Source organism: Strix uralensis, chromosome Z (genome assembly GCF_047716275.1).
Source record: "Strix uralensis isolate ZFMK-TIS-50842 chromosome Z, bStrUra1, whole genome shotgun sequence".
In the NCBI taxonomy this organism is placed as follows: domain Eukaryota; kingdom Metazoa; phylum Chordata; class Aves; order Strigiformes; family Strigidae; genus Strix; species Strix uralensis.
The window spans coordinates 63,376,358-63,520,536 of NC_134012.1; the positions used below are offsets into that span (position 1 = coordinate 63,376,358).

The window sequence follows — 144,179 nt, forward strand, 5'->3', positions numbered from 1 at the left end:
AAAACCTATAAACCACAATTAATGTCATGTTTAGTACTCCTCCACTTAAAAGGATATATAATGAACTATTTATTAAAGATGATCTCTCTGAAATTTGAACCATTTTCTCCCTGTTTTAACAGATCAACTTTATACAGCAATATTGGATATGTTAGTAAAAATACTCATACATGACATTTAGAAGAACACGAGCAAATAACTTAAGCACAGCAAGATATTTCATTATTCGGGATACATCATAAGAATGCATCAGAAAAGATCCCCTATTCCCTTTCAGACATGGAACTACACTCCATGCGAAATTCTGTGACCTGTCATAACAGCCTAATTGTCATTGATTGCCGTTATTAAAACTTCAGGAAGAACATACCTCAAAATTTAGAATTTGGCCTAAGTAGCTCTTTTTGCTTAAAGCCTGCAATGCAACAATTGTTTCAGTTATTAAATTGACAGTTAGACACTGCTGGTCACTTCTAGATTTTCAATCAATTCATAAGTGTCTTCTTTAAAAAAAAATTTCCTTTGATCATGTGTTTAAAGAAAGTTGTCACTAAGCTGTCACTTAAACAGAATTGAAGTAAAATATTACAAACCTATTGAAAAACATTACACTTGTGTTATTTCTAACAGCTGTATAAAATAACAAGCCATTTTGATAAACCCATATTTTGAACCTCATTCATAGGTCAGCGTGTATTCCCAGGTACATAAAACTACAAACTTCGGCATAAGCCTTCAAGTAAAAAATAAGTGTTGAATTTCTTATACAGTTCTTAGAATTGTATCTAGAATTACATCTTAAAAAGTTTGAGACTTTTCAAGCATGATATGAAGTAACGAGGAATAAGGAAACAAAAGGTCCTCTACCACATTAGCAACTCTGTACTTTAATTCAGCAGTAAACTTTGCCCATAAATAATTTTAATAAAGGTAAAGCACTTGTTCATATTTATTACCTTGCATCTGGGAAGACCTCTGTTCCCTGCACCTGTAGTAAGTATTCACAAGTCAGAACCACGCATTCTGCCAAAGAAATTTATATATAGGAAATTACTCAAAGATCATGCAAGACAGGACATAAGAGGTCATTCATAGCTCATGAGCCTGTTTGATGCAGTTCACATAAGCCTACTGAAGACAGTTAAATTTCTACCTTGGCGTAAATAGTATATGCAATGATTCTAAAACATTCACCAGGGCTTATGGCTGCCCACTGTAAATATTGGGTTACTTGATTAACAAATGCCTTAAAAAAGCTACATAGGGATGTTGCTGATGACTTACAGGAAAGACGGTTTAAGACAATTAAGCTGGTTTTGCTTAATAGAAGGCTGCATTATCTCAATACTAAATCTGTTCTGAAGGTCACATTATTCCCATTATTTTCAAGCTTTTATATTTTTATAGCATTATTTTGATTTGCAATTAAAATTACACCAGATTCTGCACCAGCTGATATTTAATACAAGATTTCTAATATGGTGAAAACCACTTGCTCTCATTCAAATCTCTTAGGAAGAAAGCTTTACTACTCAAATTTGCTTTCATGCCTCTTAACTTGGGGAGGGATTGGGAGAGGTTAGAGAGAGTTTACCAAAGGCATATCAACTCAAGTGGCAGGAACTAAAGAATGACATGTTCAGGAAGTGAAAATTTATTATCATACTGGGAGGTGACAGGGTGTACTTATTTTTTAGATCAAAAGAATATGCAGCATCCTCACATTTTCTTGGAAGAAATAAATTAATTATTCAGAAAAGCATTTTATCCGTCTTTTATTCTATTTTTAAAAGAATTGTTAAGTAATAAATTCAGTATGGATAAGCCAGCAACAATTTCATAGGTTTTAGTATCTGGTAAATGTGAAAATTCTTGTTGAGTCTGACTTTGATTTCCAACATTTCTTGGAACTACACATTATTAATCTAGGATTTTAAATGTTACAAAAACATTTTGTTTCCTCAGGTAGACACTGAGAAGTTCCAATTTTCATGGTTTCAACAATTTTTGATAGCTCTGTTGAATTTACACATACAAAGTTGCTTAGTCCCCCAAAACCACATTTACTACTTCACCTGTACTCACAGTTTATTATTACAAAAGTGTACTTTATAAAAGCCCTTATACTTCAGTTACAGCAGCAAAAGAAAAATTTTAAGCTGAACTTTTGACTGAAATTGTGTTTAATTTAGAGATTTTAGGGAATATCCTTGCTCTAAGATTTTCTCACCGGAGCTACTGTTACTGATTTGTTATTAATTTGAGTTGATGATTTTTGGTGATTTTGATAAGGAATGATTAGGACTAATCAATTAAATGGAATCTCACAGAAATATCAGGTTTTATAAAAGATAGTGGTGTAATGTTTTAAGTAGTCATAGAGATGTTGTTTAAAGTAACCATAAAAACAGTTACACTGCTAGACGAGGTACCATTGTTAGCCTGTTTACTGAGGATGATTTATTGCCCTGTAGACCAGGTGTTTTAAAAGCTGTATTGTGAAAGGGCCTTGAAGCATGTTAAAATTGCAATGTCAGTCAAAGTCCTTGAGCCAAGGGCACTGGAGGTTTTTCTTTTAGGTCAGTAGTCCGTGGTGGTCACAAAAGCAGCCCTCCAACTCATTTCAGGACTCAAGTGCAGATGACTAGAAAGAGGTGGGAATAAGAAAATGAGTTATAGGAGTTAACATGTTTATGTATGAGCACTTGATTAATATGTATTACTGTATCCAATATAATCAGCATGTTACACGACTTAGGTGTGTGTTGTTGGTGAGACGACTACCCTGCACACCCAGCTGTTAATAAAGGAGTGTCTGCTTATCTAGATCACATTGGTGTTGGTAAGTTCTTTTATCCCATTTTGGTGACACTACCAGTTTTGGATCCTATGTTTCACCATAAGTAACGCCTTTCACTATCACAATTTTTAAATGAAAAAACCAGTGAGATATCTTACATTCAAGTAGGATGATTGATGACTGCTCCTAAAAAAACCTCTGTTTTGGCATGGGTTTATGTCAAATGATGTTTCAAAGCATTACAGTGAAATTCCTCCCTCTATTGCAGAACTTCTAAAGAACATAAAACATAATGAAATTCTTCATATATCACCAAGGATTAATTGTCTTGATGCATTTTCTAAAATCGAAATTTTTTCCAATTAGTGATCAATCTGCCCATTTCTCTGTCCCTTTCTAGTATCTCCTTTATTGTACTAAGTACCAAAAAGATCAACAATGAAAGATGTAGGGTGATGGTCTTGATTTTTAGTTTCATTATTATGCTTTAATTTCCTAATTATCTGCAGAGTTCATTGTTTTAGAAGGGAATAAGATCTTGCAGTTTTTGATTTAATGTAATAGTACCCAAATCACTCAAGTTAAAAAAAACAAACAAACAAACAAATCAAAAAACTAAAAGGCAAGTCATCAGCAGTGGTTTAGAATCAGTGGACCCACATATTAGTTTAATATAATAAGTACCTTCTATAGAACAGCATCTGTGGGCTATTACAAGTCATTTATGACTACTTCAGCACTATAAAGATTAAAAGACTATAAAGATATGTAAAACTAACTTACACTTTAAAAGAATACTGAAGATTCAATTAAATAATTCAAATGGGTCTGGCTGGGTTTCTCACTGGTGCTCTACGTACTGCACAGTAACAAATGGGACAAAATCAAGTTTCAGAATACAAACATAAGAACATGTTAGAACATGATTTTCCCCAATTACTACATTTAGTTTGAAAAAAAGTTCAAGTACCAGTAGTATCTTACATTGTAATTTACCAATTTTGAAAACACCATATGTAAAAACTATTACAAAAAATACTCCCATTATATGAAAGTAATGGTTTGATGACAATGAGTCACTTTTCAACAACTCTGTTCAGAAAGATGTTAGTTGGTCACTGAGCATTAACTGTTGCAACAATATTACAAATTTAGTTTTACTTTAATATGTGTGGTAATTTGGTGTGTCAGATATTGTTAAACACCTCACACATGTTTAACTGGTCAAAACCATAATCTTAGCATGAAATTTTTAAGTTGTTCCAACACAGTAAGAACAGTGCATAGCTCAGAGGAAAGAATGCAGCTGAAACGTGAGAGTCAAAGTAAAAAAGAGGATTATACACACCAAAGACGACCACCACCACAGTACTATAGTTATAAACTATTAGCTATTATCAAATAAAATAGTGCAGACACTTTGCTAGTGTAAACTATTTCAAGTTTACAGAACTGTATACATTCCATAGTTAATAAAAGTTACACTGTCACTGGAGAACATCCATGTTATAGTTTTGATAAATGCTGATTGTTCCACCTATGGTTTTCTAGAGTTTGTTTCATAACAGTTGTAAACTATGTGCTTTTGTCCCTGAATTTTACTAATTTTGCATAACACATACTATTTCATACAAAATTAAACCCTCATTACTTTGTAAACTGAAAATCAGTAGTTACATGTTTGAAAAATAGTTTTAAAACACAGAGAAGCTACATGAAATTAGTTTCCAAGTAGAATTTCCACTGAAGAACAGGTTACTTCATGAAGAAATAAGGAAGGCTACTAATCAAATAAAATTTATTGTATTAAAGAATTTTGAGTTTTCATTTCAAATATTGCTAATTACTAATTTTTACTAATGCAATGAATCCACACTTTGACATTTTATAGATGAACAACTGCATCTCAGATTGCACACATAAATACTAGAATGTACTGAACACAGACTTTTGCAAAACAGCTACAATCAAGATTCCCTAAGGGAAGAAGTATTATTCTTCATTTACTGATAGCTTCCCATGGTGGGACTGCTGCACAATGGATTTATTTTTTTTGATGTTGGGTAATGTTAGCCACTATAATGTTCCTGTTTTCTTCTTAAGAACAACCAGCAGGATAGTACAAACCATAGAACTTAGTATAGTCTATAGTGCAAAGAAAGATGCCATGAAAAGACCTAGGAAAAGAATAACTAAGACATATTTATTTATTTATACATAAACATTTATATAAGTTAGTTCAATTCCTTGGTTTGCTTGTTATAAAACAGAATCTTCATTTTCCAACAGGAGAATTCATATTTTGGAATCATCAGTTGTAAGAAGCTTTTTTCAGGTTTGACTTATCTCACATGGCTGTAATATACCAAGTAAAAATTTTTTTTAAATAGACGTTATTTTAAAAGTCATTATGAGAAATCCTCAGTTACATAATTTTGAGGGTAAATCTCTGCTGTCCACCACAGGATATATCTCATTAAGCATAATCCATCTCTATTCTTGTATCTAAGAAAATTTTACTTAATTGCCAGATCTGTCTCACACAGCTGTGTGATTTCAAGCAATTCACAATCACTATTTATCTTCCCACTTTCATAAATGCAACCCTGGAATTTTTTCATAGTAACAGAGAGTACCAAAGCAAGGCAAATGCACATACTTCTCTTTATATCTTGAGGCATTCTGTCTTCCTCACTAGTCTTAACATTTATGTCATTTTTGGAGCTCAGGAATAATATACAGAATAAGTAAATAGTTTTCTCCCTTTGAATACGCATGCATGTACTTCCTTAATGTCAGCATATATTTTAAATGATTTATCAAACTGCTTGGTATACCATATGAAATTAAAATAAACTGATGGTTCTTATTCTACACAATCATGATATTTAATATTCAAAAATATTTTCCTGTCTAGTATTTATAGACAAAGTCAAGGTCAAAAGTCAAGAGCACTATTGGTCTTACATTTCCTGGACTTTTAAACCAGAAATTGCTGTTTTATCCTGATCTAAGACTTTCTTTTTCTTTTCTTCCATTAAAACTCAGTACTTTGTCTATTCCAAAGTCAATAATCCAATATTTTTTTTTAAACAAACTTTTGACATCTAAAAGTTGGAGAGAGGGGAAAGCAGAGTCTATGTATTACAAGTCTGTGTGTATAGAAAGATGTGGTAGAATTTCTTGTGTAGGAAAGTATCTTCAATCACAAAAAAATTTTAAAGCAGCATTTTGCGGGAACAGCTGAATTGAGGTTTGTCATTTAACATGAACATATTTTTTATATCTAATAATAGTGAGAATCATCATGATACCATATACTATAGCTAAAGATCAGGAGAATTAACAAATTGAACAATAATTGTTTATTTTAAATGTTTCACTAATTTGGTCATATTATTGTATTCCCCATGTCTTCAATCTAAAAAAAATAAATAAAAATAAAATAATTTACTTCAATAACAAAGTTTTGAGGTTTGGGTTTTTTTCTTTTTAAAATAGATATTCCAAAAATTGCAGATGTATTTTTGCAGTAGGATTTCTAATTCATGTATTTGTATATGTATTTCCCAACTAAAAGACTGGATTAACACTGTCCATATATACTTGATCTGAGACTTTCTAAATTTTAAGTTGACAGTTTCATTAAATTCAAGACAGTCACACATTGAAATGACACAAAACTGCAGCTTTACCCAATATGCAGAGGAATTTTTCATATCCATATCACTGAATATTCTCCATTTGAAAACACAGAATGGCTGAATGCACTCATCATGAATATGAAGGTATTAATTTCCTCTGAGGCTTTTCTTTAACAAACAGTACTATTGCATCTTCTTATTTCATAATAATTTATTAAGCTTAACGAAATCTCTCTGAGGTGCAGCAATGCTTTTACTTCTGTTCTGCATCTGGAGAGCCATACTGCAGAAACTTAGACAAGATGTCCAGTAATTTTGCATGCCATATTTGAAAAATCCAGGATCTGATTTGCCACCATCCCAACACATAAGTTTACTCACATTGTTGTCTTGAATATCATGCTAAAAGCAAGCACATGTCCAACTTTACCAACATATGTAAAAAAATACATTGTTCCTGGTTCCTTACTGCTACCCCTTTTGGGAGACTGTTTTAAACTTCAAACACTGAGTCTTATCAGGTTTGAAACAGGTTGAAACCTTTTGCCAGTTCCCTCCAGATCTTGTATGCCTTAAAGAAGGATGGGAGGTTTTGTTAGTTGTGGAGGGGTCAGTTCTTCCCAGCCTCCTCTCATGGAAAGATAAGCAGGGCATAGCTTGTGCTCACAGCCAGCTCTGTACATCCTACTTTCTGCTGCTACACAGCTTTTTACATTTTACACATATAAATGCAAGGATATAAGAGCACAACTTCCTGCAATATAATACATTGTTCTTATTTCCAGTTAACAGATCCCTCAAAGTCTTGCCACACAGCTAGCAATTTACTAGGACTTCCTCAGGAAATGGAGGAGCATCTCGGCAAATGACATTGTTAGAGCCATCAGAAGGAAGAGTTAATTGCTAAATCTCTGTTGCATAACCCACATCTTGGTGCATGTATAATTCATGGCCCTCCATGGGACAAAAATCAGTCCACAGGTGCATCTCCTGAGCTGTGCTTGGATGGACTATCTGGTCCTAGAACAAATACTACACACTCATGAGTGCCGCTATTACCCTGATGCATGTCCAGCTACCATCAGCCACCAGAAAAAACTTCTTACTCAGAATTTTGGAGTACCAGCTCTCAAACAGTCTGAGTAGCTCAAGTAGGAGTACAATATGAAACCTTTCGGAGATACTGGAGTTCCAGTTACGGTGAGAGTGACTCAATATCCTAGTGTATTGGGTCTAACAGGTGACATTTTGGTAGCTGGGTGGACTGCAAGAGTGGCCTCTGTGAGGAGAGGCTGGGGCCACAGCTGGTTCCAGCTGGCTTCAATGGACCCATGGCAAGGCACAGCTGAGGCCCTCATGCAAGATGATGCTGCCTCTAGGAAAATTTATTTAAGAAATGGTAAAAAATCCTGCATAACAGTTGAAAGAGGAGTGAAAAATATGTGAAACAGCCCTGCTCACGAGTACCAGTGAAGGAGGGGAGGAGGTGCTCCAGGCACTGGAGCAGAGATTCCCCTACACCCTGTGGGAGAGACCTCAGTGGAAGTGTTAGTCCCCTGCAGCCCATGGATAGCCCATGCTGGAGCAGGCTTCTCCTGAGGAACTGTGAACCATGGATAACTCATGTTAGAGCAGTTTGTGACAGACTCTTTTCCCTGGGGAGGACCCACCCTGGAGCAGGTGAAGACTGTGAGAAGGGAGGAGTGGCAGAGAGGAACTGTTATGGACTGATCCCAGCTCTTATTCTCCATACCCCTGTGCAGCTCAGGTGGAAGAAGTAGAGGAGTCGGGAATGAAGGAGTGAAGTTGAGTCTGTGAAAAAGCAGGAGGGTGGGGGAAAGGTGGTGTCCTCATTTGAGTGAGTGGTGGGGGGTTTTGGTAGCAGGGGAGGAAGCTACAGCAGTGATTCCCTGTAAGAAGCTTCTTGAAGTTCCCCCTGGCTCCAAGTTGGACCCACCTTTGCACCGAGGCTGAGCCAATTAGCTGGGCCTCTGTGATAACATATTTAAGATATGGAACCTGGGAGGAGGAGGGGGAGTTGTGAAGAGAACATCTGTGCTTAACGCCAAGGTCAGTGGAAGTACTGAAGGTTAAACTTTTAGAACGAGTAGCAATATTATGCTTAGGTCAAGAAAGACATTCTTTGTGTATGTAAAAGCCAAAGGCATCCCTAATCAGAACAAGTAGATAGCCGCCTTTGAGCAAGGACATCCCAGAGCAATTAGACCTTGAAGAGGATACATTGCCTACTTGGCAAGCAAAGTCAAGGTCCATGTATTCTTAGCTGAACTACTCTCATTATAATACTAAAAATCATGCCTATAGGTCAAGAAGACCCTTGCCCAGGTGAAGACCCTGAGCATGCATATAGTAGAAGTATTGAGTCAGCAGTATTACAATTGTATGTAAATTACTAAACAATCATCATAGAGAGAATGGACTTGGAAAATTACTAAGTCTATAAGTTTTATGTATAAATATAGCACAAAAAGTCTCGTTGGTGTGCTTGATTTGTAGGAAACCACCAAGCACCTAGGATTGCACAACCCTAAACTAAATAAGCAATTGAAGTGCTAAGGCTTGGACAACAGGCCCAAGCCAGAGTTGACCTGTAGATGAATCCTGTATATTTTATAACTGATAACCATTGTGCTAGTAGGTATTGTACTAAGTTATAACAACCCACTTATGCTGATGTAAAAACTGCTAAAGTGTTGAAGTACTGAAGCCTGAACAACAGGCCCAGAGCTGAAGCTTCTAACTCAGTATGTAATCATTAACAAAGTATGTAAGCTCACTAGTGAAAGATGCAGCTTAGACAGAATATAATCACTAGTGAGGATGAAATGCTGAGAGAATGTATCCAGCTTCCATTGTTTAGCCTTGTTCAAGGCTGAGAACCCGCATATTTGGCCTTGTTAGAAACTCCCTTGGTCTCCCCGCCCTGAGCCCTGGCCAGGCTTTTGGTGGGATCCAACAGGAGAATGAAACCAGAAATTTTCCGCTCAAAACAAAGGTGCCAGCTATTCTGGCTTGCCGATCTCTAATACATAAGGCTGAACCCACTTGCAGCAACTTTGGATGCCTCACCTACGGATGGACGCATCGCGTAGGACTTCCCACTTGCCAGGACAGGCTCTCCAAATCCTCGCTGTAACCAGGGCTCCCCAGTGTCTGCAGATCTGGATGATGGTAACATATGCAAGTGGTGATGTATCTTTCTTAATCACTATTCTCCCTCTCATGTAGTAATGATTTGATGCATTACCACAGGGTAATTTTCCTATTTGTTGCTTTAGGTGCATGTTCTTTTCTTACTGCATGTTTTCTGTATTACTCTGTTACATTATTTAGTTATCACTAGTAAAATATACCTACTCTTTTCACTCTGGTGTCTGAGTTTAATTGGTATCCTTAATCAGCAAAACAGCAATGTCTCTCCTGAGCATGTGGTTATTGACCTGTTGCACACTGGGCAACAAATCTGCTTTTCGAACAACAGAAGGAAAGCGGAGGAAGGGGGGAAGATGCGCTGGAACAGAGACTCCCCTGTGTCCCTTAGTGAAACAGCAGAGTCGCCCCACCCTGCCATCCATGAAGGTCTATGTTGGAGCAGATCCTGATTTACAGCCTGTGGGCATCTATGCTGACCCAGCTGACTGCACCCAAAGAAGGCCGGGACCCCATGAGAAGGGCCTGCTGTTGTTGTTTGGCGCTAGGAGGATTGCAGCACACAGGGGTGACGAAGAATGATACCTCTTTCAGACATAGCTCCTGTTTATCCTTCCTTTAGTAAATGGAAGAAACAGTTCACATATGATTCCTTCAATTTCTTTGGTCTGTTTTTTCTGTCAGCAGTAGGGTTAGTAACAAACCTTAGTTTTGAGCTGAACTTCTGCATGCCCAAATTATAATCAGCTGTCCACTCTTCTCAGAGCTAGTCTCTGAAGGCTCAAACACTGAAAACACTCAGTTACTTATTATAAACTTACTTTTTATAAACTTATTTACACCTAAAGGTACTGAAGTACTAAAAGGCTACTCATCAGTATAACTGCTAGCATGACCTATCCATTATACTGCTGCAACTGAGAGGGAGAAACCCACTGTTTTATACAACTTGGACCAAGTCTAAGGCAATACATAATTTCAGCTGCTCTAGTGAGAAAATTACATAACTCCAGCATGCGAGAGGCACAGTGTTCAAGGTTTTGGCCAAGTATAATAGTTATACTAGTGTAACATATATTGGTTTTTTTTAAATTGATGGGTAAGAGTAGTCTTCTTCAGCTGAGGGGAAGCTCAGCATTTGTAAATGTTTGTAGTGTAAACTATGTCAGGTTGGGCTATGAGTAGAGGAGGCTTGTGACTGAAATAGCCATGCCAACAAAAGCTCCAGGTGTAAATACAGTGTTATATATAGCGGCATATAGTTATGTCACTTTATGCCTCTTAACTTCCAGTGAATTATAAAATCTAAGGCTACCATGACATTACAGCGAATGGGCATTTTATGCATAAGGTCATGTAACAATAATGCTTATCAAATGAAAAGCAGGTTCCCAGTAATACATGGTGATGGAGGAGGGCCTACAGCACAGAAAATGCCTTAGGGTGAGAGTTTATTAAACAAAGGTACATATTCCCTGGCAGTTGCCCAGTACCAGGCCTTTTGCTGTGGCACTCCATCTGCCAGGTGTATCTGGCCGATGCTCTACCAATGGGGACGGCTGGCCAGCCAGCTGAATTTGAGAGGTCTGATCAACGAGACCACTAGAAGTTCATGATAGACCAGCACACTAACAGGAAAAGCAAGAAAGCAGACAGATGAACAAGACCTGTAAGGTTTTACTGTTGAAAACCCTGAAAAAGGCAATCCACCCTAGAAATATTATAACAGCTCTCTAAAACAGACTTATGATGACTTAAGTCTACATGTAGAAGCTGACATTTTTTACTGTTCAAGAGATGTTTTAAGTGACTTTAAACTTAGATTTTTAGGAGTGTTTTGCAAGCGGACAGTAGAGAGAGTCTTTGAAAGACTGGCTAGTTTCTTTTCCACACATTACTGGCACTCTTCTTCTAGTAGGGCTTCCTAATGAAAAAACCACATGGTTGCATCAACTTTATTTACTTTTTCATTCCCTACCTTCTTCTGTGATAACTTTTGAAATCACCTAGCAAGTTCAACCGAGTCTATCAGAAGTGATGGGGCTCTGAAAATATGCAGTCTGTGGTTATAAACACAGCTCTAAATGCATGCCCCTAGTATTTGGTAGCAGCTGGTATCTGACAAAGCCAAATCAGCCTCCTCCTGCTTTCCCCCTCCCTCACCCCACAGCACAGCACAGTTAGCGGACATGTAAAGGAACTTCAGGTGTTGAAGAGTGTGAAAGGTCAGGGAACATAAAAGAGATTGAAATGGTGATATATAGGATACAAGTTTGAAGAATTAAAGATCTTAATTAGCTGTTCCCAGAACACTTACTTGTTTTTCTTCTTTCAGGTACTTGGAGACTGCCAGGTACAGCTTGAACCTGCAACAAAGGTCAGTAGTCTCATTCTGTAAACAAGAAAAAGGTATCTACTAGCTGGTGTGCTTATGTCCAGTTGTGCTCATGTCATCACGTTTTCTTTTCTAAAAATAGCCAGCTCTGTTTTTTACAGCATGATTTTAAAACAAAAGTGCTCTTATAAAATAAGATACTGATTTTCAAAGTGATAGGCAAGAATCAAAATAAGCTGTATCCTGTCTTGGACGCTGCTACTGAACACATATGCTTTTCCAGGTAATTGAAGCACTCAATAAACATTGCAAGAAAGCACATCCTGTCCTAAAGGAAAAATGGTGGCAAGTGGAAACATAGTTTGAAGATGCTGCTGTTGTTCAGCAATGGCTTGCCACCTACATTGGAACTGCTCTGGTGTACAGGACCAAGAAACACAACAGCATTACCCATTTGTACAGATATAGATGAGGTATTAGCAGACTACTTACAGTGATGATTATCACATGCAAACCAAGTAGCCTCAGTAAGGCTTGGAGACTACAATATTCTGAAATTAATTTTATTTAGCTGACTGTTGCTCCCCACCTTTCTTCAGCTTCTCTTGATTCCTTTGATCTTGGCCAAAACTTAGATATGGCAATGATTTATTTGTTAATTTTTAATTTATGAGATAACTTTCAACTAAAATTAGAACCAGAAAGCAAATTTGGAACACTTAATAAAATCAATTAATTGTTAATATAATCACTTCAAAAGTGAGACTATTTGAAAACAAATAATATCAGATCCTCAAACTTACAGTCAATATACTAGAAAGACACTGGTCCATTTATAAAAGCTTCACTGATGTTACCTGCCTATCTAAAAATCAGGCTTTATTGTATTTATCTCCAGCTTCAAGTAGTGCACCAAAAAACCTGCTAGTTGAAATGCAGGATACTTCAAACATACATCTTTACAGGGACTTGTTCATTTCACCCGGGCAATTACAGTATTTGTTTTGGCTTTTAAAAGTTTTCTTTAAGTTACCTTGTAGACTAATTGAATACATATGTATGATAGACAGCTATAAATCAGAATTTAGTAGAGGTCATTGTTACCACTTCCTACCATCAGCAACAAAGAAGGCTTTACTAGATTCCCAAATTAAAACAGCAAGAACTCTGCCTTTGATATGTCTAGCCTCTCTGCTTTTGTACATCCTAAGCAAGGAAAACAACCCTCCCCCCTCCCCCCCCCAAAAAAAACAACAAAAAACAAAACCAAACAACCCACAGACCTACAGCTAACAGGTTCCTAATACAGACATGGGCTAAGGCTGCACCTTTTAATAATTACAGTAACAGCTGTAATTGCACCTTCATGAGCTGAACAATCTGAGACAGTTGAAAACAGAGTGGAAAGACTTGAAAATATAGGCTAAAGATAAATCAGTTCATAACAAAGCAAGACCATCCATATTACATTCATATGAGAAAATGTCCTTCCCCTTAAAGACATCTCAAAACTACAGGAAACTAAAGACTGGCAATATTACCGCTGAACAAAGATATCAAAGTCATTTAAAAGAAAATAGTCTACTTCTTTCCTTATTGAATTACAAAGCACAAGTAAACAAAGGAAAAATCTAGAATTGACTGCATGACAAGCTCCTCTTCTCAGTAGAAGAGTTCCTTATTTATTTTAAAAATCCTCTGAAAGAGTTATTATGTATATGATCATTCTGACTTGAAAGAAAATGCTATAAAAATGGTATGATAACAAGAAAATAGCCGTATTTGTAACTATCATCTGACTATTCTTTATACAAAGACTACTTGTGGCTTGAAGGATCATTACTGTAAGTTTATTCTTTAACTCTGGATGCTAGATTTATTATTTTTATCCACAAACACATAAGTCCTTACAGTGATTAAGCAAGTCTCCAGGAATTAATTTCTCTTTCCTACTCCAGAAGATAGTTTAAAGCAGTCCATTGTTGTCTCTGCAGGAAATAGTCACAGGTTTGACTTTATCTTGAAAATACCAAGGGTTATTGACTAAGAAGGAGTAAAAAGGAAAAGTTTACACTTTCTCTAGCTAAATATTGAGAAGATAACACTAACAGATGCTATGCTTATAAGGCAGCCAAGGTCTATACGTTCCTACTGCTTTTGGACAGAATTAATGCCTCCAAGAAATCGGCGGTAATTTAGACAGACCAAAACAGTAGTCTAAAGAAAAGTGTGAACTTTCCTCAGCTGTCGTGATGGAGTTAACTTTAAAGCCTCGTTATAACCATTTAAATGCCACTGTTTTAATTACTTCTTTGATCTTTTCAGCAAAACATTCAGTCAATACACTTTCTGTTCAGATGTTCCAATCACATACAGATATTGTGTCCAGACAAGGCAGAAAATTGTAAAAAGTTTATTTAATTGTACTATACATGAGCTGCAGGTAAAGCCTTGAATCATACTTGCTCAATTATCAGTTTGTTGTTCAATTTGATTAAATTCACACACTTAAGAAAATTTATGTATAAACTTGTACCAGTTGAAGTTGTTATATTTTGTTTTAACTTGAAAAACATTTACTGATGTACTCACATATTTTCTAAGGGATTGCATAATTTAAGAATTTTATAAATAAATTATTAAAAAACCTATGCTTAGTTGGTCAAATTTAGCCATTTTATTTAACTAGCTACTAGGATTTTTTTTTCTTCCATAATTCTAGTTTCCATGCACTGCAGTTAACAAATTTGCCTGCATTTTAAGTATCTACAGATTAATGACATTTAAAGCTAATAAACCTTTGTATCTTACTATGATACCTACACACAAAATTATTGTGACCTACTTCTGATCAGCTCTATGTGAAGACAAGACCTCAGCAAGTAGCTGATTCAAACTAAGCTGATTTCTAACAAGTGTTCTGAAAGTGGCCCACAGGTTAAATAGATAAAATATTTAGACTAGATTTTTCCTCAGAAAACTTAATCTTTTTCTTTTATTTTTCTTTTAGCAATTTCTATAAAATAAGTGTCACTTTCATTTTCTTCTAAATCTTAATCGCCCTAATTTTTATCATTGTGTACCCAGCTGGTTGATGAAGCCCAAGTGAGGAGGGGAGGTAAATGAGAAGGGGGTTTTGGGTGTGGTAAATAAAAGAGTTAGGAGAAGTGAAGAAGATGTAGTATTTAAATGAAAGAAATATGTAATATCTGTTTAAGAAAGATATAGTATTTAAGTGACAGGTTTAGCTATATAAATTGATATTGATGTGCCTGCTGCATATAATATCTACTGAGGAGAAAGAAAATCTTTGTTGCTGTATTATATCTAGTATTGCGGTTTTTGAGCTCTTTGGGACATGTTTTAGAATTAATTGAAGAGCAGAAGGAGAAAAATCAAAGTACTAAGTGTGATGGGGAAGTTGTTTAGAAAGAAGAAAAGAGAAAGGGAAGAAACCAATACATAACATAGTTAAAAGTTACAGATATTTCTTGTCTATCTTGCCTCACTAAAGACTGCTAGATCCAGTATTTAAGGCTTCACCACTTTAAAAAGGAAAAAGCTCCTTGGTCAGAAGAGCTTCTAAATGTTAAGAATGGAACAGTGATAAATCTTTTCTTTAACATAAGATACTGTGATAAACATTAAACACTATGACTATTAAAAAGATATATTAAGGTAAATAACCTGAAAACATAGACATTGAAATGGATTATGCTAATTGCATAACAGTGCACCTAACTTGGATCATGTATTATATATATTTTGTCTACAAGCACAAATCCAACTCAAGAACAGCTAGAGGGGTAGGGGTGGGGTAAATCAGTGACACCTTAGACATAATAAATATTCTCACCCACATCATGGAAGCATGCTGAGATGCCAGAAACCTGTAATACAGTTTCAGAAAAAAAAGCCTATTACCATGGGTGACAGCTTTTCTGTAATAACAAAAAGCTTTGTCCAGCTGTCCTTAAAATGTTGTGAGTCACATGTATTTGTCTCTTGATACAAACTGAAAGATATGTGTAACAGAAGTCAGTATTACTTGTGCTGTGAAATGCTGCTAAGATAGAAATGTCGTGCATACTTTACTATGCCATCTGGAAAAGAAGGAACGGGTGAAAGATGCAATACAAACAAGTTCTGATGTGAAAAGAAAATCCTTATCTCACAGGGATATGGGGAAAGATCTACAGATACTGTTGTGGCAATTTCTAACCACTCTGAGTAACAATTGCTGCTGCTATCTTTCTGCACAAGGATCACTGTATGTGCAGCTGTGTGGTGACCTAGTTCAGAAAGTAGAAGCGGTCAGAAAGCAATCGTTTTTGAGTGGGGCTAGTTTTTGGCTGGTATGGCAGACAAGAGGATTGGATCACAGCAGCTCTAACTCCAGTTAACTTAAACCATCATGAAACCATACCTTCAAAGGGGATTTCCAGGGCAGCTGAGAAAGTCAGCCAAAAGAATCTAGGTGAAGGAAACTGAAGAAGCCAGGAAGGCTTATTAAGTAAAATATAACTAAAAATGTAGACTGCTTGCAAGTTTTGTAATTAGGAGTTCAATTCATATCCTGCCGAAACAGAAATGTATTCTTCTTGAATCTTAAGCCTTCCTTCTATTGCAGTGACTCCAAGTGAGGTTACCAAATGTGAGGCACCTTCATTTATGAAAGACAAATGAAAGGGCATCCTGAGGAACAGCACTTTGGGACATACTTAGAAGACTTAGAGAATGGAGGTTATCTCCTGGGTTGAAAGGGTAGGCTAGTATTTTTAACTGCTGTGTTCAGGAAACAATTCATATTAGTGATCACACAGGCTAGCAACTGCTACAGGCAGGAAGCAGAAAGACATCTCATACCTCTAACTAAATCATGCAACTGTGAAAAAAGCTAGGGATTGATCCTCATTGGAAAGGAGGTAGGTTAAACCTTATTAATTTGGATATGAAAACTACTGGTGTTGAAGTCGTAGGAGGAAAAAAACCCAAAAGGACTGTTTATAGCTGACTACCCAGTAGTAACTGCTTATGGTAAAGCGTACACTAAGTGTCTTTCTGGCAAAAGGGCATTCATAGCAAGTGCAAGTATATGTGTATTGCTTAATTAATCTAAAACAACACTGCCCATGACAGAACCTTCTAGCAACCACAAGGCAGCTCTCCAAGGACAAATGATATGCTGGGCTGCATGTAACGCTGAAGAGGACAGAGGAGCTGTGAATCTGCAAATGGAGCCATATGTGAGACCAATTTTATAATCTTGATAGTACTGTTGGTAAAATTCTCTAGCACTGACTCTGATTATTGATTTATGCTAATGTTCATTCTGTCATGTGTTCACAGTTATTTTTGATAGCTAAAATAAGCTATTACAAATATACTTAATATAAGTATAGTCATATCTTCCTAACCGTGCAGACAATCTGGCAGAATATGACCATCTTATTAATGAAACAGAGGCCCTAAACACTTGGAGAAATGCCAGGGAACTGTGGTTACATTTAAAATGTTTGAAGATTTGGGGCCTTAACGTGCAAAGGAAACCATGTATGTGCAGTGTGATCAATATTTAAATATAGAAACTGTCACATCAGTAACTCTAACCATGCAAAAGACAAAGTAGTAGTTGCCATGTGAAATGGAAAAACTGGCCTTTCTCCCTCAATTCTTTTCCTGAAAGAATAGGAAGTTTCATTAATTCCTGTATTAATGGCTAAACCAATATATTTGCCTTATAGAAATACTACTTTACTTTCATTTGTTAATAGAAGTTGATTACTGTTGTTGATGTTACTATGTGTTAAAAATCAGTATGTATCAAAATTATACACATTACTCAAAGCAGCAGCCTGGAAAGATAATTTTTAGCAGAATAAAACTGTTTTCTATAATGATTTCTTACAGAAGGTTAGGACAGAGGAGCAACAAAGAAAAGAGAAGGATGGAAGTCACTGTATCTCTGTGAATAATTAGGAGCTTGAAGAGAGGAAGTTGGATAGCAAAAATAGAGGAAGTTGGATAGCAGAAATAGAGGAATTTAACTAACATCTGCCCTCTTTATTGACATTTAGTTTTTGGATGGTTAATAAGAATTGAGTGCATTCTGTAGATAAGCAACTGGAATTGATGGAATTTATTTTGTTTTCTCTTTTTTGTTCCCCTACGTCATTTCTTCCCTGAGCATTTTTTATGTATCTCCAACTAGACAAAGTGTAGCAGTTTGTAAGAGAGATTCTGTAAACAGAAAGGGATGCTAAATTCATTTATTTCCTTTTATTTGTATTTAGGTATGGTTGTATTATTAAAGGTTTTACTGATCTGTGGATCATATTGATATTGAAGGTGTAAATTATGTGTTTACATATCTATATTGACCTATGGGAGTTTTACAACCAGCTCTAAAGCCCAATGAAATTTGTTTTGTTATCTATGCAACTCAGATTCTTCATCTATGTAAATCACATCATTTGTACACCTAACACCTAGCATGTATCAGAATTCTCATCATCTTGGTCTTATCTCCTACTTGCTGCAGGTAACTGCTTTAGTCCACAATTTCTGCATAAACCCTTCTGGTTGAACAAGCCAGTGGCTTTTCACTGTTTCTTTCCTTAAAACTAACAAATCCCAAACAGTAATACAAATACTTCCATTAGGGTCTGAATTGTCCTTGCTAAAGTGCTTTGTTATTAATTACCTTAATTTAAAAGTTACTTTCATTTTTACACTCGAATTTAATCTTCAGTCCACTGATCTTGCAGTGTCCTAGTCTATCACAACAAAATATTCTCCCTTAAACTAACTTAGCCAAACTTCTATGCTTCAATAAGGAACGTAATGTAATACAGCCTTCTAGTGAACTTTGAAGCTGTTTTCTTGTCTGAGCAATGCCTGGTGCATTTTTTTTAACTCTAGGGGGGAAAATTATTCTCTGCCATCCACCACTGAGATTTGGGGGTACTTTCCTATATGGTGCTTGAGAGCTGGGCTAGTGTATATGCCTTGTCTAGCCTCTGATGCTCCTCAGACAGTGAGTCACTGTGTGGCAGTAATCTCACAACTCCCTTGGTGGGCTGACGGCACAGCTCCAGGAAACCCCAGCAACCCAGCTGAAGGGTGGCAGGTACATTGGCTGCCCACCTCCACTGAGCACTGAGGCAACCAGCTTTGCTCACCCTGGAAGAGCAACCATGAGGTAAGCTATACACCAGTATATACTTGGCCAATACAACTCTTCAAGCTTGAACTGCTCTGACAGCTGCTGTAACAGCCGCTGTAACCACCACTGTAACCACCTTCCTCTAGTATACCCACACAGTGACCCGATTCCTTCAAGCTTCCCTTCGTTCATGAGCAAACTGTGTTTTCATGCTGATCTTGACCTCTTTCCCTCTTGCAGGGGAAATAAATATCCAAAGGTCAGATGTCAAGTCAGTAATGACCTCGCACTTCTTTAGAGTGAGAGTCTAACTGCACGCATGTGCCTCCAAAGGGGAGAAAGCAGGTAAGTTGCTCTCTCTTTCCAACAGTGTTTGGCTGTGGTCTTGTATTGCTTACAGAACACGCTTTCACTCAACTGCTACTACTTTCCTTTGCTACCCTGAGAACATTTGGACACACAACTTATGTGACTTTTTCTTGAGTTTTATTTTGGTTTGGTTTGGGTGGTGGTTTTTGTTTTGTTCCCCCCCCCCCCCCCCCCCGATAACGAACGCGAGGCACCTTAAACAAACGGCTCAAGCGGGCGTTAGGTTCTGGAATGGAAGGAAGACGACCAACCCCCAGCCAGGGGGACAGTCCTCACGGATACAATCGTCCTCCCAGCAGCAGCGTGCCAAGCCTTCCTAAATACACCCCGGTACCACCTGTCACTGCGTAGTTAGACTAAGAAACGCTGTCATCTTTGTCGCCGGCCTGTGATTTTACACCGAAAACCCAAGAGCAAATACAAAAATCACACGGGGCAAAACGGTAACGGGCGGCCCGCACCAGGCTGGCGGCCGCGCCGCTCGGGTCATGGCGCCTCTCTGGGCCGGGCCGGGCCGCACCCTGCGCCCTCACACGGGGTTGAAGGTGCAGCCGCGCCAGCCTCCGCGCCCCTTCCATGCGGCAGGCAGTGAGGCAGGGCAACCGCTGCCTCCAGCCCCGCCGGCCTGCGGCGCGGCAAGCTACGCATCCTCCCTTCACCGTCCCGCTCTGAACGGCCCAGCAGCGCTGCTCGTCGCCTCAGGCCGTGGCTCCTCCTCCTCCTGCTGGTCGGTCCCAGGGCGCAGGGCTGACATCACGCCCGGGGTTTCCATCCGAGCAAGGGAGGGGGAGGCTGAGCGGAACGGCAGCGTGATGGCGGCGGTCGGGAGGACTTAAGCGGTGGTGGAGCAAAACGGCGCAGCATCCACCCTGGTTCGCCCTGCGCCCCTCCCTGTCCGTTTCGGGGCCCCATTGTTTGAGCCGGCGAGCGAGCCCCCAGGGCGGGGCTGTGAGGAGCCAGCGGACAGCAGGAGGAGCGGCGGCCCAGGCCCCGCCGCGGCCGCGGGAGCAGCCCCCGACCCTAGGCTGCGGCACGAACCTCTCCGTGGGGCATAGCGCAGTCTTGGGCCGGGGCGGCCCTGGGAAGGACTGGCCGGGCTGGGCTGGGTGCACGCAGGTAGGCAAAGGCCCGCCATGACTTTTCTCTCGCTGTCCGGGAGTTGTGCGGTTGCCTAAAATGGAAGGGGGAGGCGGGCGGTGCTGAGGAGATGGGGCGCGGGGTCCGCTGTCGGCCAGTTGGGGGCTGGATGCCCGGTGCGGGGCTGGGTGCTTGGGCCCACTCGCTGTTTTCAGCGGAGGCAGGGAGCTGCGAGGGCCGACGCTGGTAGCTGGGGTTGAGCCGCGCTCGTTGGCTCCTGCGGGGGGAGCCAGTGTCGAGCCACCCGGGAGGCAGGAGAGCGGCCGTGGTTCTCCTCTGGCCATGGGGGGCGCCGCGGGAAGCGAGCTTGGAGAACAGTGTTGGCCTTGGAGACGCTGCCAGAGAGCCTTGGCCGGGAGTGGCGCCTGTGCAGGCCGCTCCGCTAGCGGAGGGCCGTCTTCGAGGGCAGGAGGCAGCCCTGGCCCGGTCTGCCGCGGGAGCGCCCTGGGGCCGGGCGGAAGGAGAGCGGCCGCGGGAGCGCGGTCTGGGCGGCCAGGTCTCGGGGGAGGATCGCTCCGAAGCAGGAAACGGGTGTTAGGGAGAAAATTTGGCCGCGTCTCAAGGTGTTTTGCGGGGTCCAGAGGGTACCGGGCGCGGAGGCGAGGGGGTGTTTGTCCGCGCGGGGGGACAGACAGCGGGGAGCCTGCTGCCGGGCGGCGCAGAGCGCGGCCTCGCGGCCGGGCCGCGGGGAGCCTCCTGACTCGCCTCCTCCGCCGTGGAGTCCCCAGCCTCGCTCGCGGACCCTCCGTGGTTGCAGGGCTCCTTCCTATTACTTCCCCCTTCTTCATCGTCTTTGTTTGCTGGCCGGAGTGGCTCGGGTATCAGCTGGTGCCTGAGCGCGGGGCATTTCCCTTCCCGGAGCTAGGCTTCCCCCCGCCCCCAACCCGATGAGTTTTGGATTGCATATTGGAGGAGAGCACCTCGGGGCAGGCAGCCAGCAGGCGAGCCCCTAATCGCTTTCACACCACTAAATCTGAGAGGCGCTGCTCTTTATCTGATTATAACTGAGTTTATACTTGCAGTCCCTTTACCGTGACCCTGAACTTTCTTCAGCTGCATCGGATACTGCAGTGATCTGATTTAAGATGCTCTTGTATGTGAAATAATGGTCATTCCATCTGTGGGATCTTTCTGGTTTTATTTAGTGGAGACACTTGTTTTAAACGGGACAGTCTTTATCTTCCTACCTCTACCCACAACTGGATGTAAGGATTATGTGTGTATGTGGAAATGCTTCCACTATGTTTTGTGCATGAAACACATTTTACTAAGCAGATCTTAGCAGAACATTAATATCTATGGTATTTACCTATGTGTTCAGGTAGGCAGTTTTTCTTTAAAACTTAGATGTACTTTGTCCTGAAGTCAGTACTGTGACAGAAGTTAAGCCACAAGGTGTAGTGCAGACATATAGTAAACTGTTCTTAGCCTGCAGTGCTAAAGAGAACGTAATTTCCATAACATTTCCTATTCTGCAGCTAGTGGTTCAGCAGAAATTGCCATCTTTATAGCACCATCAATGAAAAGTTGCATAAAGAAGCATAATGGCCCGTATGCTGGGACCCAACTGCAGTTGAACAAAAACCTGGACAGGTCTTTCCTTTCATGAGTTTTGTGTATTTCATTTAGTTTTTTCATCTTTTTTTTTTGAGTGTAACTAATGAAAGACTTGTTCTCTTGAGATTTTTTTTTTCTGGTTTTCTCAGAGATCAGGAGAGATAATTTTTTTTTTTTCCAGACAAGAAAATGGTAATAAAATGATCATCCATGAGCAGGTAACACACAAAAAGCTATTTTTCAATTAAAAACATGACATCAAACATGATGCCCCCTTTCAGTGTGAGTGAAAGACCAAGTTATTTTTGGTATCTTTTTAGTTGCAAACATATTTTCAAATTGTGTCAATGTTTTCCTTTACTATTTTAGGTATTTTAGGAGAAATCTTGAATACCTGCAGAGAACACTAGAACAAACACATAACCTGGAAAACGTACAGAGTATCAAGAAGTGGATCCTTGATATCCACCTTGTAACCTGAGTGGATTTTTATTTAACTTTTAAACTTAATATTTACAATGAATGGGCACAGTGATGAAGAAAGCGTAAGAAACAGTAGCGGAGAGTCAAGGTAAGCACTTGCTCATTTCACGTATTCTTGGCTATGTATTCTATATTTTCTTTACTAATACTGGTTTATATTTAAACTTGGTGCCAAAGCTTCCTGGTTAGCAAGCAGACCATAGTTAGGAGGACTGAACGTGCTTTTCTACAGGTGCTTAATGTGCTTGTTACATTCACGTAGCTTCAGCTAAGAATTGTAATGATCTTGTATATGCCTTACATAATAAAGCTTACATAGTATTAAAATCACGTCAGCATCCAACAGAATAGTATTACTCTTCTGAGGAAAAAAAAATATATTGAAGTGTCAAAAGCTGAAACATTGGATCAGAATATTAAAATAAAGCTATTGTCTCTAAAGTGCAAGGCAAACATGCATAATACGTGTTGTATAAAACCCTAACTAGATTATTTCTAAAGGTGGAGCAGTGGGCTCATCATTTTAGTTTTTGATATCGAGTACTTAATGATTCTTCCTTCTGTAGAGCTGTCAGAGCAGTGTAACTGAAAGTTAATTTTGTATTTGTTTTCTGAAGTGAAAGTACAGCTTTTCAGCCGCTTTTTTAATTACAAAAAACCCCACCAGTCCTCTAATGTTGAGTGCTAGTCTTCTAGCATGTGCAGAGTGTTCATATTTGGAAAAGTCTGGTTAGAACATCTCTGCATCCATCAGGATGACAGCCAATTTGTTGGGGTGGATTTATGTTCCCTTTCTAGAACAGTGCTAAGTTCAAAAAGTTCCTCCTGGGCTAGAGAGTTTAGATTTCTAAAACTGGAAATATGATGAATGGTGAAGGTTTAAGAAGTCAAAGTAAACTTGCAAATAATAAGTGGCTTTAGACTTCTCTTCTAAGAGGCAGTTAAGACCATGCTGTTAGTTTACCCATCTTTCTGCCCCTCTTTCTGATCATAGCCTGTTGAATCAGCTGATTCTGTCAGTCAGAGGGTCATAACTCTATGTTCTACAGACTTTATAAGTATCAGGAGGATGCATAGTTCTCAAAACTTGATTCTTGCCTGTGAAGTGAGACTTTGTTCTTCATCTTAAATGTCCTGCTGAGCATGGTTTAAAGCGTTAAAAAGTTTTAAAATGCTAAAAACTTTTTTCCTAAATTTGTATCAATCATTAACCCTATAGCCTAACCCACAGGCAGGTCTTGGAAAGCTTATGTTGGTGTTTGCCATGTATTATCAGGAAACTGTTTTTGTAAGTGAAAGGTGAAAGCTTTCCATTTTAAATGATGAAACCCTCTTCTGTGTAGCCTAGTTCCATTATGAAAATACTTATTGCAAAAGGAGTGTGACACTTACGGAATATCTTTATATGTCTTTCCCCTATTATTTAGTCTTTTTTTCTTCTTCGTAAGTTTCCAGAATTCTAGATGGTTTTTACTCAGAGGGGAGTTGCCTTAGGAAGCTGCAACTGCAGATAGATAGCTAACTGTAACTTGGCAGGTGTTCCTGTGTTTAGCCTTCTGATCTGGAAATGTGAATTCTACAGAATGGAAGTAGAGATCAGTAACAAAATATGTTTGCTAAGTTTCTAGTGGTCCTGTTCCACTTAGAATGCTAGAGAGAGAAGTGGAACAAGTGAAGAAAGCAATTGAGAATTGCTGCTGGGAATAAATTGCAAAGAAGATCAAACTCTCAAGAATTGGTAGGAAAGAAGAAGAGATGAAGGGGAATACAATGATAATCCAAACAGCATCACTGGTGAAAATTACAAGAAATCTTTGAATTTTCTGGTGTGGCATCTATTCATCTGTCCAGTAGATGAGTAGAAAACATTCCTTTGCTGCAGGTGTTTAGCCTGACATTCTGTTTTGCTACAGGTGTAAGAGTGCATCTCTTGTATTTTCACAGTTGAAAACTGGCCGCACTATTTGGACTTTCCTTGTCTATTTCAACAACCTCTGAAGCTATAAATCAGAACTAGAACCAAGCATGATGGAAATTGTAGACTAGCATAAACACTAATACCTAGTCTTGTTGCTTGATGTTCTGATTTCTGTGTAATAATTACAGTGGAGTCTACTCTCTGGCTTCTTGTTTACTTGAAATCACTACTCTGGACTATTAAGTAGCTCAAGGTAAAATATTGCAGGTATCGTTCACCTGGTCAGCAAATGAGCGTAGACACAAAAATTTTATAGCAATACTATGAGAAGCTGACTCTTAAGCAAAGCATCTTTGTGTCATGTTCTTGAAAGCATTCTGTTGCAGACTTGAATATGGGTAAATACATTCTAGTTAGATAATAATAAGAAGCTTAATCAGCAAGGAAGGGCAGTTATACCTGAACTGCAAGACAAGCCTCAGGTAGAACAGGGACTGTAGAAGGGAAACACTGGTGCTAATTGAATAACAATCAGATTTCCCGTATCTTTGCTCTTCCTCTGTTTCCTGTGGAACAAGGTATAGAGGACTTGAGCAAACCTTTCTCTGTAGGTAAAAAAGGATGTGCTCAGTGCAGCTTAACTGGAAGGTAGCTGGCTGGAATGTATTGTACTCCCATTTTTGCAGTAAGCAGAAAGCAGCTGCTTACACCAAATAATTTTCCCATTCTTTAAATACTTGAAAGCTGATGTTTATAGAAGATAGTAGTTTCAGAGAGTTTAATTCACTTTGTGGATTGAATAGTCTGTGGACTACAAAAGAAAGTTAAGTAAAGACTAAAGACTTTGTCAGCAGGTTTCAATTTACTATATAAATTCATACCTTCCGCAGGAGGTAAAAAAGATTAATTGAAAGCCACAATGAGGTTCTCGCTTTCAAAAAAATCTAAGTGGGAGTTAAAACAGAGATTCCCCAAGCATATTTGCAGAATTACTCCCGTGTGCTGGCTTCTTTCTGGCAGAGGTTTAATAAATAATATTGCTAAAAATGTGTGTATATAGCAAGAGAGAGCATATACATAAAACTATACATATGTAGATACATACTTACATGTTAGTGCACAGGAATTCTCAGATCGACAAAATTACCTGAATGGTAAAGGGAACTGTTGTTAGAACTTACTGTGAACAGCTACTGGATAAAGCAAGCTCTTAACCTCTGTTAGCAGTAGTCTTCTCTTTGGTTAGTAAGTTGCTATTTTATCAGAAATGATCTCTTGCAGAATTAAACATGCTAAAGCATGATAAGGTGTCCTGAACCAAGTTTAAAGCATCTTTTCACTTCCTTTTGGAAGAGCTGAGATAGAATATGCATCAAAATCCAAGCGTTTTTTGTTTGGAAACCTTTCCAGCTAAAAAAAAATGTTACAAATTCATGATACAGCTTTCACTGTGCATATGGTCTCTAGTTTGGCTTTGGGACTTCTGCTGAGTTTATCCAGGTCACAGTCTTTGTCTAACCTAACTGTCTGGCAAGTACCTTTTCCACATATTTTAGATTCAATTCCACCATTCTCAAGAGTTTCAGAAATTTAGGTAATGAGAGCTTTTCACATTCCTCAAGACAGAGTGAAGTTTTGTGATACAGGCAGTATATACACCAGAGCTATTCAGTTGTGGCCCCTAAAGTGTTTGGGGTTTTTTTGTTGCTTGAATTCCATTTAATACTTTTTTTGCCAGTGATCTACAAGGAGCTTCTGATAAAGACATCGTTGTGTTGCCCCTGGAACCAGCTGCATGTTGGAGAATGATCACATTGCACAACAGAGTAGTGGACCCCTGGGGAACCACTGATACCTCCTGCCTGTGAAGGATGCCTGGGACTTCTTTGCTCTCAAGATGTGTGACTTGTGGCTCTCATAGACTTGCAATGTGGTTCATAGGGTTATGAAAGTTGGTAGATGATCAGTGTGGTTTTGATACCTTTCCTTTGCAGAAAGTTTCTAGTGGCAGCAGATAATAGTCGGCAGGGCTGGAAATATAATGCATCTGAGTTGTTGATATGTATCAGGAAAATTCAGTTGTGTTCATGCTTTGCAATAGCTGAGGACAAGAAATAACACTTGGTAGCCTGACTTCTTGTACTCTTTGTTTCCTCTGCTTTTCTTCGGTTGTGATAAAAAAAAATTAAAAATTCCCTATGCATCTAAATCAAATTAAATAGTTAAAATGTCTTTAAAAATAAAGCATTTGCCTAAAGAAACTCGCTTTCGAACTTGCAATTTTAAGAGTTTGGCATTTTAGTGCCTGACTTCCGGACATTTTGAATGGGCTCTTCGTATTCAAATGCTTGCCTTCCCTCAAATTCTGTTTTATTTTAAAAACAAACAAAAAAATAAGTGAAAAACAAAACAGTCCACTGTCATCTCAGATGCTTTTCACAGACCCTGCAGTAAGTAATCTTTTTTTTTTCCAATGTCTTGAATTTTATTTTGCTCAAGTTGGTACTCCTTCCTGCTGTTCTTAAACAGGAAGATTCATAAGGTAGCTTAACCTAATGAATACACTTGAAATCAGCAATGATAAATTATCCACTCTTGGATCCATTATTAACCTAGATCTTATGCAGGAGTCTTAAATGCTCAATCAGTTCTTTTACAGTGTGACTTGTATAGCTTTCCATTTCAGGATTTCTCTTCCTAATGCTTTGTGTAAATTAGCAGACTTTGTTCTTCATTGTGTGATGCTGTCAGGGACACCTTGTTTTAAGGGGTAAGTTAGTGAAGCTAAATTTATGACTGTTAAAAAGAACTAATGACTCTGTGACAGGATACTTGCTTGTAATCTGTTTCAGTGATCTGTCTCTAAGCCTGTCATCTCCCCAAAGCATTCTCCAGTTTATTGCATAGGTATTTACTGAGGGGGGTAAAAAAACGTAGGTAAAAACAAATGTGAAGTATTGTCTCCTTTGGTACTTTAATTAAGCTATGTTGCTTTTCTTGCAAAGTAGCTTGTAAATAAATGCTGCATTCAGCCATAAATTCATCTTGAATATGTAGGGGGTATCCAGAGACAGTGTTCTTAAAAAAAGAACAGGCAAATTACTTCAGTGTGTCAAACTTCCATGCCAAATCAGATTTGACATGTGCTGCTGTACAAATGCAACTACTTGACTCAAGGGCTAGGAGTGAGAGAGGTTTCTTGACTACGTAGCCCAGAAGATGCTCTTTATTGACTTCACACCTCAGTTTGTCAACATGCATGAAACTATACTTTTTCATTTAGGGATCCCATCCTGAGAACATGCTATTTATTTTTAGTATATACTGTTGCATGCCTGCTACTGCAGGTTATTATTGACAGGTAACTTTGTCATCATTGCTGTGGTTTGTTTGTATGGTAGAGAAATAGTCTCACTCCAACAGTGCTGAAGAGATCATAATTATTGCTTTATCCATCATGTTTGTTTCTATTTCCATAGCCTTATGATGCTCTACTGTTTTGTACAGTCCTGTGTATTGCTGTCTTTGGTTTTTTGGTGGTGGGTTTTTTTTTAGTTGAACAAAGTAGAGTGAATGTAATGTGAGGTTTGTTAGTGAGGAACACCTCTAAACCTGTAATGCTGTTTTCAGTGTACTGTTGGTTGGGGTTTTTTTGTTTGGTTGGGTTTTTTAGTAAGTAATATATATTATTTACTTGAAGCTGGAGGAGGGAAGAAGGCTTATGTGACACATTCTTAGAAGAGGGATTTACAAAAGCAGGAATTCCATTTTGAGTAATGAATTGCTTAAAAGAACACAAATGGTCTTCAACAGTTAGTGTTACCAAATACTGTATTTCTGTATACATTATATTAACAACATCTCTATTCTGTAGCTTAACTTGCTTTGCCCTGTTGTTTCCATCTAGTCTTCCTATTCTAGTCTTGGTAATGTTTATAATTTCTTTTGGCATTTGGTTTCTTGGAAGCCCATTCATCAGTGAAGAAGGTGGGAAAAAAAGCAAGTTAGCCCACAAAATAGAGGTGGTTAGAGGAGGTCACCAGTATAAAACCAGAGCAAAGGGAAGACATAATGTGACATGGTGAACATTGGTAATTTTGATGAACACAGATGTATAGCTAATTGAGAATGAAGTCTTGTATTTTGACTGTTTCTCTAATTATGTTGAACAAAGAAGGTAGTCTTCAGCTCTGGATTGTCCTGCAGAGAGGCTGTCTTGACTGTGTTTGGAAAGAGTGAGTGAAAGACAGGAAGGTCCTAATTTATGTTAGCTCCTTGGAAATTGTGGAGTTTGTCTCTTTCCTGTTTTAATCAGGCTTTTTTGGAAGAAGGGGAAAAGAGGATACAGATGCACAGGCAAAAAGGTGGTTTAAGTTCTACCCAAACCATCTGTCTTACTCCGCTACAAGCGTCCACAGCATAGCAGGGTATGGTGTACACTTTTTGCTTTTGCTGAACTGTTTCCAGTAAAAGCATCTGAAACAAAGGCAATGATCCTGGCCTATACAGGAACAGAAACTGGCAAGAAATAATGCACTTTTGCCTCTTCTTCTGTGTAAGGGGAACTCTGAAGAGCAGGGGACCAGAACTGCTGATCCTAGGATAATATTTATGTAGACTGCATTAGACAGCAGGTGACAGGTAATTGTGACAGTATTTCAGGCCTTGGTTGAGGAAATATTTAATGTTCTTTGCATCCTACAACTAGAGATATGATACGAGAATCTCAGTAATTAGTAGTGCCAGTTCAGGTGATTAATTTTGTGGAGGTCAGTGGTGCAACTTTGCACTAATGGGCATTAGTTACTGCAAAAGTTAGTCAAATTATTGACCCCAGCTAGACTACATCAGATAGTACTTAAAACTCTTTAGCAAGAGAAGGAATTGCTTATAGACTCAAAAAATGCGGGCAAAATTAAAGAACACCGTAGGCAAAAGTGGAAAAGAAAGTGACCAAGGGTGTTATAACTACCTCACAGCTCCCTGTGTTTTATGTTTTAGTATCTTTAAACAGAATCTGTTTCTTGAATGAAAGGAAAACTGTCTTGCTATCAGATAAGGTTTTTTGTCTTTAATGCAGCAAGTATTTTAAAAATCAAATTTTAGTAAGGTGTGAAATGCTGTCACATCATTTGGTTTGCAATGGTAGCTTCCATTGATTATAGAAAATATATGTGTATTCTTAGATTGTATCTCCTTTCCTTTTCCACTTAAGGAAGATTAAACTATTTCTGGAATTCTGCTGATACAAGTTGTTAAAATAAGAGATTACTTATCTTCAGCTTGAGAGAGGTCTATAAGCTTTTTAGAGCTTGATTATGATTGGGTTTGCTTTGTTATAGCAGGCTTTTAGGGCATCCATTTCAGCAGATCAAAAAAAAATTCATGAGCTACTAGAAATTTGTATGAAACTTTTGTATCCTATATATCTTCTCCTATTAACTTCAAAAACTCTCAAACAATTAAGTTTTAAAAACTTTGGCAAACAAGGTCTCTAAATTTCCAGTGATGCTGGTAGGCACTGCAGTGTAATAGGAGTTCTGCATGCTGTTGCCCTTACTCTTAGTCACATCAGCGATGCCATACTCCATGGGAAAAGGGAGAAGATATTACACCATGTAGAGTTTAAGCACTTGGAAAAATTACTTTCAGTATGTCATGATACAGTGTGAAATCTGTGTCTACTAAAATTGAAAACTACCAAAAAATCCTTTTTCATTTGAAATCTATATGTTTTTTTCCAAATTCTGTATTGGTTTGCACTGTTTTATACTTCAGTTTAAGGACAGCAATCTTAAGAAGTACTGCTTGTTTGTTCCACTTCTTCATTGGCCCTTTAGAATGTTTATGAAAAGAGAGACTGTTTTAAAAAGATGAATCTGCTCCTCCTGATTGTTACTGATACCACGGGGGGGATTAGAGAGGGCATCAATAACACTGTCAGAAAGTTATTGTTGTAGAACCCTCACCAACAGGTGATTGTATTGGTGAGGACTGAGAGTGTTTTCAAAGTGCAGTAGCTCATACTACTGCTTGTACCATTGTTCAAATTGTGTGAAAATTGCTGAAACTCAGAGCAAAGGTAGGAGCAGTTAAAGGGAAACTTCTGAGTTCCTTGTTCCCAAGTTCCCCCTTTACTGTCAGGAGATGACAGATGTAAATTTTCTTCCTGAGAGCATGTGTGTGTGTAAATGTGTGTACCTTTTCTTAAATAATTCCATCTTTACTCTTAGAGTTAGCATTTAGCATGATCAGAATTTAATCTGAGTTACTGCTTATGTGGAAGAGGGTCATAGGTAATCCCATGAAAGGAATTACAGATTTATGTTCATTTTTAATAGCCAAGGCTTGCTTAATGTGTCATGGTTGGGGAGAAAGGAAGGCTTGTCTCCATTATGGTTTTTTTTAATTCCTTAGTGCAGTGGCCTCCAAAATTTTTGTTTACGCACTCCTATCAATAAAAAATATTTGAGTACACACCTCCAATGTATGTATTTATTTATAAATTATATACGACTGCTGTACAAATACCAACATTATAAAAAATACACAAGAAATGGCAATTTTAAAAGGATGAGATAATGATTAAATCATATAAGAAAATATTTTGATTTGTTAATGGCAAAAAACCCCTTTTTGCACTCGCTAAAAAGATTATTATGAATATTCTTATTTATTAAAATCTTAGTTTAACACTTTGTAATACAGTGTTTTGAAGGTATGGTTCTAAGTTCAGTTTGGTTTGGTACTTGGTTTTAATGGCTGGCATAGCTGATAAAGATACTTCACAAAGATACATGGTTCCAAATGGAAGAAGTGCATTGTTGACTGCACTTACTAAATTACGATACTAATTTTTTTCAATCCCATCAACTAATTATGTAAAGATTTTTCTTAAAACTTGGCTAGTAAATTTCCATCTGCCCTAGTGTCAATCAGTTCTTGCAAATCAGTCAGAAGGGGTTGTAGTTTTATGTTTTTAACAAACGGGTTCAAAACCCACTGAAACTTTTTGGAAGATTTTTAAACAGGTTAGAAATTTCTGTCTCCAACTTTTTAAGTGTATAGATATGATGGCTTTTATAGGTGATACGCATTATTTTGGGCAATAAAAATCACATAACAATGGAAACCTTTCCAAACATCTGTTTTCAAAATGCTCTCTCCATAGCATGAATTTCTTTAGAAAAGCAGTTGCTTTCTCATCATTAAAACGTCACCTTCAGCTGGAATGGATACAATGAGCGTGTCTATTTTTTCAAAAATACCTGCTAGGTACCATACTACTGGTGACCGCTTCTTTTCAGAGAAAAGATCAGCAATTTTGGAACACTTGTGGGTTTTTTTTTAAAGCAAACAAAGCCCCCAGACCCCACCAAAAAACTAATCTTCAAGGTCAGCAATGCTTCTGAGCAGTGAACCTTGCTTGATAGAAAAGGCTTTTATGGTCACTCCTCAGTTCATTACAAAGTATTGTAAACATTTTAGTATTTAATGGTCTTGTTTTAATAAAATTAACCACATCGATGACATCCTTTCACACTTTGTACACCTCTTGTTCCAGATTCTTCAGTGCATTAGCTTGTCTGTAGTTGATGCAGTGGATGAATTTCATGTATGGTGCTCTCTATATTACCTTTACTAGAATCTGGTTTTTATTCCAATCAAAGCAACCATTCCATCAGTGGTTACACTTGCACATTTTTTCCATAAAACTTTTTTTGTTTTAATTAAGGAAGTCATTTACTGTTGAGAAGATATCTTCTCTAGTACATCTTTCCTTTAGTGGCTCACAAAAAAGTAGTTATTTGTGCATTTCATCATTGAAACAGAAACTAGCAAATACCGTAAATTGGAACATCTGTACTTTCATCCAAACATAGAGTAAACCTCCTACAGTGCATGATTTGTTGTTTCTTCAGATCTTCACCAGTGTTTTCTGTGCATCTTTCAACAGTGTTTGCTGACAAAGAAATGCATTATTTTAGCCATTTTAGTTTTCCATGCATTATTTTAGCCATTTTTACAGCACAAGAAGTGAATTCTCCAGTGACATGTGGCATTTTTGTTCCTTGCTCTTAGGTAAAAGAACCTCAAAAGAGACTTCTAAACATTTATCATTAAATTTAGTGAAATTTTGAAAAGTACAGGTATTGCATAACTTGAAACATTGCTGGAAAAAACCGAGGTTTTTGTTCTAGATTGTTAGTTTTCAAATGTCTTTCTGATTGTGATGGTTCATCTAGTATCTCAAGGCACAATATACACGTAGAGTGAAGTTAATTGTTAACAACAGTGGATGTAAATACGTAAACAGTCTTGATAATTCCAATTTTTCGGTCCAGTTTATTGTCAGATGATATTAGATTGTCATTGTTTTTTACATTACATTACATTACATTACAATGTGGCTGATGAAGAGCTTGTACTAGAGTAGAAGTGTCAGCTCTGCCACTTTCTTGTTGTTCACTTGCACTCACAGTATTAGTGTTATTTTCAGTCCGCTCTTCTGGTTAAAATTAAGTAACATAATACATAAATCCACCTAACCAGGGAGAGGCAAACTGCAGTTTGTCACAGTCCACAGATAAGGGAATGAAGAAGTGATTGTGCCACTGTCACCCCTATGCGTTGTGGAGCATATACTTCCCCCAGGAAACCTCAGCTACCATATGTGACACAGGACCCTCAGACATATGGACTGAGTGAGATTGCCAATGTCAATCCATATATTAAATGTTTATAAAGCTGAATTCGTGGTATGGTTTTGATTTGTGGGTTTTTTCTCTGGGTTGTTGGTTGTGTTTTTTGTTTTGGGTTTGTTTTGGTTTTTAGATTAAAAATAAATCTAAATAGAAGTTCCAGTATTTTCTTCACATATCCCATGGGTTGTCTCGCACACCTCCAAGGTGTGTGCATCCCTCTTTGGAGACCACTGCCTTCGTGTGGCAGTAGTTTTGTCTTTACAATGAAGTGTGGTGGGGCTGGGAGAGGGGGAAGCTGCTTCTGTTTCATGAACACTGTAGGTCAAATATTGCAGCTAAAAGATTGGCTCCTCATAGGGGATGGTAAAGCCTTTAAATCGTGGCATTCCTCACATCAGTTAGCAGAAGTTCTTCTCACCAGGGAGGCTGACTTTCACAGATAACGTTTCTCAGTTAAGTCCTGAAGCAGAGTAACTCTGGGTCCTGCTTATGTGATAATGAGAAGTAGTGACTCATTGTTAAATTTTCTCTGGGTCAGCACTACATGTGGTAGAGAAAATCTCCTGGAGATTTTACATCTGCAGAGGTGAAGTACTAGAAATGGTTGGTCTCTGGATGTTGAATTGATTTGGTGTAGCAAACTGCTAGTATCTTGACTGAATAGAAGTTTAAACTGAGAACTACTTCTACGGTAGTTTTTCAGTAAGACTTTTTCAGTACCCCATTTTTTCATGATGGACACTGCTTAAGAGACATGGCTAGGAAATGCCACAGAAGCATTTTACTTTTCCATTTGTTGTGAGAGGAAAGGTAATTTTATCTCCTCTTTACTTAATGCTTCCTTTGTCCCAAGCAAGTTTTTTTTCATATTTAAGTGGCTTTCTTGATTTTTAGAAAAAGTTAGATAGGTCTATGTTTTTACTTTATTGCTGCTGCTTTCTTACAAGTATTACTTAAAATACAAATAAGGTGCTCCTTGATATCAGAAGTTGATCAGTAGTCTGGCAAGTTGGTAGTCTAGTCTGGTGCTGGTCTAAAACTGTATCCCATGAGAGATTAATAAAACCAAGAAAAAACCCAGTTAGTAGTTAAGTCTGTTCTTTCTTTCTGTTTGCCTTGTAGATACCTTTAGAGATAATTAAGAAGTCTTAGGCTGAAAATTTCCATTCAATTTCTGTTTGCATAGGTGGCTGGTCCTATTAGGCAGTAGAGGTTTTTTTGTGGTGTTGATACAAAAAGGTTTTCTTTTAACTGCTGGCATTTCCAGGTAGCTTGGTTAGGGAATGAGTTTCCTTTTTTCCCCTGCCTTTTTCCCTCTTTTTCTTCCCTGCCCTTTCCGCCTTTTTACTCTTTTAAGAAAAAATTTCAGTGAGAGCAGAGGCAGTGACTTTGATAGAGGGAATGAATGGCTGAACTAAGTTCCTTGTTCTTCAGCCTTCTCATGATGACACCTGTGTTAGTGTAAAATCACTTGAAATTAGCTGGTAGTTTTTCTTTTAAAAAATAAAAAAAACAGTATCAAAGCTTGAAATGATGATATATTAGTGTTACACGTTATGAAAGAAGATTGTCATTAGAAGTGCTAGACCTAACTTTTTAAGTACAGGAAAAGCAAGAACACAGTCTGCATGCAGAAGTGCGTGATATTTTGATTTTTGCATAAACATGTTCTCTTTTGGATCTTTGAGTGCAGTGACTTACATGATAAAAAGAAAAATACCAATTTACTTTCTAATTTTGAAAATATTTTTAATGCTGAAGACTCAGCACTTGTATCTCTTGGTGTATGGTGTGTGTTTTGCCTGGTGTTCTCACTGTTACTGTAGGTTCAAATCCTTTAAATTTCTCGGAGGAAAGTCCTTTAATGACTGTTGCAGCTATTCGGGATTTATAGGTATTACTTGTCGCACAGTGCTGCTCAGTACTGTCTCAATGATCTGCAGTGTGTCTTTATACCATATGTTTATGCAGAACTAACTCATGTATTACCCCATTTCCTATTGTTTCTGGGTTATAGTACAACCTCTACAAAGACAGTCAAGGTTGTGCCTCCAAGTCATGTTCTGCTGAAGCTCCGGTTGGAACATCATGTGAAAGGACACGATGAAATAAATATGTGTTGGTAGTCCTCACAGCCTATCAGTTACTTGTCCTGTGGCCAGTGAACAAGAAAGTTCTTCACAATTCAGTAGAAATTAAATCATATCTGTTAATCTTTCTATTTTTTTTTTATACACACTGTAGTTGACATCAAGACCTCTGAGAGTATGTGGTACACATGAGGAAGTATACAGGTAGAACAGCTAGTGCATTTTCACACATCTGTATTCATTTGGATGATTAGAGTTGAAGTAAGCTCAACCCAGCATAGACTAGTCTTGTGTGCTTGAACTGCTGTAGTGCTTTTTACTAGTTAATTTCAAACTCTTTTCAAGCATGTATAAATACTGCCATATCATCTTATGATTTGATAAACATTTTAGCAAGTCCTTGCTGTTTCCCTTGTTTTAAAATTACTTGCTGCTAGTCAGTTTGTCTTTTTCCGTTTCCTTGTTCTGGTTTAACACTGTGGAATAAGAAAGCATCAATAAGATGTTACTGATGCTACAACATTTAAAATTTTTTTTTTTTTCTCTCTTCTATGTACCAATTAGCAGTTAGTCTATAGTAGTGATCCTGTGTTGTCCTTCAAACATGGAATCTTTAAGGGCAGCCCTAAATCAGTTGTGGTGAACCTTATTATTTGTTCTTTCTTCTTGGTTCTTGCAATTTTCTTTCTCTCCCCATCCCTTTTGCTTCTACTGTCAGGCTTGTTTTGTAGTCTTGCATTTATTAGCAACGTGGTTGAATATTGACTAATATTTTTATTCTTGTCAGATATTCCTGTTAGTGGATATGCAGTTGGGTTGTGTTAGTCTGCTCTTGTCCAAATCAGGCCAATTTAATTCCTGTGTGGAAGAACATCAAACCATTAAAATTTCCCATCAGCTGTGATCTCACATGATTTTTGCTAGCTTATTTAAGTAAACTGGAATTTCTTTCTTCCCCTCTCCCCTCCTTTAGTCTCTCCACCATTCTATCCTGTAGCTGGTTTACATGTTTCTCATAATGTTGGCAAGTTGAGCAAGATGGCTTATTCCAGTGTTGGTTTCCCCATGCTACCTTAGAAAAGAGGTGCTTTGCTTTGGTTGCCTCTGGCTGTATGTGGAACTGAAGCTATGATTAGCACTATGTTAGTGTATATGGAAAGCTAACTTAATTACCATCCTTATGGCTTAGTGTTTTGCATCTTTTTTAAGATTTGGTAATTCACATTATTATCGCTCTCTTTGAGCAAGCCTTGCCCTGCATGGCAGTATTTGATTCCCTTCTCCTCCTCCAAAGTTATGTAGGATTTACACTTTTTTCGTGGCTTTTTGTCACGGGGACTTGTCTGGCTGGTATTTACTTGTGTCTTAAGTTTTCTCCATGCCGAATTTTCTTCTGATTCTCTTCATTTATAGCTAGTGCTGACTTCCACAGTCCCCCTGACATTTATTTATGGCACTTTGCTGTGCTGAGGAATGCTCTTGTTTTATAATGGTCTGATTTAACCAGCATTAAACATGAGGTAACATTTGTGTACAAGAGCACTTATAATTAAAATCTCTTTGGAAGATCATCATGACGTGCCGTTAGTTTCTGATAAACAGTTTAAACTCTGGTCATATTCTGTAGTGAGTGTCCTGCTTTATTTGACAAATGAGCTTAGTGTTATAGTACTATGCCTGAAGTAAGCCTTTGATGACAGAAATAGGAAGTTTGGGAGCAGCCTTGTTGCTTCCTAGTTTTCCTCTCGGTGCAAGGAAACCCAGCAGCAGTATGTTTCTCCATATTTTCCCCTTCAGAACAGGGAAGCTTCACCATGGTCTGTTTGTTTCTTTCAAAGCTGGCAGTTGCAGATGACTGATTGAGGTGCAGTCTGCAGGAGTCTGTTTATGAGTAGTTTAGTATCTTCTTTACTGGTGAGTTTTGTTGGTGTTAGCAAAAACAGAAAGAGGAACAATTTTGCTTTATTTTGTGGTTTTAAAATGTCAATTAAGTATGTGCCAGGGTAGGCAATGACCAATCTGCCCTCTCTCCCCACTCTTTCATCCTGTCCAGCTGACTGTCAGCCAGATGACTTGTGCTGTCAGAGACCAGCTAGGGTTTTGATACAAGCTTTTGGTTTTATCAGTTTTGATTCTAGCTTCATGTTTACTTTGTTTTTTAAGTGTTTCCAGTAAATGTGTATGTAATTTGAAATTATTTTGCCCTGTGGTGGTATGATTTCAATGCGTTTTCTCATGAGATCTTTAAATGGGCTGCCCAGGGAGGTGGTGGAGTCCCCATCCCTGGAGGTGTTTAAGAGTTGGGTTGACATAGCGCTTAGAGATATGGTGTAATTGGAAACTGTCAGTGCTAGGTTAACTGTTGGACTAGATGATCTTCAAGGTCCTTTCCAACCTAGATGATTCTGTCATTCTGTGAAATATGGTAGTATTAACCTAATGAGGAATCTTATTAAAGTTTTAACTTCGCTACTTTGTGAAGTTGGTGTAGAAAACTAAATGTTTCTAAGTTTTTGAATGGTCATAAAATAAATATTTATCTTTAATTATTGTGGTTTCTAAGTATGTTAAATCTGGTGCAAAATTGAATATACTGGTGAAATAATCTGGCAGGTCAAGTATAAGCCAAGGAAGGCACCCTGGCACAAGTCATACCATCAGTGACAAATTTAGAGTTGTCTGCATGGGGAATATTGCTGCTGTTATTTTAACAGAAAAATACGGTCTGCATAGCTTTTTTTTTGTGCTTCTAAATTTAATTTTTGTAAGGAGTACTGCTGATCTTATAAAGATTGAAAACAATATTTTATATATAACAGTCTTATAGTTTAATCCTGTTACCTTGGCGATTGTGTAATATCCTACTAACTTTTCATTGCAGCCGATCAGATGACGATTCTGAATCAGCATCACGTTCTGGATCTGGTTCAAGCTCTGGAAGCAGTAGTGATGGAAGCAGCAGCCAGTCAGGCAGCAGTGACTCTGACTCTGGTTCAGAGTCAGGCACTCAGTCAGAATCAGAGTCTGACACATCTAGAGAGAAGAAACAAATTCAGGCTAAACTGCCAAAAGTTGATGGATCTGAGGTAAACAAAACACATAAATGAACCCTTTGTGGGGGAAATAATTATTTAAAAAATCTTCCTGTGCAGTTAGTTTCAAGAGCAGTTTTCATTTTTAAAAAATAAGAGGTAATGAACTGATTTTGATTAGGTTTTTAACTTGGTTGGGTTAATGAATGCATGTACTTAGCTGGCTTAAACATTGGGCTGAGTTGTTCATGGATAAGTAGTTGAATTGATGCTTTTAGAATTCTCCCTTTTAGAAGTATTTTGAGTTAAATGCTTACCTAAATTTCACCATGCAGAAGCATGCACTAATTTACTGGAACTTAAGGAAGACAAAGAAACACATAATGTTACTTCTGAAATTCTATTTTTACATTGTTTCTTTAATGCTTAGTTTTCTTGTATCAATGAATGATTGTATAAAAATTTTAGGCTTACATGCAGTTGGCTTTCTGTATCGGTAAGTCAGCTAAATTCAGGAAACGGTGTTTAGAAATCTCTTAAATCCTGTGGGCCAAAATTTCCTTGCACTCTCTTGTGTTATATGGACTTAATTGGGGTGGCAGACAATACTTGTGAAAGGTAGTCATATATTAATTACCGCAAGAATTGAAGACTGCTAAGGATTCTCTGTTACATTTCTGTTCATGTAGTTCAGTATTATTGTATGAAACAAAAGCATATCAGCTAAGTGGTCTCAAAGGATTTATCTGGGTCAGTTTAAAAGTTTACTTTATAAATTTTTTACCTTAACAACACTTAAACAACTATTATTAAACGTGCTGTAGAAATTGTCCTGGCAATTATTATATAACATTCTGTTCTGCAGAAATCTTACTGCTTTAAAAAGCTATCTGATATTATTATTGCATGCAGTATTTTGTAGTGAATTTTTTAATTGATAAAATTAAGAACAGTCTTAACAGTGATGCTACTCAGGAAAAGTAACTATGTGGTAAACTGGAGACTTACAGTATATTTCACTGACTCTTGTATCTCCATTCCTGTTCAGTTTTGGAAGTCAAGTCCAAGTATACTTGCTGTGCAAAGATCAGCAGTGCTTAAGAAGCAACAACAACAAAAGGCAGCCTCATCGGACAGTGGTTCAGAAGAGGTGAATAACGTAATTTAGTTTTTTTAAATGTAAACATGCCTGTCTTATATGTTAGAATAAAATAACACAGATCCAAATGATATTCTCCAAGTGTGCATAAAAGTCTGGTTTTAGTCTATAAAAGTAACATTCAAATAACTGACATTCTTATAAGCAAAAGTAAAAATATCTCTAGTTACTTGTTTTCAAGTGAGTTGTGCCAAAATTGTAGCAACCTTGACTATGTGGTATTTTTAGGTATTCTGTGATGTATGGATAAAATTTGCAAACCACACAATGCTGACTTGCATTGTATTTTTGGCTTCTTGAAATTTGTGAAGACTGTTAAAAATGCTAAAAGATCTTTTTTTCAACTTGTTTCTGTATAAAGGTATCTGGTGTGGTTTTCAAAAATTCTGTATGGAGTAGAAAACTACATTTTTGCAAATTTTGTGACAGTTACTACAAAAGACTTACTGTGTTTAAGAATGACACCTGTATTCTAAGTATTTTAAAACCTAAATCGTAGGCTAAAGAAATGTTGACTTTGTGCACTAAGAACATCTTTTAAGGACACTAGTGACTATAAAATGGAATTTATTTTTCCATTAAAATGGAATTTTTCTTCATCATCAAAGTTATGCAATGTAGTCACACTCATTTAGTTGGATTTCTGGTTTCTTCTGGTTTAGCAGCTCATTAAAACTTAAAACCCAGAACTTAATCACCTATCATTAAAACATTAATTTACAGCTATTGTTAAGTACTCTCTTTCTGAAAGATGTTTTTCAGGATGAAATTTAATTTAAACCTAAACTTAATCCTGATGAGATTGGTTTTTAGGAAAATCTCATTTTTAAGAGGGTTCTTGTTTTTCCTTTGAGCATAGAGAAAGAAGAAAGATGCTGTTCTCAAAATTTTCTTAAACTGGTGTTTAAATGTGAAAGAATGTGGAAGGTGAGAAAGCTCCTAAGGGTATGAGATTTTATTAGGATTTTGATAGAACCATCATCTTGATTAACTTGGGGCAGTTTAAACAATGACTGTTTTTATGTAGGCACAATGATTATTTTTTAAGACAGGGTTTTTTTGTGATGTTCTCTAGAGCTGTGCTGGTACACTGGTATAGATGGATAAATACAAAAACAATAGCAGTCTTTATCTAATTCTGCATTAACAGCTACACTGTCGGGGATGAAGAGCGTAGAACATTTATAATGTGCCTCCAATTTGGAAGTGGGAGCTGATTTATCTTTTTAATGTTAGAAGTACTTCATTCTTTTTGTGATAATGAATTGGTTTTATTTTACCTGCAGAACTCATCAAGTAGTCAAGATTCTGCAGATGATTCATCCAGTGAAACCAAGAAGAAAAAACATAGAGAGTAAGATATTTTCATAATATCTCAAATTTTTTTCAGTGACATATGCTCATAATTCATGCTTCGTTTCTTCACACTTGAAATGCTTAAGTTCCCATTTAATTCATCTTGATCTTGCATTTCCAATTTTGATAAACATTTTTGAATTTTAAAATAAATTCTGAAAGGAACATATTAGTTTCTGAGCAAGAGTGTGCAGTATTGTTCAAAAACATTCATCAATGCTTTTATTTTAAAAATAATTTCTTGCAGTTTATTTTTGAGATGAGGGCCCTCCCTAAAAATTCTTGTAGGAATGGGAAACTGCTTAAGTAGGTTGTCTTAACAAATTTAAGTTAGAATCCCTTAATGCCAAATTGGTTTTTTTATGTTTTGCTTTCCCTTGGACATGTTTAAAAGTTATTACAGTATTGATAGTAATTAACTTTATTGACTAGCAAAGAATTTTAACTGGAAATAAGCTCCTAAATAATCAAAAAGTTTGTGAAAACGATTATACATTGTCATTGTGGCAGTGAGAGGCAGTGACCTGTGTTTTTTATGAATGGTGTGTAGAAATTGAACTGTTGTATCATTCCTCTTCTCCCAATTTATGAATCACCTCAGTGTTCAGGGTTGCCGGTATAATATGTTAAAATAAATGGTAGCTGGGGAAAAAAAAAAAAACCACACACAAAAAAAAGCACTTAACTGTGCAAAATGGTGCTTTCATAGCAATGAGCTGCTACCCAGTCTTTTGTTAGTTAAGAATTTGCTTTCATTTAATAGCATACTCCATTACAAGAAAGATATTTAAGTTTAGGAACCCACAACCAAACCACTTCATATATCCAGTGCCTGAATTTTTGTCCTGTGACTCTTCTGAACAAGTATGTCTGCAGTTGTTATCTGGCAAGCAAATTGGAGATTTCTCGTATATAACTTGGTACATGATCAAGCCTTAGAGGGTGATGCTTTAGATTTCCAAATAAATACAGGTCATGGATTTATGTTACTTTTTTTTAAATCTACTGCCATCTGTACAATAGACATATACATGTATTTGTCTTGAATGACTGAAACAATGGGAATGTAATTTCCTCCAGGGCCCGATGTCCTGGAAGACAGGAAAGAGATAAGAGAGGGATCAAAGCACTAATTCCTAGGCTTCTTGATTGGAAATTTTAGGAAGAGATTTCTTGGTAATAATAGTCCAGCTTTGAATATTACTACTGCTCTAGCACCTTGGTCCAGTAGACCTAAACCTGATGTTAGTACAAAGATGTAGCAATGTTTCAGTAATATACCAGACTTTTTTTTTTTTTCATTTCGTGAAGCTGTTAAGATTAAATTTGTCTGTATAAAGTCAAGAGTTTGAAGCAAGATACTGTCAATCATTGGGTACATCTTTCATCTTTCCCGTTGCAAAGTAGATCTCAGGTAAGCAGGAACAAGGAGATCCTGCTGCTCAGTCACAAGTGTCTTACTCGTAGTATCTTGTCTGGTTGTGAGCCGCTGGTTTGGGAGCTCAGTGGGGGCTTTTGAGAGCCAGTGCCACTCACAGGTTTCTGCAATTCGGGTTTCTCTGGGCGTTTCTCAAATCTGCCTCTATTTTTTGATTCCTGTGCCAAAGTTGCTGATTCTTCACATTGGCCACAGGGACCACAGGCATTAGACAATATGGGACTCTTCAGAATATAACATGACAGGCTTTATGGTTTGAGCATGTGTAAGTTCTGATAAATATGTATCTCTCCAGCTAGACTTGTTAAGTGCTTTGGTTTCTTAATGTCATGTTAATTCATTTCTTCATGCTGAAATTCATATAGAAATCCAGATTTTTGTTTTAATTTGGATTTTAAGTCTACCTCTCGATAAGAAAAAACTTAGTCCAACTGCCTTTGAAGCCATTGCGCATTTTTACTTACCTGTTATTCATTGATGGCAATTTTTTGTCTTATTGGCTGAAATAACTGTCACAAGATTTTTATTTCTGTGAAGAATGTTGAAATTACAGCAGTGAATGAAAACCTGGTTTAAAAAAAAAAATCACAATCTAAGTTACTCTTTTGTCTTTCAATACATGCAGTGAAGACTGGCAAATGTCGGGATCAGGGTCAGTATCAGGTACTGGTTTTGATTCTGAATCAGAAGAAGATAGGGAGAAAAGCAGTTGTGACGAGAGTGAATCTGACTATGAGCCAAAAAACAAGGTCAAAAGCCGGAAACCTCCAAACAGGTAAGAAGTCATACATTTGGATACTCTGGTACTATTTCTAATAAGGAATTGAATATTTGCTACTACTGTCTGTGAAAATTAAAACATTAATGCTTATTAAAAAAAATTAAGTTTTTTCAAGCTACGTAAGATGTCAGTATACTAATGCTTTCTGGTTAATACCTTTTCCTGTCTGCTGTAACTGAAAGTTGCATTCATGAAACACATGTATTCAGAAAGCAATACAGAAGATTTAGAGTTGTCACAGTTGAAACATCATTGTTGTATTGTACCTTCTTGCCTTCAAGAATTAAACCAAAAAGTGGGAAAAAGAGTTCAGGACCGAAAAAGAGGCAGCTTGATTCATCGGAGGACGAGGAGGAGGAAGAGGATGATGATGATGATTATGATAAGAGAGGATCTCGTCGCCAGGCAACAGTCAACATTAGTTACAAAGAAGCTGAAGAAACCAAGACAGATTCTGATGATTTGTTGGAAGTTTGTGGAGAAGATGTCCCACAAACTGAAGAAGATGAATTTGAAACTATAGAGAAGTTCATGGATAGTCGAGTTGGCCGAAAAGGAGGTATTTTTTTTTTTTTTTTAGTGTTAACATCCTGGAGTGCGTTGTGGTGCAACTTCAGCCAATGTTCTCAGCTGTAGGTCACCTGTGGGGTCTATAAATGCTAATAATTTTAAAGTTACCAAAACGTTACCCTGTTTTGTCTTATTCATATGGACATTCCTTTTAAAGTCCCTTTTAAGTGTTGCAAAGTAAAATGTAGAAGAATTGCGTACCTAAGTAGAAAATAAAAATGAAGTGGAAGATAACTCTGTATTGCATAAATGCATACCATATTGTTATGATACTGTTTATACCATTTAGTGGTACTTGGTCAGCATAATTTATATACGGTGGAGTGGAGAAAGTGGACTAGACAGGAGAGCTGACTAGTAACCTGAAGCTTGAAAGATGGTGTTGGCAAGGTTGAACCACTGAGGTTATGATTTCAGTAATTGCTGTACAGATTGTGTCAATACAGTGCAGTGTGTGGGCTGACTACAAAATGCATCTGAAATTTCAGTGGTGCGCTTGCATGTGAACTCTGAAAAGTTTGTGAATAGTGGTAGGCATGTCATATTTCCAACAATAATGGGATGCAGTGCCTAGCAGTTCTGCTTATGTGATTGAGTCTGCAAATTAGGATTCTAATTATAAAAACACACGCATAAACCCCCTCAAACCCTGGGCCCCTTGCACTTCAGAGCTACCTTTCTCCATTAGCTATACCCAGTCTTTAAAGTTTCTGACCCATCTCAGGACTTGAACTCTTCTTCCTCTCAACTTTCTCCTCCCATGCTGTCCCATATTCTAGTGTGTCCTGCTCCAGTACATAGTGTTACTGCTGTGGTCAAAGCCTTTGAAACTAAGCTTCTTATATTCTTCCTGCCCAGATGATGTTGCTGCTTGTGCTGTCTTTTGCTGTTGCCACTCTCTGTGGCTTTATCTGGCCCCTGCAGCTTGCTGGGCTCATTTCCTTACCTGGCTGTCCTCACAGAAATGAGCCTGTTTCCTGCTGCTAGTATGCTTCAGCTGTGATACAGACTGTACTTAATTAAAAATTTTCTCAGGTAAGATAACAAAGGCAGAAAAAAAGTAGTAAAACATTTAGGAAGAAATAGATTTATAGTATCCCTAGTAGTAGGTTATTGATGTCTCAAGGCTGACCAGACATAATGTCAGATGTCTTTTGTATGCTCAGAGATGAGAGTAATGTAACACAAGACGACAAGCAGCTTTAGTGGAGCCTTCCCTGGTGATACGTTAAAAGCTAGGAATGCAAAGAAAGTTCTTACGAGGAAAGATAAGATATTGTAGGTTAGGTGCAGAAGTTTTGGTTTCTTTTTTGATTCTCTTTTGACTGCTTGTGCATGTGTTAACATATCTACATCGTAATTGTTCAAATAAGAGTAATAACATGAGAGCTGTAGGATACTAGTCAAGTATATGCTTATCTAAAAGTATCACTAACTGTTTTCTACACTACGTGTATTACTGGTTAATTTATGACAATGCACACTTTGTTAAGGCTTATGATGTGGTTTCTTTCTCAGCCACAGGTGCTGCAACCACCATCTATGCAGTTGAGGCAGATGGTGACCCAAATGCTGAGTTTGAAAAGTCAAAAGAGCCAGGAGAAATACAGTATCTTATTAAATGGAAAGGTTGGTCACACATCCATAACACTTGGGAAACTGAGGAAACGCTGAAGCAACAAAATGTTAAAGGAATGAAGAAACTGGACAACTATAAGAAAAAGGATCAGGAAACAAAAAGATGGTGAATATTTTTCATGGTTTCCATGATACTTATTTTGTAATAATGTAGATTTTCTGTTGTGTTTCTGAGACCTGTTACCTGGTTTTGAGGGCATAATATCAAGTGTCTATGCAGCAGAAAGACAAAAGCTTTAAAAGTTAAAGCATCCTGAACATGATCCTATAAGATAATCTTCTGAACCTGATTTTAGTGTATTTGTGTTATAAAAGGAGTTTTAACAAGATGTGTCTAAAAACAAATAAGTTGTACCTTCTACTAATTTTGTTGTTATACTGTGATCAGAGTTCTTTGGGAATCACTGCAGAGATTAATGTTTTCTTGATGCATTAGCCATTACTTCAAAGAATTCAGTTTTCTTGGCTCAAACCTGAGATTCAAGCCTGAGAACAAAACCCTGAAGAAATCCATACATTTCAAAGTCACCTTTTCAGTTTTATTAGTATGTTTATTATAATCAATGAATACTGGTGCGATTTTTAGCTGCTTATAAGATACATTCTTATAGAGTGAGCCACCCTGAATACTGTTTCATGAAAATACCCTGTAAAGTACACTGCTTACTGTTGAGGAATAGGTATTCTGTATTAGCAGCGTGACTAGTACCACCTGTAGCTGTAGTAGTTGTGTCTCTTGGTAAGCACTCTAAGTTATTAATGATGAGGCACCTAGGCCAGATGCAACAGTTTTGTAGCAGGAATTTCTAAGTTGTCCCTTCAAAGAATCTCTTTAAGCAACATTCCTGTGATGCTTACATTCAGAGCTTTAGAGCTGCCAGATTTTCTTAGTTTTAGAACTATACAGTGTAGTAAGTGTTCTAAATTAATTCCCATTACAGGCTGAAAAATGCTTCTCCAGAAGATGTGGAATATTACAACTGCCAGCAGGAGCTTACAGATGATCTACATAAACAATATCAGATAGTGGAAAGAATAATTGGTATGTGACAAGCTTGCGGACAGAAAACAGTGCTGAGAATGCTGTATGTTCACTGCTTTTATGTTGCATTTGCAGTTAAGAAATTTAGAATATGAATATCACTAACTTCTTAATCCAAAACAAAACTTCAGGTAAAGAGAAAAGTTGTCACACTGACTGTGCTATGAAGCTAGCTTATGTTGTCTTATTATCTAAAATGAGTGTTTTAATAAGATGCAGAAGTAAAATGCTGATCAGATATCTCTGGTGCATTTCTGCAGCTCATTCAAATCAGAAATCAGCGGCTGGTTATCCAGACTACTATTGTAAATGGCAGGGTCTGCCGTATTCAGAATGTAGCTGGGAAGATGGTGCTCTCATTGCCAAAAAGTTTCAGGCATGCATTGATGAGTACTTTAGCAGAAATCAATCCAAGACAACTCCCTTCAAGGACTGCAAGGTGAGTATGTAATTTGAAGTGGATTTATAATCAGTTGTACTGGGTCTGGCTGAAGTGCAGTTCACTTTCTTCATGGCAGCCTGTATGGCCCGTGTTTTAGATTTGTTACCTAAACTGTGTTGATAACACATTGGTGTTTTGGCTGTTGCTGAACAGTGTTTGCAGTGTCAAGTCCTTCTTTGTTTCTTGCTGTGCCCTCCCAACCATGAGTAGGCTCAGAGTGGGCAAGAGACTGCAAGGGAACACAGCCAGTACAGCTGACCCCAACTGACCAAAGAGATATTTGATGCCACTTAATGTCATGCTTAGCAATAAAACTGGGTGGGCTGAGCAGGGGGTTCAAAGGTGGCTGTTGCTTCGAGACTTGCTGGTTATCAGTCTGTTCGTGGGTTAATGTGTGACTCTTGTCACTTGTGGGGGCCTTTTTGGTTGTTGGTATTTGTTTCGGTTGATTGTTTTTTTTTCTTTCACCCAGTTAACTATTTATTTTGACCTACAAGTTTTTCTCACTTTCACCCTTTCAGTTCTTTCCCCTGTCCTGCTGGGGTGGGAAGTGAATAAGCAGCTGGGTGGTGGCTTAGCTGCTGGTCAGGTTCAAGCCACAACATCAGTTGTGACAGTAAAAATATGGAAAAACTTCCATGAATCTGGAGATAAGATACATATTATGAAATATTTTTTGAAGGTTGTTCAGTGCAGTAATAATGATACATAGTAATATACACGGAAAATATCACTACTAGGAGTAGCTTTTTGTAGATACCTGTTCCGTGTTTTTACTGGCATTCAAATATGGGTGTGTTTAGTATTGTAATTTATTTTAAATAGGTACTTAAACTTTGAGTGAGTTAATGTCACTCCCATTGTGAAATCTAAATTGTCAATAGAATTAATTTCAACTTGCAAATTGCTTCGTGTTTTTATATGGCCTAGTTCTCGTTGATGGATAAAGACTAGACCCAGTATATACCTACTGCTATTTTTTCTATAGAAAGACATTCTGGTAACTTCAGTCAGTAGTAGGCCTGATGATCAATTTGCTTTTGACAGGTTCTAAAACAGAGGCCAAGGTTTGTTGCACTGAAGAAGCAACCCTCTTACATTGGAGGACATGAAGGTTTAGAGTTAAGAGATTATCAATTAAATGGATTGAACTGGCTTGCACACTCATGGTGCAAGTAAGTATAATCTGAAATGAGTTTTTCTGTTTGTAAATTGTAAGCATTTGTAAAACTTTGAAACTGATATTTCTGTATATTTTTTTGAAGGTGGAGGGTTTCATTAAGGTCAAGGTAGAGGTCTGAGGGGGGAGTGGTTTTGCTCAAAGCAGTAGCAAAGCACATCATTCCATGTGTGTCCTCAAAAAACAGCTGAGCTCTGTGGTTGCTTTGCTTTTAATTTCCTATGGGAGTAAGTCATATCTTTAAAAAACAAATCAACTTAAAATAGTAAAACAAGAAGATCCAAAGCAAACTCTTCTGAAATGTTAACATTAGTGTTATACTTTTAAAATTAGACTCATGAGGAATACTTGTAAGGTTTTTAATTCAATTGAAGTATTAAGTGTGGAGGGGTTAGAAATTGTTTTTATGGAAAAACAATGGAAATAAACTTCAAGGCGTACAGTTGCAAAATCTCGAAAACTTGTATGTGAGTGGGTTTTATGCTCAAAAGATAATTTCTTCTTACCTAATCCCTCCCCCTCTCTACATCCCCCATCTCCTTTTTTTTTTTTTTTTTTTTTTTTAGAGGGAATAGCTGTATTCTTGCGGATGAAATGGGTCTAGGTAAAACAATACAAACAATTTCTTTTCTGAACTACCTGTTTCACGAACATCAGTTGTATGGGCCTTTCTTGCTGGTTGTGCCACTTTCTACCTTGACATCTTGGCAAAGAGAGATTCAAACTTGGGCTCCTCAGATGAATGCTGTAGTCTACTTAGGAGATATAACTAGCAGAAATATGGTGAGTATTTCTCTTTATCATTGGAACGGCTTGTAGATAAACAAGACTCGCTTCGTATTCCTGTCCTCTGCTAATCTCCAGTATTTTGGCTAGGACTGAGCAAATACTTACTGAAATACTATGTGTTTAAGATGCAAATTGAAAGCTTAGATTTTTGATCTGATACAAATGTGTGTGAAAGATTTCCTTTCTGCTTAATAGTGACCAGGTTTAAAAATGTAGTCTTCATTTGGAAACAAATTAACCTGCCATATGATTATTTAGGTGGATATAATAAGAATAAATGTGCAAGCAAGCCAGTCATAATCTTAATTTCCTGAAAGGTTGTTGGTTTGTTCTCTTAATGTGTTTTCTGAATATTAGTAATCTTATCCATTAAAGTAAAAAATGTTTTGTAGAAATTATTTGCTGTTTATTCAGAAGTTTAAGCAAAACACTTTTGGAGTGATTAGACAGGTTGGAAGTTCAGTCTTGTGTATGTTAATGTGTTGTCCTTTGTTTTGTGGTCATATTACTGTATGTCATATACATTGCTGCATTTCATTCAACAACACCTTTTTTCTCTTGATTCTTTTTGTAGATAAGAACTCATGAATGGATGCATCTGCAGACCAAACGGTTAAAATTTAACATACTTCTAACAACATATGAAATTTTACTGAAGGATAAGGTAGTCATGCTTCTCAGGGAGATAGAAATAATTTCTGCAGTGTAGAACTCTCTTTAGACTTGCATGTATTTAGTTTGTGGGTCATTAAATTTATGAAGAGTGTGATACTTCTTGCTTTTGGAAGTATGACAGTGCATGGTTTGGTTTTTGGGGGCTTTTTCTTGTGACTTGCTGGGTTTTTTTAAGCACTTCTAGATTTTCTGTATGTGTGGTGAGACTTTCAGCCTTTTTCCATTTCGTTAAGTGGTAACAATTCTTTTTCTACAGTTTGCTTGGGATTCTCATTACTGTAATAATCTCCTCTCATCTTCATGAGCTCTACTTCTTTGGAGACCACCATCAAAGAACTGAAAAATAACCCAGCTCCTAGCCCCAAGCATGATACAGAACTCTGAAATCCCATATAGTTTTTCTTTGTTATTGTGCATGTAGTAGTATGTGGACATGTATTAATACTGTCTTCATAGTGGTAGCACACAGAGTTATTGTTAATCCTTCTACCAGTATATGGAAATTTTTATAGGCAGTCAAGAAGCAGAACATTTTTACTTCATTTGTTTGTACATGCTGGGAAGAAGAGGTCAATAGTGATTTTTTCCTGTCACGTAAAAATTAATGTAGGTCAGACTTTTGGCCGTTCTTTTGCTTTTAAACTTAATTTATACTTTCATGGGATGCTTGTATGAAAATGCCTTTCATTGAATCTGGCAAATGTAAAAGCCATAGCTAGTACTAAAAACATATAGCTGTCCATGTTCTATTAAAATAAACCCAAGAAGTGATGGTGTTTATAGCTTGATTATAAAATGTGGGAAATTATGCAATGTGTTTATTTGTATAATGTTCCCCCCTTCCTCCATTTCTTTAAGTCATTCCTTGGTGGTCTGAATTGGGCATTCATAGGAGTTGACGAAGCTCATCGTTTAAAAAATGACGACTCTCTTCTGTACAAGACTTTAATAGACTTTAAGTCTAACCATCGTCTTCTTATTACTGGAACCCCTCTGCAAAACTCCCTTAAAGAGCTTTGGTCTTTGTTGCACTTCATCATGCCAGAAAAGTAAGGAAGTTTTACATGATTCTTTTTAACTTTTCTGGTCAAGTTTGTTACTGTGAAGTAGAGTGGTGATTTGAGAAACTAGAGGTAGAGAATTGTACTGAAAGATAATTTTAAGTATTCTGCATGAAGGAGATGCATATATTTTTTCACACTGCTCCTAATAATTAACACTAGTAGCAGTTGTCACTTTTTTCCATTTTAGCAATTAACAAAAATGATGGATTGATATATGAGTCAGAACCTGGAAAAGAGGCTTTGTCTTAGTGAAAAAAAATAAACCCATATGGATTTGCTCTGGGGAAATAGAATGGAATCTTCTCTGTGTTAGTACTATTTATGAAAACAAATTTGTACCAGGATGCCCAATATCCTGTAGTTCAGTCAGATAGCCGTTTTTCCCATACGGTTTGATAGAGTAAGCTACTGTATTGACCTTATTTTGTACCGACCTCTGTTTGTACTGAAGATAAATTAGAACTCCTGTGTGAGCACACATGTTCCTGTCAGACATCTTGTAAATGCCAAACACCATAGCTCCATTTAGTTTGAGCTATGGATTGTACTGATTTCAGAACCTTACAAGCAAAGCCGCTAGTACCCATCCTTCATTTGATCATAAAGTCTAGTTCTAGTTCTAGTCTGCTAGCACAAAGGATATTAACACTTCAGCTAGACCATACAAGCTGCAAAGTGCACATTAAATAGTCTCTTGTTCTCTTGCACACCCTCCAGCCATGCAGCTGCTTTTTCATGCTGCTCTTGATAAATGTAATAATGGAATTTCTTCAACCATCTAGGTGAGTATCCTTGAAGAAAAAAAAATGTTGGATTTCCGCTGGGGAAGTTAAAATTCGGTTTTTGGAAAAATTCCATTCTTATATTTATAGGCAGAGTTTTTTTAATTTCTTGTGAGATGAAAATTCAGAAATTGGATAAATTAAACAGAAGGGAGTGAGGAAGAAATCCAAATGTGTGTGTGTGCTCTTGTGGTATATATGTTCTGTGTTGGTGTTTTGCTTCTTCAGGTCATTCACAGTATGTCACTGTTTTGTGCTCATTCATTCTTATGTTGAAGGTTTTCCTCCTGGGAAGATTTTGAAGAGGAGCATGGCAAAGGGAGAGAGTACGGTTATGCAAGTCTTCACAAAGAACTTGAACCATTTCTGCTGAGGAGAGTTAAAAAAGATGTAGAAAAGTCTTTACCTGCTAAAGTTGAGCAAATTCTGAGGATGGAAATGAGTGCACTGCAGAAGCAATATTACAAGTAAGTAATAACACTTCAAGTTGTGCTGTTTCAGTGATACATCTACATGCAGTTTACTGAAGTATAGTTTTTATAATGCAGTTTGAACTTGAGACTTCTAGGGTTTCACAACAGTAAAATTCTATGAAGCAATGGCTCAAGAATTACACTGGTTTAACGTCTATTTGTGTAGCTTATTTTGTTTGGCATGTTTGGTACAACCTTTTGGGAGCTGCTTTTTTTCTTTAGGTTGTTTATATTTAAAAGCTTACATCTGTCTTGCTTCCACATATGCTTAGAAATTACTTATATTGTACATCTTATATCATAGGTGGATTTTAACCAGGAATTATAAAGCCCTCAGTAAAGGTTCAAAAGGCAGTACATCAGGCTTTTTGAACATCATGATGGAACTCAAGAAGTGTTGTAACCATTGCTACCTCATTAAACCACCAGATGATAATGAGTTCTATAATAAGCAAGAGGCCTTACAGGTAATGTCACTTTTTAATTTAAAAAAATAAAGTTTTGCTTTACATCTATAATATTCACACAGTTTTATGGTGCTCGGGTAGTTTATTTATTCGTATTGAAGTATATTAAGAAAAAACAGGTTCTCTGGAAAATGTGAATCCTGGGTTTTACATGTAAGAGAAGCAAAAATCAAATTCTAATTGGAACTGAATAATGGACAGATAATTGACTAAATAAAATATCCCTGATTTTAATAACAATCAAAGAAAATAGTTTGAAACAGACTGTGTATTGTCATGCAAAATAAACTTGAGACCTATTTTAAACCTAAGTGAAATAAAGCAGCCAAGCAGGTGACTATAATGTGACTGGAAATGCATGACTGGCAGTGCTACACCATCAATCTGTGTGATAGCAGAAAGTGATCTGCAGGATGCTTTTAAACCATTTTCATAATCAAATACTGTTCTCTGTGTGCCTGCAAACAAGCAGAGTGAAAGGGAAAGAAACTAACAGGCATCAAAATCTGTCTGATTTTGTTACTGTTGTAACAGATAGAAACAATTACCATTACTACCAAAGATGGCTGTTTTATTTTTTTAAGGTTAACTAATATTTGTACCAAAACTGTTGAAGGGCACAGCAACAGATAAGATTGTTGTTGCTGATGCAGTTTATACCAACATAAATGTTTCTAAAGATGATTTTTTCCTGTCAGCTTTTAAGTTGATAATTTAAATACCTTCCCAAAGCTACTCGTTTGTGCAGTGACAAATATCCTCCTCTCTTCTGGCATAAAGAATAAAAGCACCTAATTCAAAATTAAGCATTCCCCAAAAATCTATCCCAAGCATCTTCACCTAAAGAGACCTAATGTTTTCAACATTACATTTCATGTTTGCTTGAGTTTCTGTTCTAGTTTTTCCCAGTGGAGCTGAGAAGGCTTAACAGGCTTTAGGTGGTTTACAGCATTAGGCACCACAAACAAGATGCCCCTCACTTTATCTTGCCTGAGGAACTTGATTGATAGGCTTTGTTTAAAAATGCTTAGAGGGTTAAGCAGCAGTACCTAGTTCTTTTCAGAAGGTGAGAAGTGAAGAGAAAGTAGTACTAAGGCAGGGGGGTTTTTTCTCCATCTTATATTGGTTACCAAATTTTATTTTCTACTTGGCAGAAAAGAACTTGGGCCTACATCATAACTGCTTACATTTTTAAGTTCATATATTTACTTCATGTTTTGATGAGATGTTGAATCACTTTGAGAGTGAACAGTGCATTTCCTTTAAACATATGAGCTAGTAATCCTGTTGATTTCAGTTAGAATCAACTAAACAAAAATCAGAGTAAACTTCTGTGTTCAGTTAATGCGGCATACTATTTATGCATAAATTTATATAGCAGTATTGTCTTACAGTCACATGAATTTGGGTTGGTTTGGGTTTTTTTAGTTCTAGAGACTATATATTGTATGCACATTTTAAAATATAAAATTCTTAAGGAATGTCAGAATTTGGGTTTTTTTTCCTTCGCACAGCAATAGCAGGAAAAGCAAACTTCAAATGAATGTCTAACCAACTGTAGTCTCTACTAGTGTTGAGATGAACTTATTTTGTAATATGCATTTCTTGACATTCATAGCATTTAATACGTAGCAGCGGGAAGCTAATCCTTCTTGACAAGCTACTGATTCGTCTGCGAGAACGTGGCAACAGAGTTCTGATTTTCTCACAGATGGTGAGAATGCTGGACATCCTAGCAGAATATCTGAAGTATCGTCAGTTTCCTTTTCAGGTAAGAATCTTGGTGGTAATAGCCAAGAAACTTTGATCTTGAATATAAGAAAAACCTCTTCTTTACTCTGAGGGTGACAGAGCACTGGAACGAGTTGTCCAGAATCTCCATCCTCTGAGACATTCAGAAGCCACCTGGTCATGACCTTGGGCAACCTGTTTTAGCTGTCCGTGCCTGAGTAGGGGAGTTAGACAAGATGACTTCCAGAGGTCCTTCCCAACCTCAACCATTTTGTCATAATGTGATCTTTACTGCTTTGCTTAAGAAAAGATATAAGAAAATGTGTTCTTTTTCTAGAAAGACTGGCAATTGCTATATGCTATATAGTATTTTGAAATGAAACATAAATTAAAATATTATGTGAAGTGTTGCATTACTTCACATAACAGTTTTGGCAGTTGGGAATTCAGGTTGCTCAGATTTTGAATATAGTATAAGAATTACTCTTTAACTGTAGTATCAATCTCTTCAGAGACTTGACGGATCAATAAAAGGGGAATTGAGGAAACAAGCACTGGATCATTTTAATGCAGAAGGATCAGAGGTATGATATTTTTTGTAAGGAATCTGTTTCATTTTTTTTTCAAGAAATATAAATAAACATTGCATAAAAAATGAAGGCTGAGAAAAGGGAGGAATATATCAGTAAGGTTGAAAATTCATCCTTATTGCCTAGACTATAAGATTTACATCTAATTTTTTTTCCCTAAGAAGGGGTTAAGTAGAAAACACATAACTTATGAAAGTGGTGTTTAGTCAGTTGTGTAGCTATAATTTTTTTCTGAAGCTCTTTATCAAAGTAATTTTAATTACTATATAAGTGCTGTAGAAATTTAACCTCACTTTTATTGCTGTGTAAAACTTAACCCAACAATGTTTACAAGAGCATTGAACTTACACAAACAGCATCAAAAACGTCCTTTGGCAGTGGGCAGAACTAATTTGTGTATATCCTTGCATGAACAACCATCTTCAGTTGTTTCAAATCTGTCTTCTGTTATCGTCATCTGTTGCCACCTACTTACGTGCCCTGGAAGAAACAGCAAAGAACTGGTTTCTAGCCATTCTTTGTGAGCAACCTGTGAATATGTAGGTGTCTGTTACAGATTTTTTTATTTTCTGAGTTGGAAGATTTGTAGCTTATTTAGCATTCCTGATATGCAAGCCATCCCATACCTTAAATCAGCTTAAATCTTAAATCTACACTGGTAGATCTGGGGGAGGGGAGCTTGTTTTGCTGAGGTTGGTTCTCTTTAAGTCAGTAATTGAAGGATAGCATTTGTCAGTTGCTTCTGAGCTTTGTTTCTGCTATGATGGAGGGAGAAGGACTTAAGTCCAATAATGTAAACTTCGGAAATTTGTTAAATACAGAAGTTAATTCTGTTTCAAACTTCTAGTGTTCCTGAAATCTCTGCAGTTGCACTGTGCATTTTTTGAGACAAGGAGGAATTTAAACTTCATGCATTTCAAAAAGGAAGGCAAACTGCATTTGTTCAGCAACAAAATTTTGTTCTCAGTTTTATTTCTTTCATAAAAATTCAGAACATTCTGTATGATTTTGGGCTATTACTGACCTAAGAGCTACATAGGAATTTCTAACACAAGTCTCAGGAGTCATTCCTGAGTGTAATGGTTTGCTATTTCGTGTAACTGTACTGAAAATTGGGATTTTTTTTTTTTTAGCTTGTTTTACTTTACCTTGAATTTCATAAGGTGTTCTGCAGGCCTTCGTAGTTGTCTCTGAATTAATAATTCTGTATCATCTACAGACTTTTCCACCTCATTGCTTATCCCTTTTTCTTACTGTTCCTGAGTATGTTGAACAGCATTGAACCTGGCAGAAGACTTTTGATTTCTGTCTCTTAACCAGTTACCTGTAGGCTCAAGTATCTTCCCTGCTCTGTCATGGCTGCTTAGTATTTAGGGCTTGGGGCAGGGGGTATGAGAGAGGGACTTTGTAACATACAAAGCTTTAACGGTAAGGTTTTTGTGCTTTTTGGCCATTCTTTTGTTTGGGATTTTTTGGTCAGTGATCATTTTCTAGGATGCTGCTTCCTTTAAACTGTTGAGAAGTCAGTAACTATTTGTGAAATAAATTGATATCAGTATTTGCATTATAGTTAAAGAAGCTTTAACTGTAGAATAGTTATGGAATTGGTATTATATGATTTTGTAATCTGCTCCACAGACTGCACAAATAAGTATCTTATTGGTTATTTTAAGAATATTACAACTATAAAACTTTTTTATTTTGATTTCAGGACTTCTGCTTTTTACTGTCTACCAGAGCTGGAGGATTAGGTATCAACTTGGCATCTGCTGACACTGTAGTTATATTTGATTCTGACTGGAATCCACAGAACGATCTTCAAGCACAGGCTAGAGCGCATAGGATTGGACAGAAGAAACAGGTATGCACATTCAGCTTTAAGCTTCAAAACTGAAGGAGGGTTCCGTACAGTAGCATAATATGGTCTTCATGTATTTTTGAGACTAATACTTGCTGCGTATGTCAAAAAATGTTAGTAAAGCTCATTTAACTTTCTTTTTTAAAAATCTCCCTATATGGAGAGATAATATGGTAGCTGTGGTATATGGATGGAAGAGGGAGAAGAGTTGTGGGCTTGTCTGTCCCACATTCATTGGTGTCATGTCATTCTATAAAATAGCTTCTATGTCAGTCACATCCCCCTTGCTTAAATATTTCTTAGTTCTCTTCAGGTTTCTTTCTTGCAGAAGACATCATAAGAATATGACAGTTTTGCCTGTGGCAATGTTTCTGCCAAATCACTGAAGTTTAAAAAAGACAGGTCTAAGAGTTTATTTCTCTGCTTTTTTTTTTTTTAAAAAAAAAACACATGTAAAGACTGTGATGATTGATCTAGTATTTCATATTTGAAACGTCAATAAATTCAGAAGATATGTAGTGAAGACTGAGATTTCTCCTTGTTGCTTGCTTTTTAAAAAAATCTACACAGGTTAATATTTATCGGCTAGTTACAAAAGGATCAGTAGAAGAAGATATTCTTGAAAGAGCCAAGAAAAAGATGGTGTTAGATCATTTAGTAATTCAGAGAATGGACACTACAGGGAAAACCGTACTACATACAGGCTCTACTCCTTCAAGGTATATTTGCATTTATTTCCATACCAGTTTACCCTTAAGTATATTTGACAAGTAAAAATGTAAGTTATTTCAGTTGGCTAACAAAAGGCAAAATAAGTTTAAATAAGTAAAGATGCAAAGTATATTGTCTTTGTAGATTTTTATTTGCATATTAAATGTATATTTAAAATACATATATATAGTTCTTATTTAACAGTAAGAAGAAATCTTAATTGACTCATGGTTATAGAGAACTTTTTCAGGTTAGTAAGATAAAGTTTTTCATGAAATATCCTTTATTTCAGCTCAACACCTTTTAATAAGGAGGAGTTATCAGCAATTCTGAAGTTTGGTGCTGAGGAACTTTTTAAAGAACCTGAAGGGGAAGAACAGGAGCCTCAGGTAAGTAGTGTTTCTGGACTAAATAGGTAAAACAACCAACAATACATATGAATTATTTCACTATAAAGAGAAACTACTTCTTCTTTAGGAAATGGATATAGATGAAATCTTGAAGAGAGCTGAAACTCGGGAAAACGAGCCAGGTCCATTAACTGTAGGAGATGAGTTGCTTTCACAGTTCAAGGTACTGCTCTGTTCCCTCCCTCCTGCCATAATTACACTTTTCTGTATAAATGGCACTATTTTTCTTTTGTGTACCTATCCGTCTGTTCATTCTTGTGAAATAGATGCCTTAGTAAGTCAACTTTGTATCTCTTTCTAATAAAATGTCTTTTCACATATACAGAGTACCCACCATCAGTATAAACATTTTAAAATACATGAAGTATTTTGCTAATAAAATATTTATGAATGTGAATGATTAGAATTCTTGGTAGTTTTGTGGATTTTTACTCTCTTTGTTGTTAAGCAGCTGTGTTACTGAATGCAAAATACAAAGTTTGCATTTCTTAGTTGATGACTTGTAGAAATAACTTTTAACCCTGAAATAAACTTGAATGACAGGTATTTTAAGTGTTACCAGTTAAACATAGTATAATCTGGGTGCAAAAACAATGCAGAGCATGACGTATTTGTTTGGATCAGCAGATTATTAACTAGCTCTCCTGCTGATTGTTCATTTGCAACATATTTTGATTTCTACACTCTTATTAATGTTTGGCTAGTTGTATATTATTAGAAGTTCACGTTAACTCAGGCATTCAAATGTTAGCCCTATTTTGAAGGAAGTTAAACAACAGTCATACAGCTATCAGGAAGGTGTTTCATTATGCATCTGTATTAGTCAACTTTTAAAAGAAGAAAAAGATTCTCTTCTCATCTTAGCCCATATTTCATGGAGTCTGTGTCTGTTTCATAAATGAATAAAAATACTTGCATTAGAGACACAGTTTCATGAAGCATTTTGTATGTATAAATTTTACATATATTATAAAACAATAGCATACATATAAATACATAAAATATATAAATGCATAAAATAAGCCATCTAGAACTTTGTTTTCCTATAATATTAGTTTCTCAGTCTTTCAAATAAGTCATGTACTGATTTCATGAAAACATGTATTTCTGATATAAAAGGTGGCCAACTTTTCCAATATGGATGAAGATGACATTGAATTAGAACCAGAAAGAAATTCAAGAAATTGGGAAGAAATCATTCCGGAAGTCCAGCGACGAAGAATAGAAGAGGAGGAAAGACAAAAAGAACTTGAAGAAATATACATGCTCCCAAGGATGAGAAACTGTGCAAAACAGGTGTCTTTTGGTTCTGACTTGTACTTTTACGTTGCTGTTGATTTAGTTTGTTGGGGATTCTTGTTGGGTTTTGGTTTGGGGTTTTTTTCCTTTTCTGAATGCATATTTTTGACAGGCTAGGTAAAACTTTACTTATATTTGTTGATCACATAGCTTTGAACTACTTACTCTGAAATTCCAGATCAGCTTTAATGGAAGTGAAGGGAGGCGCAGTAGGAGCAGAAGATACTCTGGATCTGATAGTGACTCCATCTCAGAAAGAAAACGGCCAAAAAAGCGTGGAAGACCACGAACTATTCCTCGAGAAAATATTAAAGGATTTAGTGATGCAGAGATCAGGCGGTAAGATATGGGGGCACATGCATATTTAAAGGGACAAGACAATTTTTTAATTGTTATTATTATAGAAAGTACAGAGGGCACTTACTACTTTTTATTTTTTCTGAATTTATTTGAAATTTTTTTATTCTAGGCATTAAATGTTTTAAATTTAATTCCTGCAACCCATGAAGACAGTGACTTCAAAAAAAAATTGTAGTAGTGGATAAGTTTTTCTTTTAACATACAAGCAAAATAATTTGCTTCACATCATTTTATCTAAAAACTGCAGTGCTGAAAGAATATTTAAATCTTTTTGGTGACACCTACAAAAATTTGAGTGGATTTTGCTTTTAAATTTCTTGATACTAATTGAATTAATCATATATCATGATTTTTTAAACTAAAAAATGCAAAATTCTATTTGAATCTTGTAAAATGGGTCCCTTCGATATTTGGTGCTAAAATATTTTTTTGGTAGAAGGAGGATGAATTGTTTTGGTTTGCATTTTTGGGTTTGTGAAATGCTACTTTGTTTCTGAATTTTAAGTATGCATGTTTCTCTAAAATGCAGTAAAAGTTTTCAAAATATTTTTGGTTAGAGAAATAACTGAAGATCCTTTTTGCCTTTCCATTTCATCTAACAACACAGTGAACTGGTACTTTTTTCAAGGCCATTCTTATGTTTGCACTAGCAATTTGAGGCCTTGATTGTTGAGGAAATTTTTTTTTTTAATTTTTATTTCACTTCCTTTCTATCCCAGGTATCTCCAGTTTCTTTCCATCACTTACACATTCCCACAGAGAGTATCTTTCATGTCATATTTTCCAAAATCTTCAAATTTGCAGATTGCTCCTTTTACTATATAAGACATAACATAATGTCTGAATCCCTATTTACGTAAATCCACATTAAATTTTTTATCATAGACACATCCAGCTGCTGAACCTTCTGTCCTGTGAAATTCATGAAGCAATTTCTGAAATAAATTTTACCATCTATTGTTTTATTTACATCAGTTCTTAAACCAATAAAACTCTGAGTTATCTGCCCTACTGTCTCTCTTTTTTTTTTTCATTGTCCGTATAGCATTATACTAAGATTAGTATTTGTATTAATATAATTTTAAAACCACAGTAGTTAGGTAAGCATACATTTAAATGGCAAAATTATTTTCTGTTACTAGGTTTATCAAGAGTTACAAGAAATTTGGTGGCCCTCTTGAGAGGTAAACTTGTTTGATTATTATTTGTGTAGCAACTTTGAACCTTGTTTTCATATAACAATATTCTAAGAAACTATAGGCTGAAGAGAAAATGCAGTGTCTAGTCTTTTGCCTTGAATATAATATGACTTCAGCTTAGTATCTTCCCTTTCTTCATGTATGGTATGTGTGCAAACAGTCACACAACAAACCTTTCAATTTGCAGGACTACTTACTCTCTTTCTTTTACCTGCTGTCTTGTTTAATCTTCATTGGTGATAATCATTCATTGTCTTGTTTGATAGCTTGTTGAAAGCCTATTAATTTATCCACTGTGACTGTCAAAGTGGGTTTTGCATTTTCCTTGTCAATTTTTATTTTTAAGCTTCCTTTATTCTATATTTTAAGAAAAACTTCCCATCCTTACTTTCCTTTAAAATACTTACAGTCCATATGAACATATGGTTCGTTCTTTATTTTAAAGAAATGTACAGTAATTTAACTAAACACTGTAGGGTTAGGGTCATTTACAGTTCTTGTTGTATTGTCCTCTGATACCTGAATCTTTTTTTTTTTTTTTTTTTTCCTTGGATCAAAATTGTACACAGCATAGCAAGGCAGGTGACTGATAACTAGAGAAATGATCATGTAAGTTTCAAAGTCTGAAGGAGTCATTCACAATTACTGAAGTTTTAGAGCTATAAAAACCTGTATCTGTCTTATTACAGGTTAGATGCTGTAGCTAGAGATGCTGAACTAGTTGATAAATCAGAGACAGACCTTAGACGTTTGGGAGAGCTTGTACATAATGGATGCATTAAAGCTTTAAAGGACAATTCATCTGGACAAGAAAGAGCAGGTACAAAATGTGTTCAGGGGCTTGGGGGGCAATGAAAAATGCCAAGAAGTCTGAATTATTCTTTCACTCTGATTGTAATGGAAAACAGTTTTGTTGGGGGAAATACAAACAAAAATGTTGTCATGCCAGGTGATTTTAAAGAAGGGTTATAGTAAGATAACTTTTTTTTTCCCCCCCTTCCTGTGTGTGAATTGTCATTGGAGAATTCAGTATGTTTTTTGTCTTACTGTGAAATTTAAAAGTAATTTGTTATTTTCTGAAAGACCTATGCTAAGATTCTGGAGCTTAATTCAAACATTTGGTTAAGAAAAGGTCATTTGTTATAATTGAAAGTTTGCTACCACAGCATCAATCTTACTTGTTTTCTTTACATTTTTCTGTATGATGTTCATAAAGGTAAATGTTTTAATAACTTTTTCATTTATTTTAAGGAGGTAGACTTGGGAAAGTTAAAGGCCCAACATTCCGAATCTCTGGAGTGCAGGTGAATGCAAAGCTAGTCATTTCTCATGAAGAAGAGTTGGCACCATTGCACAAATCCATTCCATCAGATCCAGAAGAAAGAAAAAGGTATTGAGTGGGGTTTTTTTAAAGGAAATAGTAATGTAGAAAATTTTTCAAGGTTTATTAGCTTTTTTCAGACAACTTCCACTCAAAACACACTGTGACAACGCTGTCCTTCTATTCCCCGTAAGAACTGGCAGCAGTAACCTGCTCCCCGTCTGTTCTTCATTCTTTCTTCCCTTGCCATAGAAGCCAGTACCAGCTTTGGCTTCTGAATTGTATTCACTGGGGACTGCGTTCAGTACTAGCAATAATCAGGACTAGAATTCAGGCTCGCTGAGGGGCTGCTGTATGTGTCATCTCTGACAGATACTGCTTTGCCCTCAAAGCAGAGTGCAGCAGAAATTGTTTTTCTACCTTCTGAACTTCTTCCCTTGCCACCTTGTGTATCACAATCCCTAAACTATCTACTTAGCAGTTACACTTGGGTGATGATGATTTTGTGCTTTTATTCGTGGTTTGCAAACTCTGTGATACAGCTCATGGCCATAGACAGATGTCTGTTCTTCATATTTAGTCTTGATCAGCTTTCAAACACATTTCAGTGCTGACTTCAATAAATATTTTATTGAAGTTAAAGAAAATGTAATTATAAATATTTGGATTAAATTCTTAAATATACCAGCATCTTAGCAGAGAAAATAAATCTAGTTGCATCATTTTTAGTATGTTGCCTTACCCCTTGCTAAGCTTCAGAAGTAAAAATCCCTTACTTGTCTAATTTATTTCTGCTAGATATGTCATCCCATGCCACACCAAGGCTGCTCATTTTGATATAGATTGGGGTAAGGAAGATGATTCCAATCTGTTAATAGGCATCTATGAATATGGTTATGGCAGCTGGGAAATGATAAAAATGGATCCTGATCTCAGTTTGACACAGAAGGTATGCCATCTCCAACATTTAATCAAGGACTCTTTTCGTTTAGGTAATAATGCTACTAAGAACAGTTATTGAAAGAACTTATTTGGATTTCTGAAATTGCAGAGACATACATCAGCTGTAATTCTTAGTGTCCTTCTTGTGGTATATTATTACATTTTAAGGTCTTGTGTGTTTGGTTGAAGTATGTCTACTTGCAGTCAATTATGTTGCCATATTTCCATGTAGTTCAACTTATATGGTCCTGGAAGAGCCAGGAGTTCTTTGCATGACCAGTGCAGGAGCTCAGAATTTCTTACATAAACTATCAGAGTGGAAAAAGAAATCTGAGGCTGGTTTCTTGAGTTGCTTTCAAATTGTGAGGCAATTTCTAAGACTCTGCATTACCTGCATGACTGGAGAGAAATTAAAACATTTAAGAAATTCTCCATTCCTTCAAACATGCTGGCATATTTTCTAGGTATAGTTGAAGTGGATTATTTTCCACTTTCTTTTATGCAGCTTTTACTGTTCTGTGTGCTCCAGGCTAGCATGTTCCAAACTCAGTAACATGTCCTCATAGCTGTGATGCTACCATTGTTCTCCTCAGATCTTGCCTGATGATCCAGATAAGAAACCCCAGGCGAAGCAGTTACAGACCCGTGCAGACTACCTCATTAAATTACTGAATAAAGACCTTGCAAGGAAGGAAGCACAAAGGCTTGCTGGTGCAGTAAGTAAAATTTGGTATTCTTTAATGAGATAAAACAATACTCTTATGGGCTGTTAGCTGACCTTTTTCTTCTTTAGTTCTGCACTTTTTCTTTGTGTGGTATTACTAATCATATTATATGAAACTAACTCAAGAAGTTAATTGCAAGTTCCATATTGTATTATTCTTACTTGTATGTATTCTCTACTGTTGCACTATGCTCTGTCTCCAGTCCTGAGAAAAGTGGTGGTCATTAGTGGCAATAAATAAAATGAAGCTTCTCTTTGATGTAAAAAACAATCCTTTTTTGTAACTGTGGTGCAAGGACGCTTGTCAGTTGATATATTAAGGAGACCAATTTGCATTCAGGGCAATTCAAAGAGGAGGAAAACAAGAACTAAGAAGAATAAGGTTATAAAGGCTGCAAAAATAAAAGAAGAAATAAAAAGTGATTCTTCACCACAACACTCAGAAAAATCTGATGAAGATGATGATGAGGATAACAAGGTAAGTATCTTTCATATGGTAAAGATGGCTATTCTGTTCTTCCGTTAGTATTAATTTCTATTTTACTTTCTGCTTGACTTAATAAAATTGAAGCACCTGAATGTCATCTTCTTCCTGTGGCCACTACAGTTGATGTTGCATCGGTACAAGCACATGGATAAACCAGTAACTGAGAAATTATGAGTAATTTTCCAAATTGCATTATAAAAAAACGTTGTGGTCTAATTACAAGTGGCATTGCTCAGTTTCAGCATTCTTTAAAGACTTCAGCATTGTATCTGCTAGAAGTGCATACCTAATACAACATACAATTATGAAACTAATGTTTCTGGCTAATGTGTTCTAACTACTGATAGTGGTACTTCAGGTAAAGTGTTTTATTCAGGCTCAGGAAGAAAACATCAAGCTCAATTAGAATGAGCAGGATGAATAAATGATATTTCAGGACTTGCATGTGAAAGCTCCTGTATGTGCTACGACTTTCATTTATCCAAAAAGACTACTTAACTGACTGTTTAACCTTGTTGTGTTCTGTTACTTCTTATGTGTTCCTTTAGGCCTCTACTTTTGGTGGGTCTTTTTATTTCTAACATTTATCTCTATTGGTTTCTGCTGTGTGATAAAGATTTAGGTAAAATTTAGCGTCAAGTTACAGCTAATTTTATGACTTTGAAAGTAGTTGAAATAAATCTATATGTATCATTAAAATACTTTCTACTTGATTTAAAATAAACTAGATTGAAGTGTCTTATGTAATGATTTTAAACTATTACAAACCATTGCAATTGTCAACTCTAGAGGAAAAAATATGCGAATACATAGTTAAAACTAAATCAGCCTTAGAAGAACCATCTATAAAAAATTTTCATTTTTAACTAGACTATTCCTGTATGTATTTAAATTGTACTGTGAAGTATAAAACGTAAAGCCAGAAAAAAAAAATTGAATGTAGAGTGGCTTATTTTTAGAGATACAATAATCTGTCTGGAATGTAAGACTTAAGAACTGTAAGCGTTGTCACAGTTCCCAGTAAATTAACATGGGCAACTGATCCTAAAACTAAGTAAAATAAGTGTTGAGACTACTTAAAAAAGGAGCGTTACTCTTCATCTCCACTCAAAACAAAAGACACTGCCAGTCAGTTGATTGACAACTTGTTATGTTTTGGGAAAGTGCCTAGAATGCTGTCCCCTTTTGTATATTTAAGAACAGATATTAATCACTTTTATTCTTTTGGATACAGACTAACAATTGCACTTCTGAAAACTGCACTATATACAAGAATGGGCTTTAACCACCACAATGGTTGGCTTTAGCTACTTAGCTGCCATACTGTGTGCAATATTTAAAACTTACCTGTTTAACCACTAGAACAGTCAGGAAACCCTTGAAGTCATTGGATTTTTGCTGGGAAGTTTTCATGATACCTAAATACTGAAGTCCTGGTTGGGCTAATTACTTGATACTTCATCTAAGTAACTGTTCAAATCCATGTATTAGACATTCTTTCATCTGTTTTTCTTCAGTGGTTTCTATATACGCCTTTCCAGGGTGTATTCAAATAAATTTAAATATGATAATGATTCTTTTGTTACTTACTGTGTTTTTCTCTATCTGAAAGGATGTGAGTTTCCATCTCAAACCTTTTAAGTGAATATTATAAAAGACCAGTGGAGTGGTATTTTATTCACCTTCAAATAATTAAATAGGCCCTTATCAGACAATCTGTAACTAAGACTTTATTTTTAAGCCTAGTAAAAAGAACACCTCTGGAAAAGAGAAAGTTGGGACTCTGTTACCTTCTCCTGTGAATGTTTAATATGGGGTTTGTAAAAGCTTACATGGACAAAGCTGACTAAAACAGAGGTCTGATGAACAGTCAGCTCAGTTTTGCCAAGACCTGCTTCCTTGTAGTTTTAGCTTGTCAGAGCCTAACTACCTTTTAGAGGAACAGAATTCCAAGTTAATTCTAAGTTAAATTCTAAGTTAATTTCTCACCTCACTACCATTGCCAAATCAGTACTTGCTTTGTCATATCAAGGAGATGAGTAAGTACTTCTCATCTTTACCACTGCATTCAGTTCTATTTGATAGGTGTTAAATTTATGTCCCAAAGTAAAAAAAATGCACAGATAAAAAGTATGTTTTAATCTGATAGTTACAAAACTTGTATAGATAGGAACTCAGTTTGATGTGACATATATGCTTGCGTATTGCAGGATGAGATTGTTTCAGTGAAACATCCACATAAAAAAGTTAAAGCAGAAAAAGAAAATGAAGAAAAGCCTGAGCCAGATACTGGTATAAAGAAGGAAGCTGAAGAAAAAAGAGAGACAAAAGAAAAGGAAAATAAGAGGGATATGAAAAGGGAGAAAAAAGAAAAAGATGATAAGAAAGAATTAAAAGATATTAAAGAAAAGAGAGAAAACAAAGTAAAAGAATCCACACAGAAAGAAAAAGAAGTAAAGGAAGAGAAGGTAACTAGGTTTACTTATCTTATATAGCACTAGAAAAGGCCACTAGGTTTATGTGAATGATTTTGAGGTGAAAAAGTGTTTTGGAGCTGATCAGTTGTCATCTCATTGAAGTCTTTTACACCATTTGAAGTTTTATTTTTACTACCTGAAACCATGAGGATAGGCATATGAAGTGGGAAATTAATCTTCAATAATACGTATTTTAGTTGGGACTGAGAGTACAAGTGTCTGCAAGAACTTCCTTTATTCCTTTTCCATTCTCCTTTTCCATCCCACAGAGAAAGTAAAACATACTGTCATTGAATGTCAGCATAGATTTTATTTTTATTATTGAAGAGAATGCAGAAGTTACGGGGTTTGTCATTTATTATAGGATAATTCTAGAGCCAAAATAAAATTTGCTTAAATATTTTTATATCTTGTTCTTAGGTAAATGAATTCAAATCTGAAAATAAAGAAAAAGCTAAAAAAATTCCGTTGTTGGATACTCCAGTTCATATTACTGCAACTAGTGAACCAGTTCCTATATCAGAAGAATCCGAAGAACTGGATCAGAAAACTTTTAGTGTGGTAAGTTCCTTTTTGGTAAGTTAGTGTTTATACTTGATTGTCTAAATGAGGACAATTTCTGATGTTCTTAATTCTGTTAGTGGGCACAGGAACACAGGTGATCTTTTGCTAGTAAAGTCTCAGATCAATGAATGTTACTGACACTGTACTGAAGTAATTTTTGTCTCCATTCCAGCAGTTTTATTTTGTTGTTTACTCTTTATGCAGGATAGCAGGAAAACTTATCCAGTGGTCTGTGTGCTGAATAGATTTAGAATACAGACTTCAAAAATATATCCTCAAGAATAACTTCTGTATCCTGCTTCTTAAAGAGCAGACGTGAATGAACTTCAGTGTAATTTCTGGAGTCTCTGGCTTCGTGCCTTTGTAAGATAACAAGACAAATTAAGTTTCAGCACTATCTTTCTGAAGTATTGCAGACTTAAATTAGTAGACAGAGGAAGGAACAAATGCTAAAGCCCTTAGAAATAGCTTGCTGGAGTAATGTCTCTGACACCAAAAGAATTTTGTTTAATCACAACTTCTGACTAAGAACAAAATCAATATTTGAGGAAAAAAGGTATGTACACACTTTATGCAAAGTTTTATAGGTCAGCTGAGGCCTTTGGAAAGCTATCAGTGACTACTAGAGCAGCTACTCTCCTGTGGGTATTTAGTCATTCAGATTTCAACAGTTGTTTGTTTCTGCCAGTCAGGTTTTATTGCGGCTGTTGTGGGTGCTGGCTGTGACACACAAGTGAGATTCTCTTGAGTAGGCAGTGACTGGTCTATGTATGGTTTTATTCTAAACATTCCAAGTAAAATGTGGTTTCCAGGATGAGCCTTGAGTAATTCAGGTGGATATGTTTGTGTGGCTAAGTGACAGAAAATCACTTGATTTCCATGTACAGTTATATTTTTCTGATCACGTCTGTATTTAAGCAGTGCACTTTGTAAGCTATCTTCTAAAGGCTACTTTAAGCTGTGGCTAGTGCAATATGTAATGCAGCTGCTTAATTACTTAGTGGCATGAGCAGGCAGTGGAACAGCTTCCCTGATTTTTCTGAGTTGTCCCTAGATGCCTACATGGTAATGGTGATATTCCATTTCACAGAATCACAGAATCGTCTAGGTTGGAAAAGACCTTGAAGATCACCCAGTCCAACCATTAACCTAACATCGACAGTTCTGAACTACACCATATCCCTAACCCAACTCTTAAACACCTCCGGGGATGGGGAGTCTACCACTTCCCTGGGCAGCCAATTCCAACGCCTAACAACCCGTTCTGTAAAGAAATAATTCCTAATATCTAGTCTAAACTTTCCCTGGCACAACTTGAGGCCATTCCCTCTTGTCCTATGGCTTGTTACTTGGTTTAAAGAGACTCATCCCCACCTCTCTGCAACCTCCTGTCAGGTAGTTGTAGAAGACAGTGAGGTCTCCCCTCAGCCTCCTCTTCTCCCGACGGTCGAGATCTCTCTGCAGAGCCTCCCTACCCTCGAGCAGATCAACACTCCCACCCAACTTGGTGTCATCTGCAAACTTACTGAGGGTACACTCGATCCCCTCATCTAGATCATCAACAAAGATGTTAAACAGGAGTGGCCCCAAAACTGAGCCCTGGGGGATACCACTCATGACCGGCCGCCACCTGGATTTAACTCCGTTCACCACAACTCTTTGGGCCCGGCCATCCAGCCAGTTTTTTACCCAGCAAAGCGTGCGATCATCCAAGCCTCGAGCAGCCAGTTTCGTCAGGAGAATGCTGTGGGAAAGGCTGTCAAAGGCCTTCCTAAAGTCAAGGTAGACAACATCCACAGCCTTTCCCTCATCCAATAGACAGGTCACTCTGTCGTAGAAGGAGATCAGTTTTGCCAGGCAGGACCTGCCTCATAAACCCATGCTGACTGGGCCTGATCATCTGGTTGTCCTGCATGTGTTGTATGATGATACTCAGGATGATCTTCTCCATCAGCTTCCCAGGCACTGAAGTCAAGCTGACAGGCCTGTAATTTCCTGGATCATCCTTCCAGCCCTTCTTATATATGGGCGTCACATTGGCCAATTTCCAATCTGTCAGGACCTCCCCACTCAGCCAGGACTGCTGATAAATGATGGAAACCGGTTTGGTGAGCACCCCAGCCAGCTCCTTCAGCACCCTCGGGTGTATCCCATCCGGTCCCATAGACTTGTGTATGTGTGTGTGATGCAGTAGGTCACTGACTGTCTCCTCCTGGATTGCAGGGGAGTCGTTCTCCCATTCTCTGTCTTCTGGCTGAGGAGGCTGGATTCCTTCAGTACAACTAGTCTTGTTACTAAAGACCGAGGCAAAGAAGGTGTTAAACACCTCAGCCTTTTCCTCATCACTTGTTACCATGTTTCCTCCTGCATCTAACAGGGGATAGAGGCTCCTCCTGGTCTTTCTTTTGCTGTTGAGTACTTACAGAAACATTTCTTGTTATCCTTGAGTGCTGAAGCCAGATTAGTTTCTAGCTGGGCTTTAGACCTCCTGATTTCTGCCCTGCATAGCCTCACAGTGTCTTTGTAATCATTGTGAGTGGCTAGCCCCTTCTACCAAAGGCCAGAAACTCTCCTTTTCTCCCTGAGTTGTAGCCAAAGCTCCCTGTTTAGCCAGGGTGGTCTTCTCTGGCGCTGCCTTCTCATACAGCAGCTGGGGACAGCCTGCTCCTGTGCTATTAAGATTATCTTCTTAAAGAGTGTCCAGCCTTCCTGGACCTCTATACCCTTCAGGATCGTCTCCCAAGGGATCCTTTCAAGCAGGTGCCTAAACAAGACAAAGTCAGCCCTTGGGTAGTCCAGGATTTCATTCCATTCCAAACATTGTTTTGTTTTTCAACATCTCTTTTTTTTTTTTTTCCTGTGTATAGAGAAACATCTTTTTGTCCAGGCGTTTTTGTTCTGGAATGTGTGTTTATCATTATGCCAAGTTCAGATGCAGTCTAATTAGCATATTTAACTACACTTTCAAATGGAAGTTGCTACTGTGCGTTGTTCAGACTTAACTAATTTGGCTCTTTGACAAGCAGAATATGCATTTCATCTGTTTACCATGCCATTGTAGTTGGATGGTATTCTCAAGCAAGAGTGTGTAATTTAAATCATGCAACTAGTCTTATCTGGATTTACTGTTAAAACAGTTGATTCAAAGTGTGAAAATTCAAGAATGCACATATGACATGTAACTTGTGTTGCCATGACTGTTATTACTAATCTAGGCATACCCAAACTAGCTTTACAAGTAGCACAAGTTCTGGTAGTATCTGCATAGGACAGAGGTTTAAAAACTGCTCAGAGAAGCAGTGCTGATCCTCTGCTGAATGCCAGGTTTAATTGTTACAGAAATTAGCTGTTTGAAATGTACTGAACACTCATATTTAATTTTGACACTGAGTCTGTATAGCTTTCAAGGTGCTAAAAAGTGTAAGTCTTGGCCTTTATGCTTGTGCTGAAAGTTACGATTGTAAAACCCAGTTGTAATGAGTACCTTTCCTCAGAAAATCCCTTATATTAAACTAGTGCTTTCTTAAATCCTTGATATCTCTATTTTGGCCAATCTGATGCTTTCATGGAGGAGTAAATTTCCAACTGGGTTTAAAATACAACTTTTTCCAAAGGAAACCTGTAAAGCACTTTTAAGATCTGTGAGCAAGTCTTGTAACTTTTGGCTTGTAACAATACCATCTTTGCCTATATATATTAGTATATCTCTCTATATCTATCTCACAGCAAAGGATAAGTAATGTTTTCAAATTACGTTTTTTCTTTGAATTAATACACTCCTTTTTTCTATTTTACAGTGCAAAGAAAGAATGAGACCTGTCAAAGCAGCATTGAAACAACTGGATCGACCAGAAAAGGGCCTTTCTGAAAGAGAGCAGCTGGAACATACTAGACAGTGTCTAATCAAAATTGGGGATCACATTACTGAATGTCTAAAGGAGTATACAAATCCTGAACAAATTAAACAGTGGAGAAAGTAAGTTATTCTCCATGTTTTTTCTTGAAAAAGGAAAATCTATAATTGCTTCTATAAAACAGAATATTTTTTTAATTATTTCTCTCACTTTTAATTCTCCCTTTCTTGAATCTTTCTGCTGTTTTAAATAGGAATCTGAAATAAGATGGTTATAGATGGTTGTTTTAATGTATTTTTTCATATTGCATAGCAGTGCATTTGTCCAGTAGGTGGAGTCATCTCACAACTGAAAGCCAACACTAGATACTTGTTACCTAGACTGTGTTTAGTGGAGAAGATCTTTTAAGGCTCTGGTTTTTTCCTGCTTTCCAACTTTGAGGTTGGGGTTTTTTTTTAATTCCTGCTAAAAATAGACAATTCTAAATTAGCGTTGATATGCACTTGGTATGATTTTGAGTTGCAAAATTATTTATGCTTTTAAAAATACACTCTAAAAAATGTACATATTAACTATGACTTGATAAGGGTATTTATCATAATGTACTCAGATGCATTTCAAAAATGAAAGACAAGTTTGCATCTTTGAGATGACAATTTTAAAAAAATTAAGAAAAAATGTTCATTTGTAAATGTATTTCATTGTTAATGCAATTTGAGTTACTTTTATCAGAATGTGCACTTTAATCTTTTATGGTTGAAACTATATCCTGTACTTCCATATACATGTTAAGTTTTTCATTTTCTTGAAGACTTCTGTTTGTATAGAATGCTTCTGCTGTTTTTACTTGCTTTACTTCAAACTATTAAGGTGATCTGAGATATAAAAACAAGACCCATGTCTTACAGTTTGAAAAACATTGTATTTCTTTAAGTAGAAACTTGTAATAAAGCTGTTACTCATATTCTACAATATTATATGTAGATTAATAAAATAAGTATTTCATCTATCTTCGATAAGAAGTGTAGTCAAGCTTATATAAAGTTATACACGTGTTGTTAGGCACACCATTGACTGGTTGTCTATTTTTGCAAACCTCTAGACCAAAATTAAAATGTTTAAATAATCACAGTGAAGGAGCAGACTGTTGCTTCTTGAGCCTGGATGCTTCAGATACTTTTGAGCCACTAGTATACTAATCTCTTCTAAGCATTCCACCTGCAAATTTGACTAAAAGAATTCAAGACTTTTGTTACCTGTGATCATAAAAGCATATGTTTTCTTCAGGGTTTTGGCATCTTGACAGCAAAAGACTTGATTTGTTCTTCTTTTATTCCTTTGAGCGCAGGTTAGGCATAAATTTATTGCCATGCCACTTCCATTCTCTTTCACAGTTCTCATTAGGCTTCAAAAGCTTTGACCAGGCTTTGGAATTCTGTGGAACAATTCTCTTACAAGTCTTATTTAATGAAATTATCAGTAGGACAAATGTCTTAACACTGTAAGAATTTTCAAGTTTGGAAGAATTTTTACTTCCTTTACTTCCTTAAATTCTTATTTACTAAGTAGTAAATACTCAAAATTCAATCAAACTTTCAGAAGACAGACATAAACTGATAGCTACATTTTTAAGTAGTTGCACAAATCATTCTATTAACACAGTTGTTATTAGTACTACTTTCCATGCACTTTGCACTCTGAAGTACTTATGATAAATATTACAACATGACAAACTGTTAAATTAATCTTTCATGTATTTGGAGTACAGCTAGGTAATGTTTGCTGCGCAGCTAGGCAATACTGTGTAAATTTTATAGTGTTTCTGGTTTACTAAAGTACTGTTTAAATATTTCCATTAAACTCATGTTCTGTTGCATAATACAAGAAAAACATGTATAGAATAATTATAATTTATTTTTCTTCCTCCTCAGAAATTTGTGGATTTTTGTCTCTAAGTTTACAGAATTTGATGCCAGAAAACTGCACAAACTGTATAAACATGCCATCAAAAAACGCCAAGAATCTCAGGTAATATTTTCAGATCCTTTCTATATACATGAATATCTATTTTAAGTATTATAATCCTTTATTAGATTTAAAGGATTATAAGGAACACAGAAATACAGTTCAAGTAGCATTTGTGTTTGTAGTAGTCTCTTTTGTTAGGATATTTTTCTAATTAATTCAGATGAACTTTGGGATTTAGCAATGAGTTTTTGTACTTGTCTCTTTTAGCAACACAATGACCAGAATATTAGCAGCAATGTGAATACACATGTAATTAGAAATCCAGGTAAGAAAGGTTAAGTATATTCTTGTGTTAGATATATTAGTTTTCATGCTTATTTAATTTCACATGTCTCTTAGATCTGTCTCCCATACTGCTAAGTATCACAGAGATAGGCTGATAAGGAAAACTTCACTTGTTTATCGATGAAATCCGTCTGAGTGCAGACTGAAGCTGGTACTTACTGGTTTTAGTAGCAAGTTATTTGACCATCCTTTAAAAAAATTTTGGAAACATTCTTTGTGTTTAATTTTGGGGAGGAAGAGAGGTCTCCTCAAAACCTGTAAATTTCTTGGAAATTCGGTGCCTCATTGTAGCTGTTGAATGTCACTACTGTGTAAGAAAGCAAGCTATTCCTTGAAGCCATAGCTTACAATTAGTTAGATGGGCTGTCTTTTATTGTTGACAATAACACTGATATTTTTTTTTCTATGCTCCCACATCTGCCTTCTTGTTATACTTGTTTTTTATCTTGTGTTATGTCGTGGACTTAAAATCAACAATAATATATTTTAGGAATACCACTGACAGTTTCATTAACAAGGTGTACCTTTAAAACTTACTCACATTCTAAGGCCATCCCTTCTTAGAGGGGAAGTTGCTACCATTCTGTCTTAAAATTGCTCTACTAAAGGCACCTCTATTCACTGCTCATTTGGACCACACTTAGCTTTGTAGACTGAATGGAGAGCTTGAAAAGTTCAGTTTCTGAGTCCTACACATCTACATTCTAGCTTGCTTCCCTCTTCTGAGGTTTCTTTCAGTTCACTTGCATGAGTGCATTTGTCTTTCACCTGTTTAGATCTTGTTTCTGTCAAATTATAATGTCACTTTCATACTGCTTTACATCTGACTGATAGAAGTGTTGTTTGAATTAGGTGAAGAAAAGACATTGAGACTTCCTTTTAACCTCTACTTTATTAAACAGATGTGGAAAGACTGAAAGAGAATACAAACCATGATGACAGTAGCAGGGACAGTTACTCTTCTGATAGACATCTATCACAATACCACGAGCATCATAAAGACAGGCATCAGGGAGATGCTTACAAGAAAAGTGACTCTAGGAAAAGGCCCTATTCAGCCTTCAGCAACGGAAAAGATCACAGAGACTGGGATCACTACAAACAAGACAGTAGGTGAGTCTCTTCAGCAATTTTAAAAATCTGTTCAGAACTCCCTTCCTGTTTCTGTAGTATGCTTGTAGCAAGCACCAAAAAAATCTTTTTTGAGTAATGCAAAATTGCAACAATAATATCTCTCTAATGCAGTTCTGTTGATTTGACATAATTGTAGCTCTTAATATGTGTTCAGTAACACTAATACAAATAATTTCTATTTTTTTAGATACTACAGTGATAGTAAACATAGAAAGTTAGATGACTACAGGAGCAGAGACCACAGGTCAAACCTGGAAGCAAGTTTAAAAGACAGCCGGGCTCATTCAGATCACCGTTCCCATTCAGACCACAGGATACATTCAGATCACCGTTCCACTTCGGAGTACAGCCATCATAAATCTTCTAGAGATTATAGGTACCACTCAGACTGGCAAATGGACCACAGAGCTTCGGGAAGTGGCCCAAGGTCACCATTAGATCAGAGGTCTCCGTATGGTTCAAGATCTCCCCTAGGACACAGATCTCCATTTGAACACTCATCAGATCACAAAAGTACACCTGAACATACATGGAGTAGCCGGAAAACATAACAAAGACTGACATTTTCTGGACCTTCTTTTAGCCATATACAGTAAACTAACACAGTAATTGCCTTACATGACTTGAAAGATATGGACTGGATATTCTATCAGTAGCAGTATTGTTACGTCTTTCCAGGATGCAAGGTCTGTTATCCCAACAGAAGAAAAATATTTTTGTATTTAAAGTTTATGCTGCACTGTGCTGCGAATGCTGTGGCACTCTTTTTTAAGAAATGGAACATGTTTACTTTCACAGGGACCTCAACACTGCCCCTTTCAGACTGGATCTTACTATAAAACTCTTCATGTCAGAGTGGTTTTAGGCTGAACATATTTTAAATTATGTTTGTAAATGAACTTTTAAACACTGACCTGTGCTCATATTTCAGGAAGGAATGAGGAGTTTATTTTCTTTTGTTTCTTAGTAAAGAACTCTCAAGGACTTTGTTCACTTTCCAAAGCTACTTGTTTACATTGTACACTGCGACCACCTTGCCGCTTTTCATCACAAGCTTGAATATTTAAATTCTGTACCTATAACTGTAAGATAGCCATGATTTCTCCAGTTTGTTATCAGTTATAATGCCTTTTTATGAAACAAACAAACAAAAAATTAAAAAAAAAAAAAAACAGAACACAAACAAATGGCTGTAAATTATTGTAAATTAATTAAATGAGCTTTTTTCCCCTCTCAGGCTTTTTTTGACTGTTCCTTTCCCTCCCAACTCAGGCCTTCTTGTCAGAAGTATGAAACAAAATCAGTGTATTTATATGTTGTAATAAAATACCTTGATGGAATCACTGTTCAGAATGTAAAAATGGGGAAAGGGAACATTTTATTCCATTTAGTGCTCCATTTTTATTGGATACTTTAGATACAAGGGGTTTTCTTGGTTGGTTTTTGGTTTTTTTTTTTTTGGTTTGTGGTTGGGTTGGTTTTGGTTTTTTTCTATTAAACTGTCAGTGTTGTGATTGTAATGAAATGGTAAATATCCAGCTAAACTGTGCTCTGGAAAGCTTTTCAGGTGCATTGGCTTTAAAGGAGTGTTAAATATCTGAACACCTCAAAATCCAAATCAGCCAAAATTTATTGTAAATCCACTTGTGTTCACTTTTCAACATGGGCAATAATGTCAAATGTGCTATGCAGCCAGTTAATATTTTAGCAGATTTGAATTACTTTATTGACAGAATTGTTACAATGCACACTGATTGTACATAGATAGCTTATATCTGACAAATTAAATTTAAACTGAAAGGATATGTGGGCTCTTGTAGTTTTCTGCTGTGTTTTTCTCTACAGTGTTATTTTTTATCAGGTTTACCCATAAAAACATTAAACTCTCAAGTACTAAATCTTAATACACAATGTGATAATTGGGGAAGATATCTAGCCTGGCATCATGTGATTGGAGCTATATCTGTCACTTCAATTTTTCTCTGCTCTTGCAACATTGAGCATTTTTTCCAATTAAACAGGTTCTTATGAAAGTATAAAAATATAGAACCAAAATCTGTCCACAGATTATGTTAGGATCTCACTGTAGGCAAAGTTGCTGCATCTTAAGTTTAAAGCTTTTTTTAATGTAGCTGGGACTCTGTGCTGCTTCATTTCTTAACTTTTATCTTCTCAGGATCTGGAGTTCTGCTTTTGAGCTTAATTGCTGAAGTGGTTTTTAGGCAGTGGAGTGGTGTCTGATAAGGTCGTGCATGTGTTCCATGCGTCTTCCACTTCCAATAGTGAAAATCTAGAAGATGGAGCATCTTCAACCGCTGACTGATTCTTGCTGCTTGGGTAGCGCATAAATCCATCCATAGAGCAGTCCCACTAATCCTGGTTCATCATCATTGTAGCTATCTTACTGCATTGTGGCCCAACATTTCTAATGTGACATGGTTAGTCTGTATCTGTTTTTGTTAAACGTATCTTGGGTTCCTCTGAAATAAGCAAGAAAAATACTTACTTGATGGCTTTGATGATTAGGATTCTTTGGCAGTTAGTCTACTTAGGCTGTGTCAACTTTTATTCAGTCTTATTTACAGATTTACAAATCACATTTACAACAGTTTAAATTTTTCCCCTCTGGTTTCAATTAAGTCTTAAGTATGAAGTTTCATGGTGGAGATAGCCTCCACTGCTTATGAGGCTGACTGTTACTGTGTATCTATTTAGGAGAATCCTGTATCCTCTGCAAATAAGCCATTTATAATTAATTTCCCATACACACAGATTTGATCCATCTTCTGTTCATTTGTAATGAAAAGCCTTCAAGGCATGAGTCCAGTTCCAAAGCATCCATCAGATAATTAATGTTGCCTGTCTGTAAAGAGGTTTTGGTAAAAATTCTGGTAACTGCAAGAGAACTCCTCGTATGGCTGTTGATAAAGATTCAGGTGTTTCATCTGCCATGCGTGGAAGTGTAAGGTTTCCATCTTAATTCTATTATGTATTTCTAGTCTACCATTCCCAGTACTACCTAAAACCAAGATTTTTGGTCAGTCTGAAAAAGCACATTAAAAAATATATTGCTGTTACTAGTTTTAAGGACAGAGAAATGCATGTTCTGGTTGCCATTAGTTCATCAGCTGCTGTCTTGGCCTCATTTACCTGCTCACAATCCATCTGTTTTCCCCATTTTGATCTTCAGTGCCTGTGCCCTGGTGTCTGAAGGGTACTCAAACAGCTTCTGGTTTCTGGGAGCCTTTCACTACCATCAAGAAAAGGACTTGCAAAGGATTCAAGCACTAACCACAAAAGGAGGGCAGTTTCTACAGAAACTGACGCTCCTACCAAAGGAGTGTGCCCAACTGCCCTTTGAGACAGGGACAGCACAGCAACTTAGAGCACTGACTCCCTAGGTTCAATACCTTCCTTATTTTTGGAGCTCAGTTGGCTTGTTTTGTCCCTGTATGATGTTCTGTCATCAACAAATGGAATTTGTCACTGCTACAGCCCTTACTGTTTAGCTGCAGGGTTTCCACTTAAAGTGTAAAATCACAGTGAAGTACTCTTGCAGTGATGTTATGCTTAGTGTTGTGTTCAGCAACAGCAGCTTTTTTTGGTAGGAAATCACCTCACCATTACTTAGGAAGACAGGCAGGACTGAAGCCACTAAAGGAGATCATCCTGATACAGCTCTTCTTTCCGATGAGACATTTCATTGCAAGTTTCTCCATGATGAAGTTTTATTTGAACAGCAAATTAATTAAATCCTAGCTTTTTTGTATACTATAGATGAAATTACATCCTCTCACCTTTACAGAAATAAACATAGACAATCTCTTGCTTCTATTAGTAGTAAAGACTATTAAAATAGGTAACACCTGGTGTGAGTTATCCATCTATGTTGGGACAGAGATGTAGTGCTGTCACTTTTATCTCTTCATTCTTTCAGCAAGGTAGTATGGTTGCACCTGAAATTTAATCTTTGTTCTTAAAACCTTATGCTGAAATTTCTATTTGTGAAACACTCCAGAAGCAGTAGCTAAGAAATGCAATTGTGTGAGACACTGCTAGGAGCAGAATGGAGGCTCATGGAATTAATTGTTTTTTACCCTTATCAATTATTCTTAAGATACAAGTTGAGAACTACTGAGTAAGGGTGAACACATTCTGGTCCTCCCATCCTTATACTCTCACACTGTATGGGGTCAATGAAAGATCTTCCTTTGGATAGGACCAGTACTAAAAGAGTGTTTCTAGCATGTATTTTCCAACCTCCTAGCCCTACCAATTTATTGGTAACTACCTTTTTTTTTTTTTTTCCCAAAACTTTTAACAAGAATTGTTTTGGGATATATAATGATGTTTAATTATGATTGTTAATTTGCATAAAGAAGTAAGAATTGCTGTTGTCCTGCTGAAAAGAACTATTTCTAGACCTAACATACAAAGAAAATAATTCTGCTTTTTAAATTATTTGTAGCATCTTCATAAGCCTGTTGTGGAAGCTGCTTACTTTGTTTTACACTCTAAAGTTCAGCATTAGGCTTTTAATTCATATCAATATAATTTCCACTTAAAATACAGTAGCAGAATATTTTAAAAAAAATCTTAGATATTTGTTCATATTCTGTATGGTACATACTGAAGAAAAAATTGAGGGGGTATGTGGTTTTACAGGAAAGTGGCAAGTCCTGGTCAAGTGCGTAATTTTCAGTTTACTCCAAAACCTCATTATTTACATAAACTGATAAATACAGAAAATTTGCATGCATTTCTTGTGGACTGTCAAGACTGTATTTCAAATTTGTTTTCTTCCGTTGTATGATATGACTTCATGAATCTTAATCACGGGAAGTAAACAGCACCAGTCCTTTGGGATACATAAGCGCTATCTGGATTTTATGAAGAAACTTCAAAGTGATTAATTATAGTTCTATGTTTAGTCAACACCTGAGATCTAACTGTAACCCAAAATTGCTTAGTCCAAGCTTGATTCATTACACTATTTCTTTTATTCTAGCTATAAGGAAAAATGTAGCCATGTAATGGTCTGCAATACATATTAATTAGATGTGAGGTAGCTGCTCTCTGAACCTTGGTTAACTGCTTAATCTTTCTGTGACTCACAATCTTTGGGCACAGCAAGTATCGTGGCCTCACATGGAAGCTCCTGTGCACCTGGACCTCTCTTCCATTATGGAACCAACATAGAAGATACCTCTGTGCATATCATGGATGTATCAACAGGCAGTAATGGCCTATCTCACCTAACCCTCCTAAAGTGTTTCTTTGGCAGCATATTGTTACTGTTACACGATTGAATATAAAGAATATACTGATCAATTTGCCTCTCACCCCGTGGCCACAAAGGACTCTGCAGCACCGTGAGAAAAGGGCAACAGGACACAGACTGCCAGAACAATTCATACATTGCACAGGTCAATCTTTGGCAACATTTTAAGGGCCTCTGGTAAAGAAGTCTGCAAGGGGCAGGCCATGGGCCAGATCTGGTTGACAAACCACAGCATGTGCCCATTCTTACTGAGAAAATCAATCCAGCTGTACCAGCTCTATTCTGGAATTGATTTGCAAACTTTTAATACAACATAGTATACATAGTAAAAACACAATACAACCTTTTTTTGTGAAGGTTGTAAATGACAGCCTGTGCAAATACACACTACTGACTAAAGGCATATGAAATATTTTTCTGTTTAGGATTTCCTGACAGAAATACTAATTCTAAACTTAAGCAAATTCATGTAACTAGATGTGCATTACCACAGTTGGTCCCGTATAGTTCAAGGTACCATGTCTGCACCAACAAAATGGAGGACATTGCTGGAAGGGTAACAGTCTTACAGCTGTGTATGGGGTGTCTGACTACACTTCGTGGGAAAGAGGAGTCGGGTGAGTGTGTATTTCTTGGGTGCCAGCCAAGTGATTGTTGAGGAGATGGTTCTCCAGGGTCCTGCCAGCCCCTCTGACTCCTACTATCCAAACCTAAAGTATCCAAGCCCAGCCTGGTACTGAATGCCCCTGATTTTTCCAGCCCCAATTTCTACTCGACAGTTTCACCCTCAGTGTTCCTCAGCGTGTGTTTTTGTCAACCTACCCCACATGCAAGGAAGGAAAGCCTTTTACTCAGCTTTCCTCTCCCTCTCACCATTGCTATGCTTCTGAATCCATCTTCCCAACCCTATTCCAGGTTTCTACCAATGCCCTTAATTGCACACTCCAATCAATTTGTTTTCTCCAGGGCCTCCAACTCAGTGCAGTCATGCATGTAGCCTGCAGCCTGTCTACAGCTGAATTTTTTTTAAATGTGTTTTCTATTCCTGGCCAACACCCACCTTTACTCTTAGCTGGCTGTTGCAGTTAGCAAAGCTTGTGCATACAAGCTTGTGTAAAATCCAATCTTGAATTCTCACTTTGGTGAGGATTTTGGAAACTCAGGCAGATTGCTCTTCACCAAAATCAACCACAGGAGTTTTCAGAGACTAGAGAAGGAAAACGTTCTAGGAGAAAAGTTATTCATGTAACATATCTAGGATTCTGTGAACCATGTTGTGTTCTTGGGAACTGCTTAATGAAGAGTTCATATCTGACCTAAATTCATACAGCTGAGTTCATACAGCTAAAATGGGGGATTACTGTAATAACTGCTAGGCTAAAAATCATGTAGAGGAATGAAAGTGAGAAAGAGAAGGTGAGATGTGCTGCAAGTCTGTTCTTAAGCTGTTAACAAGCATCTGGCAAAACTGCTATAACTGGTAAAACCAGAGTGCTCCAGAGAACAGATGTTTAATACAGGTGCTGCTTCATGTTGCAATAGCTCTGTTTTAGACAGTTCTGCAGACAGAGTACTTTCATGACAGCTGAAACACTAAAGTCACAAAGTTGTCATCCTAAGAGTAGCTACTGTCAAATTACGTTTCACGACCTTTATTGAAGTGAGCCGAAAAATACATATTATTGAAGACTTACAGAAATCACTGATGCAAGACTTTGAGAGGTTTTAAAATATAAATTTTTGGTTCTGTTAGAAGGCTTAAATTTAGATCTAGACTGAGTTCATGCACTAAGGCTGAAGCCCAAGGAACATACTGGGACATTATTATTATATATTTGCTGAAAGTAAATATTTTATTTGTCACAGGTTTTTCAGCAAGCTCAATTTTATGTGTGTCTTCTCTGAAAATAAACATCTGGAAATCATGTCAGAAAATCACATACCACTGATCACATGTAAGAAATTAATTAGAGAGGTTTTATTACTGTAGTACTCTAAGACCACAACTGAGTTTTAATTGCAATAGAGTTAGTATTTGCTGAAGTAATTGAAGCATTTGGAAAATAATCTTCTCATTCATCATTTAAAATTAGCTACTGCTTTTGGTTTGCAGTAATTCTAGCATTGACACCTGTAGTGTATAGACCATTTAAAGTTAACAAATGTTTCTTTAACATTTCTTTTAATCACAGAGGAGCAAAGAGAACTTCAAACCTCTGATTTTTGTCAGCATATCAAATCATGATTCTTTTAAGTGAAACTTAATTTAATCTTATATTAGAAGTTTCTGAGCTACTTAAGAATATATTCTGTGAAACTATGCCTATCAAGTATCATAATTACATCTTGTGAATCTTGGAATTGTGAAATGTAGTCGACAACTGAACAACACACAACACTACCATGACACTGAGCATCCATAATAAAACTGTCAGAAGTCCACAGCTTTAAATGCCTTTCAGTTCTTTTGTCTGGAACCAATTCTCCATCTCTTTTTGGTACTGTTCGCAAAGGAGTTGTTAGTATGAAAGATAGCCTTCTGTTTTAAATTTTTAAATAAATTAGATTGGGGGGGATTGATGATATTCTTCCTGTAATGAAATCTGCAGATGGATTCTCTATCCAGAACAGAATAGGCAGAAGATTATTAGTTTTAAAAGATCTTGAAAAGAAAATTGTCATTCTACCTCACTGAAGTCTATCAAAACTATCAAATCTAGAAGGGTAAGGTCTAATCCAGTCTTTTTCCTGGCATGAAAGTAAACAGGGCTGGAAAATTACCCTTACCCTCCCAAGCTCTTAAGGGTTCAATAAGTCATGTCAAATACCAAATAAATACATCTGAAGAGTTAGGATCCAGATATTCATTAACCATAATGCTGGAGGGAAACATGCACAGGAAAGAGATGCTCCATGAGCTTTAATGGAAAAGAAAATGCACATGAAGCACTGTTTGGTGCTTTAAAACTGTATTCTTCCATTCTGAACTGGAAAGTCTCTAGCTAGTGATTGAATAGAGATGTTTGGAGTGTATGTCCATGAGCTAACAGAACAGATCACCCTGTAGGTCCTCCAATTCCAGCACATTCTGGTCAAGTTTTTAAAGTATAAACTTCCAATCTATCTGGTATGTTATCTTTGATAGTGCAGCCTTCCCCATTCTGTTTTAATGAACTGAATTAATGAGAAAATGAGTAATATTTACTCTCAGACAAGAATATAGCCAGAATACTAGAAAAATGAATATGAAATTATCTGAAAGGTGTAGTATGCCCAGTTATTACAGTCTGCAAGTATGTATATCTCTTGAAATAATTAACTTCATGAAGTTCAAGGACATAGCCTCAGACAATCATGGATGACTGCCCTTCTGCTGTTCTAAAATTCTAGAGAAACTCTATAATCATGACTGTAAATGGTGGAAAAAAAAACCAACCCTAGTTGCTCTGTCATAGAGACACAACAAGAGAATGTGTGAAGCTTAAAGAATTAGTACTATTTCAAGTTACAGTACTGAAAACAAAAAAGTATGATATATCTTATAGCATCAGTTTACTTGTAATTATCCAATTTGCTTTTAAATTTTTGAATATTACATCTGTACTTACACATCACTCTTGTAATATGGTGGAAAATTATTAATAGGGAGAATGCAATGTTATTTAAGTATAAAACTCAAAACAGACCTTATTATTAGAACCACAACCTATGTTTCCACAATTACAAAAAAGATATTGTCATTATTAATTTGACATTTGCTTACAGTAACTTCAAGTTATTTTTCCATTCATAACCTAAAGGCTTAATATACGGGTTTGTAGTATAACAACATACAGAATAAACAGATGGACTGAGAGCCCACCATTTCTTTACAAAATAAATGTTTTCAATAAATACACTGTAAACATTCAAAACTGAGGCAAGAGTATTTTAGATTACAGTATTTTTATTCCATAAATGTAAGAGTGACTTAACATTTGCATAACTGCAAAATAAATCACTAAGAATTTAGGAGATTCCATAACTAAGTTTGCTTGTAGAATCTTAATTCAGACCCCGCTATGCAATACTTATGATGCAATTTTAGTGACAGAAATCCTCTTGGCCTAGGATTTTTTTCTCCTAGCTAGCTCCTGAGCCCTCCAGGAAAAATCTCTGATTGCATCAATGAAGGCAAGCATGGTTGGTGCCAGGTGTTCCTGTTGGGGCAAGCTGGAAGATGAGACAGGCTCATTTGCATGTCTGAAAAATAGCATGTGGGAACTCTGATTACTAAACCAAGTCTTTTCATTGGCTTTTGACTTAAAAGTAAAATACTCAGCAGATGTGAGAAACAAAATGAGGAAGCTGAAAGCAGGCATATTGAGGGAGTCCTGTTCTGACTTCACAAATGTTGGAAATGAACTGGATACAGATGTGGCCCTGTTTCTCTATGGTAGGAACTTATATGTGATTCTTTTCCTCTCTTTTTCACACTTCAAAACTTGAATACTAAGTTGAATGAAAATTTTAAAGTTCAGCTTCAGAGTTCCAATGCACTAGTGTTGTTCTGATGAAATTGCTTCTTCTGGAATTTTTTTGATCAGAAGTGGGCGTCAGAGTCACAAGTGAGACTCAGACTCCTGTGTGTACCTCTGTGAGGGAGCAGATGTGGAACAGCTGCAACCTTCCCTTGGTTCTCTCTTTCCATCTGTTCTAGAGATGGCGAGTGGTTGAATGTAATCTTAGAACTAAGCACATTAGGCATCTGATAACTGGCCTTGTTGGTGTTCCATATATAAATACCCTGGTATTCCCAGATGAATGACAGAATAAGTAATGTTTGGGCTATGTAGTTGGCATCATCTGTAGAAAGCATCTTCTCAAAGTAGTTAGTGGTCCCACCAAACACTGTGGATGACTACTCCAGTATATCTTCCACCTCCTTTAGGAGTGTGACAACAAAGTAAATCTGTAAGGCATCAAATCTTTTGATGTTTGCCAAACACTGAACCTAGTTGCAAGGCAGATACCAGGTTTGGAAAACTGGCCCTGAAATAACTGTTCCACAGAGATGGTGGAAAAAACAGAATTTCAGCCAGCTGTGAAAGAAGTTGCTCCTCAGTCACTCATGGGAATGCTAGCACACAGCTGCAGGTGAAAGCTCTGTGGCAGTCAACAGCACGTGGCTCTCATGGCCTGCCCCTCCATTCATGCTTCTTAGGGGCATGTGAGGAACAGGGAATTTAGACAGAGTGGTGTGGTTACAACTATTTGAAGAAAACAAAAAACATCCTCTTGCAAACATCCTCTCCTTGCCACCCAAATAGCAGATCAGCAGATGCTACAGGAAGTTATTCACTCTGTCATAACTCTGATTCTTCAGCTGCAACATCTTTAAGAATCATAATTACTGGGGAGGGGGAAAAATAGCTATAGCACCCACAAGTCAGTAATTATAATTGTTTATTTAATAACCGTTTGACCACCCAGATTCTACAGATTTAGATTCTACGGAATCTGACATTTTGGATATGAAGATATCCATTTAGTCACATGTAAAAGGAAATTCTGTATTATTAGTGGAAATATTCTTTTGGGGAGCCTAGTAGGGAAGAAATGCCTTGGTTTGGTTTTTTTTTTTTAATTTTTTTCAGATCCTCTTGTCCCAAAATATCTGTTGTAATTTCTGGCTTATTACTTTCAGTAACTCATAACTTTAATAACATTGGCTTAAAAGGTTTGAGTTCCTCACTGTTCTCAGACTCTTTTAAGCCAGGTGCCTGATGTTACCATTGTGGATGTACAGAAGCTTCTAGAAAATGTCAAATACTTGGCAAACACCCCATGCATCTACAGTAGGATTTTAGATTGCTTAAGGAGTGGATTTTTGAAGTGCACTTCCTGATCCCTTCCAGTACTCTGCACTTTGATTTGCACTGTAGAGCCTTCTCCCTCTGCACTGTGTGCTGGTTAATTTCAGATGAGCCAAAGGGGAAGCACCTCCATGCACCCAGGCTACAGGAGCAGACTAAAGCTTGACTCATCTAACCCCACTCCTTCCCGAAGGTGTGGGGTGTGGATGCTGGGTCCTCAACTAGTGTTTTTTTTCTCTGCAAACCCACTCCTACTGCACTGCATGACGTGCTACTGCAGACAAAACTTTATTTCCCCTTAAGGAAAGCAGTGAAAGAGTGCAGAAAAAGTGAAAAACTTTTGCATACACCCCACCCCGGGTAGGTCTCATCAGACTGGTGCTTCCCAGCAAATGCAGGGATGTCACATCTGTCCTTTTTGTGCCAATTCCAGTGCTTTCATGGTTACTCCAGCTCTTCCACACAGGGGTACAAATTAGCAAAGATCGGCCACAGTACCAACTGTTTCAGGCATTGTTACTTTTTAGCTTATGAATTAAGAATTTTAATGAGATAGTGGTGTACTCTCCATTTGCACCAGATATTCTATATTAAAAATAATTGCTTTGTTGTCACTTTAGTAAAAATTATTATACAGAACAATTTACTGTAGTGAATGCAGTTGAACATGCCTCAAAAGACCCATTCTGATGGATTACCCTCATTTCTTCCTCATTATTGTTTTTTCCTTTCATATGTCACCATGAAACAGCCCTAAGGCAGCTACTGTAAATGCTAGCTTGTACGCTGCAAATCTCCCAAGCACTTTATTATTTCTATGGCCATTTTTTTAGATGCTAACTAACTGCTCTTGGTTTTGCCTTTTAACATGATTATAGAAAGAGAAAATACAGAGCGATTTTCTGAGTGAGCAGAAAGTACTGCACTATTTGCTAATCAGATAGTACTGCTTGAAGTGCAATATGTCCACTTACTAAGCTCAGCTTAATTTTGGTTTGTAATTAACTTTAAATTATGTAGTCTCTGTAACAGGACATTCTTTATTTTCTCCTTTACTGTGCTATTCAATCTTCTCATATGATTGAGATACATTTTTATAATTAGGGTTCTATTTTTCATCTTGAGTAGGAGATGGGGCGTGGGGTGGGAATGTTCCTTCTCTTGCCAGATATTCAGAGCAGCAGTTTGAGCCACTAGAAAGCTGCCCTTTCAGCTATGTTAAACAGCAAGTGAGCTGCAGAAATTCTTCCCTTGGAAAATTCAGAACACAGTTTCCACTTTAAGGCTGCACGCCTGTGAAGGCTTAATACTTCAATGGTTAAAAGAAAGATAGTTACAAATGTTTGAATGAGCAGTGGTATTGAAATAGTAAATACTGATTTCTCTAAACTTAGCAGCAATAGTCAGTAATTTCAAAGAATACAGTACCCTGAATGCTTTTCATACAGATGATTTCTTGAAGCATTGGAAAAGTTCGATTGTTAATTAGATATTAAATATTTGATGATTAACCATAAGATTCTTTGTATTTATTTTCAGCTTCATGAGTAGTACACTTTGACAAGCGAGATTTTCATGCTTCTTATGGTATATTTCTCCCAAGCCTACTTAGTATGTAAAATATATATGTTAGCTGTACTTCAAGTTCCAGAATGGAGCAGTCTTCTTGTAATGAATTCCAAAACTGAAAATTTGAGAACTAGATGGTTGGTACAATTAGTTTCAGATCTTTCTAGACTGTGAAGTGAGCCCTGTATTATTTTCCCACTGAAAGAAAAATCAGATTCTAAAATGACCACTACAGCACAAATATAAGGAGGTCATCATGGCTATTTCCGATGTATTTTATTGTTTGAAATGACTATTTCTAGGAAAGCATCAGAAAGAGGGATGAGAAGAGAGGAGCAAAGCATCATATAATCTAAGAAAGAACCTTTAAAATCAATGTCACAGCTAATGGATAAAGAAAGTGAAACTTTCATCATGGATTTGGATAGTATGACAGTAGCATTCTGCAGCCCTTAGGGTTCACAAAAAAAAGCAAAGCAGACAAAGAGCAAAGGAGAGTTTTTCCCGCAATCCACTAATCTTAATTAAAGTCTAGGGCAGTGCTTCTCAGCACCTGGCCTTGCTTAATCATGTCTCCTGATATCAATAAGGAATATGTCAGCTCCTCCAAGATGCTGTGCCTTAAAAAGCCTGAATCCCCGCTGTACTTGAAGAAGTAGGCAGAGCCTGTGCATACAGGTGTGGGAAATGAAGACTCCCAGGAGGCCAAAGGCTGGAAACTGGTGGCTTTCAGTCCCAGGAGGGTATTCTGCCCCACCTGCAGGTCTGCACCTACAGAAGCGATTCAGTGCCCTGGTAACAGATGAGGGGCTGGGAGCTACATCTGGTGAAGCACCCCAGCTGGCTGCACTTGAGTGCCATGGCAGTCAGGGGAAGTGGCAAGGGATAGTAGTGCAAAACTGCCTGCTGTGGGGCAGAGGTCCCCATCTGCCGACCTAACCTAGGTCAGGACCCAAGGAGGTTTCCTGCTTGCCGGGGGTTCAGATCCAGGACATTGAGAGGAGGCTGCCAAGGCTTCTCTGGATCTTGGCCTATTCCCCCCCAGCTGCTTTTCCACATGAGCACTACCAACAGAGCCAGGGGGGACCTGGAGCCTAGCAAGAATGACTATGTGGATCTGGAGGTGAGGACCACAGGCACCAGGGCCCAGTGGTGTCGCTTGCCAGTGAAAAGAGGAGCTTGAGGAGGAATGAATAGATCCTGCAGGTCAACAACCATTTTTGCAGCTGGTATCAATTATAGGGTTTCAGCTTTTATGACTACCAGGCCATTTTGAGGATCAAGGACTGCTAATTGATCCCACCTGACTGAGTATGACAAAACATCTTGTCAGGTTTGTTAAGTCTGGCCAACCTGGTGAGAAGAGCTTTAAACTAGGAACAAGGGAGGGAGACAATGACCCACAATCAAGAGAGGAAGTTATGGCCTGGATTGACAAGCAAAGGGCACAGGTTGACGTGGACAGCAAAACAGAGTGGAAGGGGGCCCACCCCAAGTGTAGGCACACAAATAAGGATGTGCAGCGAGGACTGCATGATGGCAAAAGCTCTCACACTCTTTTTGGAAAATCATCATGATTAGGTGCCTCTGTACATGCATGTAGCATGTAGTCACTACGGACTTCACCTGACTGCCATGACTTTTCAAACACAACAGAGAGCAGCTTAGCGACTACATCTGACAGATCCCTCAGGAACTTGGGATGCATCTCATCAGGTCCCATGGATTGGTGGATGTTCAATATCTAGGCTCATCTGCAAAAACAGGAGTTTGTTACTTTACGGGGATTACAACCTTTAATCATTGAATAATTTAGACACCTAGATTCAATACTGCAGTCCTCAGAGCCTGCACAGAGCTGCTGCCTATTACAGTAGTACCTGAAGGGCTTCAATTTTCAGTATTAAGATGTACCACTGTAGTGGTTTAGCCCCCGCCGGGGTCTGAGACCACCCGGCCGCTACCCCTCCCCCAGAAAGGGAGTGAAATACAAAGCCCCAAGACTGAAATAAGGAAAGGTTTAATACAACAATGCAATAGCAACACAACCAACAACAGCAATAACAATAACAGTAATAGTGATAGCAATGAACAGAGCAAAATAGCTACCAAATACAGCAGTTTGAAGCACGATGTACAAAACCACGAGTGCACCGCGCTCCGCGCCAGGAAAATGTGACCTGCCAGGATGTGAAGTCCGCATGGTATCTGAATAACCCGGCTAGAGCTCCCCCCCACTGCTGGGGAAACTTAACCCTATCCTGGTTAAACCAGGACAGTAGGTATTTTCATTTGCCCCCTGTGAGAGACTGAAATGTCATATGACTGTCTCAAAGCTTGCTTGTGTCTGTGCAAGCTGCTCCAAGACAAGCTGCTGCGGCCTGTGAATTGGTCTGGGGAATGTCGCCCAGGGAAGCGAGAGTGTATTGAAGAATGCACTCCCCATTTCTTTGCAGTTGCATCGTTGGACTCCTTAGATAAGCCTCAAAGGGGCAGACTGTACTGAGCTGGCCCCATCCTGTAGCCATTTGTGGCTCTATTGTGTAGGCCAGACCCCATGTGTGCATTGCCAATGAACTGACAAGAGGCAAAGGTTTCTGCCCAGAAGCCAGATGCAACAAAACCTGTGGGACCAGAGAAAAAAAAACTAAAGGTGGGCAGATATGCTAATCAGTGGATACAATGAACTTAAAAAGGCAACAGAAACTTTGCTCAGTGTGCATCTACCATCGAAGCCAGATCTGTGTGCACCCACCACCGAAGAACTGAAGACTGAGGACCAACAGGACACCGCTGGATCCATGGTGGTGACTATTCTTGCAGCCCTATCCTGCATCCTTGCTTGATTTCTGTCTTTTTCTTCCATTCTGTGCTATCGCTACCCCTCTTCACTTTTTTAATAATAAAAACCTGTTTGGGGTATACAGCATTTGACCTCGTTTGTGTCTTAATCTCGCTCTTGGGATGATATCGAAACCTCCCCCGACATTGGATCGGGACACCCCCTTGATTGCCACATCTCAGGGTTGATGTTCTTATTTTCCCTTGTAGCTTTGGCAAGACTTTTCCTGTTGTAACCCCAGAAATGGGATAGGTATTATACATGTATAAAAGGCTATGTTGTGAATGTCTTCAGTCTGGATAGAAAATCTCTGAGTGTAGGCAAATAAGAACACAAAGCTCTGTTAACTTCACAATGAAATACAAAATTTTTCTTGTGGGCTGCATATCTGCTTCTTTGAATTAGGTTTGTGGGATTTGGAGTTAGAAGACATTGATGAAAACCTAGAGATGAACTGGTAACTTCAGCTCTGCTGCTTTCTTGATATCATAAGACACTCAGTGTAAGGAAGTTATGAGAAGTGTTTTGATCCTTTATAGAAAAATGCAGTTAATGGTGAGTGCTATAAACTCGAAACAAAGAACTAGAGGGCACAGGAAGGGGAAAGATCTTCCCTGAGATTCAGGGATGCAGTGCTCCAGCCAAAGCTGATACACAAGACTCTTATCCCTATATTCAAAGTTATGTGTAAGGATGAAATAAATGAAGAATTGAAGAACTGTAGTTCCTGTTTATGAGTAGGATAGACTGAATGCTTACTCTGTGGATAAGGAACAGAGGTTAAAAGGCTTGGTAGTGGATATGCTCTTTATTCAAGATGGAGAAATGCCTAGTTGTGTTAGAGGGTCCAAACCACCAAAGTGTCACTTTGGCATATTAGAAAATGATATCCTGAGATTAAAAATCAAGCAGACTCTTTGTGTACATAGTGATCCATACTCACACTTAATCTCCAAGATCCCTGCTGAGGGGAAATGAGAAAAAAAAATTAGTTTCTATCTGGGTGAGTTTCATTAATGACTATCATATAATCTTTACTGTCCACAATTAAACTGCAGTTAGCAGCTCTATGTTTAAGGCAAGTACTCCACCAGAGGCCAATATATTGCCACTTAACTACTGGCAGTTTAAATATCCAGTAATAATATCCTCTGAGCAAAGCTGAAATTGTGAGGTTTTTTACTTCTTGTCATTAGACTAATTCCTACACTTATAAATAAACTGCCTTTAGACTGCAGGGTTGTGGGGTTCGGGTGTTGTTTTTTACCCAGAGATATTACATAGCATGTTGATTTTAAGCATTTGCATCATAATTGTTAGCACTACCAGGCAAGTAATCTTTCCTTAATATTGAAAGAGCTGATAACTTATGAAGTGAACCTCCTTATTTTCCCCTCCCTCTTACTGTGTTTTGTTTCACATCTCTGACTGGATGAAATGGATCTTTCCTGGTGAAACTAAATCATCACAAGTGTTCCAGAAGATCACATAATGCACTGCAGCTGGTAACAGCACTTTGCTCTGTTCGAGCCAGTGTAAAGCAAAATCCTCTGAAATGTGCAGAACTAGAGATTTCACTATACAATTCTGTTCCCATCAGACAATGAAAAAGCAATATTCACTTTTTTGAACAAACTTATTTTTGGCTAATTTTTCATAATTGTGGAGTTAGACTTTTTACCAGAGTCTAAACCCAGAAGTAGGAAGTATTTCCACTTGTAAGGGTCCTCTATTTCAGTCAGTGAAACAGCCACATCAGGATTACCAGGTTTTCTGAACAAGTCAACAATAAAAAATAATGCATCTAGGGAAAGATAAAAAGTAATCCACAATCTGAAGCTCTGCTGACCAAAAAGAAACTCTCAGCATTTCTGTCACTGAACATGCATGTCTACTTGTAGAAAACTTTCAAGGACACAAACACAGACGGTCATCACTGAAGGAGCTGATATTTTTTGACTGAGGAGCCTTAACTACTTGTGGAGAGAGGCAGAAGACTGATTGTCATAGACATAGGTGCATCTGAAATTATTTTTCACCAATTATTCTTATTATAGAGGAATATCTGTATCTGATTTCCCAATGGGACTATTTATTGGTATCTTTAGCATACATAAAGACCATCTCATTTGCAAGAAGAGGTGAGACTTGTGACGTTTTTATATGCACATTAAAAGAAAATATATAATCTGAAGTTATGGCATTCCAAAGAATCACAAACACCATTTGTGCAGGCCACAGTTTAATTATTAGGGCCTTTTTACAGGATTTATAATTGATGAAGTATTTTAAAATTACTAAATTTATTTTATATTTTTTCAAAAAGTCTATTCTGGTATCACCTATCTCTCATAGCTTAGTATCAACTTCCTTACTTTAGAGGGAATTACTTTGTTGTGTTTTAAGCAAGCTGGGGTGAGATGACTGGCAGCACCTGAAGAAGCAAGGACTAGATGAGGCAGGTCATGCCAAACCACTGGCACTGCATCAACAAAGGTATTAAAGATGGCACCACAGACAGTGTACATTACTTTTTACTTGCCCTAACCACCAGGAGGGTTTGCCACTCTTTGGCTCTCTATACAGAAAGACAGGGTTGGAGAGAGAGTTATTATTCTGGCATGAGATGCTACCCCACCTACAGAAAGTGGGAGTGATGTGTTTCAATCCTAACACAGCCTTTGAAGGCACATCTCATATGCTTCCCAGCAGACTGGTATGAAAAGCTGAACATTTGTTCTGAGAAAGGACAGCTGCTGAATCAGGCCTATAGAGTTCTTATAAAATGGGATCAAGTTAAAGGGTTTAATCAGAAATAGCTAAGTACTGAGTTATTTGTATTGAGAATGTTACAGACATCAGCAATGATTTCAGAGGTGAGCTAGCTTTTATAATCACTTGAAGTTATATACTGGACCTACTGTTCAGGCACTTCAGTGCTAAGAAGTATAGCATGCAGACATTTGTGTTGCACTGCTATCTAGTTAGACTTCCTGAGAGTGAGATCCCTTGGAGCAAGTAAGACTGTCAGGATCCACAGCAGGCATTTGTAGTTCTTAGCTATTCAGTAGGAAATAACAGGGAAAAATTCTCATTGGACTTGTGTGGCAGATGCACTCGCCCAATGAAAATAGGGCTTCTTGGCTGCTGAAGTGTAGCGGCTCCTGACTGCCTTTGCTCTCGGGGCTTCACAATAGTTAAGGCTTTAGCCAATGGGAGCTGCTACTGACTACAGATCAGATTCAGCCTGGGTATAAATGGAGTCCCTTGGGGGAGCCATTTTGAGCTTGTCCCCTGGAGCAGCACGCTGGGGGCAAGGACTCTCCCCTTGGGTCAGGACGCTGCCCAAGGAAAGTCCTTGAGGTGACTTGGGTCGGGATGCTGCCCTGAGAAGGTCCAAGTTGAGAGCCCTGACTTGTTAGGTGAGTGATAAGAGCGTTTTGGGTTGTCATTAAACCCTAGGGAGTGGGGCTTTGTTCTGCGTTTTGGGTTGTTGTTAAACCTTAGGAATTTGTTCTGTTCTCCTCTCACAGACATTCAAACCTGTATTTGCAGAGGGCTAGTTAATTGTGTTGACAATAAATTTTTAATTTTTGGTGGTTGCTTATTTGAAAGCCTCCGTAAGAAATTGGCGTAGTCAGCAGGATGTCAATAGATGAGTTATTACAGAAGTATAGTTGTGTCCCTTTTCCCCCAGATGTACAATGGGTGAAGGAGAAGTGATTTGATCTGGTGGCAGTTGTGAGGAAGTTGTAACAAAGCCAGGGAAGTCAGTGGAATGGCGAAAGTGAAGGAAAAATGTGTGCCATTTTAGGTGCCTGCTTGATTCAGGCGCAGGATTATTTTGTAATAGTGGAGAAAGGTAATTTAGAGGAACAATTGGAAATTGATTGTTTGAAGACAGAATTGTTAAGAGAAAGAGAGAGAAGGCAATTATTAGAAAAAAAAATTGAAATTATGTTAGCATGAGCAAAAAAGCCTCCTCATGTTGTTCAGATTCGGAAGTTAATCACGAGTGTAGATCTTGAGAAGTGGGACAGAGACATTTGGGGAGAGTCTGATGAAAGTGGCTTGGAGGAAATAGAGGAATTGGAGGAAAAAAATGTGCGACCTCTCATCAAAACAGAAAGGCATACAAGTCCACAAGGTGGGAACCCCCGAATCACCATCCATACAACCCCCTGGACAGGACCCAACCTGAGTCAACTTCGAGTTAAATATTCACATAAGCCAGGTGAAACTGAAACCGAGTATTTGTGGAGGGTTTCTTTAAGGGTGGCGGGGGGCGGGGGGGGGGTGTTAGAATTCTGTTGAGTGATGACAAGGTGGGAGGTTTCTGGGGTCCTGGAGTGTTTTTAAGTGACTGACCAGAGGGTAACCAGTCCATAAATAATATCTCCAGTGGCTTACTGGGCTGGGGGTGTGGACCTTAAGGAGAGGGGGGAACCTGTTACCATTAAGGTGAAGGGATAGTCGGAACTGGCAGAGGGAGTATAAAAGGTGGTTTGCATTCAGGCAATGGATGAGAGGGGGTGGTACGGAATACCGCTTGCTGTGCCAGTGGATCCCAGCCACCTTAGACCTCTTATTAGAGGGCTCCCGGATGCCTTAAAGATACATGTCCAGTCCCTTAGAGAAAGGGTGCAAAGAGCTATTGAACGCAACTAGCGAAACCTGCCCCCCTTGTGTGCACATGTTAATGTGGGCAGAAGTGTTACAGGATCTGGCTGCTTATAGGCGAGAGATGGGCTGGACTGACCGAGGTGGGGGCGGGGATGGAAGCCGGAGGGTTCGGCCAGTCAGAAACTCTACCCTGAGCAGCCTCCTCATAGAGAGTTTAAACTGCCCGGGATAAGTCAGGTCGATTTTATGATTACAGAAGGAATCACCTTTGGCGCTGTGGTGGTTTAGCCCCTGCCGGGGTCTGAGACCACGCGGCCGCTGCCCCTCCCCCACAAAGGGAGTGAAATACAAAGCCCCAAGACTGAAATAAGGAAAGGTTTAATACAACAATGCAATAGCAACACAACCAACAACAACAATAACAGTAATAGTGACAGCAATGAACAGAGCAAAATAGCTACCAAATACAGCAGTTTGAAGCACGATGTACAAAACCACGAGTGCACCGCGCTCCCGCGCCAGGAAAAAATGTGACCTGCCAGGATGTGACGTCCGCATGGTATCTGAATAACCCGGCTAGAGCTCCCCCCCACTGCTGGGGAAACTTAACCCTAGCCTGGTTAAACCAGGACAGGCGCAAGGCATTGGCATGGGGGTACCCCAGGCAATATTACATGGGCAATCTACTGGTAATATCTCAAAGCTGGTGCAATTGCTGGAGGGGAGAACTTGAGAACAAAGAAAAAATATTATGGTTTGATGTTTTGGCAGGTAAACAATGGTGATTACCAGATGGCAGAGTCTGGAGTTTTGGAGTTTGGGGGACAGAAGTTACTTGTGTCTCTCAATATCCACTGCCAACTGCTGCCAGACAGGGTATTTTTGAGGCGATTAATGATACTGAAAAAAGATTATAAATCATACACATTCCGCCAACAATTGCTTGCTATGCACTGGCTCAAAAGCTCGCCAAAACCACGCCCGGAGAAGGGGTTAAGACCTTTGGAACCCTGCCTCCTGTGGGAGTCAAGCAGTGAGAAACTGGGAAGAAGTGCTGTGTGCAATTAGATCATTATTGCCACACATGACCGATAGAGAAGGAAACACCCAAATCAATTTAATCACATAACAGGAGCCACTTTACTGCCGGGGTGGTCCAGGAGTGGGCACATAAGGAATACAGTGGGTTTGCACACCCCATACTATCCTCAGGCTAATGGGCATGGGAAGCCTTAGGGAAAGGTGGAAACACTCACCATATTAGTGCCCAATGGATAATTACTAATTTTTAACTTGATGCCCGCATTCTGATCTGAGGCCTAGTTCTGTTTTTTTTGTTAGGATCTTGGAGGAACAGATGACTCCGGCATCCTGATTGGCAATGGTGATCCACACGGACCATCAAGACCTGGACGACAACGTGGTGGTGAATGAATCTTGTGAAATTGGCAGCATTCCGAAGAATGTGATTGAACTTGGTGCTATTGCGTTAATGCCACTTTAGGACAACAAATAAAGAAAGTGGCAAGACACTTGAGGCAATTGTTACTATATTAAGTATTAATTGGTTAATTGGATATCTTTGAATCTAACTTGTTAGAATGGTTAATCAGCTTCCTTCAATTTTGACTGTAGTACATTGGATGGTTGGTTTTTTTAAGATTCGATTGTATAATCATCTAGGAATGACAATCCACAACAAGTATGGAGACTCACTGGGACTGCACTTCCTTTTAACCTTGGAGGCAAGAGGTGACTGCACCACCACTTCAAGAAAACCAGCCAAATCATGACTGTAGTAATGGGATGGACTGTGTGGCAGATGCACCTGCCCAATGAAAATAGGGCTTTGTGGCTGCTGAAGTGTAGCAGCTCCTGATTGCCTTTGCTCTCGGGGCTTCACAATAGTTAAGGCCTTTAGCCAATGGGAGCCGCTACTGACTACAGATCAGATTCAGCCTGGGTATAAATGGAGTCCCTTGGGGGAGCCATTTTGAGTTTGTCCCCTGGAGCAGCACGCTGCGGGCAAGGACTCTCCCCTTGGGTCGGGATGCTGCCCAAGGAAAGTCCTTGAGGTGACTTGGGTCAGGATGTTGCCCTGAGAAGGTCCTCAAGGTTGAGAGCCCTGACTTGTTAGGTGATAGAGCATTTTGGGTTGTCATTAAACCCTAGGGAGTGGTGCTTTGTTCTGCATTTTGGGTTGTTGTTAAACCCTAGGAAGTTGTTCTGTTCTCCTCTCACATACATTCAAACCTGTATTTTGTGGAGGGCTAGTTAATTGTGTTGACAATAAATTTTTAATTTTTGGTGGTTGCTTGTTTATTTGAGAGCCTCTGTAACAACGACAACTCCAGCTCAGAGGTAGAACTCCTCCACCAGAGTTCCCAGCTAAGGAGGCAGCCTATACTTTCATTTATTACTGCCAGATAAAAGTGATAAACCCAGTAGGATAATGATTATTACAGTCACCCAAGAAGACAGGAAAACTTTGTTTAAACATCTCCTTTATGTAATTTAGACTGGGGATTTCAGCAAAGACAGACCTCTTACTTTCTAGTCAGATACATTAATAGTTTGGCTGCAGGGTACTTAAGAGTTTTTGGCAATCTCACCTGTGGAAACTGAACTGCTTTCTGTAAAACACTTGCATGGTAATGGCAGCAAGGGACACACCAAAGGACAGCCTAAAAGAAAAGACACACTAATTAGAAAACACAGCCCTTCTCCTATGCAGACTTACACTGACATATTTTCTGTTATATACTTTGTGTCATTCACTGGAAAATGTAAGCACTCTGGGAATTAAAGGCCAAAATTAAGATTAGAAACCTTACCCACTATGATCCAAATCAATCAATCTCTTCTTTCCTCTTTGTCCCCTGACTCCCACTTCTTTTTTCTGGTGTCTCCCCCAATTCCCGCACAGAACTGCTTTGGGAGGGGAGAAGGAGCTACTACAGAAAGGATGGGGTGGCCTTCTTCAGGTATGCTTTCAAGAGAAATCAAATATTGGAAGTTTCAGTGTAAAGGCCAGGCCAGGAAGGTCAGGTGAGAGTGTTTCAGAGGCCAAGGTGTATCCATCAGTGAGGCCTGGGAGACAGATGTGGTGCTGTGCAGGAAATGCTGAATCAACTGGCTCATCACTAGCAAACATAGGTAGTCCCTGAATAGGACCCTAGTGTGGAATTTACAATGTACCCATCAGGGCTGAATTAATTTCATCTAACTTCGGCTATTTAATAATTAGCTGCCTGGGCTTCCCCTCTACTGAAGAATATCAGTAGACACCTCCATAAGACAATTCATCTCAACCTACAATAGTGCCATTGACTCCACTGACTACAGAGAAGGCCTACATGTTTAGTTTACTAAATTTCGGTGAAATAACTGTCAAGCATAAAGTATGCCTCCAATCTCTTTCAAGGCAACTAAGATCTTGTTTGGATAAAGTTATCACTTTATAACAACCCAGAATGGCATTTATTTGATAATAGCTCCTGGCTGTTAGGGCACTGGCACTCTCACAACATGTGAAAGATCGAGGCAGAGGAGGAACTTTAACTTCTTTCCAAACTCTGGCAGAATGCTTACCACCACTACCCTATAAACAACTCTTACCATCATCTGCCAACATGAGTGAGCAGGTCAGGTACCTGACAAAAAGGTCCTGCAAGTAAACCAGGCAGACGAACAACATATGAATCTGGCTAGGGTGCAGGTAAAACCCTCCATTTGTTCTCTCTGCTTAACAGCAAAAATACAGGTTCTTTGAGGGAACTGGATTATCTCAATTTTGGATTTAAACACACACTAACTAGACATATAAAATTTTTTGTAGACACAGCCCTCAGCACACAATGTGTTTTGTATATATAATGGATTATTCTTCTACTCTTATGGTATAGAAAGTGGAAATTAAGCTTTAAAACTGCAGTAATCACAAAATTCCTATAAATAAAAGTTATTGGCACTTCACATACAACACATTAAGTCCTTTTTAATATCTAGTTATCAGTTCTGATACATACCCTTGTAGGTATCCGAAGTCTGTAATCAATCTTACTGTTCACAGTTGATTTACTATCAGCAGCTTTTAATTTTAATGCAGTGTAATTTACAAACACAGTCAGATTAAAAGAATTCTGAATCAGATCAGATGCAATTGTTTTTCATCATCACAATAAATCTGCCTGCATACTTGTACTTGATCTGTGGCTATGCTGTTCTCCTAAACAAGCTAATTAATAAGAATGGTAAGATCTAACGAACAACATTGGCCCAGGCAATCCTTGTTTGTTTTGAATTCTCTCACACAGAGAATGCTTATCCTGTAAACAAAAACAAAGAATACCTTCTAAAAAAAATGAGTCATTACTAGTCATGTCTAGGCATTGTATAGATAGCAGTCTTTAATAGCTGGAATAGGGAAAGGCAGGAAAGAAAATCATTTCTATCAGTCAAGACCCAGATGGGAATTAAAATAATCCGAAGCATGAAAATTTCAGTGTAAAACACCGCAGCTTTACTTACATGAAGAAAATGAATGCGAGATTTGAAACTGTGCGAGTCTGTCAAAAGACAAGAAAGCTACAAGCCACTTTTTTAGAAACATGTCTACTAATACACATAGTATCCACAATACTAAGAGAATAGCTGGTGATCTATTCTCTGGCAGTACAGCAGCAGTTTGAAAGGAAATGCACTACTGAAGGGCCCTAACTTTACCATAAGAACAAAAGCCAGGTTCTCATATCCTTCATTCTCTCAGGTTGTGTTCCACTTAACACATGCTCTATGCAAATTACCCCTTCAGACAGGTTTTCCAGGAAGAGAGAAAAAAGAATTTTTGGTTTGACAGTCAGTTGAACATACTGTTTCCCTTTTATAATACCCTTGTTTAGGAGCCATACGTACATATAATTTGAAGGATTAAGCACTCAGTTCTCTGCTCAGTTCTGTAACATGCTTCCTAGGGAAGTTGTCAGACTCCACAACTACAGAGAACTATCCTCAACCGCTGTTAAGAGCTCTGTTAGCACAGGATTAGGAAATACTCTGGTTAGAAATGCTCTGGAAGATACCTGAAATAACCTTTTGAATAAGCCAGTAATATCCAAGGCATCAGCTAAGCTTTTTAAGACCAAGGCCAACAACAGATAGAGTCAGTAATAGTTTACTAGTTGTTGCATTAAAATACTGATGATGATGCTATATTGCCTTCTGCAGAGATTGTGGCAGCAGATCAACACCTTTGAAAGTAAGCTCTTACAGATACAATGGCTGCCTTCTGTATACACTAAACATAAACATATTTAAAAGCTCCCTTTGCTTTCTACAGTTGTTTCTGCAAAGCATTTCAATTATGATCTACCATGTAAGATTGCTACACACACACCTCAAATTCTAGCTGTAACACAAGTGTGCAAAACAACATTCAAAGTTGTGTTTATTAGGTCTATCTTTCTTGGTATGTATCTGACATAACTTGGTTTTAAGTTTTGGCACTTTCAGTTTACCTTCACACTCTTGTGATTAGCCCTGCAGCTGAAATACTACAGCTCCCATAAATACTTGCAGATCACCTTGTTGTATAAAGTTCTGTAATCTTATAGACTCTTCTATATAATTTATTTTTTCAGTGCCTCAATGTCTTCAGTTTTACAGCAAGTAATTTTCACTTCCATGGTTCTTCTGGTCTGAGAGTTCTCTAGTAACTTCAAAAAAGCATTTTCATAATGCCTCTCAAGATGGATGCAGCGATATCAGATCACTGTGTTAAAGCTCTTCTGAGTATCTCCACAAACACTGCAGAGGAACTATACAGGTCAGATCCTGAGGGGATGGTTCCTGCTGTTGGTTTCCCACACACTGTCTCTTCAATAAACTGGCCTGGTTTGCAGCTGCTGGTCATAAATTTCATTACACAGCTTATTTAGCAGAGGGGAAACAAGCATCTGCAAGGAAGTATAACAACTGTACTCAGCACATTCCTATCCAACAAGTGATACCTAGGAGACAAATTGGGGCTTTATTTATAGATTGCCTGCACAGTACATGGCTCACGTCCCAAGTTTCTCTGCACCCCATCAGGGGTTACTAACACCACATTACCGACATCCCTCAGCACGGTAAGCAACTTTATTCTTCTATCATAATAATTTAAAATATTTACACACCACACTGCCACTCTTTTACACAAACATATACTTAGTGGTATATTCATGAACCACATCTAAATGGTTTTGCTAAGGCTGACACATTGTGGGATTTACAAGCATGGAAAAAAATATCTGTAGCCTTCTAAGAGACAGTCATTTGGAGGGCCTGTGAAAAAAAAAAAAAAGCATTCCCTCTAAGCTTAAGTTCTCTCCAGAGACCATTCACTAGCTTCAAAATATCCACATCCGGCATTAACTAAAGCTCTCTTGGCAATGGCAGACTTCAAGAATGAGCATGTGCAAATAAAATTTACTCAAGGAAATCCCACAGCAGGAACAAGAAAATTGAAAACTCTTTAGGAAAATTACTACATTTCTGAAATATTACTTATTTGAGAGGCTCACAACTCAATGCTAGTATACATATACATATGTATATACATATATATGTATATACATACAGGATCCAAGGACAGAGGAAATTAACTAGTATATGGTGCCCACCCAGTAAGTGTGTGCACTACTGCAAGTAACACTAAGTTCATCCATCAGCTTTCAGCCATGAGAACTTTAAACTCAGAGCATTAATGAGGAAGTTCAGACATACAAAATAAGGAGAAGACTGTCACCATCAGGTGACACTGCAGTAGCCACATTATCAGACATATCATAAATCCACAACTCTAACCCATCTCAGATGGCACCATCAGACAGCACAGACAGAACAACCTACCAATAGTCTAGTCTAAAATAAAGTTTCACCTTCATCCTTAACTTCTGACCGCTTTCATCTCAAGTATTCCCAGAATAACACCTGTATGCAGTTACCTATCTATACAGGGAACTAATAAGTTTTTTTGAGAAGACTACTGCTGTCCTTACCAGTCAACAGTCCTTAACCTAGCCAAAAGAATCTTCAATAAAACTAGGAGCTTTCATTCCGTTAACAAACTCCATCTCCCTCTACCAAGGCAAACACTAGCTCAAATTTGCTTAATAAAGGCAAGTGCAATTTGAGTCTTATTCAGATAGCACTTCTATCGTATCAGTCCAGTCTCAGATGAACAGTTTTAAGAGCCAGTCTTGGAGCTGGGTTTATTGCAGCGTGTATTAAAGCCTCCACTTCTTGCAGCAGATTATGGCACCAAGTAAAACCAACCATCAGGCCATGAAATCAATCTTCTCCTAGATCCTCAGTAAAAGTAGTCAGAGCCTGCAGCCTCACTCCCCTGCTCCCTCTGAATATATAGATAGAATTAGGACCCAAGCAAGGGACAGAATTCAGGCTTGTGACTTCTGCAGTCCATCTTGGAGAATGACTTAACCCTTGAGTTAGAGGCAGCTGCAATAGTTGTGTTACATGCTCGTACAATTAAACCATTATCTTTTAAAATTCTCCACAGGTTCTATAAAGGTACATAACTCTTACTCCAACACATTCCCTTTTCTTCTTTTGAAACTTATGCCATGAAACTACAAAATGTCAGAATTACAAAGAAGGTTCTGTAATTCATGTTACCAAAGATGGTCATCTGAGCTAAGGGGAAGCATTTCACTTTCTCCCTCCAAAGAAGGGATGGCCGTTTGATTGAGGGACAGGATACAATCCCATTCTTAATGATTGTAACTAGTGAACCCAGCAAAGCACTAGTGTCATTACTGGACAAGAGACATGCTCTGTCTAGAGTAACAGAAATAAACCACAAATTAATCCAGTTAATGTGTTAAACCAAGTAGTACTTGGAGGAAGCACTGAATATTGTATGTATATGTTTATATGTGTAATACATAGTTACTCAGATATACACATAAATATTTAATATATAGAAAATAAAGTGCTTTCTATCATGTCCCAATGCAGGGACATCATAAAACATTTCACCAAGTGCAAAACAAATAGATACAAAGAATACTACATCAAACATACATGAAAACAGTTAACACAATATGTACAGTCTGGTGGGTGTCCCAACACAAAACATCCCTTCATATACATGGTATATACATATATACTCATCTTTACTCAATATATTATGACAATATATATTTCAAAACTTTGTTATTGACAAAAAACCCCTATAAAAACACAACAAGGATCAAGCACACAAGTCCCAGACTGACAAAGAATTTGCTACCCTTGCCCATACCACCACCTCCACTGCTGGGGAAGATATGCCAGTGCTCTTTTCTGGGGTACAGTGCCTCCACATCCTGTAAGACTGTGAAGCAGTAATCCTGTAAGCAGCCGTGAAGTTAGCATCACCAGTGGTGAGTAGGTCAAACACACATGAATAAAAATAGATGTCCTTCACCAGCATCTTCTCATGGCATTTGGTGGTGGCAGTCTCCAGTGAGCAGCGCCACCCTGAGGGAGTAACTGCCCCATCACAGGCAACGGTAAGGGGCCACTACCATCAATACGTTCACTTGAAGGACAACCGTTCACACACAGCTGCAGATTCTGACTCTCCTCGTAGGCCATGACCAACTCTTGAGCCATGCGAATGGCCAATGTTAAGTAGTGTCCAAGCCGGAGTATATACACCATGGTCCCAACGTACCTGGTGTGCATTTTGATGTATTTGCCACTGACTTTCTCCACAATTCGCAAGCTCTTGGTGTTCCCATCACCTCCACTTGTTGTACCATCAACAAAAGCTGCAGGTAAGTCATCAGTCACTGCTTGATATACTTTCTTGAAACAAAGAGCTTCACTCAACAGTCAGAATTGAGTATAACTGTTGAGCAGGTATTCTTTATTCACAGCTCTGGGCAGCACTGGGGATCGCTCCACCACAATGCTGCACTTACTAACAAAACACTCTGACTAATATACACAAAAAGCATACATATTCATCAGATTTCTTAGAAAAGGCAGTCTTATGCTAACGGATTCTCAGAATTCATTTACATAGATTGAGCATGCATAGTAAAAATAGAGTGAGGGTCTTCTCCTCTCCTTAGTGGTCCACATAGTCTTCCTCACACTGTCCACTAGTTGAACTTCAGATTTCTCGTGTCCATATACGGTCATAGAGTTACCTCATCTGTCCTTCAGCTCCCCTTTGTTCCAAGGAGGTTAGTTTAGACCAGCTTCCAGTCGCTTATCTTGACACTGGCGTCTTCTTAGACACTTGGTTTTTTAGGTTCCTGCTATTAGGGATGTACTCAGGGAGTTTTTCAGACTGTCCAAGGTCTGTCTTATCTTTACTAGGCAAGGAGTTACAGGTTTCAAAACATCTTACAAGTGAGTAATGACTACAGAGGGTAGTTAGGAAAAAAAGTATAAATGAAATTACATACATTGCAGTAAAATACAGGAAAAATAAAAGCTAGTAAAACACAAGTGATGGTTAACATTAAAACTAAACGTCCTAATTTACATGTCCCTATACATTAGCAATTTCAAGTATACTTGTAGCAACTTCCTTTCATTCTAATCTGTACAGTCTTGGTATGATTTAAAGATAATAGTTATGAGGGGGGGAAGCACAAAGTTAGTGAAAAAAAATAATTTCAATCCCTTTTCCATTTTGCAGCTGGACATACCTGGGACTGCCCACTACCTCACAGTTTGATAGCTGTCCCCAACTCATGCCTAAAGGAAAACAGTTTGTACACATGCTTAAAGGAATATTTTATCAGATGGCAATTGTTAAATTTGTTCTTTGGTTGGCCTGGAAGCAAGACTATTAGCATGTGGCAACAGTCACAAGGTCAGGAAAGGTAAAGGCTTTATATTTAATTAAGGATCACAGCTCCCTCCTGCCTGATGGTTTCTTAATACTTTGGAATGCATCCTGTAGTCACAGAGAAGTGTAAGTGCCAAGTAATTCCCACAATGCTAGCCACTATGGCAAAACCAGAAAGAGACTGTGCAAAATCATGGAAAGGTACAAGAGAACTCAGCTTCCTCGACTCAGAATATTCTCACCACTCCTTATACACTGACTGCATGACTCTTGTTGGGGTACTGTACACCTGTTGGATGTGTTACCAGGATTAGCTGTGTGAGACTACTTTAAAAGCACTGATGTATTTAGTGCTTTATCAGCCATCAACAGAACAGGCAGTGAGACGAGAGATGCATGACCAAAAAGGACTAGCAAATAACTACTTAGAGCTCCTGGATCTATTACTCCTAGGAACTGCGGGATTTGACACTTCCAGTCCACTGTTGGTAGAATATGTGCCCATGGAGAAACAAAGTAAGACTGAAAGATACTCAACGACATGCCTTTGAAGAGTGATACAGAATCCAGGAGCATAAAGCAATTATTCTTTTAAGATTATGACTGGCCTTTTAAACCTTTGCACTTATTTGAATAAGCCACAACAGAAAGAGTAGGTCCTCCACTCTTTCTTGAAGGGAATAATTACGCTATATGGCAGACCAAGTTTGGAGTGTCTAGTGGCTTTCCCTAAAATAAAAAGTATGATGAGGAATCACATATAAATATTAGAAACAGGTATGCTACTTCCTTCACAGTTTCAGAGGGGGGGATGCCTTCTTGAAAAGATCAAAGGGAATTTGCATGAGGAATTGGTATTTTAATCATTATTTTAATCACTGACTGATTACATCAAAATTACTTGCAGTCTATGATTTAAGCAGTCTGCTACAAGATCCAGAGAACTTCAAAACATATTAGAAGGCATTTTCAATCTAACATTACACTTTTTCCTTAAAATCTCACATTTTTATTTCAGTTAACCAGCATACTTCTGCACAACAGCTTTTGTTTCTTGCCCCTCTGCTTTGAAGTAAGAGCTAGAAGTTAAATAAACAGCTGAATACAGACAACCTGAACAAAACCTCTACCCTCATTAGCCTCACCTCTCCATATCAATCATATAAGACAGAAGTCTTCCCTTCTCCCTCCTCCCACTGCAACAATTTCTTTGGAGTATGAAGACATACCCTATACAGTATTACATTAGTTTTCAATGTTTGGTTTGTCCCTGCTCTGTCAGTCTTTGTCTCACACACACACTGACAATACTTGCTACTTTGATTTCATTAATCAGTTAAGTAGCTAGCTTGAGACCATCTGTAGTCAGCCAATTTGGTAAACTGATGTCTGTGGACCACAGTTAAGCTTGAATGCCTGTGCCCAAAATCCAGAAAATGCAGAAATGCCCCTCTTTCTGTGAAGACCACCTCACAACTCTATGCTTAGTGAAACCTGAGAATCTCTCAAGTGATTCGTATTTCTGCATATAATCCAGAGCTTCATTCAGTAAATAATTTCTTACATTTTATATAACACAGTTTTAATGAAACAGACTTCTACCTCAGACTGCTCAGACAAAAAATCATTCCTACTTCCTCGAGCACATTTACATTGCTCTGCAAGGAAAATGATTTACATTTCAGCAGAAGTAAAGCTCTAAATCTGCTCAGCACCAGAACAAGCCTGGAGTCAAAAAGAGTTAATGGTTTTAAGGAGACACTGAACTGGCTGCTTGATAAAACAGAAAGCAAGGCACCTGGCAAAAATTATCAGGAAGCAGCCACGGAACTATTCTCTCCAAAGCTCCCTCTTCTGCAAGAATGAAATGCTACAATTTCAGACACAGAGACGGAGAACAGCAGCCTTCACCCTAAAGCAAGATTAGCAACAATACTGTTTGAGGGCTGAACAACTATTAAGTGAATGAAGGCCACCACATACCTTGCAAGGATGCTCCAAAGAATCAACAGAGACCATCAAGACTTGTCAAGGACATACTCATAACTAAACACTGCAGCTCAATACATTAGGTTTGGATATTGACTTTTCTGTCATGTGACATCCATCTAACCCATAGGGCAGATCAGTAAAACCAGAGTTCTGTAAGGCCCATACCATCCCACTCCTACCTCAGTCTCACAACCTAGTACTGAGGGATCCTCAAGAACTTGTTGCAAAGGGAGATGAAGCAAATTTCACAGAAACACAGAATAATCTAGGTTGGAAAAGACCTTGAAGATCATCTAGTCCAACCATTAACCTAATACTGACCATTCTCAACTACACCATATCCCTAAGCGCTATGTCAACCCGACTCTTAAACACCTCTGGGGATGGGGACTCCACCACTGCCCTGGGCAGCCCATTCCAACACCTAAAAAGCCGTTCTGTAAAAAAATACTTCCTAATATCCAGTCTAAACCTTCCCTGGTGCAACTTGAGGCCATTACCTCTTGTCCTATGGCTTGTTACTTGGTTGAAGAGGACTCATCCACACCTCTCTGCAACCTCCTGTCAGGTAGTTGTAAAGGGCAATGAGGTCTCCCCTCAGCCTCCTCTTCTCCAGACTCAACAACCCCAGTTCCCTCAGCCACTCCTCCTAAGACATGTGCTCCAGACATGGTGAAGAACAGCTTTGGTACCCTTCTTTGGATACACTTGAGTAATTCAATGTCCTTTTTGTAGTGAGGGGCCCAAAACTGAACACAGTAATCGAGGTGTGGCCTCACCAGTGCCGAGTACAGGGGCAAGATCACTTCCCTGTCCCTGCTGGCCACGCTATTTCTGATGCAAGCCAGGATACCATTGGCCTTCTTGGCCACCTGGGCACACTGCTGGCTCATGTTCAGCCGGCTGTCAATCAACACCCCCAGGTCTCTCTCTGACTGGCAGCTCTCCAGCCACTCCTCCCCAGGCCTGTAGCGCTGCTGGGTGTTGTTGTGGCCCAAGTGCAGAACCCGGCATTTGGCCTTATTGAAGCTCATACGGTTGGCCTTAGCCCATCGCTCCAGCCTGTCCAGATCTCTCTGCAGAGCCTCCCTACCCTCGAGCCGATCAACACTCCCAGCCAACATGGTGTCATCTGCAAAATTACTGATGGTGCACTTGATCCCCTCTTCTAGATCATCAATAAAGATGTTAAAGAGGAGTGGCCCCAAAACTGAGCCCTGGGGGACACCACTCATGACTGGCCGCCAACTGGATTTATCTCCGTTCACCACAACTCTTTGGGCCCAGCCAGCCAACCAGTTTTTTACCCAGCGAAGTCTGTGCCCATCCAAGCCTCGAGCAGCCAGTTTCGGCAGGAGAATGCTGTGGGAAAGGCTGTCAAAGGCCTTCCTAAAGTCAAGGTAGACAACATCCACAGCCTTTTCCCCATCCAATAAGCAGGTCGCCCTGTCGTAGAAGGAGATCAGGTTTGTCAAACAGGACCTGCCTTTCATAAACCCATGCTGACTGGGCCTGATCATCTGGTTGTCCCGCATGTGTTGTATAATGGTTTGTGATCTCACTGCAAAGCTTTCCCTGTTTTAAAGTTCTCAAGGTAACAGAAAACATTAAATAAGTCAAGAAGATTATTTCAAACAAATTAAATGTGGTTTATGTGTACATGTACCTACAGCACTTTCTACACTCTGGCTGGGTTGTAAGAAAGCCCCCACAAAGCTGCTTCATGAGTTCCTCTTTACAGACTACAAACTAGCTGCCCCTTCTAAACCTAGGGCAGAAAAATCCAAATCCCAGAATTCAGATGAAGAAAGTTTTTTTGAAAGTATCAGTATCTGAGCCTTGTTCTTTGGGCACATAAAGAGCTCTTAAGCTACTGCAGTGAGGAACCCTAAAAGTTGAAAATAAGGTTGTTCGAGAGACTTATCTGAAGGTATAATATACAAACATCAGCTATACTAAGAGTACTTAAAAAAAACTCCAACAAACAACCCAGACATTCAATTTGCACTTGAAATACTTCATTTTGGACTTCACTATATCACTGTACCACTCCTACTGATGCCAGTAACATCATCCTCACTGAGTCTACTGATCACAAAGGGATACTGATGGATCAGTAACTGTGGTTAACACCTGGAACAGGTCAGGCTAGACTGAGGACCTCTAAATGCAAAAAGGTGCTGGGGACATCAGCCCATCTGAAGTGCTCTATACCAACGCACACAGCATGGGTGACAAACAGGAGGAGCTTGAAGCCATGATGAAACAGGAAAATTATGATGTAGTGGCTATTACAGAAACATGGTGGGATGTCTCCCATGACTGGAGTGCACCAATTGATGGCTACAAGCTCTTGAGAAGGGATAGACAAGGAAGGAGAGGCAGTGGCATGGCACTGTATGTTAGGGACTGTTATGATTGCTTTGAGTACAAGCATAGTGAAGACAGAGTAGAGTGTCTTCAAGTTAGAACCAGGGGGAAGGCCAACAGAGCAGATGTTGTAGTAGGAGTCTACTACAGGCCACCCAATCAGGACAGAGAGGTGGATGAAATATTCTGTAGGCACTTAGGAGAAATCTCACAATCACTTGCCCTTGTTCTTGTGGGAGACTTTAACTTCCCAGACATCTGCTGGAAATACAACACAGTGGAGCAGGACCAGTCCTGGAGATTCCGGGAATGTGTGGAAGATAACTTTCTGACACAGCTGGTAAGTGAACCAACCAGAGAAGGTGCCCTGCTGGATCTACTCTTTGTGAAAAGAGAAGAACTGGTGGAGGATGTGGCAGTTGGAGGCCAACTAGTGCACAGCAGACATGAAATAATAGAGTTCTGTATTCTTAGAGAGGCCAGGAGAGGGCTAAGCAGAACTGACATCCTGGACTTCCAAAGGGCTGACTTTGTCTTGTTTAGGCACCTGCTTCACAGAATCCTTTGGGAGATGGTCCTGAAGGGTACATGGGTCCAGGAAGGCTGGGCACTCTTTAAGAAGGAAGTCTTGATGGCACAGGAGCAGGCTGTCCCCAGCTGCTGTATGAGAAGGCAGCGCCAGAGAAGACCACCCTGGCTAAACAGGGAGCTTTGGCTGCAACTCAGGGAGAAAAGGAGAGTTTCTGGCCTTTGGTAGAAGGGGCTAGCCACTCACAATGATTACAAAGACACTGTGAGGCTATGCAGGGCAGAAATCAGGAGGTCTAAAGCCCAGCTAGAAACTAATCTGGCTTCAGCAATCAAGGATAACAGGAAATGTTTCTGTAAGTACTCAACAGCAAAAGAAAGACCAGGAAGAGCCTCCATCCCCTGCTAGATGCAGGAGGAAACATAGTAACAAGTGATGAGGAAAAGGCTGAGGTGTTTAACACCTTCTTTGCCTCGGTCTTTAGTAACAAGACTAGTTGTACTGAAGGAATCCAGCCTCCTCAGCCAGAAGACAGAGACTGGGAGAATGACCCCCCTGCAATCCAGGAGGAGACAGTCAGTGACCTACTGCATCACATAGACATACACAAGTCTATAGGACCAGATGGGATACACCCGAGGGTGCTGAAGGAGCTGGCTGGGGTGCTGGCCAAGCCGCTTTCCATCATTTATCAGCAGTCCTGGTGGACCAGGGAGGTTCCAACGGATTGGAAATCGGACAATGTGACACCCACATATAAGAAGGGTCGGAAGGATGATCCAGGAAATTACAGACCTGTCAGCTTGACTTCGGTGCCCGGGAAGCTGATGGAGCAGATCATCCTGCCTACCATCATACAACACACGCGGGACAACCAGATGATCAGGCCCAGTCAGCATGGGTTTATGAAAGGCAGGTCCTGTTTGACAAACCTGATCTCCTTCTACGACAGGGCGACCTGCTTATGGGATGAGGGAGAGGCTGTGGGTCACAACAACACCCAGCAGCGCTACAGGCTTGGGGAGGAGTGGCTGGAGAGCTGCCAGTCAGAGAGGGACCTAGGGGTGTTGATTGACAGCCAGCTGAACATGAGCCAGCAGTGTGCCCAGGTGGCCAAGAAGGCCAATGGTATCCTGGCTTGCATCAGAAATAGCGTGGCCAGCAGGGACAGGGAAGTGATCTTACCCGTGTACTCGGCACTGGTGAGGCCACACCTCGATTACTGTGTTCAGTTTTGGGCCCCTCACCTCAAAAAGGACACTGAATTACTCGAGCGTGTCCAAAGAAGGTGTAAGGGACTGTGTTGGACTGTGTTTGTCTCAACATTGCTGCTGCACCACTACCACTTCCTGGCCTCAGCATCCTGTCGCCGTGGAGGAGTACACTCTGAAGGAGACGAATTGTCCCCAACAAAACCACAACATCTGTCCGAAGCTGAAACAACATCCTTGGCAGTGCCTACCAAGCTGCACGTGCGCGCGAGCCAGGTGGAGAGGAAATCAGGGTGAGGAAAATGTGCAGAGGCTGGAGACGCCGCAGGTTGACCCCCCGCCAGCACGACCACCTTGAACACCTGGGCATGCACACATGGAGGAACACGGGGTGGCACATATTACAGTGAGCTCTTGTCCTCCCTCTTGTTATCCTCCCTCCTCGGAGCTTGGAGCTAGAAGCACCATCACCTGCACCGAGACCGAGCCAATGGTACATTGCTGGATTCGTGGTGGTGGTAATTAATCTTGCTACATCTCTACCATTTGCTTGCTTAGTGATTCTGACTTTTCCTTTCCTTTTCTCTCTGTCCTATCGCTATTACCAGTTGTTACGGAAAATAAAGTTCACAAGGTTGTACAGCATCTGACCTCGTTTGTGTCTTAATCTCGCTCTTGGGATTGTTCAAGAACCCTCCCTGATACTGGATCGGGACAGAAGGGCAACGAAGCTGATGAAGGGTCTGGAGCACATGCCTTATGAGGAGTGGCTGAGGGAACTGGAGAAGAGGAGGCTGAGGGGAGACCTCATTGCCCTTTACAACTACCTGACAGGAGGTTGCAGAGAGGTGGGGATGAGTCTCTTCAACCAAGTAACAAGCCATAGGACAAGAGGTAATGGCCTCAAGTTGCACCAGGGAAGGTTTAGACTGGATATTAGGAAGTATTTCTTTACAGAACGGCTTGTTAGGCATTGGAATGGGCTGCTCGGGGCAGTGGTGGAGTCCCCATCCCCAGAGGTGTTTAAGAGTCGGGTTGACATAGCACTTAGGGATATGGTGTAGTTGAGAATGGTCAGTATTAGGTTAATGGTTGGACTAGATGATCTTCAAGGTCTTTTCCAATCTTGACGATTCTTAATCATCACTTAAATCCCACTGCACATGCAAAGTCTTTCAAGGACGGTGTTACTGAGCTGCCAAAGTAAAGTTTCTAGAAGACCTTTATGTATCTGTAGAAGCTTCATATATCTGTAGGAGCTGCTTGGTTTGTGTGCCTTAAACAAAAGCAACACTCTCAACTCTGAGTTCTCATACTAGTCTTCACTAATGTCATAATGCAATTACAGTGCTGTAGGTCTGACTATATGTTGGTGTTTTATTATGGATTTCATAGACTCATAGAATCATTTAGGTTGGAAAAGACCCTTAAAATTATCAAGCCCAACCGTTAAGCTAACACTACTAAGTACACCACTAAACCATGTCCCTAAGCTCTACATCTCTACACATCTTTTAAACACCTTCGGGGATGGTGACTCAAACACTTCCCTGGGCAGCCTGTTCCAATGCTTGATAACCCTTTGTGAAGATATTTTTCATAATATCCAAACTAAACCTCCCCAGGCACAACTTTAGGCAGTTTCCTCTCGTCCTATCACTTCCTACTCTGGAAGAGACTGACAGCCACCTTGTTACAACCTCCTTCTAGGTAGCTGTAGATAGCCATAAGGTTTCCCCTCAGACTCCTTTTCTGCAGGCTAAACAACCCCAGTTCCCTCAGCTGCTCTTCTTTGGAAATGCTCCTCCACCTCAATGTCTGTCTTCTAGCGAGGGGCCCAAAGCTGAACACAGTATTAAAGGTGCAGTTGCAAAAGTGTCAACTACAAACAGATGATCACTTCCCTAGTCCTGCTAGCCATGCTATTTCTGATACAAGCCAGGATAATGTCAGCCTTCTGGGCCACCTGGACAAACTGCAGGCTCGTATTCAGGTGGCTGTCAACCAACACCTCCAGGTCCTTTTCCGCCAGGCAGCTTTCCCACCACCCTTTCCCAATCATTGCATGGGGTTGTTAGGACCCAAGTGAAGGACTTGGCACTTACCCTTGTTGAATCTCATACAATTGGCCTCAGCCCATCAACCCAGCCTGTCCAGATCCCTCTGGAGAGCCTTTCTACCCTCAAGCTGATCAACACTCCCACCCAACTCAGTGTCATCTTCAAACTGACTGAAGGTGAGCTTGATTCCCCCCATCCAGATCATTCATAAAGACAAACAGAACTGGCCTTAATGCTGAGCCCTGGGGAACACCACCTGTGACTGGCCACCAAGAATTAACTTCATTCACAACTCTTTCTGCCTGGCCATTCAGCCAGTTTTTTACCCAGCAAACAGTACACTCATCCAAGCCATGAGCAGCCAGTTTCTCCAGGAGAATGCTGTGGGAAATGGCGTCAAAGGCTTTACTAAAGTCCAGGCAGACAACATCCACATCCCTTCCCTCATCCACTAAGCTGGTCACCTTGTCACAGAAGGAGATCAGGTTAGTCAAGCAGGACTGCCTTTCATAAACCAGTGCCGACTGAGCCTGATCACCTAGTTGTCATGTATGTGCCATGTGATTGTGTGCTGGGTTAGTGTGTGCAGGGAGGGGGCTACAGATGTGGCCCCTGTAAGAAGCTTCTTGAAACTCCCCTGGCTCCAAGTCAGACCTGCCTCTGGCCAAGACCATGCCAATCAGCAATGGTGGCTGTGCTGCTGTTATAACATATTTAAGAAGGGGAACTTGAGAGGAGGAGGGGTTGTAAGGTGTGGTGAGGGAGATACTATGCAAACACCAAGGTCAGCTGAAGAAAGGAGGTGGGGGGAGGAGGGGGGAAGTGCGCCAGAGTAGAGTCCCCTCCTGCAGCTGTGGTGACAGGGCAGGCTGTCCCCCTGTAGCCCATGCAGGTCCACAGTGGGGCAGATGCCCACCTGTAGCCTGTGGAAGACGTCAGAGCAGGTGGCTGTGCCTGAAGAAGACCGGAACTCTGAGGAAAGCCCCCACTGTAGCAGTTCATCGCTGGGATGACTGCAACCCACAGGAAGGACCCACACTGGAGCAGTTTGGGAAGAGCTGCAGCCCATGGGAAGGACTAATGTCAGAGAAATTTCATGGAGGACTGTCTCCCATAAGAGGGGTCCCACGCTGGAGCAGGAGAAGAGAGGACTCCTCTCCCTGAGGAGGAAGGAGCAGCAGAGACAATAGGTGACAAACTGACCACAAACCCCATCCCCTGTGCCACTGCAGGGAAAGGAGGCAGAGAAGCTGGGAGCAAACCTGAACCCAGGAAGAAGGGAGGGGTGGGGGAAGGTGTTTTTAAGATGTCCTTACACTTCTCACTGTCCTACTCTGTTTGATTGTTAAGTGGTGGTGGTGGTGGTGTTTAAATTAAATTGATGTCCTTTTTCTTCCCCTAACTAGTCTGTCTTTTGCCCATGACCACAATGAGTGAATCATCCTTCCCTGTCCTGTCTCCATTCCAGAGCGTTTTATTTTCTCCTCATCCCTGAGGGGGAACGAGTGATAAGCAGCTGCTCAGTTGCTCTCTGGACTCAAACCACTACAGACTGCACTCAAGATGATCTGTTCCGTAAACTTCCCAGCACTGAGGTCAGTCTGACAGGCCTGTAGTTCCCCAGATCCTCCTTTCATCCCTTCTTGTAGATGGGTGTCACATTTGCTAACCTTGAGTTAACTGGGACCTCCCTGGTTAGCCGGGACTGTTGATAAATGACTGAAAGTTGCTTGGTGAGCACTTACACCAGCTACCTTAATACCCTTGGGTGGATCCCATCTGAACCCATAGACTTGTGTGTGTCTAAGTGGTGTAGCAGGTCACTAACCATTTCCCCTTGGATTATGGAGGCTTCATTCTGCTTCCTATGTCTGTCTTCCAGCTCAGGGGCTGGGTACCCAGAGAACAATTGGTCTTACTATTAAAGACTGAGGCAGAGAAGGCATTAAGTACCTCAGCCTCTTCCTCATCCTTTGTCACTATGTTTCCCCCACATTCAATAATGGATAGAGATTCTCCTCAGCCCTCCTTTTGTTGTGAATGTATTTATAGAAACATTTTTATTGCCTTTTACAGCAGTAGCAAAATTAACTAGTCGGGCTTCCGGCCTTCTTATTTTCTCCCTGGATAACCTCACAACATCTGTGTAGTCCTCTTGAGTTGCGTGCTCCTTCTTCCAAAGGTCATAAACTCTCTTTTTCTTCCTGAGTTCCAGCCAAAGTTCTCTGTTCAGCCAGGAAGATCGTCTTCCCACCAACTCATCTTTCAGCATGTAAGGACAGCCTGCTCATGTGCCTTTAAGATTTCCATCTCGAAAAATGTTCAGCCTTCCTGGACTCCTTTGCCCTTCAGGACTGCCTCCCAAGGGAAGTCCAAGATAGCAGTTCTGCTTGACCCCCCTCCTTACTTCTCTAAGAATCGAAAACTCTATATCATGATCGACATCACATCACCCACAAGCCCTTCTCTGTTTGCAAAAAACAGGTTCCAGGGGGTGACTCTCCCTAGTTAGCTCACTCACCAACTGTGTTAGGAAGTATCTTCCACACACTCCAGGACCTCCTGGAATGCTGCCTCTCCACTGTATTGTGTTTCCAGCAAACATCAGGTAAGTTGAAGTCCTCCATGAGAACAAGGGCTAGCAATCATGGGACTTCTCCCAGATGCTTACAGAATATTTCATCTGTCTCTTCATCCTGGTTGGGTGGTCTGTAACAGACTCCCACCATGATATCTGCCTTGCTGGCCCTTCCCCTGATCCTTACCCACAAACACTCAACCCTTTCATCACCATCATCAAGCTCTAGACAGTCAAAACACTCCGTAACACACAGGGCTACCCCATCACCTCTCCCTCCTTGCCTAACTCTTCTGAAGAATTTGCTGCCATGCACGGTAGCACTCTGATTGTGCAAGTCATCTCACCATGGTTCCATGATTACAATTGTATCATAGTCCTCCAGCTGCACAATGGCTTCCAACTCCTGTTTGTGTCTATGCTGCCTGCATTGGCGTAGATGCACTTCAGTTGGGCTATTGATCCTTCCTCCTTTTATTGGGGAGAAGCCCTAATTCTTATGTGGCTGCTCTCAGGTGATTCCACGGCTTCTAACACATCAAAACCCCTTATGTCTTCGCTGCCATGTGGATCTCCATCCCCTACCCCCACTGAGATGGCTAAGGTGCTGCGTGCATTAGTATAGAAACATTTCAAACATGCTCCAGTGTACTCAGCACAGTGTGGAGCAGACTGAAGGGCCTCCCTAGCACACTGTCCCTCAAACACTGGCATGCTGCCCCAGTCTTATCACTAATGGCCCTGATTTTAACCCTTTCCCCCACTCAAATCTAGTTTAAAGCTCTTTCAATGAGCACTGCTAACACAAAGATCCTTCCCCCTCTTTGAGAAAGGTGTGCCTCATATTTCACCAGCAGGCCTGGTGTCATGCAGACTGATCCATGATCAAAAAAACTACAATTCTGCAGGTGACACTAGTCATGGAGCCAGATATTGATCATCTGGGTATTTCTGTTTCTTCCAACATAATTCCCTGCAATTGAAAGGATAGAATAAAAAACTACTTGTGCTCCTGATCTCTTAACTGGTCACCCCAAGGCCCTCTTTTGATCGCCCTTGGACTTCTTAGTGCAACTTCATTGATGCCTACATGATAAAGCAATAATGGATAATAACCCAAGGGCTGTACCAGTGTAGGAATTTGCTCATAAAATCTTTAACCCAGTCTAGCCCTTCCACCACAAGACATAAATCCAACTCCTGTACCTAGAAATGCAATTTCAGGCATTCAAGTCTTCTACCTCTACTACAGGCAAAATTCCTGAGGAAAGAGTTCAGATGAAACCTGCCTAAGAATCAGACTTCATCCAGATGTTAAAAAACAGATATGAGGTACCACATGCAAGAAGCTGACACTATTTACTGAACAGGCAGTGACTGTAAAAATCTTAAGGTTGTTGGTTGTTCTTTTGGTTTGGTGGTTGGTTTGGGTTTTTTTTAACATAGGACAGAAGGTTCCTGTCATTCTAGGAACAGATTTTGATCTTGCCTAATTTTACTCATAATTTTACTGTAATAGTTCCCAAGTCAATTTTCCTCCCCAGATGTTTGTCATGACTGGGTTGTACTTTTCGGCAAGGGCTTTTATCACCACAAAATCATGCAGAACCTACCCCAACCCTAATGAAGACCCAAGGTGCTACAAAAATCCACAGACCCATCCCGTCCTCCCCAATTACTACTCCAAGCACAGATGGTCATAATACATGTATTGGAAAGGTTACAGTCAGCATTCAGGTACATAAATAGGAAAGCTAGAGAGGCAGGGAACACTGATTACAAGTACGTTATGCAAGTATTTATCAACTGAATACCCAACCAGTGGAATATGCGCATTGAAAGACTGTCTCTACAATGTTTTCTATGACATTAGATTTTGCTACTGAGCATTCCTTTTCCTAACAGAGAGCAGCAGGGAAGCAGACGAGATCCAACAGTGCATCTATCTAGTGACATGTCTAAGTCTGCATAAAGCAGACTTAGGTCAGGCAGACTGATGAGACGGGACTCTGATTCAGCCGAAAAAACACTTGCTATTCATGTTTCTCAGCTTTACCTTCAGCATAGGACTGCATGCCCTGCCTCATGCCTAGCATCATGAGAAAACATTCCAATGCTCTCCTTACACACCATTTCAGTCTATGGGAAAAGACAGAGAAGGATATATAAACAAAAACACAAACCTGATGAGTTACTACTGATTTCATCAAGCACTGGGGAAAAAGTAGAAGATGTTCAGCAGGAGGTTTTATGATACTAGACCAGTGGTCTATCAAATATTCCTGGGAAGCCTGCAAAGGACTGAACAAGTGATCCATGAAAGGCAGCTATTAAAAGTTCATAGGTAGATAACTGCATAGCATACATGACATTTCCACGGGGGTCTTGCAACGCCACTCAAAAGCTTTTAGTGTTCATACATACATATAGGAAAATTTAAACCTGAATGCACTAAATAACCTTCCAAACACTAACTGAAAATGTCACAGCTTCCCTTTTCAGAGGCCTGCAACAGGTGTGACGCATGTGAGTATCTCAGAAACCAAAGGTCATTCTCACCTACTGAAAAATGGCCTAAGCCAAAAGGTGGAAGTGGAGAGATTTAACAACAGAAAACCATAAAGACTCATTGTAAAATTTTGATGCAATAACCTCATTTCAAATCACATCACTTGGTGTATATATATATATATATATATATATATATATATATATATATGCATAGCAGGTCTTTTGGGATGAAACAAAATTGAAAGGTGCATTAGAAATGCTGAAGACTGCTCAGTCCATCAGACAGCACTAAGCATCATCCAAAGCAGGATTTCTTCACATTTCTCTCCATACACCCATGCTTTTGTGGTACACTTTGCTAACGTCAACATAGCTCAAGGACACAAGCAAGAGGTGTATGTGCAAAAGACACTTTGCTTCTTCCATGCATATTGGGGATGAGGAGGGCAAACTGTCTGGAGAAGATTTAGGGACTGCTTCAGTAATACTGCTGGGGCCAACTTCTTAGAAGCAAGTACTGCTGGGAGTGTTACAAAACAAAATACAGTAATTCCTCTCCAGCCTGCTGCTGTGGTACAGAAGCACCACAAGACGTTTATCATGACATGTTCCTATTTCATATCAGAGGAGAAAATGTGAAGGGAAAGCATGTGGATGCCAGGCACAACAGAGAAATAAAGAGGAAGTCAACCTGAAAACAAGACAGTTCAGCATTAGATGATTTCCAAAAGGAAAGCCAAGATCACTCAGGAAAGCAAGTGTTTCTTGAATGTGGTTAAGCAAGAAGTTCACTGTTCATAAATCACTCTAGAAATCAATCTACTATTAATTTCAAGACTACCCAGAACTTGACCATAGTTAAGCATCCTTAATCAACAGGAACAGTAGCTAAAACATTCCACCTCCTTTTCTCAGGTAGACAACCCAAGAAGAATGGTTCTCCCCCCCCCACAGTGGGATTATAAAGCTTATATAGCAACAAACAGAAAAGTAAAGCCTGTTTAAATGCACAACATTATCATTTAACTCCCATCACGATGTCTGGGAAAAACCTGCCACTTATGCTCATTAATTTATTCTCTGTTCTGCTGCCCCCTAGAGACCCCCAGAGGCTTTAAAGACATTCAGACAGATGCTGCTGAGTATATATGCATCTCTCCTTTTCTCTCCACCACCCAAAGACAGGCTTTAGAGGCACTGAAATGTCTGTAACAGCTGTCCAGCAGCCTCACAAATGTCATAGACAAGAAAACAGTTTAATGCCTGACAAACTGCCATACCTTGTCCTACAAAACCAACACTAGTAACAGCAGAAGGAAGAAAATGACCTGGTTTAAGTTTTGATTCTCAGAAGAGGCTAACGGTTTTACCTTGCATAGAAGACTCTCAAGCTACTATACTTCTTAACTGTTAAGAGCTAAGTGACTTACTCTACTGTCTTGACCTTTTACTTCTGTATGCATGCACAGTGCTTAAGAACAATCTATACCTTATTTGTAGCAGTAGCGCTGGATCCTGGGACCACAGGCACATTGGTCACTTGCACTGATAAGTAGTTATTGTCTATAAGAGGCCAAGCACCTTCCACTTTGCAAGTCTGGAAGTGATCCTTAAAAGTCCTCAGATGAGGATCACCAAACAACACACAAAATAGGTTAAGTAGTAGTAGGAGTATTCTCCCCTCCCTGATGTTCTCTGGCTTCTGTGTGGCCACTGTAATTGCAGGGATCATGGGTCACTTCAGGGTTGGTAGAGGATGTGGGTCCATCTTTGGAACAGTTTCTCTGGCTCATGAAGTCACTGATTCCAAGCACTGAAGAATGGTAGACTAGGTTTCCATGGCATATTTTGGAATTGTGATAGGTACAGGCAGAGTATGCTCGCAGGGCCATGCAGAACTCCAAATCAAAGCCCTCAAAGAGCCAAGTTTAGATGTGAAGTTAAGAATACAAAATCAGTGGTGCACTCTGGATTCAACAGGGCATTTGTAGCTGGCAGTCACCTAAGCACAAAACAGATGGCAGACAGAAATCAATCAAACCTCTTAAAATTACAATACCACATTCCAAATCCACAGGTACTGTAGAAAACTTGAAGACAACTTACAGTGCTCATCCATTAAGGAAACGCTAGATAATATAGCAAGAGGGGTTGGGAGGCAGAAAGATAGCAATACAGACCATCTCAAAGGCTGAGATGACCTGTGCATGACTTAATCCATTACTTGATATTGTCTAGATGGAAATTAAGAGCACTAACTCCTGCTAAGTATGAGCCCAGCATTTCTTTCCAGATATGCAAATGATGATGCAATTCTGTGCTTAAGTTAATGATTAAGCCTCCATTTAGTCTTTCAGTGCTTTACACAAGTTACTGAACATTTAAACAGAATCCTGCCTCTCAGAAGGATGTGGTAAATGAAGCTGGTGAAGGGCCTGGAGAACAAATCCTATGAGGAGCAATTAAAGGAGCTGGGACTGTTTAGTTTGAGGAAGAGAAGGCTGAGGGGAGACCTCATCACTCTCTACAACTACCTGAAAGGACATTGTAGAGAGGTTGGTGCTGGTCTCTTCTCACAGGTAATTAGTGAAAGAATAAGAGGGAATGGCTTTAAACTCCCAACAGGGGAGGTTTAGACTGGACATTAGGAAAAAAATTTTCACAGAAAGAGTGGTCAGACAGTGGAATAGGCTGCCCAGGGAGGTGGTGGAGTCACCATCCCTGGATGTGTTTAAGGGTCATTTAGATGAGATGTTGGGGGATATGGTGTAGGGGAGAACTTGTAGAATAGGGCTCATGGTTGGACTCAAGGATTCCAAGGGTCTTTTCCAACCTGAATGATTCTGTGATTCTGTAATATGTTTAGACAAAAACAGGCTGAATGAAGCAGAAATCAATGTTTCTATTCTAGAAAGCAGGGTGAGGGGTGTAAGGGACTGTGTTAGACTTTGTGTGTCTCAACCCTGCTGCTTTGCAACTACCACTTCCCGGCCTCAGCATCCTGTGGCTCTGAAGGAGTACGCTTTGGAGGAGACGCAGAGTCCCAGACGAAACCATGACATCCGCTCAAAGCTAGAACAATGACAGCCTTGGCAGTGCCTGCCAAGCTGTACCTGCGCGCGAGCTGGGTGAAGAGGAAGTCGAGGTGAGGAAGACGTGCAAAGGCTGAAGGGACCGCAGGTCGACCCACTCCCCCGCCAGCACAACCACCATGAACACCTGGGCATGCGCGCATGGAGGACCACGGGGCGGCACATATTACAATGAGCTCCGTGGAAATGGGTGGACTCTTCAGAGAAATCGTGGGGACTGAGACAATAAAAGCACTGTGTACTCCTCCCTCAAGGGGCACCTTCTTTGACGCTTGTTACTTGGAGCTGGGACCTCAGCGGAGCTTGGAGCTTGGAGCACCATCACCTGCACTGAGCCCGAGCCAACGGAACATCACTGGATCCCTGGTGGTGGCTGTAATTAGCTGCATCTCTACCGTTTTCTTGTTTAGGGATTCTGACTTTCCCTTTCTTTTCGTCTCTGTCCTATCGCTATTATTAATTGTGATGGCAAATAAAGTTCACAAGGTTATACAGCATCTGACCTTGTTTGTGTCTTAATGTCGCTCTTGGGATCGTTTAAGAACCCTCCCCGATATTGGATCGGGACATTTTAAATTGGCGTCACGGACAGGATCCCTAGAGACGAGAATGCTGTACTATCTTGCTGTGTTGGATACAAACCTCTCAGGATGAAATAACCCCCTTTGTGTTACATTAAGGTGTGACCTCCTGAGAGTGAACAGGGGGAAGAGTGGACAGTGATATTGCATTTGTGTTTGGGTAAGGTGTGACCTCCTGAGAGCAAATAGGGGAAACTTGCATACCAAGGCGTGGCCCTCTAAGGACGAATCCCCTTTGCGTTGTTTTTGTGTTAAATTCAGATCTGGTCTCCTGGGAGAGAAAAGGGGAAATCTGACATTAAGGTGCGACCCTCTCAGGACAATAATCCCCTTTGGATTAGGAAAAGGAAAAATAATGGCTGCCCTGAAGGCAGCCGATGTTTGTGATGATGTGCCCTCAGGGGCTGAAGGAATAGATAAACTATATGATCTTTTGGAAGCGCACCGGTCTCGTCCCTCGGTCCAGGGACTAGATTGGGCGAAAAACCATTGGTTTCAACCACAGAGTGTTGTGGATAGGATAAGGGTTTTGCAGAAGGAAGCTAAGGTTAAGAGGGGAAAAGGAAAAGCTATAATTTGTGCAGTGTTAGGAGCGAGTCTGGCAGCTGCAGTGGAAGAGAGAAAGAAGAAGTCTAGTCAGGCTGATATTGTAATAGACTCCCTGCAGATGGTCATACAGACCCTGCAGAACCAATTGAGAGACACCAAAGAATTACTAGAGGAGGAAAGGAATCAAAATATAATATTGAAGAACGAGTTGAGGGAACAGCTCTTGGCAGAGACAGATACACTAGCAGAGGCAGAGGTGAAACTTCTGGAGAAGGGGATACAGCAAATTTATCCCAAAGGGGATTTGCAAAAGGCAAAAGAAACTGTAGAAAGCCCCCCCTATATGTATCCGCTGGTTAAAACAGAGTATGTGTACGAGGACGGCAGCGATAACCGTCCTCAGGTTATCACCAAAGAAGTCCCATTTACAGCAACCAAATTGGCAAAGCTGAGAAAAGATTTTGCAAGGGCCGTGAAAGAATCAGAGACAGAGTATGTGTGGAGAGTGTCTTTGTCAGGAGGGAATGGAATCTTGTTGTCAGAGAAAGAAGCAGAAGGATATTGGGGTCCGGGTGTGTTTTTAACTACCAGCGACCGCCGAGCCCCATGGTCCTTGACTCAGAGAGCTGCATACTGGGCCAGAGGGCTGAACCCCTTGGAGAGGGCGGATCCCCTTGCCATAACAGGTACGGTGGATCAGTTAGTGGAAAGTGTGCAGAAAGCAGCCTGTCTGCAGTTGATGTATGATCGGGAGCTCAAGCCTAACCAGGGCTCCCCAATGATGATGCCTGTGGGCCCAGAGAGGATGACTCCCCTGATATGAGGACTTCCTGACACCCATTGGCATTCAGTTGCAAGGGAAGATTCAAAACACCCCCCAATGCAGAAAGAATGACGGCCGCTCTGGAGGGGATAGTGACTCCTGACCACCAAGGGCCAGGGAGGAAAGTATGGACATGGGGAGAGATAGTCCAGGAATTGATTAATTTTGGCAGAAAATATGGCCCAGTTGGTGGATCATCCCAAAGAACCGAAACCAGGGTCGTACGGGCTGCAGAGCAAATTAGTGGGTGACAATCGTCCATGAGGAAGGGCCAAGGCTTGGGATCACCCCGAGGTCAGAATTCTAGGAGAGAGAGGCTCCTAACTCAACAGGGACTGTGGCTTCAGGGACTAGGTCTTCAGAAAGGCATTCCCCGGGACTTGATGGATGGACTCCCCACTCAAAAATTAGAACGACTTGTGCAGAACTCGCGGATGTCGCTGTATAAGGTCTCGAGGTCCTTAAGGAGGATGGCGAGGTCAGTCGCCTCCTGCCCGGCCTGGATGACAGCTCGCAGGTGGTACACCTCCACCCCCAGCAATCCATCTCATTTTCCAGGACAACCTGTCTTGGTTGCACTTCCTACAGTGGGCACGGTGCCACTGGTGTTGGACACACCCCTTAATAAGTATACCTGGAAAGCCAAAGATGCTCATAGAAAGGAGCACAAAATTAATACAAGATGGATTATTCCATCTTCCTGATTATAACTCACCTCCGGTTCTCAAAACAAACCGAGAAGATTTTTCTTTTCTTTTCTCTTGCAGGTAAAACCTCCCCCAGAGAACGATATCCTGACTCACAACAGGGGATCCTTATGTGGATTTTGACTCTTTGTATAGTATTTATGTCTATTGCCTTATTAATATTTGTAGGATGCATCGCATACCATCGTCAAAACTGTTTTGGGCGACCGTTCTCCTCTCCCTTGGTTCCGGAGGAAGCTCCGGCTCTCTACGTGCTAACCGAGAATGGTGGGCCAGAAATTTCAATACAGTCCATAATGGGACGAGATTCTGGACTGAGGATGCTGATCCCTGGCAACTCCATTTTCCTGGAAAAGGTATTTAGTGCCTTAACTGGACAAAAGAGAGAGGATTACGAGTTGGGGAGAGTGTTTGCGAATGGGCTTTATCCCCAGGCTTTGATTATTAGGCCACCACTCCAGTCACGGGGTGGTGTAACAACCCACTACCTCATTGGGGATAAGCATAGCAGGGAGCTACCTATGAAGGCGAAATGAAAGTATTAAGGCATAAACAGCACATGCGCTCTGGGCTGGGGGCATCCATTTTGGCAGATCCCTGACTCAGGCGAGTCAGACCACCATCTACCTTCAGCTCTGCAGTCTACGACAACAACCAGAATGTATACCCTTTTAATACTGAATTTTGTGGCTGTTGCTTTGTTAGCTTTTGCTATATTTTCTCTTGTGGTATGTATGTGTTCGTCCTGTAAGTGTCCATGTAAACCGTCTTGTAGTTGTACCTGTTCATGTAAACAACCACCTCCTTCCCCTCCCCGTCCCCAAAGACCAGGAGCACATCCCTTGGCCCGGCCTGGGGCACATCTTGTTTAACTTTGTTTGGTTAAAAAACTGTTAGTTGATAGTGTTACTGTTACCTTTTTATATGTTTGTTTAGAATATTGTTAACATTGTTATGGATAGTGTTGTTTATTTACCTTTGTTTAAATCTGGAACAGAAGTTCCTAGGCCCAAATGACACATGCACTTTAGTATAAGGGGACGTGAAAAGGGATTTTCCCGCCACGCATGATAATCCCAACTCCAGCAGACCGTGTGGACTGCCAGGGCCTCAGACACTTTGTGGTATTTTGATAAGAACCGCGGGAATATGTTAGTAATAATTTCAATTCACTTTCTAGCCTTAGCCTTGATAATCATTTTCTTATTTGTTCTTATAATACATTTTTTGTCCCTGTGAATGTCAATCATGTAAACTGCCATTGTGTTCTTTTGTTGATTTGTCGGAGCCTTAAAATTGGTTTATAAGATGTTTTGGTTTTATAAAGTTAGTTTTAAGCATGATATATATATATGTTTGTTAGATAAAAAATGTTTATATTTGTTAACGATATTGTTAAGGAAAGAAAATTTGCCAGAAATTTTGTGTATTGCGCACTATTTCTAGTCTCTCTCTCTCTGTACTGTTATCTTTAACGCCACCACGAAGACAGCAATGTTGAGCCACGGGGTGCTGTAAGGGACTGTGCTAGACTTTGTGTGTCTCAACATTGCTGCTTTGCAACTACCACTTCCTGGCCTCAGCATCCTGTGGCTCTGAAGGAGTACGCTTTGGAGGAGACGCAGAGTCCCAGACGAAACCACGACATCCGCTCAAAGCTAGAACAATGACAGCCTTGGCAGTGCCTGCCAAGCTGTACCTGCGCGCGAGCTGGGTGAAGAGGAAGTCGAGGTGAGGAAGACATGCAAAGGCTGAAGGGACCGCAGGTCGACCCACTCCCCCGCCAGCACAACCACCATGAACACCTGGGCATGCGCGCATGGAGGACCACGGGGCGGCACATATTACAATGAGCTCCGTGGAAATGGGTGGACTCTTCAGAGAAATCGTGGGGACTGAGACAATAAAAGGACTGCGTACTCCTCCTTCAAGGGGCACCTTCTTTGACGCTTGTTACTTGGAGCTGGGACCTCAGCGGAGCTTGGAGCTTGGAGCACCATCACCTGCACTGAGCCCGAGCCAACAGAACTTCACTGGATCCCTGGTGGTGGCTGTAATTAGCTGCATCTCTACCGTTTTCTTGTTTAGGGATTCTGACTTTCCCTTTCTTTTCGTCTCTGTCCTATCGCTATTACTAATTGTTACGGCAAATAAAGTTCACAAGGTTATACAGCATCTGACCTCGTTTGTGTCTTAATGTTGCTCTTGGGATTGTTTAAGAACTCTCCCCGATATTGGATCGGGACAAGGGGAAACAGGGTACGGAAGTGGGCAGGCCATAAATTCAGTTTGCTTTATTTCCTTGGCACTGTCATAGCTAAAGCTTCACTGCTTACTTTCTGGGACTAATGAGTGAGAAAAGCCACAGCTGTCTGAAGTGCAAGTTGACAGCTATGGAATCCATACACTGCAAGAGCAGTACCTCTTACAGTTTAATTCAGTAACAAGACAGGGGCAAAGAAACCCTCTCCCTACAAAAACCTGAAGTACTTATCAGACATACGCAACAGGTACACAGTTCAGCTAATATGGACAAACCAGTTAGACCTTATCTAGTCACCTGATTTCCACAAAGAAAGCATAACTACCATCCCAGAAAGCAAACTGGAGTTTTACAGCTCTCCACAGCTCTCACTATCATGATCTGAAATCCTTCCAAATTCTCACGGCAGTTAAAAACAGTCTTCTGCAAGTAACTTTAACACATTAACTCGTGAGGAGCAGAAATGAAGTGAACAAGACTGCACACTGCACTCAAGGAGAGACACACATTCCTCAGGGGGTTAAAACTAGGATGACCCAAGTGAAAAGAGAGATTGTGTTCCCTCCCATCCAAAGAGCTGAAAACAGCCATAACAGAAAATGGACCTCCATAAAGAATATGTGCAGGACTTCACGCAATAGCTGTACAAGCACCCAAAACTATCTACTAAAAACATGTTGTGCTTTTTGTTCCTTTTACGACCTATAATATTCAGCTGTGCGTACATTAATCTGTGATTTCAAGCTGTCATAAAGCAGATTTTGAACACCACAAAAATGTTCGCAAAGATATATGGAAGTTTGAAAAAAAGGGAAAATACAATATACCTAACAAATACTCTTTTTCCTGACCTCAAACCCCTCTTTACAACTTTTCCCACTTGTTTCGTGTGTCCTCAAAGTAAAATAGGCATGTGTCCAGTCTGATTAATTAAATTAAATTAAATGATTAATTAAATTAATTAAATTAATTTAAATGTTCCTAAACCCCTGAGGCATGAGGAGTGGAAAATGTCCTGAATAGTAATGTAGCACTTTTCATTTTTAAACACAGTTGCTTTCTCCAATTCACACAGTGATATGAGGATATTAGCAATTTCTTTGCTTGCCCCTTAGCTGATGCTCCTGTGCGTCAGTACACACATGACTTACTCTGAATATCAAACCATGAATTCAAGGACAATATGTTTTGCCAGTGATGGGGTAGCTAACACAATCTCCTGTCAAAATACACAGACAATAGAGTAGTAGGAGGAAGTCTCTAACCTGCAAGTGTGACCATGAATTTTATAAGCAGTAAATTTCTTATCTGATCTTTGTGCAAGTGATATGGAGTTTACAATGAACAGGAAAAAAAAAAAATCGAATTTTGTGTTTTCAGTCACACAAACAGAAAATATCTACACCAAGAAAAATGGCACAGGCAATATGGTTCAGAAGCTGACTTTCAAAGCACCAAAATTTTTCTTATATTTCCCTTCAGTTATGATTTGTGATATTTTAATCACATATAAATTAGCTGAGCAAATTATGGAAGTCTAATAAATCTAGGCCTCCATGCTCCCTGCAACTTTAGGAAGTCTGCTTCCTGCTTTCAGTAGATTCTTGGTACAGAGAGGGGTGAATGAACTGCGATTTTACTAAATTCGGATGACCTCTCCCTACAATTCAGTTCACTAAAACTATAAATATATAAAAGCATGCAAGCGAGAGAAAAACATTTTTACAGAACTACAACTGCTCAGACGACTTCCGAGTTGAAAACGCACACCACTTTAGCAGGCATCTGCAGTGTCCGGGGTACCTTCCGCTTTCTCCCCAGTTTCCAATCCTCCAAGCAAATGCTGGCTCTACCTGAAGCAAGAACAGTAGTTCCCCGTGCCTTCAGTCAGGCCGCCTCACTGACCGGCGCTGCCCGGCTTCACTCCCATCACTTCCAGCGCTGCATCAGTCTTTCACCCGCAGGCTCCCGTCCCGCTCCGCACAGGAACGCGCGACTTGGCGCTCTGCCGCAGGGCCGCTACCCGCACGCTGCCCACGCCGGCACTAGGGCGCGCCCAGGCAAACACTGTCCACAGGCCCACACCAGCCCGCGTCCGCGCCAGCCAACCGCGTAACACCCGCCCTCCGTTCCAGTCCCGACGGGGTCAGGCCGGGGCTGCGGCTGCACCGCCCCGCGGCGGCGGTCCCCGACGAGCCCCCCGGCCGCACGCGCTGCGGCCCCCACCCCGCCCTGGTACCTGAGCCCAGCAGCAGCCCCAGGGCGGCGAGGAGGCCAAGGGTGGCGAGCGTCGGGCTGCGCGGCGGCTCAGCCTCGGCAGCGCTGGAAGGCGCAGCTCTCCCCATGCCCATCCATGCAGATCCCCGGGCTGACGGCGGGACGGGGCGGCGGCATGAAGCGGCGGGCGGGCAACCTCCTCCTCGCTGCTGTTTCCTCCTCCTCCTTTTTCTTCAGCGACGCGGCAACAAGCGGACGCCGCTGGGCCACAACACGGCCGACGCAGGGCGCGCGGCATGGCGGCAAGGAGGAAACGAGCACAAAAGGAAGGAGCTGGTGAGTGGGCGAAAGAGAATGAGGGCAGATGGCAGCAGCCTACAGACCCCACGGTACCCGCAGACTCCGCGCCACCGAGCACACCACGCCCGGCCCGCCACCTCCCATTGGCTGTCCAGCTCCACAACGTGCCGTTGGCGCAGCCCCGCCCCCCAGGCCGGGGCTGATTCGAGCGGGAGGGGTGTCCCCAGCTCCCTTGCCTCCTCTTGCCTTGCCTCCTGCCCGCAGGGCTCTGCGCAAACGAACGTTCCGTAGTTCCGCCGGACGGCGGCCCCGCCTGCCTGCCGCCGGTCACGTTGTCACGTCAATCGGCCGCGAGCGGCCAATCGCGACCAGCGCTCCCCGCGGCAGTGATTGGCTGCGTCAGCACACATGCGGCGAGAGGGTCCGCAGTGCCACGCGCCGCCGCCAGGGCGCAGCCGCGGCAGGGCGGATAGCATCGCAGCCGGAGCGGCGCAGAGATCTCAGCCAGGTGAAACCTCCCGTAGGCGGACCCATCCGGGCACAATCCGCGGCATTTTCATAGGAGCCAAAGGGTCCGCACCGCCTGCTTGTCCCGGCCAGGGCTCCAAGCATATCCGCGGCAGAACCGGGAAAAGTAGCGAAATTAAACGGATGTGTCAATGCAAGAAGCATTACTGGATTTTAAACTAGCTGTGGTTTATTTTCCAGAAGGCAGGTGTGATGCCTGAGCCGCTCCCCTCCGTGGGCAGCATCTCCAATTCCAGAAGGCAGCACCACGTGCGGCTCCTCCCGGGCCGCCCTGGGCACTGCGGAGCACGCTGTGGTCTGTGCCCGCCCACGGGGAGGGCAGAAGTCCAAGCAGTACGCCCTTGGTAGCTCCCTCATTCCACACCGGATACTTACATCGTGTTTGACTCTAGCGTGTTGCGAGGCTCACTCTGCTCAAGGCTGCACCGTGCTCACCCACGGGATGGTACGGGATTCTTTGCAGATTAGGACATGTATATCAAACACATGACAACATGGACATGGTGAGTGACCCTGCTGTGGGGTCAAGAACAGAGTCCTCACAGAGTTGGCTCTGTGTCCATGTGGTGGAGAGCACTGCTGTGGGCATGCCAGCCAGTGCAAGGCAGATTTGTGGCCTGCCTGCCAGAGCTGGAGGTAGTATGTTTCTTGACCATTTCTCTAGGGAAATTTGCACCACCTTCCTGCCCAACAACATTAATCTCATCAGCCAAAAACTGCAAAAACTTGAAACTTTTTGTTTCTTGCTTCTTTTCAGCTGAGCAAAGGTAGTCATTAACATGTGTCATACTTACGATCTCTGCACACACCCTGGCTTTGCACCCCAGTGCTGGGCCTGGGACCTACGAGTTCTATCCAACACAGGCCCAGAGGGCCACACCATGCTGCCCACCTTTGGGAGATACCTGCGGAAAGTGCATGCTACCAGCACTAACCCTACCTGGGCTGCCTTTTCAGCAGCACCTAGTGGGGGCACCATCTCACCTGCCTCAACTTCAACAAGGGAACACATTTTAGGCAAAAAGGGAAAATCCTGAAGGTGACATTCACAGAAAGCACTCTGTACTGACAGCTGTTTGCTTTATAGGATGCAACCTGCAGTTTGCAAACTCACAAGTGAATCCAGATGTGCGCTGGACAGCTTGGCAATACTTCCCCTCCCTCTTCAGTCTCCGAACCCTGAGATCTCAGCATCTCTGAGCACCGGCTGAGACTGCTTAAAGGCAGGTGGAAGAAACTCAACACAACGAACACGCAAATGTGGTATCCAAAACGCACCCTTCACCGCAACCCCAGGTCGAACAAAGGCACACGACAAACGACTCACCCTGAGCATCCCCATCCACTGGAGGGCAGCTCCCAAGGCGACAGGGAGAGTGGGTGGGCAGCAGCCGGGAGCTGACTGGGTGCTCGGTGGGTAAGCGCCCGTGCAGGGCAGGCGGGAAGCCGCCCCTGCCGGGCATGTCAACACTCATAGCGGCAGCACAGGCAGTGGCCGGCGTCGAGGGAGGAGTGGCATCAGAGAGCGGTCTGCCCCGGAGTGCGTGCCACTCGCCCCTCTCTCTCCAGCACGGACACAAAGGGAGGACATGTGCTTTTAATGGTAGCGTGATCTTTCTGCCACCTATAGAAGACTAATAGAGAGGAGGAGGGAAGAAAGCAGGGAGCACGGTCAGCCCCCCTGGTAGTGCAGGGATGATACTTCGCCTGCCACTCCACTCCCATCCCAGCCGGGTGCTGGCCCACTGCGCCCACACCAGCTCGACCCCAGCCCCTGGTCCCTCGCCCCGGACACCTGGCCTGAACCTCGCCCCACGGGAGCAGCCCCAAGCAGCCTCCTGGCCCTGCTCCGGCTCAGTGCTCATCCTCCCCACACCTCCCAGCTCTCAGCCGCCAATAGCTCCATACTTATCCGAGTGCTGGAAGCCCACTTGACAAGCTGCACACACAGCACAGTCCCCCAGTTTGGGTTTCCCCCTAGCGAGGCTGCCTACTGTCTCTTTGCACCTGCTAGTGGGTTTCTCTTTATATAGAGCACCCAGTGCAGGGACTGTCCTCCCCTGTAGAAATAACAGTGACAGATCAATATACAACATGTGTCTGGAAATCTGATCTCACAAATGCAGAGGCAGAATGTAGTAGCTGGGCAGAAGGGTGAACAGAGAGGGGGAAAACTTCCAAACTTGGCCTTGTGGCTGGGAGAGTCTTGGTTGGGTTGTTAGAAAAGCTGTGGATCCAACCTGATGTTCTTTCTCTAGCTCATTACATTTTCACCCCTGAATTTGCTATACAGTGTTTTGGGGGAGTTGATGTGCCTCTGATGTTTTGGGAGACTAGGGGCTGTGTTGTGCACTGGGTGGGTACATCTTAAAATGACCAGCCCTTTGCCTCCAGGCAGCAGCCTGGAGCTGACTGGTGCATGTGTCACCAGTTTCTCTGTTCCTCAGGCCAGTGGTAGATGGAACTGAAGAAAGCCTGTTGGAAATTTCTTAAGGGCTTCAAGGTGCTTTGGATGAGGTTCTACCCCAGAAGGGAGGGAGACCTCAGTCTGTTCACAAGTCTGCACCCGCAGCCTGCTGTGGTCTATCAGTCACAGATCACTGTGTGGGGCAAAGGGAGCTCAGAGCTCCTGAAACTTCCTTTCCCTTTCTGACAGTGGAAGCAGGCTCTTGTTAAGAACATTTCAAACAGCTTCATTTGTAGCTCACAGAAACATGAGATTTTAATTTACACAATTGCTTTGGAGCTTGAAAATCCACTGTTGCAATCAGGAAAGTTGCAGCTTTGATTAAAAATCCTAAAGGCAAGACTCGTGTTGTTTCTTACTGAGATGAGGAGCTAGGAAATTAAAATAGGATATAGAAATTAGGCACTCAAGAAATGAAGGTATAACTTAGTTTAGAGATAAAGATGGAAGACTTAGAGATCAGGCTAGGAGCTAGAGGCCAATTAGTTAAAAGATAACTAAGATTGAATAGGATAATAGATCATAGTTGATGGGCCAGAGAGCAGAACAATATGGAAACTTTGATTAATGGAAGCTGTGAGGAAGTGCTTCCTGATGGAATAGGAAGACAGCCCTAAAACCTGGTCAAAACCAACCCTATGGTCCGGCCCGAGTCCAGGAGGCTACAGAGACTGCGCAATAAACCAAGGTAAAAAGTTCAACAGTGAGGAAGAGGAGCTACTTCATCTCTGCGACCCCAGCCCATGACCACCGGGACACACTGCGCAGATGCGACTAGGAGGAGACCGGGGCGGAACATATGAAAATGACTTTCAGGCTCATTACAATACGAAGCGGGAATAGGTCATGCATATGTATAGGCATATTATGAATATGTGACGCTTTGTAGCATAAAGCCAAGACAAGGTGCCACGAGAGGTGTGCACGTTTGTGGTGGAGCGATCCCCCGTGCATCTCAGCGCTGAATAAACATACCTACTTTATAACCTTATAGGTTGTGGGGTCGTGTTTCCGCAAGTCATTTTGGCACCCCAAATGGGACGTGCTTTGCTCGGCTGCAGGATAGACTGAGGAGCGGACATCCTAGGCGCGCCCTGAGTCTTTTCTTGGAGGAACTCCGCTCCCAGCCACTCAAGGCGGGGGCAAACAACAACCATCTACAGCTGCGGACAAACGGTATGTTTAACAAGGGAAGCCAATAAGTCGCACACTTGGCTGGGGCTGCTGATAAATCGCGCAGAGATGTCTGGCGTACAGCATAGTCCCCATATGGGAGGAGGGTACCCTATATATTGGTAAAGAGGATTCACTGACCGATAGAGCGGCCACTAGCGATCTTGGGAGTAGATCGAGTGAATCCGAGGTCACCTCTGCATCCCAGTTTTGGGAGCCAGGATGGACCTGCTAATGACTGTATAAGAAGCAGGAGAAGGGTAAGCCGAACCTCTTAAGTGGTTTTGGTAAAACATTAACAGCTGTTGGAAGGATATCAACTGGAATGTAGTAATTCTGTATTTAATTTGTGAAATGCCTAGGAATTTTATGTATGTTGTGGTGGTTTAGTCCCTGCCAGGGTCTGAGACCACGCGGCCGCTGCCCCTCCCCCACAAAGGGAGTGAAATACAAAGCCCCGGGGCTGAGATAAGGAGAGGTTTAATACAACAGTGCGACAGCAACAAAACAAACAACAACAATAACAATAACATTAACAGTAATAACAATGAACAGAGCAAGATATCTACCAATACAGCAGTGAGAACAGAGAGATCCGCATAACACACACATTAACCGACTCTCCCGCGCTGCCGCGCTTGGGCGCCAATATGTGACTTCAGCATGGTATATGAATAACCAGTCTAGAGCTTCCCCCCCACTGCTGGGGAAGCTTAACCCTATCCTGGCTAAACCAGGACATAATCCACCCCTTTATTCTATATCATGTGCGTCACGTCCAGCTGCCATTTAGCAATTAACAATAACAAAGAAAAATTAACAAAAGCACAGTATAACTCACGGTGTGTTTTCACACACAATCAAGTCCCCTTGTGGTACGCATCGGACCTCTCCATCCTTCTGCATCACCCACCAGGTGCACCCAGGTCCTTGAGCAAAAACAATCCCGTGGATGGGTTTGCCTTTGCCCGGCGCAGGACTAACCCAGACCATTTTTCTCAGCACATCCCTCATGTGCACCACAGGGACTTTCTCCCCTTCTACAACACATGGAAGTTTTGACTGAGCCAGGCCAGCTTGATTGGCAGATCCTCTTGTGTTGACTAACCAGGTGGCCTTTGTCAGCTGTGTGTCCCAGTGTTTGAAGGTTCCACCCCCCATTGCTCTCAATGTAGTTTTTAACAGTCCATTGTAGCGCTCGATCTTCCCAGAGGCTGGTGCGTGGTAGGGGATGTGGTAGACCCACTCGATGCCATGTTCTTCTGCCCAGGCATCTATGAGGTTATTTCGGAAGTGAGTCCCATTGTCTGACTCAATCATCTCTGGGGTGCCGTGTTGCCACAGGACTCGCTCTTCAAGGCCCAGGATGGTATTTCGGGCGGTGGCGTGGGACACTGGATAAGTTTCGAGCCACACAGTGATTGCTTCCACCATTGTGAGCACGTGGCGCTTGCCTTGGCGGGTCTGTGGCAGTGTGATGTAGTCAATCTGCCAGGCCTCTCCATATTTATATTTCATCCATCGATCTTCATTCCGCTGGGGCTTCACCCGTTTGGCTTGTTTGATTGCAGCACACGTCTCACATCCATGGATGATCTCTGGGATGGTGTCAACAGTGAGGTCCACCCCTCGATCTCGAGCCCACCTGTATGTTGCATCTCTGCCTTGGTGGCCCAAGGTCTCATGGGCCCACCGATTTATGAACAGTTCACCTTTACGCTGCCAATCCAAGTCCACCTGAGCCACTTCAATCTTAGCAGCCTGGTCCGCCTGCTGGTTATGCTGATGTTCATCAGTGGCTCGACTCTTGGGTATATGGGCGTCCACATGGCGCACCTTCACAACGAGGTTCTCCACCCGGGCTGCAATATCCTGCCATACTTCAGCGGCCCAGACGGGTCTGCCCTTGCATTGCCAGTTGCTCTGTTTCCATTGCTGCAACCACATCCACAGGGCACTTGTCACCACCCATGAGTCAGTGTAGAGATAGAGCCTTGGCCACTTTTCTCGCTCAGCAATCTCCAAAGTCAATTGGATGGCTTTCACCTCTGCGAACTGCCTCGATTCACCTTGTCCCTCAATAGCTTCAGTGGTTTCTCGTGTGGGATACCACACCGCAGCCTTCCATCATCGATGTTTTCCCACAATGCTCAAGACCCATCAGTGAACAGGGCATATCGTTTTTCTTCCTCTGGCAGCTCGTTATACGGTGGGGCCTCCTCAGCACGTTTCACCTCTTGTTCTGGTGACATCCCAGCATCTTTGCTCTCTGGCCAGTTCATGATCACTTCCACTAATCCTGGGCGGTGGAGGTTCCCTATTCAAGCCTGTTGTGTTATCAACGCAACCGATTTACTCCACGTGGCATCTGCTGCATGATGTGTGGAGGGAACCTTTCCTTTGAACATCCATCCCAGCACCGGCAGTAGGGATACCAGGAGGAGCTGTGTCTCAGTGCCGACCACTTCTGAGGCAGCTCGAATTCCTTCATACGCTGCCAGTATCTCCTTCTCAGTCAGTGTATAGTTAGCTTCAGAGCCTTTGTATCCCCGGCTCCAAAAGCCTAGAGGTCAGCCTCGGGATTCCCCATCTGCTCTCTGCCAAAGGCTCCGGGAAGGGCCGTTCTCCCTGGCTGCGGTGTAGAGCACGTTCTTAATCTCCTGCCCTGTCCGGACTGGCCCGAGGGCCACTGCCTGAGTAATCTCCTGCTTAATTTGTTCAAAGGCTTGTTGTTGCTCAGGGCCCCATTTAAAATCGTTCTTCTTGTGGGTTACGTGGTAGAGAGGGCTCACAATCAGGCTGTAGTTTGGGATGTGCATTCTCCAGAACCCCACAGCGCCCAGGAAAGACTGAGTCTCCTTTTTAGTGGTTGGTGGGGCCATGGCTGTTATCTTGTTTATCACCTCCACTGGGATGTGGTGACGCCCATCTTGCCATTTTATTCCTAGGTACTGAATCTCCCTTCCAGGCCCCTTAACTTTTTGTTGCTTGATGGCAAAACCAGCCTTCAGGAGGATTTCAATTATCTTCTTTCCTTTCTCAAAGACTTCCTCAGCTGTGTCCCCCCATACAATGATATCATCAATAAACTGCAGGTGTTCTGGAGCCCCACCTTTCTCCAGTGCAGTATGGACCAGTCTATGGCAAATGGTGGAGCTGTGTTTCCACCCCTGGGGCAATCGATTCCAGGTGTACTGGATACCCCTCCAAGTGAATGCAAACCTTGGCCTGCACTCTGGTGCTATTGGAATGGAGAAGAACGCATTAGCGATGTCAATTGTGGCGTACCACTTGGCTGCCTTCGACTCCAGCTCATACTGGAGCTCTAGCATGTCCGGCACTGCAGCACTCATCGCTGGCGTAACTTCATTCAGGCCACGGTAGTCCACAGTCAGTCTCCATTCGCCATTAGGTTTTCTCACTGGCCGTATAGGGCTGTTGAAACGTGAGTGAGTCTTGCTGATCACCTTCTGGCTTTCTAGTCGACGGCTCAGCTGATGGATGGGGACCAGGGAATCTCGGTTAGTACGGTACTGCCGCCAGTGCACCGTCTTGGTAGCAATTAGCACTCGCTGCTCTTCAACCTTAAGTGACCCCACCACCGAGGGGTCCTCTGAGAGGCCGGGTAAGGTGGACAATTGCTCAACCTCCTCCAGGGCAGCTATACCAAAGGCCCACTGGTACCCTTTTGGGTCTTTAAAGTACCCTCTCCTGAGGTAATCTATACCTAGGATGCACGGGGCATCTGGGCCAGTCACAATGGGGTGCTTATGCCAGTCCTTCCCAGTTAAGCTTACTTCAGCTTCTAATACGGTCAGCTGTTGGGACCCCCCTGTCACTCCGGAGATGCAGATGGATTCAACCCCACTGTGGCTTGATGGCATCAAGGTGCACTGTGCACCAGTGTCTACCAAGGCCTTATATTCTTGTGGGTCTGATGTGCCAGGCCATCGGATCCACACCTTCCAGTAAATCCGATTATCCCTTTCCTCCACCTGGCTGGAGGCAGGGCCCCTCTAATCCTGCTCACCATCACTCACTTGATCTAAGAATGACTCCTGCAAGAATGACTTCCTGGTCCCCTCAAGAAGGTCAAGCATACTGTTGGCCATTCTATTCTGTCTGGGGGATTTCTGACTAGACACTGGAGCTGCATCTCTCTTGGAAGACTCCCCTTTCATGGTGGTCTTCCCTTTCAGCTGCTGTACTCGTGCAGCTAGGATGGAAGTGGGCTGTCCATGCCACCTCCTCATGTTTTCCCCATTGTCGCGGAGGAAGAACCACAGGATGCCCCGTGGTGTGTACCTTCTACTGCCCTTCTCTTGGGTGGGGAAGCGCCTGCTTCTAATAGCTGAGACATCGGCCCATATAGGTGGAACATAGGACATGTCGTGTTCCACTTTCTGGAGCCTCTGAGACAGTTCCTCTACAACTGAAACCAAAGCATGTTGGGAGGAAGGGAGAATTCCCTCATATTGCCGGAGCTGCATAATCACTTCATCCACTGTCTGAGTGTCTCGTCACCAGGATGCTGCTGCTAATGCTTTGGAATGTCCCTCTGGTCCACTTTGCAGGAACTTCCGCCACATCAGCTGTGTACAAGGGACCTGATCTGGATCCAATGGTGACTGCTCATCATTCAGATCACCATAGACCATGTCAAACACAGCCACTTCCCTGATGATTTGAATGCCTTTCTCCATGTCGGTCCACTTGCCTAACCGACATAGAGCATCATCCTTGTACCCCTACAGCGAGCAGGAGTCGCCTCCAAAGGCTGAGGGTTTGAGTCTGTTTCCCTATTGCCTTGTCAATACCAGCCTGCTTGGCTAAAGGTCCCACCTGCTTGGCCTCTCTCCCCTCCAATTTCAAACCAGCAGCTCCACTATCCCAGCACTGGAGCAGCCAGGTGCAAATTTGCTCGCCTGCAATGCGGCTGAAATCCTTCCACATATCTCGCAACTCACTGAGGGATAGAGATCGGATGATTACCTCCGGCTCTTCCTCCTGCTCTCGTGATGGGCTTGGTTCATTATCACCCTGTGCACTGCAAGGGGATTTTTTGGTATATTTGGTTTTCCGTATCGGGGCAACTGATATTGGTACTGCTTGTCCCTCTGGCTCAGCTGCTGTGCTGGTGGAGGCGACCGGTACTGGCGCTGCCTGTCCCCCTGGCCCAGCTGCTGTACCAGCAGGTTCACTTTCAGACCCTGCAGCTCTTTCGCCTCCTTGAGGGCAGTGATCAGTGTTAAGTGCGATGCGGTAAGCATGGGCAAGCCCCCAGCACATCGCAGCGAGCTGCATCTCCCGGGGTTTGTCAGATTGGCAGCACACCTTTTCCAAACACTCCACCAGTTTATCAGGACTCTGCACTTGTTCGGGAGTAAAATCCCAGAACGTTGGGGGTGACCACTCACTCAGGTACTTGCCCATCTTCTCCCACACACCTTGCCATTTATAGCTATCTGCCCCCGGGGCAGGTGTCCGGGTGGTGCTATTGTTGGAGAAGTACCGCATGGCCCAAAACAAGATCTGGCAGACATTTAGAAAGCACAGAGCCGCAAGCACAGTGGCCTGGGTGCTCCAGGGATAGCTGAAACTCTCAAAAACTGAGAGAATCTCTTCCCCTGGCTCACCCACAGAGGGGGTGAGACCCCAAACAAAAGACCAGGCAGCAAACAGGTACCGGTTCACCCCCACAAGCAGTGAAACGAGCCCATTATAAGCAGACAGTAACCAGTAGAGCAGAACAAGACCTTTGATACATTTTCCACCGAGAACAAACACCAGCACTAGGAGCACAGAGTGGATATGAGGATTAATCCAGCCCCACCACGCAAGCAAATTGCCCAGCATTGCAAACATTTCCTATCAAACAATACAAGTAAAACAGAAAAATTACACCTAACAGATTGCTCTAACACACTTCTCCTTTTGTCCTTATTTCAGTCTTCTCCAGCCTCACGTTGGAGCGCCAAAGTTGTGATGGTTTAGCCCCTGCCGGGGTCTGAGACCACGCAGCCACTGCCCCTCCCCCACAAAGGGAGTGAAATACAAAGCCCCAAGACTGAAATAAGGAAAGGTTTAATACAACAGTGCAATAGCAACACAACCAACAACAACAATAACAATAACAGTAATAGTGATAGCAATGAACAGAGCAAAATAGCTACCAAATACAGCAGTGAGAGGAGCAGATGTACAAAACCATGTGTGCACTGCGCTCCCGCGCCAGGAAATATGACACGCCAGGATGTGACGTCCGCATGGTACCTGAATAACCCGGCTAGAGCTCCCCCCCTCTGCTGGGGGAACTTAACCCTATCCTGGTTAAACCAGGACAGCACCCCATTGTGACTGGCCCAGATGCCCCGTGCATCCTAGGCATAGACTACCTCAGGAGAGGGTACTTTAAAGACCCAAAAGGGTACCGGTGGGCCTTTGGTATAGCTGCCCTGGAGGAGGTTGAGCAATTGTCCACCTTACCCGGCCTCTCAGAGGACCCCTCGGTGGTGGGGTTGCTTAAGGTTGAAGAGCAGCGAGTGCCAATTGCCACCAAGAAGGTGCACCGGCGGCAGTACCGCACTAACCGAGATTCCCTGGTCCCCATCCATCAGCTGAGCCGTCGACTAGAAAGCCAGAAGGTGATCAGTAAGACTCATTCACGTTTCAACAGCCCTATATGGCCAGTGAGAAAGTCTAATGGTGAATGGAGACTGACCGTGGACTACCGTGGCCTGAATGAAGTTACGCCAGCGATGAGTGCTGCAGTGCCGGACATGCTAGAGCTCCAGTATGAGCTGGAGTCGAAGGCAGCCAAGTGGTACGCCACGATTTACATCGCTAATGCGTTCTTCTCCATTCCAATAGCACCAGAGTGCAGGCCACAGTTTGCGTTCACTTGGAGGGGTATCCAGTACACCTGGAATCGATTGCCCCAGGGGTGGAAACACAGCTCCACCATTTGCCATAGACTGGTCCATACTGCACTGGAGAAAGGTGGGGCTCCAGAACACCTGCAGTTCATTGATGATATCATTGTATGGGGGGACACAGCTGAGGAAGTCTTTGAGAAAGGAAAGAAGATAATTGAAATCCTCCTGAAGGCTGGTTTTGCCATCAAGCAACAAAAAGTTAAGGGGCCTGGAAGGGAGATTCAGTACCTAGGAATAAAATGGCAAGATGGGCGTCGCCACATCCCAGTGGAGGTGATAAACAAGATAACAGCCATGGCCCCACCAACCACTAAAAAGGAGACTCAGTCTTTCCTGGGCGCTGTGGGGTTCTGGAGAATGCACATCCCAAACTACAGCCTGATTGTGAGCCCTCTCTACCACGTAACCCACAAGAAGAACGATTTTAAATGGGGCCCTGAGCAACAACAAGCCTTTGAACAAATTAAGCAGGAGATTACTCAGGCAGTGGCCCTCGGGCCAGTCCGGACAGGGCAGGAGATTAAGAACGTGCTCTACACCGCAGCCAGGGAGAACGGCCCTTCCCGGAGCCTTTGGCAGAGAGCAGATGGGGAATCCCGAGGCTGACCTCTAGGCTTTTGGAGCCGGGGATACAAAGGCTCTGAAGCTAACTATACACTGACTGAGAAGGAGATACTGGCAGCGTATGAAGGAATTCGAGCTGCCTCAGAAGTGGTCGGCACTGAGACACAGCTCCTCCTGGTATCCCTACTGCCGGTGCTGGGATGGATGTTCAAAGGAAAGGTTCCCTCCACACATCATGCAGCAGATGCCACGTGGAGTAAATCGGTTGCGTTGATAACACAACAGGCTTGAATAGGGAACCTCCACCGCCCAGGATTAGTGGAAGTGATCATGAACTGGCCAGAGAGCAAAGATGCTGGGATGTCACCAGAACAAGAGGTGAAACGTGCTGAGGAGGCCCCACCGTATAACGAGCTGCCAGAGGAAGAAAAACGATATGCCCTGTTCACTGATGGGTCTTGAGCATTGTGGGAAAACATCGACAATGGAAGGCTGCAGTGTGTCATCCCACACGAGAAACCACTGAAGCTGTTGAGGGACAAGGTGAATCGAGGCAGTTCGCAGAGGTGAAAGCCATCCAATTGGCTTTGGAGATTGCTGAGCGAGAAAAGTGGCCGAGGCTCTATCTCTACACTGACTCATGGGTGATGGCAAGTGCCCTGTGGATGTGGTTGCAGCAATAGAAACAGAAAAACTGGCAACGCAAGGGCAGACCCGTCTGGGCCGCTGAAGTATGGCAGGATATTGCAGCCTGGGTGGAGAACCTCGTTGTGAAGGTGCACCAAGTGGACGCCCATATACCCAAGAGTCGGGCCACTGATGAACATCAACACAACCAGCAGGCGGACCAGGCTGCTAAGATCGAAGTGGCTCAGGTGGACTTGGACTGGCAGCGTAAAGGTGAACTGCTCAGTTCGGGCCACCAAGGCAGAGATGCAACATACAGGTGGGCTCGAGATCGAGGGGTGGACCTCACTGTTGACACCATCCCAGAGATCATCCATGGATGTGAGACGTGTGCTGCAATCAAACAAGCCAAACGGGTGAAGCCCCAGCGGAATGAAGATCGATGGATGAAATATAAATATGGAGAGGCCTGGCAGATCGACTACATCACACTGCCACAGACCCGCCAAGGCAAGCGCCACGTGCTCACAATGGTGGAAGCAACCACTGGGTGGCTCGAAACTTATCCAGTGTCCCACGCCACCGCCTGGAACACCATCCTGGGCCTTGAAGAGCGAGTCCTGTGGTGACACGGCACCCCAGAGATGATTGAGTCAGACAATGGGACTCACTTCCGAAATAACCTCATAGATGCCTGGGCAGAAGAACATGGCATCGAGTGGGTCTACCACATCCCCTACCACGCACCAGCCTCTGGGAAGATCGAGCGCTACAATGGACTGTTAAAAACTACATTGAGAGCAATGGGGGGTGGAACCTTCAAACACTGGGACACACAGCTGACAAAGGCCACCTGGTTAGTCAACACAAGAGGATCTGCCAATCGAGCTGGCCCAGCTCAGTCAAAACTTCCACGTGTTGTAGACAGGGATAAAGTCCCTGTGGTGCGCATGAGGGATGTGCTGGGAAATATGGTCTGGGTTAGTCCTGCGCCGGGCAAAGGCAAACCCATCCACGGGATTGTTTTTGCTCAAGGACCTGGGTGCACCTGGTGGGTGATGCAGAAAGATGGAGAGGTCCGATGCGTACCACAAGGGGACTTGATTGTGGGTGAAAACATACCGTGAATTATACTGTACTTTTGTTAATTTTTCTTTGTTATTGTTAATTGCTAAATGGCAGCTGGATGTGACGCACATGATATAGAATAAAGGGGTGGATTATGTCCTGGTTTAGCCAGGATAGGGTTAAGTTTCCCCAGCAGTGGCGGGGGGGAGCTCTAGCTGGGTTATTCATATACCATGCTGATGTCACATCCTGGCGCCCAAGCAGGACAGTTTTTTACCGCATGTACTGTGGGATTTGCTCTGTTCTCACTGCTGTATTGGTAGATATTTTGCTCTGTTCATTGTTATTACTGTTATTCTTATTGTTATTGTTGTTATTTGTTTTGTTGTTGTTGCACTGTTTTATTAAACCTTTCCTTATCTCAGCCTGGGGCTTTGTATTTCACTCCCTTCATGGGGGGGGGGGGGCAGCGGCTGCATGGTCTCAGACCCCAGCAGTGACTAAACCACCACACCATTACATATTCTAGAATGGATGTTTCTGTCATTCTGGCCACAAAAAACTGTTCCTGAACTGTTTGAGCTTATTGCTGACATAATCATAAAAGCAAGCAAGAGATGTTTAGAACTAAAAGGGCGTGATCCTGCTACAGTTGTTCTGCCTGTGCAAAATTGGTATTTTGAATGGTGCCTGGCAAATAACTACGAGCTGCAGGCAGCCATGGCACGTTTTCAAGGACAGATATCATATCACCTGCCATCACACCCACTGCTAAAATTTGCTCAAGACGTACCATTTGGTCAGAAAAATTTGAGCCAATCAGAACCAGTAAAAGGCCTCACTGTTTTTAAAGATGGCTCAGGAAAAACAGGTAAAGCAGCAGCAGTATGGTATGAAAACAATCATTGGGAAAACAAGGTAGTACATCAAAAAGGTTCCCCACAGGTAGTGGAGCTGCGTGCCATGGCTGTTGCCCTCTCTATATTTACTTCCCCTGAATATTGTGACCGATTCAGCATATGTAGCCAACTTGGTTACTCAATTGGATAAAGTAGTCCTAACTATGTTAGACAACCAATTATTATTTGATGTGCTTTTAGAACTCTGGAAGAGTATTCAACAATGAAAAGAATCTTATTTTGTCATGCATGTCTGTAGTCATACTACTTTACCAGGGTTTTATACAGAAGGCAATGTTAGAGCAGATGCTCTTGTTTCAGGTATGGCCCTGGGTCCTGTTCCTAACATGAAACAACAAGCTGTATTACCGCATCAATTTTTTCATCAAGGTTTTCGAGCTTTACAACAGCGGTTTGGTCTATCTCATACTGAAGCTCCTCTATAGTAGCTGCCTGTCCTGATTGTCAAGGAACTCATACTCTAGTGTACTTTGGTACCAACCCCAGAGGTGTACAGGCTCTACAAATCTGGCAGACTGATGTTACTCATATCAATGAATTTGGCTGACAGAAATATGTTCATGTTTCTATTGATACTTATTCTCATGCCTTAGTAGCAATAGCATATAATGGAGAAACAAGAAAAGATGTAATTTGACATTTACAGAAAGCCTTTTCTATGCTCGGAGTACCAGGCCAAATCAAAACAGACAATGGCCCTACATATGTTTCAAAGAAAGTTCAAACATTTTTTAATTTGTGGGGTGTTACTCATGTTACAGGCATTCCCCATTCCCCAACAGGGCAAGCAATTGTTGAACATGCACATGGCACGTTGAAGCGACAGCTTCAAAAACAAAAAGGGGGAATGATTGGGGAACCAGCCCAGACACATTTAGATAAAGCAGTTTATGTTCTTAACTTTCTCCATTATGGGGATAATTCTTCTCTACCTCCTCTTTTTCATCATTTTCCCTCTCTTTTTTCAAAACAGAATTTGCAAAAGGACATCAAAGTACATGTTAAAGATTTGGTTACTGGCCAATGGAGTGGATCATGCGAATTATTAACCTGGGGCAGGGGCTATGCTTGTGTCTCTACAGATGCCGGCCCTCGCTGGGTTCCTGCTTGGTGTGCTCAGCCTATGCTGGAACCTACATCTAGGTGAAGGATGGGTAGTTCCACAAACCAAGCAGAAAGTCTGGGTAACTCTGGCGAACATGACACATCAGGAAACTTTGTGCCTCTCTACTGCCAACCCTGAAAACCTGTTTTCGACATGCTTGGTGGGAATACCCGTAGACACGTGGCCGAATCCAACCGGAGTACCACAACTTTGTGACTCTCCGAAAACCTGTATGGACAATTGGGATGGTGTATATAGTCAGCTTGTACAAATTACAAGAACCCCAAGAGTTAGAGTTGTTAGGATCTGTTATAATGGATGCTTGTGTGTTTTTTAATTATTCATATAACAACACTGCACAACAAGGGCAAAATGTTAATGCAACTAATGCGATTTATCATAATTCAACTGCTTGGTGTAACTACACCTCACCTAACGTTTCTCGGTCCTCTTCTGTCCCTCTTGCTTTACCTCCTGGTGTCTTTTTAAATTGTGGAGATCGAGCATGGGGAGGTATTCCATCCAAATTAAATGGAGGCCCATGTAGCCTTGGTCATCTCACTCTTTTGACACATAATGACACAATGATATTGAATGTTACTAAGCATCGGAGATGGCTAAGGAGAAGTGCACACCAGTTTACCTCACAATGTGAGGATCAGGTAACCTTTTGGAATCCAGTGCAAATTATTACATCCTCCCTTTTTGCACCAGGAGTTGCTGCAGCAGCTGCATTGAAAAAACTAACAAATT

At 40.6% G+C, this 144,179-nt stretch overlaps 2 protein-coding genes and 1 pseudogene across 6 annotated transcripts; 2 read left to right on the forward strand and 1 right to left on the reverse strand.

Annotated features, from left to right (window-relative positions):
- The first annotated feature begins 20,192 nt into the window (after nucleotides 1-20,192).
- CHD1 (chromodomain helicase DNA binding protein 1) lies at nucleotides 20,193-76,039 on the forward strand. 5 transcript variants are annotated; one of them, XM_074856106.1, is made up of 37 exons: nucleotides 20,194-20,600; nucleotides 22,548-22,749; nucleotides 38,256-38,460; nucleotides 39,455-39,556; nucleotides 40,852-40,919; nucleotides 42,985-43,134; nucleotides 43,422-43,699; nucleotides 45,229-45,454; nucleotides 46,290-46,390; nucleotides 46,651-46,829; nucleotides 47,880-48,007; nucleotides 48,579-48,795; nucleotides 49,376-49,465; nucleotides 50,335-50,525; nucleotides 51,601-51,789; nucleotides 52,100-52,262; nucleotides 53,881-54,033; nucleotides 54,506-54,577; nucleotides 56,295-56,444; nucleotides 57,012-57,160; nucleotides 57,445-57,541; nucleotides 57,630-57,725; nucleotides 58,682-58,858; nucleotides 59,040-59,200; nucleotides 60,364-60,405; nucleotides 61,110-61,240; nucleotides 61,672-61,810; nucleotides 62,540-62,690; nucleotides 63,277-63,399; nucleotides 63,748-63,885; nucleotides 66,105-66,362; nucleotides 66,792-66,932; nucleotides 70,733-70,911; nucleotides 72,721-72,817; nucleotides 73,025-73,082; nucleotides 74,005-74,215; nucleotides 74,424-76,039. In XM_074856106.1, exons 2-37 carry the CDS (start codon nucleotides 22,697-22,699, stop codon nucleotides 74,785-74,787), a joined length of 5,427 nt encoding a protein of 1,808 aa, XP_074712207.1. In that variant the 5' UTR covers nucleotides 20,194-20,600; nucleotides 22,548-22,696; the 3' UTR covers nucleotides 74,788-76,039. The 5 variants fall into 5 exon arrangements, with proteins under 5 accessions (XP_074712210.1, XP_074712209.1, XP_074712211.1 ...); XM_074856107.1 differs by lacking the exon at nucleotides 20,194-20,600 and adding an exon at nucleotides 20,888-21,184; XM_074856109.1 differs by lacking the exon at nucleotides 66,105-66,362 and having other exon boundaries at nucleotides 20,193-20,600.
- Nucleotides 76,040-95,711: 19,672 nt separating this feature from the next.
- RGMB (repulsive guidance molecule BMP co-receptor b) lies at nucleotides 95,712-128,514 on the reverse strand. Its single transcript, XM_074856131.1, is given in 10 exon segments — nucleotides 95,712-97,090; nucleotides 98,435-102,793; nucleotides 102,796-102,917; nucleotides 102,920-103,259; nucleotides 103,980-104,042; nucleotides 118,997-119,164; nucleotides 119,166-119,423; nucleotides 119,425-119,474; nucleotides 119,477-119,509; nucleotides 127,762-128,514. Coding segments are annotated over 9 exon segments (1,299 nt in total). The 5' UTR covers nucleotides 127,874-128,514; the 3' UTR covers nucleotides 95,712-97,090; nucleotides 98,435-102,640.
- On the forward strand, nucleotides 121,536-123,517 carry LOC141937831 (uncharacterized; annotated as a pseudogene).
- Nucleotides 128,515-144,179: the final 15,665 nt, after the last annotated feature.

Coding starts and splice junctions, on each gene's coding strand:
- CHD1 (XM_074856106.1), top strand. CDS start 22,697: ATGAATGGGCACAGTGATGAAGAAAGCGTAAGAAACAGTAGCGGAGAG. Junction 40,920..42,984: donor AAGAAGAAAAAACATAGAGA/GTAAGATATTTT, acceptor CAATACATGCAG/TGAAGACTGGCAAATGTCGG. Junction 59,201..60,363: donor AGTGATGCAGAGATCAGGCG/GTAAGATATGGG, acceptor TTCTGTTACTAG/GTTTATCAAGAGTTACAAGA.